Source organism: Gastrolobium bilobum, unplaced genomic scaffold (assembly GCF_033153095.1).
Source record: "Gastrolobium bilobum isolate Gb01-03AN ecotype WA unplaced genomic scaffold, APGP_CSIRO_Gbil_v1 utg15942, whole genome shotgun sequence".
In the NCBI taxonomy this organism is placed as follows: Eukaryota; Viridiplantae; Streptophyta; class Magnoliopsida; order Fabales; family Fabaceae; genus Gastrolobium; species Gastrolobium bilobum.
The window spans coordinates 5837-137122 of record NW_026896758.1 but is presented as its reverse complement, the minus strand read 5'-3'; the positions used below and the strand labels follow the sequence as shown (position 1 = coordinate 137122).

General features: G+C 33.0%; 11 protein-coding genes across 19 annotated transcripts; 7 read left to right on the top strand and 4 right to left on the bottom strand.

Moving 5' to 3' along the window:
- The first annotated feature begins 19912 nt into the window (after positions 1 to 19912).
- Positions 19913 to 23280, top strand: LOC133301890 (cysteine-rich receptor-like protein kinase 44). The gene is made up of 5 exons (XM_061501605.1): positions 19913 to 20160; positions 21101 to 21311; positions 21410 to 21647; positions 21725 to 21875; positions 22797 to 23280. The coding sequence occupies exons 1-5, from the start codon at positions 19954 to 19956 to the stop codon at positions 23154 to 23156; spliced, it is 1167 nt and encodes a 388-aa protein (XP_061357589.1). The 5' UTR covers positions 19913 to 19953; the 3' UTR covers positions 23157 to 23280.
- Positions 23281 to 24757: 1477 nt separating this feature from the next.
- On the bottom strand, positions 24758 to 27056 carry LOC133301885 (small ribosomal subunit protein eS7-like). 2 transcript variants are annotated; one of them, XM_061501592.1, is made up of 6 exons: positions 26987 to 27056; positions 26100 to 26182; positions 25930 to 26003; positions 25718 to 25841; positions 25251 to 25433; positions 24758 to 25059 (listed from the first exon to the last, which is right to left on the bottom strand). In XM_061501592.1, exons 2-6 carry the CDS (start codon positions 26172 to 26174, stop codon positions 24940 to 24942), a joined length of 576 nt encoding a protein of 191 aa, XP_061357576.1. In that variant the 5' UTR covers positions 26175 to 26182; positions 26987 to 27056; the 3' UTR covers positions 24758 to 24939. The 2 variants fall into 2 exon arrangements, with proteins under 2 accessions (XP_061357576.1, XP_061357577.1); XM_061501593.1 differs by having other exon boundaries at positions 26992 to 27048.
- A 5409-nt stretch (positions 27057 to 32465) lies between these two features.
- LOC133301891 (transcription factor MYB21-like) lies at positions 32466 to 33665 on the bottom strand. The gene is made up of 3 exons (XM_061501606.1): positions 33515 to 33665; positions 33290 to 33419; positions 32466 to 33114 (listed from the first exon to the last, which is right to left on the bottom strand). Exons 1-3 carry the CDS (start codon positions 33663 to 33665, stop codon positions 32466 to 32468), a joined length of 930 nt encoding a protein of 309 aa, XP_061357590.1.
- Positions 33666 to 54286: 20621 nt separating this feature from the next.
- LOC133301877 (uncharacterized) lies at positions 54287 to 55354 on the top strand. Its single transcript, XM_061501586.1, has one exon. It carries the CDS (start codon positions 54287 to 54289, stop codon positions 55352 to 55354), a length of 1068 nt encoding a protein of 355 aa, XP_061357570.1.
- A 47-nt stretch (positions 55355 to 55401) lies between these two features.
- On the top strand, positions 55402 to 56190 carry LOC133301876 (uncharacterized). The gene has a single exon (XM_061501585.1). The coding sequence runs from the start codon at positions 55402 to 55404 to the stop codon at positions 56188 to 56190; it is 789 nt and encodes a 262-aa protein (XP_061357569.1).
- An 8008-nt stretch (positions 56191 to 64198) lies between these two features.
- On the top strand, positions 64199 to 65853 carry LOC133301893 (transcription factor BEE 1-like). Its single transcript, XM_061501608.1, has 6 exons — positions 64199 to 64595; positions 64690 to 64809; positions 64991 to 65056; positions 65145 to 65213; positions 65321 to 65398; positions 65666 to 65853. Exons 1-6 carry the CDS (start codon positions 64209 to 64211, stop codon positions 65756 to 65758), a joined length of 813 nt encoding a protein of 270 aa, XP_061357592.1. The 5' UTR covers positions 64199 to 64208; the 3' UTR covers positions 65759 to 65853.
- A 10338-nt stretch (positions 65854 to 76191) lies between these two features.
- On the top strand, positions 76192 to 82424 carry LOC133301888 (uncharacterized). Of its 6 annotated transcripts, none has more exons than XM_061501598.1 (10): positions 76192 to 76255; positions 76819 to 77178; positions 77377 to 77611; positions 78113 to 78285; positions 79599 to 79741; positions 79885 to 80062; positions 80152 to 80731; positions 81167 to 81279; positions 81695 to 81938; positions 82096 to 82424. In XM_061501598.1, exons 2-10 carry the CDS (start codon positions 76988 to 76990, stop codon positions 82321 to 82323), a joined length of 2085 nt encoding a protein of 694 aa, XP_061357582.1. In that variant the 5' UTR covers positions 76192 to 76255; positions 76819 to 76987; the 3' UTR covers positions 82324 to 82424. The 6 variants fall into 6 exon arrangements, with proteins under 6 accessions (XP_061357582.1, XP_061357583.1, XP_061357585.1 ...); XM_061501599.1 differs by having other exon boundaries at positions 76204 to 76456; XM_061501601.1 differs by having other exon boundaries at positions 76204 to 76555; positions 78116 to 78285.
- A 1037-nt stretch (positions 82425 to 83461) lies between these two features.
- Positions 83462 to 84211, bottom strand: LOC133301875 (VQ motif-containing protein 20-like). The gene has a single exon (XM_061501584.1). The coding sequence runs from the start codon at positions 84209 to 84211 to the stop codon at positions 83462 to 83464; it is 750 nt and encodes a 249-aa protein (XP_061357568.1).
- Positions 84212 to 97320: 13109 nt separating this feature from the next.
- Positions 97321 to 104544, top strand: LOC133301886 (synaptotagmin-5-like). 2 transcript variants are annotated; one of them, XM_061501594.1, is made up of 14 exons: positions 97321 to 97958; positions 98418 to 98492; positions 98572 to 98679; positions 99244 to 99276; positions 99397 to 99486; positions 100003 to 100128; positions 100368 to 100511; positions 101123 to 101527; positions 101697 to 101831; positions 102407 to 102625; positions 102736 to 103008; positions 103190 to 103327; positions 103517 to 103819; positions 104042 to 104544. In XM_061501594.1, the coding sequence occupies exons 1-14, from the start codon at positions 97761 to 97763 to the stop codon at positions 104267 to 104269; spliced, it is 2475 nt and encodes an 824-aa protein (XP_061357578.1). In that variant the 5' UTR covers positions 97321 to 97760; the 3' UTR covers positions 104270 to 104544. The 2 variants fall into 2 exon arrangements, with proteins under 2 accessions (XP_061357578.1, XP_061357579.1); XM_061501595.1 differs by having other exon boundaries at positions 102736 to 103012; positions 103203 to 103327.
- A 1508-nt stretch (positions 104545 to 106052) lies between these two features.
- LOC133301884 (CRM-domain containing factor CFM3, chloroplastic/mitochondrial) lies at positions 106053 to 112433 on the top strand. 2 transcript variants are annotated; one of them, XR_009750261.1, is made up of 10 exons: positions 106053 to 106933; positions 107307 to 107772; positions 107855 to 107985; positions 108731 to 109075; positions 109534 to 109690; positions 109767 to 110059; positions 110146 to 110205; positions 111118 to 111207; positions 111543 to 111722; positions 111885 to 112433. XR_009750261.1 is itself a non-coding variant. In XM_061501591.1 (9 exons), the coding sequence occupies exons 1-9, from the start codon at positions 106136 to 106138 to the stop codon at positions 111654 to 111656; spliced, it is 2454 nt and encodes an 817-aa protein (XP_061357575.1). In that variant the 5' UTR covers positions 106053 to 106135; the 3' UTR covers positions 111657 to 112433. The 2 variants fall into 2 exon arrangements, 1 of the variants encoding a protein (XP_061357575.1); XM_061501591.1 differs by having other exon boundaries at positions 111543 to 112433.
- Positions 112434 to 113023: 590 nt separating this feature from the next.
- LOC133301895 (caffeoylshikimate esterase-like) lies at positions 113024 to 117808 on the bottom strand. The gene is made up of 8 exons (XM_061501609.1): positions 117692 to 117808; positions 116003 to 116032; positions 114415 to 114541; positions 114170 to 114316; positions 113896 to 114026; positions 113667 to 113807; positions 113435 to 113533; positions 113024 to 113251 (listed from the first exon to the last, which is right to left on the bottom strand). Exons 1-8 carry the CDS (start codon positions 117806 to 117808, stop codon positions 113024 to 113026), a joined length of 1020 nt encoding a protein of 339 aa, XP_061357593.1.
- Between the last annotated feature and the right edge of the window lie 13478 nt (positions 117809 to 131286).

Below are 131286 nucleotides of genomic sequence, written 5' to 3'. Positions count from 1 at the left end.
CCATCATGGGAGCTTCATCAAAACTAAAGAATATATATATATTTTTAAGCGATTTTCATCACAAAATAACTCAGAACAAATAAACCAACGAGATTTTAATATAATCTATATCAAAAATAGCATATTTTTTAGCCAATTTTGGGAAATTTGGAAGTTTAAAAAGTGATTTTTCAAGCTATATGTCGCGGCTTTTCTTCGCACAAAAATGTGTGATTTTTGTATTAAAAATAACATAAAACAGTGAAAAAATAACAGGGGAACTAAAATCCTCAAACCAATTTTCGTTTTACATCAATGAAACAATATCAATTTAAAGAAAAATAGAAACTTTCATAATACGAACCCTATATTTCGTAACAATACATTCATGAACGAAATTTCTTCACTATAGAAAACGATTTCAAACAATTTTTGTGTCAATAGATAACTAAAACTTGTTTCTCAAAAGCCCCAAAGTAATTTAAGGTTTCAATGTATCGATTGAAAAAAAATTGAGAAATTTTCTAAACTTTCATGTAATTAAACCCAAAATTTCAGATTCGAAATTTTTTTAGAATATTCAATGAAAATATGCATATGATATATGGTTAGAAAACTCTCATAACGTAAAACAAAAACCCCAAGGTTTTCAAGATTAATTGCAAAAAATTTCAAACGAAATTTTATCATGAGCTTTAGGTTCTATATTCAAATTTAGAATTATTTTTACAATTAAAAAAATTTGGGTCTTATAATCATATATGCATAGCTTTGATACCAAATGAAGAAGATAATTTTCAACCCATTAGATATGTGAAAAATTGTTGTTTAGTAATTTTGAATGTTTGTTAAAAATTATATTATGTTTTACTGATTGAGAAAAGTATATTATATTTTATTTTATTTTTATTAATTTCATTGCATTTCTTTGTTATTTTTTTTACGAGGAAAATTATACTTACAACCTATTTTTGTTTACAATCTTTTACACCATATCTTAACCGTTGATTTCCGTCAATCAATGGTTATTATTTTCGCAAATCAAACTCATTAATTAATATTTAATTTGCAATAAATGATAACCGTTGATTGACGAAAATCAACGGTTAAGATATGGTTGTATAATGTTGTAAACAAAAATAGGTTGTAAGTATAACCTTTCCCTTTGTTATTGACTCTTGTAATTTTGAATATTTGTTAAAAATTCATATGATTTTTTAAAATCTTATAAATCCATATTGTCCTTTCAAATCTTATAAATTCTATTAAAATCCTTTAAAATCCAATCTTAGGAAATCTTGATTGAAAAAAAAGTCTTTTAAAAAAGTTTTTAAAGTCTCTCCAAATCTAAATAGTCTTTTAAAATCTATAAAAAAATTTAGCTCAAAAAAATCTTTTAAAATCCTAATCCAATACACTCCCTTAGAGTATGTCCTCGGTGTTTAATCAGGATTTTAGACAAAATAAAAACAATCTTGTGCTATTCAAAAATCTGACGATTTTCATGAATTTTCTATTGATACGAATTTTGTGAGACTTTTTAGTGAGAAATATAAATAGTATGACTCTCTCACAATCTCATCCTAACCCTAGAATTTCTTGAGATTTCTCTATGTCTTCTTCTTCATTAGGCGGGTTGACCCACTCGAGATCAGATTTCGAGCTCGAAAATAGCAAATTTTTGAGCAATTTTTGTGAGTTTTCGCGAGATTTTTCTTGGCATAAAAAGTATGTTTTTTGTATTAAAAACAACATAAAACTAACAGGGGAACTAAAACCCTCAAACCAATTTTTGTTTAACAGTAGTGAAACAATATCAATTTAAAGAAAGATTAAAATTTTCATAACATAAACTCTATATTTCGTAATAATACATTCATGAACGAAATTTCTTCACTATATAAAATGATTTCAAATAATTGTTGTGTCAATAGATAACTAAAATCTTATTTTTCAAAAGCCTAGCAATTTAAGGTTTCAATGTATCGGCTGAAAATAATTTGAGAAGTTTTCTAAACTTTCATGTAATAAAACCAAGAAATTCATTTTCAAATTTTTCTTAGAATACTCAATAAAAACATACATATGATATATCATTAGAAAACTCTCATCACGTAGAGCAAAAACCCCAAGGTTTCCAAGATCAATTGTAAAAAATCCAAACAAAATTTTATCATGAACTTTTATATACAAATTTAGAATTATTGTAATAAATAAGAAAATTTGGTCTTATAATCATATATGCATAGCTCTGATACTAAATGAAGAAGATAATTTTCAACCCATTGGTCAACCCAAGAGCAAGAACGAAAAAATGTTAATACGTAGAGGACTGGTATAACTTTAAATATGTGGAGAGTTGTTGCTTAATATTTTTGAATGTTTGTTAAAAATTATATTATGTTTTACTGATTGAGAAAATTATATTAGGTTTTACTTTTTTTATTAATATCATTGCATTTCTTTATTTTTTATTGACTCTTGTAATTTTGAATATTTGTTAAAAATTTATGTGATTTTTTAAAATCTTATAATTCCATATTGTCCTTTTAAATCCTATAAATTCTATAAAAATCTTTTAAAATTTAATATTATGAAATCTTGATTGTAAAAAAAGTCTTTTGAAAAAGTCTTTAAAGTCTCTCCAATTTTAAAAAGTCTTTTAAAATCTATAAGATTTTTTTATCTCAAAAAAAAAAATTAAAATCTTAATCTAATACATATTTATGTCAATTATAAAAAGTTTTGTCTATTAAGCATACATATCTTGTACCCCAAATTATGTCCTCCTCTCGGGCCACCGTTCTGCCACCACTATCCTCTCAAAACAACTTTCGATGGGAAATGTGGTTATGTTTGGCAATTGTAGTTTATGAGCCAGCTCTTACCATTATTAAACAAAAATTAATGTTTTTAATGGTGTAGGAAATAATTTTATCTCCTATGTACACATATAAAAATAAGTAGGGCTTATATAGGGGGAGAAAATATGGATCCCATATATTTTTATGTGTCTATAGAAAATAAAATTTATCTCCTACACACATAAAATGTGTGGGATCTATGTGAAAAGAAGAAAAAAAAAATATATGGACCCCAAACTCTTGTACGTGTGTATAGGAGATAAAATTATATTTTATCTCCTATAATATTAGAAAAACTAATCTCTTAAAAAAAAATCAAGGGGTAAAGAATTCTCTTAACTTAAAAGATTAAGTTGTTAAATAAAAATTATATTAATAATTTTATATTTTTTCCACTTATATAAGATGCAAAATTTCATAATATTTAACTATTAATTGCTAGAATGTGTTGGGATATTCAATTGATTTGTAATAGGTGAAGTGAAAACCATATAAGAGGACTAATAAATTGTAGGATGTTTTGATTTGGTGTAATTTAGCTCATCTGTGGTAGTGCCCCTACTATAGGCTCCCAGGACCTGTTCGACAGAAGAGGGTGATAAAGATCAAATTTGTGATCATTTGGTGATAGAAATTCTGATACTGTATTTACCAAAAAAAATTCTGATATTATATAAAATATTATTTTAACTCAACAACTTAATACATAAAATGAATATTACATTAATAATTTTATATTATATTACTAAATATAAAATAGCTCCTTACATTAAATTGCTCGACTAGATCATCTCTAAGGCATTGCCTTGTAGTTAGGGGTGTTAACGGGCCGAGCCGAGCTTTGGTCTTAACGGGCCAAGCCTGTATTTAAACGTGTCAGACTGGCCTTAGCCTGTTACCTGTTACGAATATAATATTGGCCTGAGGCCTGGTTTATTTACAAAAATTAAAAGCCTGTGTGAAGTCTGTCTTAGCCTGCTAGCCTGTTAAAAAAAAATTTAAGAGAACAGAATTTCACAAAAAAATAATTTCCAGATAGAAACCTTAGCTTCCAATTTGCAGCAATAATTTACAAAGTCTAAAATAAATAAATATAATTAAAGTGAGAGAAGGTAGATAACATGTTATATTATCTTTGCCCTTTATAAAAAAAGTGCCAACAAAAAGAAAAAATAAAAAATAAATTGACGCAAACGAGCAGTGCACAGTGGAACGAATAAGTTTTTGGGGTGAAATGGATTGAGGAGAAAGAGAGGACTATTACAAGTAGTATAAAAAATATAAAATAAAAATATAAAATAATATACTAGGCCAGCCTGAGAGGCTTTAAGGCCGAGCTTTTGAATTGGAGCCTGAGGCCTTTTTATTAAACGAGCTTTTATACAAGTTCAAGCCTGTTGCAAACAATAAATTTTAGACATGTAAGCTCAAGTCTTCACGAGCCGAGCCAAAGGCCCCTGGTCTGTTTAGCACGCCTACTTGTAGTTAAAATAAATATTTTGTGAACACATTATCTCTCTCATGAAAATTAGGCATGCATGCAACCAAGAACTGGTTCATGAGTATTTTGCCCCAAATTAAAATAAATATTACCTCTCGTACCAAAACATTTTCCCTATCTGTCCATGTTTGATTGTTGACCGAATAAATTGAGTACATAAATTTTGTACAAAGTTACATATTCAGTACAAAGTTGTATATTAGGTTACAAAGTACTCAATTTGCTGAAATACAGTGAAACTAGTGCAATGACCAAAAGGGTTTGCACCAAAAGCATTGGCAAAGCAAGAAATGGGTACCGAAACCAGCATAAGGGAGGAAACTTGGTCACACCGAGGTATTCAAGGCATCAAAACTTAATACAGTCCTTGGAATTAGTGAAGGAAACTAGGAAAATGACCAAAGTTATATTCATGCAAGAGCTTGAATCCCCGAGGCGAATTTCTCACCCTCATTATGCATCATACCACCAACACTACCCCCACAAGCAGGAGTTGGAATTGCAATACAATATACCCAATGATGTTTTCCTCTTATTTTCGTAACAGCTCTAAAGTTCCTCAATCTGCAACCAGTTTAAGTTGTAAATCAATTATCCCTTATGGCTATGATAGTAATAACAATTGGAAGTGCTTTGCAGTCCTCGTCACTCACTCAAGAAGAACGCATACAACATTGCCAACAACAAAATTCGCAATTGTTTTATGGTACCAAAGTTGACACAATAGAACCAGTGACGGATTGGCGACTGCTCGACAAATTTGTTGCTTTTTAGCTCAGTCACAATCAAGAAAAGACCCAATATATTGCACTTTCATACCAGCTTTGGCCTGTTACTCAAGTCAAGAGAGTTTGTACTCGAGTAATTCATCCCCTCGAAATTTACTCGAATATGTAGGTCATGTACTCGAGTATTTTGATCTGACAATGGTCAAACAGGAACAAATTGATATTATGTTTTAATAAAAAGTTAACATTTTCAATTAGTTTTAAAATGGGGACAAAATGATAATATTTATTTTAATCAATGGTAAAAAGGTCAATCTCCCAAGATATTAGAAATTCTCTACACATATAGAGTTTTCAAGAACCACCAATGGATTTTCAAATATCACATATTCATGTCTTTTGGTCTTTAGCAACCTATTTTCTTAGTTACTTTTTTTTTTGGAGAAAAAGGGAAAAGAAAACAAAAACCAGAGAGATGGTTACATAGCACGAATAATCCTCGGGGTTGTAGCACCCTGGACATCCTTGCGTACAACCTCAGAGCAGGACGGAGGCACAGTGTTGAGAATGTGGAGATCCCAATCAAAAAGTTCAGCCATGGAGGCTAAATTGTCCGCTACACCGTTCCATTCCCTATGGATATGGGAAATTTTGACTCACTAATTCCTGACTAGCATGTTTCGAATCCTAATGATCAAAGAGGAGTACACATGTTGTTATTGGCAGTCCTCAGAAATAAGATGTATAGCAGTGGAGGAATCACTATCCAGCCAGATCGTACGATACCCACGTCCCCAAGCAAGGTCCAGACCCAGTAGGATCCCCCATAATTCAGCCATAAGAGAATTTCCCGTACCCAAAAATCTGAAGAAACCCACCAGCCATCTGCCCAGGTGATCTCTGCAGACACCACCACAGGAGGATCTTAAGCCGTTTAGAGAAGATGAGCCATCTGTATTAACCTTGATCCACTGTTCCTGGGGGTCCAGGAGATGAAGACTTCTTTACATGGAACCTGGCTAAGACCCACCTTTCCAAGGGAGGCTTGGACTGGAAAAAAAATAGAGGTAAATAATCTAGCACGATGAACCATACTGAGAAGGTGACAAGCCTTAGCATTAAACACAAAATCACTCCTTGCTTGCCAAATCATCTAACAAACCACGCCAAAAAGGGTGCTTCATTCCCCATTCCTTCTAACCGGACCAGATGGATGCAGATTAACAAGCAGCCACTCCGAGAAAGAAGAGGTACAAAAATAATTGATATGGGGAGGATTGATGAGGCCTTCCCAAACCTTGACAGCCCAATGACATCCTCTAAAAACAAGGTTGCAGTCTTCCACACTTGGAGCACACAGAGGACTAGACTAGATTTCTTTTTGCTCTCTCGACGTTTGTTAGGAAATTGTTACCCATCAGTAGCCATAAGAAGCACTGGATCCTATAGGGACCCTTCCATTTCCAGGGGATGTACCAGCATTCGCGAGGAGGGGAAGCACTATTATTTAAAAGGGAATAGGCCGAGGAGACCGAGAAGGATCCATCATTGGAGCGGTCCCAAGTAACTCTATCCGGGCCTCCATCAGGGTAAGGTGGAACTATGCCAGCAAAAATTGAGAGAATCTCAGGGGGGAGAAGATGTTGGAACATAGACCAGTTCCAATTCCCTTTTGAAGTAATAGTGTCAGCCACCAACCAATCCAGGTGCACAAGGGGGATACTGACAATATCCAAATAAAGCAAATTATCTACAGAGGCCACCATTTATCAGACCATAATTTGATATCTGATTCATTCCCAATTAGAATCCTATAACTACTTCGGACCTCTGACCACGACTTACAAATACCATTCCAGAAATTAGATGCATTACGGCTCCTATTTATAGGGAATGAGTTCATTCCCCACGTTATATTTGACTCTAAGCACTTGCTCAAAAGAGCCTCTTTCTCCACAAGAAATCGATGTCCAGCCTTCATGAGATGAACCTTATTCACAAGTCTGGAATGACTGAAGCCAAGGCGGCCCGAGGCTTTGGGGGAGAAAATCTTTTACCAATGAACTAGATGGATATTTCTCGAGCCCGCTGAGGAACCCCAGATAAACCTTCTAGTGTGCCTGTCAATGTCGTCACAAGTCAAAAGAGGAAGCGCAGAGGATTGCATAGAGTAGGAGGGGAGAGCACTAAGAGCATACTTTGCTAGAGTGATCCTGCCAGAAAGATAAAGAGAGATTTGGTTCCAAGAGTTAAGCATTTCCTCAACTTTCTGAAGAATGTGAGAAAAGGAGTCCCAAGAGACCCGCCAATGATGCATTGGGATCCCTAAATATTTCTCCAAGTCCCATGTTATACCAAAATTCAGCTAGTCGCTGATCTGCCTGGCCTTCGAAAAACAAACGTTCTTGGAGAAGAAAACCTTGGATTTCTCCTCACTGATCCTCTGGCCTGACGCACCACAGAAGGTTTGAAGCACTTGATTGATCAAGTTAGCTTGCTCAAGGGAGGTTTCCGAAAAGAGGAAGATGTCATCAGCAAAAAGAAGATGGGAGATATGAGGTATGTGCTTGCTGAGAGTGACTAGTTTCCATGCTTTGGTCTGAGTAGCTAACTGGATTAGGTGCGAAAGCCTTTCTACACAAAGAACAAACAAATAAGGAGACAATGGGTCTCCCTGTCTAATGCCATGTCTTGGTTTAAAGTGTCTCGTAGCTATCCCATTCAACACAATGTTCATGGTAGGGGACTGTATGCAATAATCAATCAAGTGCACCAAATTGGTTGGAAGACCAATATCAAGCAGGGTCTCATGGATAAAGTTCCAATCAAGTCGATCAAAGGCCTTGTCGAGATCCAATTTAATCGCCATCCATCCAGTCTTATCTTTCTTGCAACGCATAGTGAATAATTTATTGTGCGTCGATAACATTATCCGAGTCATTCCTTTCTTTAATGAAGCTGCTTTGGTTGGGAGAGATAAGACTACGAAGAAACCTCTTCAGTCTGGTGCTATAATTTTGGTAATAACCTTATAAGAGACATTACAAAGGCTAATTGGATGGAATTGCTTAAAAGTCTTAGGATTATCCACCTTGGGTATTAAACATATGGAAGTATGCTTGATATCATGAACAATGGAGGGGCAACGAAGGATGTTCAACACAAGGTTGCAGAAAGAATGCCCTATGATGTTACACTGAGATTGGTAAAATAAGGCATTTAAGTCATCAGGCCCATGAGTCTTAAATTTTCCCATACTAAAGATAGAGCTCTTAATCTCAAAAGGGGAAGGCAGGGCACCAATATGAGAAAAGCTCTGGTCAGGAACAGGGAAATTACCACTGATTGGAAAATCCTCCAGCTCATCAACTCCTTCCCCAAAGTGTCTTTCAAAGTGGTGCACAGCGAGATCAGTAATATGGCAAGGGTTGTCTATCCAGGTACCATTATCATCTTTGATTGAAGAGATTCTATTTCTCCTACACTTAGCAACTGCAATGGAATGGAAATACCTGGTATTCTTATCCCGAACTCCATCCAGTTGTAGCGGGCTTTTTGAAACCAAGTCAACTCTTCCTTGATGAGGATTATTTCCAGCTCCTTGCACAACAACTTTTGAAGAGCTTCTAAATAGACGTTCGAATGATAGCCGAGCTTAGCGTCAATCCCTCTTAGCCTAGATAGCAGTTATTCTTCTATCTTTGGGTTGCCTTAAACACTGTTTCATGCCACAAAGATGCCTCCTCTTGAAAGTTCTTGGAGCAGGAAACCCAATCTGAATTCTGATTCCAGCAATTGTTTACCAGATTCCCGAAGTCGTCCATTGTGAGCCAAGCCGCTAGGAACTTAAAGGGTTTAGCTTCGTGATGGGAAGGAGTAAGGTTTACATCACGAAGAAGCAAAGGCTTATGGTCAAAGTTATAAAAAGGGAGATGAAGAACAGAGTGGTTCAGCCAAGAGATATTTCGGGTCTACGTTCCACAAGCTCGATCTAGACCCTTATGGACTCCTCCCCTCTTCCAGGTATGCAAAGGCCCTTTAGAACCTAAACGTGGAGATTGCAGCTAGAGAGACAATAGAGAAATTTGTGGGCAGCCCCCAATTAAAAGGAGCCCTTCTCACCTTCTCCAACGGCAGCAACAAGGAGTTGAAATCACCCAACACCAGCCGCGATAAAGAGACATCACTATTGAGCCGACATAGTTCTTCCCACAGAGTTCTTCTCTAATCCCTTTTTGGGCTTGTATAAACAAAGGTCACCAAGTCCACCTTGGAGCAGTTTTTGTGGGTAACTCTTGTGAGAACAAATTGATGGTGGGCCTTTAGGATTTGTAGGGAGAATTGCTCCTCATCCCAACAAATCCAGATACCCCCTGAAAAGCCCAAAGGGTCCTGTCTAAAGGAATTGTCAAAACCAAACTTATTGATAAGGTTAGTAGCTTTGGTGACACTCATTTTAGTTTCAAGCAGGGCCAATAAACCAATATTGTGCTTGAATTTTAGATCTCATATAAAGGTTAAGAACCCCTTTCTTGCCCACACCTCTACTATTCCAACAACAAATATTCATAAAAAAATTTGAAAAAGAGAAGGACAAGGACATTACCAGTTACGGTGCAACCGAATGGTACACTCTAACAGCCTCAACTGCTGCCAGTGTACGGTTTAAGATATCCTCCTCTTGAGACTTGGGTATAAATTTCATTATTTCAAGTATCTTATTTTCTCTCCTGACTGTCTCATCTTTTTTATCAGACATCCCTTTATCTTTTCCTGTCTCCGTGTCAACGGGCTTATTAGACCTGTCAGCAGAAGATGCTAAAGTAGGTCCCACTGCTGGAACCTTAGAGAAGTCAACTTATGGGCTGCACCTCTACCTATATGTTTAACATGTGAGGGTCCCATAGCATTGCTATTGCCTTTCGTAGGAAGATCAAGGCTTTTCCTACCTTTTGTAGTATTTCGAGAGCGCACAAGTTCTGATTTCCTCTCAAGAGCATTGGTGGCTTCTGCTAAGCCATCCAATTGTGTCTCATTCACACTAAGGGAATAGAACATCAGGAAGCAAAATTTTGCATGTCCTCCAACGCTACAACCATCTTTCTAGAAACCATGAAAGTTTCGGGATTCTCATTCCCAGTTATAATAGAGTCTCGAGACACGCTCCCTTTCAGGTTGACCGAGGGAGTTCTTCCACGTAGTTCCTTTGCCACCGACACGAATTTGAGCCGGCGATTTTTGCTCGCTCTATGGACCACCATCCAGTCACCAAAGACGTTGTTAGTTGCTTTCTTTTGAGTTTCCTCTATGCCCAAGCTTTTATTGTCAACCTGTACATCAGATAGAGGTAACTTTATCTTCTTCCCAGCATCCGAGATGTTTATCTCATTGCATTGATCATGACGGTGGCCATACTTGCCACAAGAAAAACATATCATATGAAGTCCTTCATAGCCCACTTGGAACACATCATCACCGAGTCTGAAGGAAGGGACAAAACTCTTCCTCAAGTCAACCTCGATGCAAATTTTGGCGAACCTGGATTTCTCTATAACTTCCCATTCACCCTCGTCATTCTTCCTAATGGATCTTTTAACGACTTTTAAAGTTCTTCCTAGGAGGTTTCCGATCCTCCAAAGGTGGTAGGAAGAGTAAAACTCCATGGGAAGCCCACCTATACGAGCCCAAAAAGCAAGCTTTTTCACTGAGTCATTATTTGGATTGAAGAACGAACGCCATCTCTAAATTACCAAATAATGATCCAGGACAATCTGAGGGCCATCATGTAAGATGTGATGGTAGTCCTCGTTGTAAGAAGATTTTAGAAGAATATGTCCATTGTCCAAGCCAAACTGCTCAAAGGAGCCGACAAGATTCCACAACTTCTGCAGACGAGACATAAGGAAGCTCAGGGCTACCCTTTTCCCTAGCAATTTGATGATAAGATCATTTCTCCATTGCTCATAATCCTTCTTATGTTAACTCTTGGAGAACTGGTAGGTAGGACAAATGGGGTCTTCATCTTCCTTCGGGGCCTCCAAATCCTCTTCCTCTTCCTCCTATTTTTGACGTTCCAACCAGTCCTCCTCTTCTAAGTCTAACTCAAAAGCTTGGCCATTGAAGGAAAGGTTCTTGTCTTTGTACGAAACAAATTTACATTCCTTCCTAAGCTTCAGGGTAACCTCCTTAGATAATTCTCGTAACTCCACCGAGGAGCTGCTTGTATCGACTGACACAAGCTTTTTAAATGAAAAACATCTAAGGGACAACCAACATTCACCTATTCCTTGGGTTTTAACCCTCTCCCTTCCAACTGAGCAGGTTCCGCTGTTACCGGAACTGACTTCTCCTTGTCAACAATGTTCATCACATCAGAATACTTGGTATGCATTTCCTACCTTCCTATTCTCTTAGCTATCATTACACATACTCATGATCTATCGACCTTAAGCTCTTAGTTTAGAGTGATATATCACTTTTTGCGACATGTTTCCATAGACTCACTTTAACTGTAACAAAACTCTCTTTATCAAATTTTTAACATAGTTATATGATGTGCCGTAGGCATATACCATTTTCCAAGTTAAAAAGAATAAAGAATTGATCACAAATAAGCTGTTTTTGTATATATTTAGCTTTAATTGTTGATTATTCTATTTCAGTTATAGCTTACATATTTTTATCTCTGTACAGTTTAAAATATGAAGAAAATAGTAAATTCAAGAAAAAAAGGAATACGCGCGACTCGCGCAGATTTTGGCGCGACCGGCGCGGAATTGCATTTACCATACATATTCTCGAGAGTTGGCGCGGTTACAGCGCCAACCCCGCGCAACCCGCGCGAATTTATCAAAAGACATGTTCCGAAGAGTTTAAGTGACGGATGGAGGGAAGAAAAAGAGGGGGAATACAGACAGAAAGGCACAGGAGTTCCAGGAGGAGGAGAACATCATTGCCGCAGATCATCGTTCTTTGTTCTTCATCGTAATTTTATTTTATTTTCTCTTTTATAATTGTATGTCAGCCATGTCTATGGTTGGCTAATCTTCCTTTATTGTAGTTAGGGTCACGAACCCTATGTGAACCCTTTTTACGATGGATTGATTTATTTTCGCTCGTTTATTTTAATATATTTTATCTTTACTCTATGCGTATTGTATATTTTCTCTATAAGACTTGATCAAACTGATAGGAGGAAATAGTTTGAGAATTAGGGCTCGCAGTAGGAATATTGGGATTTTGATTCTAAAAGGGGGTAAAGTAACAATTTATGCACGCTCTAGGGATAGACTTGTGTGAATTGCAGTCGTCTAATTTGTCGTGGTTATTGCTTAATTTCATGTGGGATCGCTAAGGGATTAGGGTTTCAATTGGATTAAAGGGTTAGATTACCAAGGAATTAGGATTTAACTAATTATTTTTTAGATGATAAATTGTCTGAGTTATTTTGATAAATGAGCGTTGTTAATCAATCCAGAGTTTAAGGCGGGGATCATATGATGAGTGTATCTTAACTACAATGCTTTTAATATTTTCTAAAAAAATCCATTTCATTGTTTGCATGATCTTAATCTATTTTACAATTTAAATTCAGTATTTTTATTACAAGTCCAATTCTCAAAATCAATTGCTACTCAAATCGAATTTGTCTAACTTAAAGAGAATAATTATTGTGATATTTGGTGATACAATCTCTGTGGGAACAATACTATACTTTCACTTTATTACTTGTACGATTCGGTATACTTGCCGAAACCAACATTATATAAAACTCAAACTCAAGACTATTGATTAAAATGAAATAAACTTCCATTGATCCAAATACTTGCTCGTATATGTTATTATTATTAATTGTTTCTTTATATATCCACATCTTTTTTGGGAAAAAAAACTGCTATATAGGATGTCCCATTGATTCGGCATATTTAAATATACACTCATTAAGTTTTTAGCATTGAAAATATTAATATAACACGGATATGATCCTCTCATATTAAAAAAAATATAATATGGCCATATGAGGAATCATAATCAAACAAAAGTGGATCAATAGTAAAAAAAAAAGAGAAAAAATATATTGAAATATGTAGTTATAAACGTTGATTTACCTTTGTATGATTGTGATCTTCTCACGTGATTATGTCATTTTTTCACATTATACCGTTAGGATCTACAAGCCCACTATGTTCCCTTCAGGGATGAGTCACTGTATGGATAATACCCTTGGCACAGGTACAAACCAAGCTAAGAGGTATTTTGCCCCGTATAAGCAAGCAATCAACAATGAATAAGTAAGTGATAATATGACTCAAAATAAATGAGCAGAATAACGATACATAAGATAACTTCATGGTGTGCCCATGGGGCTATTTATAAGGGAGGGTGGTGTGCACCTGGTGTGGGTTGGTGAGAAGAGAGTCAACCCTCCTTAGGATTCACTATCGATGACAGTGTTGGGCATGGCAGGCGCTGCTGTTGTAGCAGCGCTGCGCCCTCTGTACCTGGTGGTGTCAGCGTGGGGCAAAAGGGGCAGTTTCACCTTATGGCATATGGGACGACTGCCTTTGGAGGTTATGGTCCCAAGGTAGGACATTTTGGTGCTTCCTCTTGGGAGAATCGCCCTGTTGGGACTGGGGTATCATCCCAGCTGGTAGGGCTGACATGGGTGTTGGGCTCTGACCTTTGGGCTACAGAGTTATTGGACCATCCGGAACACACATGAAATAATCCATTTCCAATTTAACACCCAATATTATCCTCTTTTGTTCGAACATAAAAAAAGTTTTTAATTAAATGTTAAAAGATTAATTAAAGTATAGCAACGAAGACTACTTTAAAGAATTAATAAGTTTGAACTTAGCAGTTTAGGGGTATTTGAAGTGAAAGGAATTCCTTAAGAAATAATTAATCTCACATTTAAAGGGTGTAAAAAATTATTAAAGGAAAAAAAAATGATAGTACGATAGGACTGACTAGAGAAGCTTGCTTTCCATATTTAAAACGCACATCTATGATCTATAATCTATTGACCAACAGAGAAATGCTAAAATAATGAAAAGAAGAAGAAAAAAATTTCTTGTCAAAATAAATTTCAAAGACAAAACTAGCTACTCCGTTGACCAAAATAGGTTTTCATTATTTACAAATTATTGCGTTGAAACTTCAAAGATTCTTTCTATGACATCAAAGTACATGACGGTCAAACAATTCATTTGATTTTTATAATTCATTAAGGATGTCGTAATCTTTTCCCCCCCCCCCCCCGGAAAACTCCAATAGCATGAATACATTTCTTGACAAAACAAAAAAGGAGGAGGAGAAAACACTTCTCCTAAAGTGATCAGCGATGTCTCATGCAGTAGAAACAATCTCTATGGGCCCATCCATTTTTATTTTTTGAAAAAAAATTTGGCATGAGGTTTATTAATAAACTATATTATGTATTATCGATAATACATTCCTAATTAAGTTTATTACTGATAGTATATAGTTGAGTTTGTAAAAGTTTAAATTTGTAAATATAATATTTTCTTATGTAAAAATGTTTGTGTTATTATATTATATTTTTTTATTGGTGTCAAATTTTTTATGTAATAAATTATAATCGTTAAATTGATAAAAATTAATGGTTAAAATTTAATATTAAATTTTTTAATTTGACACTAATATAAAAAAACTTTTTAATTGCTCTGATATTAAAAAGAGGAAAGAGAAAAAGAAGTTAATATGACTCATATTTTTATTATATATGTAGGAGAATATATTTTTATGATGTTAGAATTTTTATTTTTATAACAGATGTCAGAATTCTTTAACCCTTTATTATATACGAAGAACATGGATGCACTGCATGATCCGGAAAACAATGTCAGAGCTTTGTTCGACTAGTGGAAGAAAGAAAAAAGTTAAACTAGCTTGAAAAGTGCCGATTCCATTTAATTCATTTTTAAACCCCTCAGAGGTTGACGATAATAATATGAACTCCAACCACTTATTATTCAAAGTCAACTTTCTTTTACGTGTTGATGTACGTCATTCTTATAAGAAATTGTTTCTTAGTTGATATTACGTATCATTTTGGTGCAAGAAGGGACATGAGTTAAGAAACACAAAAGCGAGCTATATATCATTATAATAATTTTCTTACTAAATTATCTTTATTTAATTTAGAGCAATTAATTACTTCATTTAATCATGTCATATAAATTCACTGGTGGTTGAGAACAGAGGCGGACCTACTTAGGGCAAATGACCGTATGTCCAGACACAAATTTTTGTGTGTCAACTTTCTTAAAGTGCTGGAATTCAAACTTAGGGAACCATGGGCACATCGATTGCTTATTTGGTTGGAATTGGTGTCGAAAGAAGAGAAATTAGAAGCGTCTTAACTAAATACCTAGAGATTTTGGAAATGCGAGTTGCTAGAATCATCAAACTTTTTGTGGATTACCTAGAAAGCTTGAGAATTCCAAGATTAGTCATTGCTAGCCTGATAAAGAAATCCCTTAAGGGTGTGTTTGGTACAGGAGAAATTTTTTGGTGACCGGGAATCATGATTAATGGGAATTCAGTAAAAATTGAGTTTACTTGGAATCTTACGAAAGATGTGTTTGGTTCGCCAAAATATTACCGGAAATATTGGATAAAAATTACTGATTCCATATTTGGTTTAGAACGAAATATGACTTGGAATATGAGGTTGTTTTACAAAAATAACCCCAAACTATTTTTACTTTTGTAATTGATAGATTGGGTCTAGATTTTTATGTGTATTGGGGTATTTTTGTCTCAAAATTTATTGTTGTGCTTTCCCTTTACTTGGTATTCTGATTGGTATTCCGAATTACCATATTATTTTTGGTAATCTGAATAGTGACTTTTCTTTATAAATCAAATTACCGGTAATCCTTGGATATCCGGGAATCGTAATTTATTCCTTCTACCAAATGTGGTAATGACATTTACCAAAGAAGGATTACCGGTAATCCTCTCCAAAAACTTGAACCAAACACCCTTATATTATTGGATTTGGGTTGGAGGAGAAGGTGAAGCCAAATGCTAAATCCCTTGAAGAGTTTTAATGTTAGGCAAACATCACTTTCCTTTATAATTGCTCAGTATCCGCACATCATTAGAGCTGACTTAAAGTCAAAGCTTGTCAATCGAAGAAGTTTATTCATTTTTTTTTCTTTTCTTGTTTATATTCTTTTATTTTTTAATGTATTTAAAAATATCTTTAAAAAAATTTCCCGGAGACGCTGCCCTTGAATCCACCACTACGTGTGCGGAGATAAATAAAATTTCTTGGATGCGTTAGTGGTTGAGACCAATGTTGTCAAAATCAATTTTCTACGTAGAAACATAACCAGGTGGTAGAAACGTAAATAATAGAAACAATACGAAATGTAAAGTTTCTACTATTTAAAGTCATGATACAAAAGTATATACATATATATGTATATATATATACATATATATATGTATATATATATATATATGAGCTTATCGTTTCTCAAGCTGCGTGAGATAATTTTATCTCCGGCTATTAAATCATAACCGTACAAAGGTGGATCAATGGTGATAAAAGAAGAGAATCATAACAATTCAAGGGTGAATTAATTAATATAAGAAAATAAATAAATAAAATGACGTAGTTTTGGGTAGCCGGTGATAAACTTATCTCAAGTTGCTTGAGAAATGTTTTTTTTTTCTCTCTCTCTATATATGTGTGTGTGTAAAAAATCACATAAGTCACTACTCAAATTTCAATGAAAAACTTAATATTTTTAAGATATAAATCACATAATTATATAAGAAATAGTCTAAAAACAGAAAAAGAGTTTAACAACTCTTACAATGAAGTTCCACAATAGAAAATGAGCAAAATATTAGAGACATACACTTATCATTACTGTTGTTGTTGATTATAAGAGTTTGGTGGCTGCATCAATGGCACTCTTCAGGGTAGGAGACAGGTTGCACCAAAAGGTGCCATGGGTTTGAGAACACTGGAAAATTTGATTTAAGTTAATAGATAGTTAGAAGAAGATAATTGAAATCACTGTGTATTTTGATTTGGAAAAAATGAGAAATACGGTTTTTTTAAAAGAAATAAAAAAAATTAAATTTAAGTAAAAACATAAAAAATTTGTCCGGAGATAACATTTTTCCCATAAAAAAGTTAAGATTGACTGAATGAATATGGCACAACAATATTTAATTAAGGGAGTAAGATTCGAAGAAACATACGCGAGAAGAGTTCCTAACAACTGCATAAACTTGTTGACTCTCTCCGTGGCAAGTTTGTATCCACGTCAATAATAGTACATACTTAATGACAAGGAAATATTGTGTAGAAAAATTATTTTTATGCTACATAATTTTTTCTTACATATTCTTCGATAACTGTGCTATTTTTTTTTTATTTTTTCAGATAATAGAGCCCATAAATTTATCTTTATGACATAAGATAATTTATCTCCTTTAACATGAGATTAATAAAACCCAAACAATAATCCAAGTTGAAATTCTGACCAAAATAATAAATGTCATGAATGGCGATTGGTTGCTGCTACCGTACATCTTCCTTTTCCTTTTCATGTGTTTTCTTCATCTTCTTCGTTATCAAAATGAGTCATAAAAGGTCTATAAAAAAAAATACGAGTCATAAAAGAAGTACACAATTAAGAATAAAAATAATTAAACGTAAATCAATCGACACACAATTATTTCAACTTAACTAATGAATAATGATCTCAAATTTCAATCTTAATATACAGTTATGTTACAAATTTAATATACATAATTTTGTTGCATTTGAATTAATCAATTAAACGTCGAAAAAATCTCCAAAATAAGAATAAAATGATTGAAAAAATTAAAATTTACACAGTCATCATTAAATATTGCAAAACTGTAGCTATCAGCTTACCTTAACTACGTAAAGGAGACTTAATGCGATGAAATTGGCTTTTTTACCCTTATAACCCTTTATTATTAATTAATTACCGATTTGACCTTGATTATAAATTATTTCAAAAATTTAACCCCCTCAAAAAACATAACACCAATCTGCCCCTGTTTGACCGTTGACCACCAAGCCTACCCGGGTACACCCCTCTGTACCCGGGTATTTTTTGAAAATTTTTGTCTACCCGGGTAGGGAGGCGTGTACCCGGGTATTGTTCTTCGTACCTGAAAAATTGCTTGAATTATTTACCCGGGTAGAGAGGGGTGTACCCGGGTAAATCTTCAACCACCCGGTATGATTACTCTTTGGATCTCCCATGCACTCTTCTTCTCCAAGCTTTGAATATAGAGGCACCGACTATCACGTGCTCTGCCTCTGCAACTTTTTTGGGTCTGTAAAGCACACAAATATTTTTCAATGATTATTTCAGAAAGAGAATTCTCAGTTAACAGTATAAATCCACAACCACAAACCTTGTCCCATGCATGTCTTCCCTGAACGTGATAATTCGTCATTTACCAGTAAAATGAAAAGCTGCATGCTCACACTAAATTTCTGTACCATGAACCCTGTCTTTATTTTCTTTCCGTCTCACTCTCCCCAATAGACCCGGTACCACATTTATATATAGGAGCGCGATTTTGACGTACATAAAAGTAGACCCCATCATAATCGATACGAACAGGGACCGCATTGATGAGCAGTAAAGTGTTGATGTATGGAAATTCCAAATCCATTCTCAAAGCTAAAAGCTCTTCAAATTGGTTAGGCATGCTTAACTTGATAATACTGATCTATCTCATTAGCTGTAAAAAAGAGAGAGAAAATACCAAATGGGTGGTCGAAGATTTACCCGGGTACACCCCTCTATACCCGGGTAAATAATTCAAGCAATTTTTCAGGTACGAAGAACAATACCCGGGTACACGCCTCCCTACCCGGGTAGACAAAAATTTTCAAAAAATACCCGGGTACAGAGGGGTGTACCCGGGTAGGCTTGGTGGTCAACGGTCAAACAGGGGCAGATTGGTGTTATGTTTTCTGAGGGGGTTAAATTTTTGAAATAGTTTATAATCAAGGTCAAATCGGTAATTAATTAATAATAAAGGGTTATAAGGGTCAAAAAGCCCGATGAAATTACTTAAAAGACAGGCAACGGAGAATAAACTATACGGTGTTTGGTAAATGATTTATTTTCAGATTTTTAAAAAAGTGAGGATGGTAATTTAATTTATTCATGTTTGGTAAAAGATTTTTGAAAAAAAATTCGAGATTTTATTTTAGGTATAAAAAGTAAATCAAAATACCACCTAAGAATACTATCCAATTATCATTTTCCAGAAAAAATAGAAAATTAGATATGAAAATTATGACAAAAATTCCAGTAATATTTTAGCCTACTAAATAACTTTTACGTAAGATTTTAAAAATTTATTTTTCTACTATATTTTTGAAAATCATAATTTTTAAATAAAAAATATTTTCTCCTCTACCAAAAATTCTCTATAACGAGTGATGATTTCAAAGTTTCTTATCGCTTTTGACTTAATCAAGATTATCATAAAAAATTAGACAACCAATGGAATTAGACGGCCTGTATTTGGAATCGGACAAAAGAATGGATGGCAATATTTTAAAGTTGAGGTTAACGTAAGATAAATTTTATTTTCTATGTACATAAAAAAATAAATTTATCTCTTATAATAAGATAAACAAAAATTTAGATAACATGGATTGGAATAGTACATTATGTTGAGGGAAAAAAAAGAAAAAGAACATGAATTGGACAAACATCACACAAAGTCATAAACATTTTTTTTTTTTTTTGGAGGTTAAGTCATAAACATTTTGTGTTGGTGTTGGACCAACCTCGGAGTACGCGCTCTTTTGTAAAACGAAGTCGTTGTGTCCATGAGGTTCCTGTCCTGGTTGTGCAAGTGCTTGGAGAAGCGTCTGAAGAGGGGCGGCGCAGCCTCCGACGACGGCTGCGGCGACGATGCAAACGATGGCGGCGACACTTGGGACCTCATCTTCCCCCTCCAAACTCTCCAGCTGGCCACCAATTTCTTCTCCGACCTTAACCAGCTCGGTCATGGAGGGTTTGGTCCTGTCTTCAAGGTAACTTTTTTTTTTTTCCCTTTTCAAAACACCAATTTCTCACTTGCCCTTGTGTGGGAATTGGAAGTTGTTGCAAGAAATGCTGCAAAGTTCTATTCTTGGGCACTGGGCATGCTGATTATTTGGTCAATCACTGCACTCTTTTTTATGTATTAGGCTCATAGTATGATGCTTACATGTGAATCATAGCTGATGAGGATTATTAAGCAGTTAGCTAGCTATCAAACATTTTTGGATCCAGTTGCCTTGAATATCTTCCATTGTCGTTACTAGTTTTGGAGATTTCGTGTTTTTGGGCTGTTTTTCAACACTGAAATTTGACTAAGTAAATAAATTTGGACACTCTTTACATAGAATCTTCGATTTGATATTCTTAAAGCATATGTGGGATTTCCTTTATTTACCCCACAGTGACATTAAGAAAAATGTATTTCGTGTTGAAATTCCGCCAATCCTTCAAATTGTCCAAATTGAAAAATCAGAGAATATCATGTAACATTCCAATAATCCCTTAAGGTGTGGTAGTGATGCCGATGACTTGCTGCTATGCAGTTGTTCTTCTTAAACTGTCTATGGCATCTTCAAAAACAAAATAAAGTAAAGAACAAAATGAGGAAACCGAGATGGCCGGAGAGAAGGGAGGTTTATTTAAATTCTGAAACAAAAAGGTTATTCTAATTTATTTAACTCATTGCTTCTTTGTGATTGAAAGGTTATGGGCTCAAATCTAAGAAAGTCTCTTTACAAAAAATATGCAATGGTAAAACTACATACAAGGATTGCCCACACCCCAAGCATCGCTGATTGGGGTTTAATCAGAAGTGGCTGTCTCACTTCCTTGCTTTCTGCCTACTCTGAAACTGTGTTGGTAGTTGGCTATTGGTTGATTTGTACCCTGTTGTCGAGAAAAATTTCATTAAATTATGCACTCTTTCTGCAGGGATTGATGCCAAATGGTCAAGAAGTGGCTGTTAAGAAGCTGTCATTGGCATCTAGGCAAGGAATTAGGGAATTTACCAATGAAGTCAAGCTATTACTAAAACTTCAGCACAAGAACTTGGTTATATTACTGGGTTGTTGTGCAGAAGGACGTGAAAAAATGCTTGTCTATGAGTATCTGCCAAACAAAAGCCTTGATCACTTCCTGTTTGGTACTGAGAACAATTTTTACTAGATCGGATGTTTACATTTTATCCCCTTTGTTTTCTGGTTGATGTGGGCAGTGATTAATAGTTATAACTATTTTCAGATAAAAGGAAGTCTTCATCTTTGGACTGGACAACACGATTTAGAATAATTACAGGTGTGGCAAGAGGACTTCTCTACCTGCACGAAGAGGCCCCAGAAAGAATTATCCACAGAGACATTAAAGCTAGTAACATATTGCTGGATGAGAAATTAAATCCAAAAATCTCAGACTTTGGCTTGGCAAGGCTGTTTCCTGGGGAGGACACTCATGTGCAGACATTTAGGATTTCCGGTACACAGTGAGTAGATTCTCCACTTCTTGTTGTTTGTTATTCTGATGTAGGCATCCTTACGCTTTTACATTTGATGAATGCAGTGGTTACATGGCCCCTGAATATGCATTGCGAGGATATCTGTCTGTGAAGACAGATGTTTTCAGTTATGGAGTCCTGGTGTTGGAAATAGTTAGTGGGAGAAAAAACCATGACAAGCAGCTTGGTGCAGAAAAGGCAGATCTCTTGAACTACGTAAGTGATCACAGAGGAGGCATGAATGTGAATTTAGTATGGACTGATTATGCTCATAAACTGTGGTTCTTGTGATAAATTAACTATCAGCTGCTGTAATATGCATATTTTCTTTTACTTAAAAAAATGCATCTTTTCTAAGTATATGTAGGGTTAAAAATAGAAAAAAGCCGCGTCAAGTCATGATTCTTGTTCTTGATATTCACTTATATATGTTAATGTTAGTGCCCAAACGGGCATGTTTCTGAATAAATTCTGTTGACAGTACTCCTTTACCCAAGTCTTTCTCCTGGTTACCATGTATAGTGTTTTAAAGGTGAACCTTGGTGCAACCTTGTGGTCACAGGTTCCAGTCACAAAATAGCCTCTTCATCCACCAGGGTTGCGTACATCTTACCCTCTTCCCCTCCCGCATAATCGTGGAGTCTTGTGCACTAGGCGGCCTTTATGTTAAAATTTCTTTCTCAAAAAGTTATTCTGTAAACAGGGTAAAATAGTCCAAGTCCAAGGAATTGGAGGTATAGACAAATCTCATGTGCTGGTGAAAGTGCCTATTTTTTTTCTTGACAAGCGAATTTTGCTGTTTATCTACTTTTGCAAAGGAAGTGGTTGTGTTTATCTCCATATTACATTTGATGTTGAGATGAATATGTCTTCCTTGGAATAATAGTAAGACCATATGTAATTGGTCATCTACAATCGTTAATTGCATTAACATGGCATCATAAAACATCTTGCTTCATGTTAACTGGGCAACAAAACCTGCATGTTATGGAATGATATGTATAGTGGATCCTATTTTTTGACTTAAGTGGTCAAAGGGAATTAACATGAACTTCAAACCATAACCAATGCTGATTATTAAGAATAATATGTGACCATTTCTCACATACATGGTCAATTTCTTTACTGTATTTGTAGGCTTGGACGCTTTATCAAGGAGGGAAGATTATGGATTTAATTGACCCAACCCTTGGTAAATACAATGGTGATGAGGCAGCAATGTGCATTCAGCTAGGTTTGTTGTGCTGTCAAGCAAGTATAATCGATAGACCAGACATGAATTCTGTTCATCTCATGCTCTCAAGTGACTCCTTCACATTGCCTAGACCAGGTAAACCAGGAATTCAAGGTCGTGTTGGACATTGGACTACAACCACTACTTCTGCTTTCACCAATACTACTGCTAGTAGTGCAACCAAAGCCTCAGGTGGTAGTAGTTTTGTAGAGGATTATTCTAGAAATTCTATTTCTACTTCTTCTTTTGACGAAGGCAGATGAACTCCATTCATATTGTGTAAAGTGTAATAAGCTTTATCTATTTATTTAGGGGTATTCTTTTTGTAATATCATATTTATATGCTAGTACAAAAATAGTTTGATCTATGTGATAAAATACGAGTATTGAGGCTTTTGCTTTGCTTCATTAAGCATCTTAATGAGTCTGGTACTTTTGAATTTAGATGTTTGTTTGGCTACACATTAATTCAATTATGACAAGCTTGAGGATCTTCGGCTGTAATGGACACAGAAGGGCTTATTTTATAGTTGAAATAGTTTGAGATGTAAGATGACATGAAATTCATCTTAGAAAACGATTTTGTTTAAATTTTACTATCAAATGGATAATCCTATTCTTTCAATGAAAGTTGCGATAAATTTTCATGAAAGACTTGCATGGAACTCTATTTGTACTTAATGAGTTCACAAATTATATATTTAATCAAATACAAAGCAATAGAAGTGTTCAACTTTTATTTTATCTTTATTTTTTTTGCTAGAGCCCACAGGAGACTCCCTACCAAGGATTTTAGTAAAGGGTTGTCTATATACAAAATTTCATTCTTTCATCTGAAATTTTTCCATATTGAATAAGCATGTCATTCTAACATGCCAAACAAAAAATACTGACATAATTTTCTTATTAGAAGAATAATAACTCTTGCATTTAATTTAATTTTCGTACATTTGATAGTTATAATTTATTAAGAATTAATAATTAATTAATAAAAAAATTAATGATTGATGGTCAAGTAAGAAATTAATTAATTAATTAATTAATTTGATTGATTTGGATCCTCTCATGGAAAAATGATCATGTAGTTATGTAATTTGATCATAATTATTCATTGATGATGAGATAAGAGAGAGATCATAATTATTCATTGATGATGAGATAAGAGAGAGAAAAATGTATAACTTTTGAATAAGTGATTATGATAAAATAACATGACCACATGATCACTTTTTCACATGAGATGATCCAAATTCTCATTTGATAGATGACATCAATAATTAAGATCAAATATACAATTTATTATTTTTACAAATCAACAGTTAAAATTAAATATAAAATTTATTATTTTAAGCCGGTGAAATTGATCCTATCGCATATTAAATTATTACAATATATACTAACCAGAAGAAGCTGGGCACTCTCGTGAAGTTAAGACTTTTATTTGTCTGAAGTACCGAGTATAAATGGAAATAAGTACACTTCAACTATTAACTAGAAATCTTTTTGAAATTGAGAGTACAAAATTAGAAAATGTTTATTAACGTTTTTACAACATCTTACACCAAATTCATGATCAGAATGTTCAAAGGCATTTTAACATATCCAAAATATAATTTCTCATATTACATAAGATAATTTGTCTCATGTAAAAAAAAAAACTAGGCCCATTAGCTTTTTTGTGTTACATATTGTCTCATGCTACATAAAAAACATATTTCCCAATAATATATTATAGAAAAAATACCATATTAGCCATGGCCCATGCCCATGCGCTGGCGAGACTCGTATCACGTGTCCCGTGTCAGTATCGGTGCTACTTAATTTACTACCATTCCAGATCAAAATACAGAACAAAATTTAGAAATAGGAGAATCGTTTAGATTTTATAAGAAAACATATCAAATGCTACGTTGATGCACCAGGCCACAGTACTTTTTAAAAGAAACTAAAGAAAATCCAGCATGAAAAGCCCCAACTTGAACAAAATTTTAACCAGCATCCACCATATGCTATTCATGGATAAATTCAAAACTAACAAACGAGAACCTAAGCCTCTGCAATTGGATACTCAAACACAACATCTTTGCCCGAAAGTTTCCTGTATACTGCAGAAAAAGTCTCCAACTTGTACTCAGTGTTGTTTCGCTCCTTAGGGTCCAAAAACACCTATTCAGAGAAAGCCAAGAATTCACTTAAAATACATGACATTGACACAAGTTTAACAAAAGTATTTATTTTCCAATATTACATGCATGCTCATTAGCTTGGCTAACTAGAGGTATTTTATTTAAATCTTTAATGGTTAATTGAACACAATAGGAACAAATTTGAAAGTTCTATAACTTCAGTAGCTTTACCTTCATGATCTTGGATCCATCGATTCTATACCTAACACGCTTTCCAACAATCTCAGCAGGCAATACAACATCCTCCAGCATTGCCTCGTGCACAGCAGTGAGTGTTCGGGTGCGGGGACGCTGAGCAGCAGAACCTTTCTTTGGTGGCCTTAATATCCTCCGGGTGGCAGTCAAGATTACATCCTACAAGTTTAAGGTTCATAACATATAACACAATGAAGCATCACACAGAAAAAACTTGAATACTAGGAATCTGGAAAAAGTGGTCGCAATTTTTTCAAGGCTACTGTAATTATATCAATACAGTAGCTGCACAGCAGCTTGCTTTTATATCAGCCTTATAGATGACTAGAATTGTTTCATGAAAAAAAAATTAAGCAACTTAAAAGATAAAGGAGGTCAAATATAGCAAGAATAATCACCAATCTAATGAATTATATATGGCAAAGGTTCAAGAATCTGCCTACCTTTCCACTAAATTTCTTCTCAAGCTCTCTGACAAGCCTGACATGAATCTTCCGGAAACCCTTCCTTAATCTGTAGGGGACATGGATAACTACAGCCTTGCGGTTCCCAGAAACATCAATTTGGCTGTAGATCATAAAAAATGCTACTAATAAGACAAAAAAAAGACTCTCATGTATCTTCACACAAACAACCAAGTAATACACATCCTTACACTGCTGAATTTATGTATAAATCTTTCAGATCACTTTTCAGTTCATGGTTGGTATTTTCCAGGTCAAACAATGCCTGCAACAACACATTTTGAACAAAAATATTTATACATTACAATTAAAACTGATTAGCATCCATAGCAACCATAATAGTTCATAATCGAAACAAAACCTGTCCAACTGATTCCTCAAACTCAGTTGGCTCCGCATCCTTATCTTTGTGGATTTTCTTCCTTGATGTGTACATCTTCACAACTGTAGACAAAGAAGAGAACTAGGTGAGAGGTGTATTTTGAGTTTTATAAAAGCAATAACTACAAGCACATCATAATCATTAAGTGAATAGACAGATAGAACTAAATCACACATACAACAATAACATTAAAATAAAGAAGAAACAAGTTGATCTTATTTTCAATAGCTAGTTCCATCTCCTATCAATTACACCAACAAACTGTCCAGAATACAGGACATTGCAGCATGAATAAGTCAAATATTCGCAGGATTGACAAGATAATAACAGCCCTAATGGTACAAAAGTGTTACAGTTCCTCTCAACAGAGTCAAATTGAAACAATAGTTTGTAAGTTCAAAAGTATATGCTATTCTCATTTGAACAATATATCATGGAGGCAAAGATAATCACCCAGCTATTTATAAAACAATGCTTAAGGTAATAGAGGAAACAAAGAGAGTAACAAAACAAATAAGACTAAGAATCATGTCATAACGTCAGGTTACAGATTAACGAACCCATGAAAATTAAGGATTGCCATCACTTCAAGATAATGCTAAAGGTACTGTATGTCTCTGAATCTCATTGAAAGAATGCAAAAAAATAAAAAAATAAAATAAAAATAAAAAAAAATTTATGAGCGAATTCCCTATAAACCCAACAAATCAAAGCAGAACCATTGGTCAAACTTTCATAGCAGCCCTAGCACGAAAGAACATATTTTGCAGAGAATCTAAAAAGTAAAACTTTTATTCCATTTTCCATTGATTTTGTTTAAGAATTTGCGAAGTGCTACAAATTCTAAAAGGGTATCAGGTTCTTACCTCACCTCGAGAAGATGCAAGCTCCTTGGAGATCCGCTGCAGTGAGATAGTCCGTGCTCTGTTCTCGCAGCAGAGTGTAAACCCTAATTTCTGAGATTAAACTCTTTATAAAGATTGAATAAACGGTTCAGATTAGCTGTTATTGGACGGCTCGATTTAGTGAAAAATATTATGTATCCTGACCGTTAGATTAGCCGCTCTTTATTTTCTTTTCTTTCATTTTTTAAATTTATTTTCATAGATGATTTGGTAATATAAAAATATTTATAATTACATCATTATAATTAATAATAATATTGTATTTTCATATATAATATTGATTCTTATAATGTTACAAAAATAAAATAAGATTGATTCTTATATAATGTATGTTATTCTAAAATCTTTTTTTTTTTTTTTTGGGTTTTTATTAAGAGATTCACCCCAAATTTAAAATTCCACACTAGTGTTTAGTGTTTACCAAAAAAAAATAAAAAATTCCACACCAGTAGGGACTTTTTTTTTGGTAGGTGTACTAGCAATGACGGAGCCATATATAATTTGGGTGTAAATTTTAACAAATTATACTTATTATATATAATTGTATAATTAATTATAATTCGACCTCGACTACAATTTGTAATTTGGTCCTATGTAAAACTTAAAATATTTTTGGTGAGAGATTTAGATAAGTTATATTATGTTATGTGTTTAATTTTCACTTGTATAAAAAAATTATTTTTAGTAAAATTAAAAGTATTTAATAAAATTATAAGTCTTCTTGGTGATGCTTGCTCAAGTATTTTGTATTTAATATAATTTAAATATATTATATATGAACTAACTAAAATTTTAAAAAATAAATATACAGATAATTTTTTGACTCGAGCTTAAATTGGAACATGGCTCCCCCATTGTATACTAATATCGTCTTTAAATTGTGATCTTATGCTCAAGTTGCCGTAATACTATGTTCTATTGTGCTGTTATAGTTTTTTTATTGCTGATTTTTTTTTGGTTAAGAATTATAATATATTTGTTTACGAAAATAATTGTTTCACAATTGTGTCACAAAGATCATTAATTGGCTTTTTGACCAAACCTATTTTTTTAAAAATTATTCAATTTATATTTTAGAAGATATTTCAAACTAATGCGATCAACCCCGCATGTCAACCGTAAGAGAAAAATTTTGCACGTCAACAATGCGAGACTTAAAGTTAGCGTGACAATCTCGTACGTTGACCACATCTTTTAAGTTTCATATATTGATCATACAAGACTTAATACCAATGCAGCAATCTTGCATGTTGAATATACAGAATTTTATGACAAACATGCGAGATTTACACATTGATATTAAGTCACATGGTCAACATGCATGATTTTCACATTGCATTAAGTCCTGTATCGTTAACGTGTGGAACTTATCTTGTATGTCAAGTCCCACACATTGAAATATCTTTTGAAAAATAAATTAAATAGACAATGTTTTTTTTGTGTGAAAAACATTTGTTCGGTAAAAAGCCGCCATTAATCATTCTGAATAGAATGTGAAAATCTTTCAATGCGAACATTTTTGGCAAAAAAATTAAAATAATGTAATTAATTAAAATAATTACGCATTTAATGCTGTTTTGTTAAAAATTACACATCTGTTGCACAATGAGACGCCCTCTTTGGGCGTCACATGTGACGCCCCAGTGAGGCGTCTCTCTCCTAGAGAAGACGCCCCAGTGGGGCGTCACATGTGACGCCCAAAGAGGGCGTCTCATGTGCAACCTATACTTTCCTTTTTTCACTCCTTACTCATTTACCTCTCCAACCTCTCTCTAACCGCGGTTCGTAGCGAAGCTCTGCCAACGTAGGTAAGGTCATAATACCTCATATGTATACATTTAAATTACAGTGCTAGTTAGTAATACATGTTAGGATTGATTGTATATTAAAGACTTGGAACATTAGGATAGTCACTTAGAAATTTTGTGTCATGCTATGAATGTTGTAATGATATAGTAATATTATTATTACGTAGTTATTATTATTACTGATTTTTAATTATGTATTAGGGTTTAGCATATTAATTAGTGATTTATAAATAGTGTTAGAGACTTTGTAAATTTCGTATGTATGATGTTATTAATGCGGGAGTGCATAACTTTGTAGTTAGTTAAGGATAATGGCTGAGTCATCATCTTCTTCGGGATCTGATTCGGATGTAGAGCCCACCGATCCCAGCATGTCGATCATACCTGGACCCTACAGGTGGGAGGTCCTTCGTCAGAGGATGCAGAAAGGTCATATTTCACAGCGTGTGTGGAATACTGAGCATGTAAGAAAGATTAAGACGAGGCGTGGGAAGCCACAAGGGGGCCCACCTACCGGTGCTATTCCATAGGTTGTGGAAGAGTACCTCAGACAGGCGGGTTTCATACATGTTGCCAGGATGCAACATATCCAGGTATGTTATTTATGTCGTTTTGTATTTATGTAATTAAATAATGTAATTCGTTAACACGTGATAACTGCGTAATTTATCACAGATAGATACATTTTTAATTAGTGCTCTGATCGAGAGGTGGAGACCAGAGACACATACCTTTCACATGACCCAAGGTGAGATGACGATCACCTTACAAGATGTGGCAGGCATCTTGGGCTTGCCGACCGACGGTACTGTCGTCATCGGATCGACCTCTGAGGATTGGCACGCTGCTTGTGCTGGTGTTTTTGGACATGTTCCAGAGGCCGGTGAGTTCCATCATTCTGGCGACCTCCGCATCTCATTCTTGGATCGACATTATACCCGGTGGACTAATCATGAAGGGAATCATGCTGCCGAGATCTACTTCACAAAAGCTCACATTGCGCGGATGTTGGGGACTTGGTTGCTGGCGGACAAGTCTGGAGGTAGCAATTTTGGTTGTCGGCTTGTCCCGTTGCTAGTGGAGGATTTGAGGACATTGGCCGATTCAGCTGCGGATCTGCAGTTTTGACACACTTGTTCAGGAATTTGTGTGAAGTGACAGATGCCCGTCGAAGCGACATGGGTGGTTGCCATATTCTCCTTCAAATTTGGGCATGGATACGATTCCCACCCATTGCTCCACCCCTTCCTCCTCATCCACAGCCGGGCACACATTATGGATGCCGGTATGATTTATTTACTTCATTTGATTTCGATAATGTATGGTTAATACTGTATGTACTAACTGTATACTTCTTGACTTTGGACGATTATGTATGGTTGATAATGTTTTTGATTGACAGGTTTAATGCTGTACAAAAGTTTAAACCTCATGAGGTCACCCATTATCGGGCAACATTGGACACACTCTGTAGAGATTAGGTTTGGTGTTAGATACTTACGGTGTTGTTATTTGTCTATGGGTTTATTTTTTTTTGTAACTCTATATATTGTTTCACATTTTGTTTGTAGGTGGTGTGGCAGCCGTATATAGAATAACATGTCGCAAATTGGACACACTCTTTTTTTGTCGCAAATTCTTGATTGACAAATAACATGTCACCCAGTTGCCACGGACCTTGTATTGAAGCCGATCCAGACACCGAACCATCAATACATGATTCTTGTTCGCTCTGATAACTCCAATCAATGTAAGAATAATGCGGAATTCCTTCCCAAAAAGGAATAACATCTGTGTCACCTGCAATTGCGGGTTATAATTTTTAATACGAACTTACTACTAATTCAGGCAACATTAAATCAGTTATTTATTCACGCAGTATACAAATGGGAACAATTACCTTCTTGTGGAATACCAAACGGAGCAGACGCAACGTCATTCAACTGTGGCATTTGCGCGACGACTGGTTGATGGAATATTGGAATTTCAGACGCACTCATCTCACGAGATTCATCTCCTTCTGAAGCACTAGCATCCTCCGCCAGAAGATGTTCTTCCATTGCCATATTTTCATCGTCATCATCGTCATCTTCGTCGTGCATTTCCCAAGTCGGATCATTTTCATCTCCCTCAGAAAAGATACCAACTGGAGACGCATGAGCGGCAGGAGAAGCTGGAAGACGGGGAGAATTTAAATAAACTGACCTCACCGGTATGGGAGCATTCTCCGTTGCAACGATGTCAACATACAACTCTAGAAAATCTGTCCTTGACTGGTTGCAAAATTCTTCCATTGTCATCTCCAAGTCTTCATCGTCAAGCACTTTCAAACTAATGTATTTATCACCTTGCCACACCCTTGTCGTGATCTCAGTGATACATTGGTTGTCTTGAAGACTTAACTTCTTCCGAATTCTCTGATGCAATTCGCCAATGGTTGTGTTGCGTTGGATACGTGTCGGCCTTTTTTCACCTTCGAATATGACACCTCGTCGACCTTCTACATTCCTACCATTGTAATATAACACAACACGAACAGAATCAGGATTTGAACTCATTTTTAAATAGAATTACAACTAAAATTCAAATACTAAATTAAAGATAAAGGAATGTTGGTGGAGAAGAGAGATATGAAGAGTGAGAGAAGAGGTGTGAATTGAATGGAGGGGGTGAGGAAATATATAGAGCACACATGTGACGCTAGTTTTGGGCGTCACATGTGACGCCCCATTGGGGCGTCTCTCCCATGGATAAGACGCCCCAATGGGGCGTCACATGTGACGCCCAAAACTGGCGTCACATTGTGCAGTAGATGTGTAATTTTTTACGAAACAACATTAAATGCGTAATTATTTTATTTAAATACAATATTTTAATTTTTTTGCCGAACATTTTTCGAGGCTATTCTTAATCTTTTGCAATTTTCCACTTTCTTCTACATTGATCTTCTATTCACTCGTGGACCTTTCTCCATGTATTATCACAGTGCTTGAACTGTGACAAATCTTCATAAGAAAGTTTGTAAAAGTATTTGAATTGTTTATGAAATCTTTGTTTTTTTAATTTTTTTCTACTGTTATAAAATTTTAAATTAGAAGAAGAATTGCCATTGTAAAAGTATGTTTTGTGGATTAGATATTGCCTAGCAATGAATTGTCTTGAAACTGAATTCAAAATCTAATTTTGTATGAGCAGAAAGTCGACCATGCAAGTCAATTTGTTAATGTTCATGAAATATCTATAAATGTTACTTCATGCACTTGTTTTTCCAAATTGGGTGCTATGAATAATTCATCAGAGCAGAGAAAGACAGAACAATTGATTATTGTCTTAATGTACAATAAAACAATTACCCTCTATATAATGGTAGCTCTATCTGATAACAAGTAGTATCATAAAATTCAAGATACTGTTCAAGTGATTCTTAAAACAAATTATAAATATTAAATAGATGTAGTTCAGTTACAACACAGACTTGAGTAGGTGGGAAGAGAGGGGAAGAGCTTTAAATATGATTAGGTCCCGACTTAAAATTAATCTTATAACCGACTCAAAGAGTTGAAACTTGTAGAGATATCAACCGACTACCTCGAAGAGGTAATTAAAGTTGGTATAAAAATAACTACAAATTATTATTTTTGTATATTCCTAAATTGCCATAATTCATCCATGTTCCAGCCATATGCAAATTCCTTGTTTAGGCAATTGCTTTCTGACATTTGACAATCATACATTGGGAATTCCAGATCCTCAGCGACCATTGTGGTTGTTAGGTTGAAGCCACCCATTTCATAGGCATTATTGTTATTTACTTGGTAACCATCATATGCACATGAACTAAAGTCACTGTTATCCAAGGCCTGAAATTGACTATTAGTGTATCCCAAAGTCATATTTGGGATATTTGCTGATTCTGAAGAGGATATACATGAACCATTGTTGTGGTCAGAATCTGAGTTGTGCTCATGCTGATTCAAAAAAGTGGGATCTCCTTCATTCATACAAGCTCCATGACAAGCGATTTGTGTTGGTATTGTCCCAATCACTGAGTAATGAGAAACACCATCAAGAGGCAAAGGAATTGCTTGGTTTTGGATTGACACTGCTGAAGAAGATGATTCTTTTGCTTTCTGAAGACATCTTATCATCTGCAAACGCTTGGCAATTTCTAGAAATCCTGTTCTATCAATGGAACTTGCATGTTTCTGAATCCGAGTTCTCCAATAGTTCTTGATTTCATTGTCTGTTCGGCCTGGCAACTGTTGTGCAATTTTTGACCACCTACAATATTCATAAAAGAGCAATATAAGAATCCAAAAGAAGCATAATGTTGTATAATTGAATAGCATATTGATAGTGGTCAGTTACACTTCTCATGGCTTTTAGTGCTCAAGAATGAAAAGCTGTTGAATGAGCTAAGCTTCACAAAGACACAAACTAATTATGAGATATGCACCTGTTACCCCACTTTGAGTGGAGTTCAAAAATTAAAAGCTTCTCTTGTGTGGTAAAATTTCCTCTCTTTACATCTGGCCTTAGATAATTAAGCCATCTTAATCTGCAACTCTTTCCTGTTCTCCTTAATCCTGACTCAGAAAAAGATGAAGGAAATAATCAGAATTAATATAAAAAAAAAATTGTATCAGCAACCAATATTTTTCTTTTCTTTTCCTTAGATTACCTGAACTCATAGCCAGCAAATTCCATCTCCCTTCCCCATGATTAGCAATGTATTTGATGAGCATATCATCCTCTTCAAGAGTCCAAGGTCCTCTTCTAAGTTCATTATCATTTTCACTATAACAGCCAACACTCTTTGATGGAATAGACATGGAGAGTCTCACTGATGAAAACTCTAACCACCATGCATATATATGCAGAAGAGAAATACAAAGGGTCTAGAAAGAAACTAGAGTTACAATTCAAATTGGCCTCCGCAAGACACATAAGTACACATGGACACTGTTTGAATCTCATGTACTACACCCCTTTTTGGTACATGTGAATTTACGAAGCACCGACACTTCAAAAATTTTAATGTGTGATGTTCGACACTCTCCGACACTCCCCGACACTTTAACACGTGCTGTAGAGACTAAAAAAAAAGTTCAAAGATTGTGTTGCATTGCGTTTTTAGTTCCAATTATTAGATTCGTTAGATTACAACTACCAATTTATTGAGTTTAATATAAATATTTGAGATATTTTATGTTTCTTTGCAAAATTGATAGATAGTATAAGTTTAACTTTATTTTTTTTTTAATTATTGAGTATTAAATATAATATACATTACATAAATTAAAAATAATATTTAATATCTAAATGTGTCCTAACATGTCGAAATCTAACATTTTTTAAAATTAACGTGTCGGGAGTGTCGTGTTGAAGTGTCGTGTTCCGTGTTCGGTGATAAAATGAACAATAGGAACTCTGTTACTTTTTCTAAAGGTTAAAAAAAATAAAATCAGCAGCAGCAGAAGAAGAATACTTTTGTTATAAATTCTATATGACAGCTTTCATTAACCTCTCAGAGTCACTGCCACAGGAAACATTAAAAGGTGGATAGGTTCATTGCTTGGCATCTTACCTCGTTTCTAGAAGAATATAAAACTACAGTTTATTAATTTATAGTCATTATTCACAGTATGCGACCATAGGAAACAATTGTTACAAGTTGATACCTGGAATTTGACTAGGATGTTTCAGTCAAAGAACAGATTGTATTCCATTTTGGTCATTCAATATTTTTATTAAGGCATCAAGAAGGGTCTCCCACTTTCTTTTTAAGCATAGGAAATGAAAGATTATATCACCTCGTTGTTATTTGAACGACTGAGATCTTTTTTTTTTGGGGTGCATTGACACAGATTTTTCAAATACAGAATATGAGGGTGTTACTGCAGTGACTTTACGTATTTGTGAGTAAAGAATTCCTTCTTTATTAGTGATTTTATGCGTTTATAAGGATCAAGTTTTTCTTTGACTAATCGTAACTATCAAGTTAAAACAAGTGTGAACGCAATTAACTTTTGGTACTATTTGAGTTCTTAAAAATGTGAATTTTTTTTTATCAACCCTAATTACTTCTTTGAGGAGGGTAGACTCTTTCAAATATTCTCAAAAGTTTTGACTTTTTGAGTTGGCTATACGACAAATTTCAAGTGCGGGACGAGTTGAGGAATAAGGTGTTATGCCGCTCCTAATATGGCATTGATAAAAAATGTGATTTTTATTATTATATCAATCATTTGCATTGTAAATATGGTCATGTCTACTAACAAAAATATCCATATTCACCAATATTTTTAAATCTTTTATCTTAAAACATTCAATTAAAATTATATTTTTTAAAATGGTTAGGGTTATTATACACCAATGTAAGTTATACTTTCAATCTTGGTTGTTGATCTTATTTATATCTAATAATTTTAATTTATTAGATATATGAATTGTTAAATGTAAGCAAATCAATGACCAAGATTTAGTATAAATTTTTTTATTTTTATATCGATGTAAAAGTAACCTACCCCTTTAAAATACATTTTTTAATGATAGTTTTATTTGATTTTAATATTTTGGCTAAAATAACACTTACCCCCTTAAACTTTGGTCATGTTTCAAATTATCACCCTGTACTTTTAATTGTTTCAATTAACCCCTCATAGTTTATGATGATAACAAATTAACATGTCTATTAAAATTTTGTCTAATGGTATTTTTTTTTTAACATTAGGATAGTTTTAACTCCTAAGGAGAAAGTATACTCATAGATACACGACAAAAATGTGAATTATGAACCATCACTGTAGACAACAGTAAAAATAAAAAATGCATCGTAACAAATACTGACATATCAGTATACAAGAAAAAAAGTAATTGAACACAAAATGTTACTTAAGCTAAACCTTCTTCTTTGTTTGACTCTTCCTCCTTTGACTTAGCAGGAGCCCACAGATGATGGCAACTCTCCACTCTTATCTCTGTTCTTAGCATTAGGTCATTGATCTTTGCTCCGACTAATTTATACAATTTCCCATCTCATCAAGTGCATTGACGTCAAGAAAAACATTGCTTAAGCAATTAAGCAATGACCAAATCAGGATTATGTTGGGAACTCGGTTCCCTCAACTTGACACAGAAGCGTGTCGCGAATCAAACGTCGAGCTTGGAGCTCGACAATCCCAATCAGAGGTTGGCCTGAGTCACCAGGTCGGCCTGTACACAACAAAAACAAAAAAATGCAAGAGGAGAGAGACAGAGAAAAACACAATAATCTTTTAACGTGGGAAAACCTTTCTCAATGTGAAGAAGTAAAAATCTGAGGGACACTAGTCCATAATCAAACTTCTACTATGAAAATAATGGGCACAAGATATCAAACTTCGCCAATAATTGTGGTACACTCAAACCTCACTTTCAATGGTGGTATTCACTCAAACTTCCCAAAGGAGGTCTACCACTCAAACTTCTCCCTAGAGGTGCTTTCTCAAGATTGTCTAACCCTAACCTCTCATATATCACAAGCTTATATGCGAGAGGAGAGAAGATTCTAGAATATCAAAAGTGGGAACTAGGGTTTCTTGATCCCCAAGTTTCTTGAGCCTCACAAAAGTAACATTGGGCCTTGTGCAACATTGAGGAGAAAAAGCCCAACAAATCTCCCCCTTTCGATTTCAATGTGTCGACATCAGCAGCAGGCTGACACTTTCATAGCAGTCTTCAAATTTTCTTGCTGGTACCGACTTGGTCATCATGTCAGACCAATTGAGGTCAATGTGTACTTTGATGAGTTCGATCTATCTATCTTCCACCATATCCCGGATCCAATGATACCTCACATCAATGTGTTTAGTGCGGGAGTGATAGGTTGAATTCTTCGCAAGATGAATTGCACATTGATTATCATACTTTAGCTTGTATTTGTCTTGACCATGGCCGAGTTCAGAGAGAAACTTTTTCATTCACAACATTTCTTTGCTTGCCTCAGTCGCGGTATGTACTCGGCCTCGATCGTCGAAAGTGCCACACACTTATGCAATTTTGATTGCTAAGAGATAGCTCATCCTGCAAATGTCATCAGATATCCCGTCATCGACTTCCTCGAGTCAGCATCTCCCTCTAAATCAGCATCCGTAAAACCTTGCAACTTGACTTTACATTCTCCAAAGCGGAGGCATAAATTTGATGTTCTTATTAGATACATAAAATCCACTTGACAGCTTTCCAGTGCTCTTTGTCGGGGTTTGACAAATACCGGCTTCCCATTCCAACAGCATACGCCAAGTCGAGTCTCGTACAAACCATTGCATACATTAAGCTTCTGACAACTAATTGGTACGGGATCTTCAGCATCTCTTATTTTTCTTCATCAGATCTCGGACATTGCTTCTGGTTCAGCGTAATGTGTCCGGCTAAGGCGTTGCTGACTGTCGTAGCTTTGTCCATGTTGAACCTGTTCAGAATCTTCTCAATATATTTTTCTTGACTCAGCCACAGTAGCTTTCTTTGTCGGTATCGGATGATCTTGATTTCGAGAATTTCTTTGCAGGGCCAAGGTCCTTCATTTTAAAGGACGAGCTTAACGCCTTCTTCAGGGTGGCTATCCACATTTTGTCTTGCCCTTCAATCATCTTGTTGTCAACATATAAAAGCAAAATAAAAAAATCACCGGCCTTACATCTCTTCACAAATACGCAGTGGTTGACCTTTGTTTTCACAAACTTGTGATCAGTCATAAAAGATTCAAATTTCTAGTACCACTGCCGAGGTGCTTATTTTAAGCCATATAGGCTCTTCTTCAAACGATAGACCAAGTCTTCACATCCCAAAACTCGAAAGAGTGTCGCGAATCAAACGTAGAGCTCGGACTCAGCAATCACAATCAGAGGTCGGCGTGAGCCACCAGGTTGGCCTGTACGCAGCAGAAAAAAAATGCAAGAAGAGAAGGACAGAGAAAAATAGTAGTCTTTTAACGTGGAAAAACCTTCCTCAATGTGAAGAAGTAAAAGGCCATGGGACAGTAGTCTAGAATCAAACTTCTACTATGAAAATAATGGGTACTAGATACCAAGCTTCACCAATAATGGTGGTACACTCAAACCTCACCTTCAATGGTGGTATTCACTCAAACTTCCCTAAGGAGGTCTAACACTCAAACTTCTCCCTAGAGGTGCTCTCTCAAAATTGTCTCAGATTGTCTAACCTTAACCTCTCGTATATCACAAGATTATATAGGAGATGATGGAAGATTCTAGAACATCAAAAGTGGGAACTAGGGTTCCTTGATCCCCAAGTTTCTTGAACCCCACAAAAGTAACATTGGGCCTTGTGCAGCATTGAGGAAAAAAAACCCAACAAATTACTCATGAAATATAAATTGGCATCGTTGCCAATATACATGACACCACATATACACAACTGAACACATTCCGTTCAGCCTCGAGTCACAAAATGTGCATAATTCCACATGTGGATGCAGTGAGTTTAAAAATAAAATAAAAAACTCAAGATGTAGCAGCTGTGCACCTAAACAATTTTACAACCTGTTTGTCGTGTAAATACGTCATCATGTTATTGGTTTGAATTTTGGACACATTTTATAATTTATAGTATGGATATTGTAGACTTGCCCGAACTAAAAAAAACTACCTAAAAGTTTTAAAAAACACAATCAATGCAGCGATTCAAACTTCCAAGGTTCCCTTAAATCCCCTAACCATAACTTGAATGTAGAAGAGAAGGAGAAACACGAAAGAATAGACTACAAATATGGGTAAGAGAATAAAATTAGGGATTTAAAATTAACACGATTAATCAAAATTTTAATAGATATGTTAATTTGTTACTATAACAAAGTACAAGGAGGTTAATTGAAACCTATGAAGCACCGACACTTCACAAACTCTGACATGTCGTGTCCGACACTTCTCGACACTCTCCGACACTTCGACACTCTCCGACACTCCAACACGCGTTATAGAAATTCAAAAAAAGGTTCAAAGATTGCGTTGAGTTTTTAGTTCCAACTATTAGATTCGTTGGATTACGATTACCATTTTATTGAGTTTAACATAAATATTTAGGATATTTTATGTTTCTTTGCAAAACTAATGAATATTATAAGTTTAGTTTCATGTTTTTGTTAAATTGTTGAATATTAAATATAATATACACTACATAAATTAGAAATATTATTTAATATCAAAACGTGTCCCAACGTGTCAAAATCTAACATTTTTTAAATTTAACGTGTCAGAGTGTCGTGTCGTATCGTGTCACGTGTCCCGTGTCAGTATCGGTGCTACATAAATTGAAACAATTGAAAGGATAAGGTGGTAATTTAAAATATGATCAAAGTTCAAGGGGTTATGTTATATTTTAGCCTAATATTTTAATATCCAAACCACAGTGCACTAAATCAACCAATTGTATGTTTTTTTTCCGGATAAATCACATGTATTTTTCAATGGAGACAATTTTAGACAATTTTATTCGGGATGAGTTCAAAATCAAAATTTTAAACCTCTTTCAAATATGATAACGCCAGCCAATCTTCTTCAGTTGAATAGTTACGTCTGTGCCTTAGAAAGAACGTGTAAAAGTCAAAACACTGTTATGGGTGTTGTAATCACTGGCGTAGCGTTGTTATAACCAGCGGGTGCCTTGGCATTGTCTAGTTTTCAAAAAAATTTACTTATTATATATAATTATAGGGTTTTATAAGAGTTACGTTGTAGGAAAAGTGATTGTGTAATGTTATAGAGATTCGTTTTGCGTGCCATAATTTTCTTTTTTCTTCAAAAAGTGTGGGCCCCACAAAATGTTGTGTGTGTAGGAAAGTTTGTTGTGTCATGTTAAATGACAAATGCAAACCCCATAATTATATATATAAGTATATAATTAATTATAATTTGGCCATGGCTAAAATTATAATTTGACACTATCTAAATAAATATAATAAAGTTATAATATTTTTATCTTCAATTCTATACCCACATTTTCTTTCACACAATTTTCTTTCCCTTTTTCTATTTTTCTTCTTCTTTTCAAATCAATATCCAAAGTACCTTCCCCCTACTCCAAATTGTCGGACTTGCTGTGCAGCTTTGGAATTGGCACTTTAGTCTTATCATAAGAAAAGCCTGCACCATTGATGTACAAAATACTGATGATGTATATTTAATATTAAATAAAATTCATGACACTAAATCATAATAAAATTAGCAATCACTTATTTATCTAATAAAAAAATAAAAACATAACAACCATATTTGCGGTGCTTGTTTTGTAAGAAATTTTAAAATAGGATTATATGAAAGTAGAACACCAAAAGATTCAGACTTACTTGTTGAAGACATGCATCTTGATTTTCGAAGGCTTCTTATTTCCTCTGATGATCCTGCAATGGAAAGACCAGGATCTTCCTCTGCAATTCACACCACTCCCTGATTACAACCGTTGATGGGGCGAGTTGTGGAGTAACGGTTTTCTAACACATTGTGAATGCAGAGAGGACCTAGCCAAACTTATTAACCCTAGTCCCCTTCCCATCATGGGCCTACGGGTTAGGCCTACACTGTTACCCACACTAATCGGTGTACAGATATCCAAGCCCAAATCAAAAGGATCACTAATTAACTGGGCTTTGTACTGCATCCCTATATGGATCATGACTTAGCCCATTTTTATTAAAACAAGAAAAACTATAATTGATTGAAGCCCAAAATTATTATAAAAATTTCTAACATTCTCCCACTTGGGCAAAATCAATTGTAAAATTTTAATTTAAAAGAGAAAAGGAAAATAAGTTATTTGAAAACGACTCTCGGGCTAAGGACTAATTCTTATAATGTGGCCACATTTTAAGAAAACACATGATCCAAGGTGCGATATCTGAATATGACTCCATCCAACTAAAATCAAATAACATTGAATCAGGCGGTGATTATACCCTTACCGATATAAGACCTTCCATGGTCACAAATGTTACTTGACTCCGTCGACTAGTCATTAGTGGAGTGTAGCAAGAAAATAGCATGCCAATGTGATCCAACAACAGCCAAACTGCTATTTTCTCTGTCAGTCCTCAAATTTCTCTCAAATGCCTTAAAGCCAGAGAAATTCCATGATTTATCAAAAAACCATCATATAATCAAATATGGTGTCGACTATGGGCCCTGTAGTCCTAACAACACCATTATGTCTCAAACTCCTGTATAGTGTCAACCACAGACATGATGGTTCCAGTGACACTGAGTTCTAAAATTATGCCTCAAACTTCAATATAGTGTCAACCACAGGCATGGTGGTCCTAACGACACTGAGTTCCAAAATATATCACAATTGATAAACATATATAAATACATATGTTCAATATATGCAATAATAAATCTCAAATCCTTATCAATTGTTCAAAATAAAATTTATCTGTTAAATAAACATCAATTGTATCTAAAAGAAATTGTTCAACATGACAAGAAAATAATATATGATTCAAACTCCCACTAATCGACTAAATCAAAGGAATTCACAATGCCCATATTCTTCATGTCTTTAGTTAGAGAGTCAGTCAATATTCTCAACAACTAAGTCATTCACATACAATACAAGAAAAGGAATTTTTCTCCCACCGACCTTATGATAAATATATTAACAGAAATTATTTTCATCATAGCTCAAGAAAGTCACTATCTCATCAGATCACCATTAATGTAAAATAAAATCCATGTTGATTTAAAAAGGATATAGAATTCAAAATCCTTCTCAAAGAGGCCTTATAGAAAATTCGTTTCAAAATAAATCCATATCCTGAAATTAAAAACTAAGCAATTATCTCCCACTGACTCGACAATAACTTCAAGATCACACAAAATTAATCTTATCTCTCCCACTAAAAAGAAACGTCAAGTATGTCCTCTACATTAATTATAGGCTAACACACACTGCCCTATCAAGATCAAAATTCATAAAAAAAATAAAATAAAAATCTAGATCTAATCTCCATTGTTCATAATTCAATCCAATCAACAATTTCATTATGGCATTGTTATCGTTCATATCAAAAATATATTTATTACATAAATGCAATTATATTAATTATGGGCAGTAAAGTAATTTTAACAAAATAATTAGCTTATTATAAACTCTCCTTTGGACAGATAATTGCAAACAATAATTTTTATTAACAAAGAATCCTGGCGATTTACAAATAACATTATGAATAATCATACTCAAATAATATGAAAAATCTTATAGCATATGTTTCCCAAATTCATATTGCATTTACTAAATTAAAATTTGTATCATAAATTTCAATCCCAATTATCAGCAATTATATATCTTAACTCAGTAATCAAACTTAATTGACAAAGCACATAAAATCTACGCTAAAATTGGGAGAGTAAATACTAACATTATAATCACGAAAATATGTAACAATTTTTCATTAATTAAAATTTTGAAAAAGGAACATAAATATTTATTACATAATTAAACATGAATAAGAGATCACAAAATTAAATATGAATGAGAGCAAATACTTCCAAATAAATATTTATGTATATAAAAAATTAAAATAAATATTTCAAAATATTAATTTTAAAATGAATCAAACATATTCAATTTAGTCCATATATTATAATGAGGCCAACATAATAGTACATTCTCCTTTGGGCAGAATGCACTAACCAAGGTTAATCCAAGGCCAGAACCTCAGATGAGTTAATCAATGAGCACAACACTGGGTTTGAAAATCTATCCCCTTTGGGCAGATAGATTCCTAGACCAATGAGCCTCCAATAACTTCATCTACAATCTTAAGAAGAAGTTGCTTAGGATGAGTTAATCATTTAGCACAACAGGTTGTCATAACAAGGCCAACATAATAGTACATTCTCCTTTGGGCAGAATGCACAAACCAAGGTCAGAACCTCAGATGAGTTAATCAATGAGCACAACACTGAGTTTGAAAATCTATCCCCTTTGGGCAGATAGACCTCTAGCCCAATGAGCCTCCAATAACTTTATCTATAACCTCAAAAAAAATTGCTCAATGAGCATACACTAGCTTCAGAGATTTGTCCCCTTTGGGCAGACAGATCACTGAGACCAATGTACCTCCATTAACTTCATCCCAAACAAATTTAATGTTATAACACACAATTACCCCATTTGGGCAGGAAATTGCATGAAATAACCAAGAACACTTCTCAAATTATACAAAAAAATTCATAAACCAACCCATTTTGGTGGTAATCACCTATAGTAATTCATAAAAATTCTTGTACGGGAATATCTTTAAACATAATAACATTCACATACCCAAAACCATGATCCAATCCACAAAAAGGTGTAACATTTTTACTGATCATGAATTTAAAATAATATTATTCCCAAACAAATTTTACATTTAAACAATTCAAGCGGAAGTATGCATCTTAATAAACAGGATATTAGAGCAAGCATTATAAGCTGAGAGTAATCAACACTATTTATAACCACATCCATGTCACATCATCATATGATGAAAAATATAGCAAATTAATTTTTAGATCATATTTTTCTTCAAAATATATTCAGAAAAAATAATGAAATATAATATAAAATTCAACATACCTCTAGCCATCAAAATCTCAAATCAAATATTGACAATAAAAAATCTGTCTAAATATAAACACATAAATTTCATATGCATTATTCAATAAATTTCTAATTTTTGATGTATATATCTAATTAACTAGCTCAGCTCCCAATATAAATAAAAAAGGTTACCATAAAAAAAAAATTCCTCAGGGAGGAATAGTAAATAATTCTTCATAATATTATATCAACAAGGTGCCAACAGATATAATATTATAACAATATTATTTTTTTTATTTTTTTTTAAACATGTCAATGCTCAACAACACACTCCAATTTCTAATTACAAAGTTCACAAATCAATTGTGTTATAATAAAATTTGTTTCGATAACACACATAACGACAACAATATTATTTATTTTAAATACCACAAAAGCATGGAACCATAATTATTATTCAACGCATGAAATATTGAACAAAACCGAACATATTGACCAAGCTGCTGATTTTTCAAATATTTTGCAAATTATCACATTTCTTTAATAAAACCACTATTTCTGACATGCTCAAATTAATAATATCTAATAAAATGATTTAAAAAAGGGCTTGAGACTCATTTACTTTGAACAATGTTGGGTCGGATTCTGTGACGGGTGTTAAGCTCTCAATCAAAGACAAAAAATATGTTTTTCTCATTGCCGTATATCAATAAAAAAATATTATATACAAACTTCATGTCTGTTTGAAAAAATCGTACATCACTTCGAGAAAACAAACTCCTGCCGAATTGCTTCATCATTTGAATGGTCCAATAAAATATGTTTCGAAATTCTTTGTTGAAGACGTCGCATCTATTTCAAATGCTCCAGAACCATGAAAGCAAGCATCGAAGTTTTATGCTTATAATGTAAAAAATTAGGGATTTAAAATTGGATCTATAAAATCCCCCAAAATCATTGAGTTTAATTTTTTCAAAATAAAATAAAATAAATATTAATTTAATAATTAAATATTCAAGAACATATGAGGGCAAGGAAATCCCAAAATATGCAATCATGTCGAACAACAAATAATTGGGTCCTAAATCATATAATCTAGGCTCTGATACCAAATGTAAGAAATTTTAAAATAGGATTATATGAAAGTAGAACACCAAAAGATTCAGGCTTACTTGTTAAAGACATGATTTTTGATTTTTGAAGGCTTCTTATTTCCTCTGATGATCCTACAATGGAAAGACCAGGATCTTCCTCTGCAATTCACACCAATCCCTGATTACAACCGTCGATGGGGCGAGTTGTGGAGTATCGGTTTTCTAACAAATTGTGAATGCAGAGGGGACCTAGCCAAACTTATTAACCCTAGTCCCCTTCCCATCATGGGTGTAAGAACCCGCACCGTTAATTAATGTATTTAATTAATTAATTATGTGAAAATTAGGAAATGATTCCATAATTGACCCTAATAATTATTTATGAGGCTTTATAATCATAATAAGTGATTAAGAATGCTGAAAGTCGCTTTTCAGAAGAAAAGTGCAGATACCGATTCTGCTAGTCGGTATAAATGCGTGCCGAAAAAGTATCCCGGAAAATTAAAGTAAGTGCATGATAATTATTAGAATAATATGTAGGACTTGTAAAACGAGTTTCAAGTCCAAATAATGAGAACTGGTGCTAGAAACCGGTACTGGCTTTGAAAAGCGCGTACCGGAAAGGTGCTCAGAAAATTATAAGAAAAATATGATAAATCTTAGAAAATTATGTAGTTTCATAATCCAAAGTTTGGGATTAAAATGCTAAGCGTAACAATTAAAGTTAATAATGTGTGTTTAAGTGTGTTTGGGTTATAAATACTCCCATTATGGGCACAAAACCCTAGGATCAGATTTTTATACGTGACTTGGTGGCTGAGTGCACCTTGGCACTGTTCCATTGCTGTGTTCTTCTTCCTTGAGAGTTTTGGAGCCATTTCTTCCTTATTCTTTGTGGTTTCTTCTTCTTAAACACTTGTGTGAGGGAGAGTCACCTTTGGGAAGGGGATTGTGGTGTTGTTTCTGAGTTGTGAAGTCTGTGTGAGGGAGGTTTGGTTGCTGACTTGTTGGTTTTGGGTTGAGAGGAGCTTGGTTTTGGTTTTTGGAGGTCCAAGTGGTGACCTTTGTGTTAAAGAACCAACCTTTGTGAATAACTTAAGATGTTTGGTTGTGTCTGTCTTGTGTGCTTGCTCCGTTGGGTTTTATTATGATGATGCAAATGTGATCACACTACGTGGGCCTGATCAACTCATAATGTGTGTAACTTGTGCAAGAGTCATGGTAATACCTAGGAGAACACGAGAGACTGTTGAGGGTCAATCCGACCCAATCCTGACTGCATTGGCTGTGATGCAGGAGGCCACTTGATTGGCCAACGTGGCAATGATGGAATCCGCTTGAGAAGCGAGCCAGAAGGCCACAGAGGATGCTCTTGAGGCAAATCGGCTGGCGAACATGACCTTGATGAGAGTCATGTTGGAGGAGATGAGGGCTGGTCCTGCTGTAGGCCAGACACCACCGCCGCCTCCACCACCTAGTGTTCAGGATGAGAGCCTGAGTCACATTGGCAGTGCTGCTCATGTCACTGAGACTAGGGAGACTCTTGTAGAGCCTGCTGAGGATCGTGATATGATAGACCGCCAGCTGAATGCTTTCAGGAAGCATAAGCCACCTGTGTTTGAGGGGTCTTTGGATCCTATTGCTGCTGCTAGATGGTTGCAATCGCTGGACAAGATATTTCGGGTCATGCAGTGCACAGATCCGCAGAAGTTGATGTTCGCTACTTATATGCTGGAGGGCGATGCCCATGAGTGGTGGACAAACCTTTCTCATGTCTACGAGATGCAGGGTCATGTGATGACTTGGCCTATGTTTGAGGACTTCTTCTTGGTTCAGTACTTTCCATATGACGCTCAGGAGAGGCAGCAGGGAGAGTTTGATAGATTGGTTCAGGGCTCGATGTCTGTTGACGAGTACTTGGCCAAGTTTAATGAGCTTGTGAAGTTTGCACACTTCAGGATGGTTCCTCCTACTCCGATGTTTCTGGCTGCTAAGTTCCGTCGGGGACTTAGTGAGGTGATTGCTAAGCATATTGCTGGAGCTGCTTCGAGGGATTTTGGTACACTGGTTCAGCAGTGTAAGGACATTGAGGATGTTTGCATAGCGAGTAAGGCCAAGAGGGCCAAGGTCGACAAGACCAAGGGGACTGTTGGTTCCACTCCTGTTTCTACGTTCTGGAAGGACAAGAAGTTTGCTGGGAAGGGCAAGGGTAAATAGTTGGCTACTAGACAGGCGCCTGGTCAGTTCAAGAGGACTGCTTCACAGCAGGGGAGTTTTGCTAGGCCTCCTTCCACTCCGAGATGTGCGGGGTGCGGGAAGGAGCATGTGGGTCGTTGTGCTTTGGGGCAGTTGGTTTGTTTCCTATGTGGCAAGGAGGGCCACTTCTCTAGAGACTGTCCGTCGTCGATGGCGAGAGCTGCAGCTGTTCAGGCAGTTCCTTTGCAGATGGTTCCGATGGCTTCTACTTCGGCACCTGCGGTGCCACCTCCTGTTGGGCGTGTGTACACCTTGGATAGGCAGCAGTCGGACCGCACTCCGAACCTTGTTAGAGGTACTGTGCCTATTGGTGGTATTGCTGTTGATGCATTGTTTGACTCCGGGGCTACGCATTCGTTTGTTGCTACCCCGATTGTTTTGGGGCTTGAGTTGCCCATGTCTGTGTTTTCTCCACCGTTGCGGGTGACTACCTCCGCCGGAGAAATATGTGATGCTACCACTGTACATCGAGATGTCGTGTTTCAGTGGGAGGGCTGTGACTTCTCGGTAGATCTGATAGGGTTGCCGATGGCTATTTTGGAAATCATCCTTGGCATGGATGGATTGTCCAATAGTTGATTGATTGATTGTTTGTTGTGCCTAGCGAGTGGTGATGTCTCTGTGTGATTCCACGGCCAGTTCCTCGCCTTTTATTGCGGCAGGCCAGGAGAGCTTGGCTAGCAGGGGCATTCGGATATGTCTTGTTGGGAGGTTTGGTGAGTGGGACACAGGAGGATCTCACTGGCATTCCTGTGGTGAAGGAATTCCTTGAGGTGTTCCTGAGGAGATTCCTGAGCTTTCGCCACAGCGGGAGATAGCGTTCTCCAGTGAGTTGTTGCCTGGTGTGGACCTATTGCTTTAGCTTCATACCGGATGTTGCCACCAGAGTTGGCTGAATTGAAGTAGTGCTCAGAGGGTCTTTCGGCGAAAGACTTCTTCGACCGAGTGTGTCTCCTTGGGAGCACCGATCATTTTGTTGTAAGGCAAGAGGCCTTACGCCATTACTTAAGCGTGATGGTGCTCTGTTTGAGGATGTGAAATTCTCTTCAGGGAAACTGAGTGTGTAACACTTAGAATTGGTGGCAAGGCCACGTGTGATCTTGTATATGCGAGGCAGTGCATGTACAAGTAGCTTGTGAGTTGAGTGGTCTCCATGACTCTAGGATTTTATGTTGAGTTTGTTATGCTTCGTAAGTAGTTGGTATGTTAACACCAAGGGTAGTGTTAAGCATGAAATGAGTACCATTAACTGTGATAATAAATCAATGTTATTTCTCCTTTGACTAACTCTCGATTTTGCAGATACCTTGGAGATTGAGGTATACCGTTACATAGAGTTTTTAGCTATTATGTTATTGAAATTGAAATTTTTGCAGGTGTACGTGAACTAAGGTACGTTACTATGTAATTGAGTTGGTTAACTAACATGTATTGGTGGAATTAAACATGAATATGATTTAACACTTTGAACAGAATATGAATTTATTCTGAGGTTATGGATTAGAATTGCTAGTCTTGTTGAGGTTAGAGTCATGGAATAAGACCCAACTCACTCGAGTGTCGTGTGGTTTAGAGTTGTGGGGTAGGTCATCTCTTTTGAGAGAATGACTGATGATCCCAGAGAATCGGATGACGTCGTGACGTCATTGTGAAACCTCGAGTTCTGACAGTGACCTCTTTGTTTGAGGATGCACTTCTCGAGATTGAGACTGTGAGAGTCAGGAATGAGCTTATGGAGATGATCCACGAGGCGCAAATGCAAAGAGAGTGTCTCGATTTCGTGGAGAACCAAGACAGTGTGTCTTGGATTGGGGATGGACTTCTGTTGTTTCAGAAGCGGATTGTGATTCCTCGAGGTCTGTTGACCGAAGAGGTTATGGTAGAAGGCCATAAAGGACAGTTTACTGTTCACCCTGGTGCTACTAAGATGTTTCAAGACCTGAAAAGGAATTTCTGGTGGCCAGGAATGAAGAAGGACATAGCTGCGTTTGTGTCCAAGTGTTTGATTTGTCAGAAGTGAAGATTAAACACCAGAAGTCGTCTGGTGAACTTCAACCTCTTGAGGTACTGCAGTGGAAGTGGGAAGGTATTTCCATGAACTTCGTGATGGGTTGGCCTAAGACCCAGGCTGTTAATGACTCTTTTAGGTCATTGTGGACAGATTGTCAAAGTCTGCCCACTTTCTTCCGGTAAAGGTGAGCTTCTCGTCAGAGCAGTTGGCCAGACTGTATGTTCGCGAGATTGTGAGGCTTCACGGGGTGCCCGTGAGTATCATCAGTGATAGGGACCCGAAGTTCACATCTCGGTTCTGGGAGGCGCTGCAGGGAGCTTTTGGTACACAGTTGAGATTGAGTATCGCCTATCACCCTCAGACTGATGGACAGACTGAGCAGACTATCCAGACCTTAGAGGACATGTTGCAGGCTTGCACGTTGGAGCAGGGCTCGGCATGGGATAGGTACCTTCCATTGGTAGAGTTTTCTTATAACAACAGTTTCCATGCTAGCCTGGGCATGGCACCCTACGAGGCGCTCTACGGTAGGAGGTGTCGTACACCTACCTGCTGGTCGGAGGTTGGGGATCGTGAGTTGTTTGGCTTGGACTTTGTCCAAGATACCACCTTGCAGATCCAGATGATCCGTGAAAAGTTGAAGCAGGCGCAGAATCGCCAGAAGAGCTACTATGATGTTAAGCATCGTCCGCTGGAGTTCAGTGAGGGTGAGCACGTGTTTGTGAGACTTTCACCTGTCACCGGTGTAGGTCGGGCACTCGGAGTGAGGAAGCTGAGCCCGCGATATATTGGGCCATACCAGATTCTTGGTAGAGTAGGACCTGTTGCCTACCGGCTTGCCTTGCCTCCGAACCTGGCCAACATCCACGACGTGTTTCACGTGTCTCAGTTTCGGAAGTACATAGAAGATCCATCGCACGTGGTGCAACCGGATGATGTGGAGGTTCGGGAGAACCTAAAGACTCCCGTCAGACCACTCAGAATTCTCGATCGTGGCGAGAAACAGCTGAGGAGCAAGATTATTCCTATGGTCAAGGTGCAGTGGACCGGAAGGACTCCTGAGGAGTGTACTTGGGAGCGTGAGGACGAGCTTCTCCAGCAGTACCCCGAGTTTTGACCAGGTATGTTTCTGATTTTGAGGTCAAAATCCTAAAAAGGTGGGGTGAATGTAAGAACCTGCACCGTTAATTAAGGTATTTAATTAATTAATTATGTGAAAATTAGGAAATGATTCCATAATTGACCCTAATAATTATTTATGAGGCTTTATAATCATAATAAGTGATTAAGAATGCTGAAAGTCGCTTTTCGGAAAAAAAAGTGCATATACCGGTTCTGCTAGTCGGTATAAATGCGTGCCGAAAAAGTATCCCGGAAAATTAAAGTAAGTGCATGATAATTACTAGAATAATATGTAGGACTTGTAAAACGAGTTTCAAGTCCAAATAATGAGAACTGGTGCTAGAAACCGGTACTGGCTTTGAAAAGCGCGTACCAGAAAGGTGCTCAGAAAATTATAAGAAAAATATGATAAATCTTAGAAAATTATGTAGTTTCATAATCCAAAGTTTGGGATTAAAATGCTAAGCGTAGCAATTAAAGTTAATACTGTGTGTTTAAGTGTGTTTGGGCTATAAATACTCCCATTATGGGCACAAAACCCTAGGATCAGATTTTTATACGTGACTTGGTGGCTGAGTGCACCTTGGCACTGTTCCATTGCTGTGTTCTTCTTCCTTGAGAGTCTTGGAGCCATTTCTTCCTTGTTCTTTGTGGTTTCTTCTTCTTAAACACTTGTGTGAGGGAGAGTCACCTTTGGGAAGAGGATTGTGGTGTTGTTTCTGAGTTGTGAATTCTGTGTGAGGGAGGTTTGGTTGCTGACTTGTTGGTTTTGGGTTGAGAGGAGCTTGGTTTTGGATTTTGGAGGTCCAAGTGGTGACCTTTGTGTTAAAGAACCAACCTTTGTGAAGCCATTTTCGTGCATCTTCCTTGAGTCAGACTTGAGGGGCTGCGTTGAGCTCCAAGAGCATCTCCATTCTGAGTTTTGAGCCTTGGTATGTTGTATCAACCTTTAACTTGAGTTTTAAGGCTTAAAAATGGTACCTTGATGCGTTTAATGACTAAAAGATGATAACTTGTTGTTGGGTAATGATGAACACGCCTAGAAATGCATGAATTGATGTTTAAAATCGGTATAAAGGGAACCTTTAAGGGATATCTTCACGAAAATGCAGAAACTGCATTCTGTCGTGAAATATCCGGATATTTGTCGAACTGATATCCAGATATTGGATATCCGGATATGTGGTTTTGGGATATTCGGATATTGGATATCCGGATATGTGAATCTGTATATCCGGATATTGCATATCCGGATATGGACAGTGAGATATCCGGATATTCTGGGATTTCGTGGAACAGTAGTTGTGTTGTGTGTACAGTAGGCTATTGGGGGTTTGTGGACCCTAGTTTGATGAAGTTGAACTTCTGTATTTAATGGATTAAGCCAGAATCATGGGATTAAGGGCTTGTGGCTTTGTTAGAAGCTTTAAGACTTGAAAACGTAATGAAAAGGCGTTGTCTTTAATTTGTATGCATGTGGTACATGTTTATTGATTTATAATTGGTCCATATCAGATTGTGATCTGCTGTGATTGGACTTTGAGCTTGTGGCATTGGATAGCTAGCTTAGAGGTAAGCTTTCGTGTCCTCGGTTTAGCCATGTTGTGGTTCCACCATGTCCCATGGGGGTATGGTTTATGCATGTTGTGTACATGCTTTTGGATATTTGATATGTTGATTGAACTTTACATGTAATGGCTTTTAATATGCATGTGTTGTTTCATCTTGACGGGAAGCCTGAGTATGTAGCGCCATACAAGACGGTGTACCGGGGTGAATGCAAGTGGTACTTACACGGTGTGTAGGTGATAGACGTATACCTGCACTGTCTCTGGCCAGTAGATTAGTATTGACACACATGGCATGATTATCTGCTGCATTGCATTGTTTTAGAAATGATAAATGATAAATTGCTTTTGAACTTATATTGCACATGTAAGTGAGCTTGGGGTGGAAGATCCTTGAGGACCCCTTGTCTTACTGAGATTTCTAGTTTAGAGATCTCACCCCACGTTTGGGGAATGCTTATTTCAGGGTCAGGTAATGTTGAGACCTCAGGCGGCAGGAGGCCAGAGCTGAGTTAGATTACTGTTATATTATGCTGCCATGATTGGATGCTGGATTTGCATGCTGTTTATATGCTTATAGCTTCAGTTATGTTTATGGAGTTTATGTTGAGACTGGTTGTGACTATGTTTATTTGGTGAGCATGGGATTGTCTATGACACATAGTGTTGTTATGTCTTGATTATGTCTTGAGTCTTTTGGAGTTGTAATAATGTATCAGGATATTGTCCGGATTACTTGATGTAATGCCGTGATTTAGATACACACTTTATCTATATATTGAGGTATTTCAGTAGATGTCTTATTGCAATTTACATACATGCGTTATTTTATGAAATTGATTAAGTAATCAAGTTGGTAATTGATAATGACGTCATAATTGAAAAGAAAAAGAATATTCCGCATTTTTAATTAAGCACCGCTTAATACGATGTAATGTTAATATTTCGGGTATACACGTGGTGTTACAATGGGCCTATGGGTTAGACCTACACTGTTAACCACACTAATCAGTGTACAAATATCCAAGCCCAAATCAAAAGGATCACTAATTAACTGGGTTTTGTACTGCACCCCTATATGGATCATGACTTAGCCCGTTTTTATTAAAACAAGAAAAACTATAATTGATTGAAGCCCAAAATTATTATAAAAATTTCTAACATGTTTGGCATCACTCTAGAGTCCAAATATATTTTAGAGTAAACACCCTTTTTAGTCCCTGTCAATATCTACGAAGTCCTTTTTAGTCCCTGGCAATAAAAAAGGACTAAATTGGTCCCTGAAATTACAAAAAAGGGACTTTCAGGGACCAATTTGGTCCTTTTTTATTGCCAGGGACTGAAAAAGGACTTCGTAGATATTGCCAGGGACTAAAAAGGATGTTTACTCTATATTTTTTATGTACTTGAATATTTTTCTTTCTTAGTGTCAGTGACTCTTTCATTTTGAGCTTTCAAGCAAAAGTATTACATGCTTTCAAGCACCCTGCACCCAGATTTATCTTGCTGGTCTTAGTGTTCTTCTTTGCCACTATTTTGTCTCTTCGCGCCACTGCTAGTAGCGTCAGCCAGCCTATGTGGCATGTGCGCATCTGCTGCAGAGTGTCAATTCTTGTTCAATTGTAATTGTTCCCTGCCAGGTTCTTTCACTTCCTTTAATAAAATAATGAAATGTTGAACAAAACACCAAATAAACAACTTTTATTTGTTGTCTTTTTGTGGAATAACAGTGGGTGGGGAGTCTGGGGACCATGGGTTTTAGTAAATTTTTATTATAAAATTGGGAAATGCTTATTTGTTTGTTTGTGTTGTCGTTGATCGGTGAAACTGGATTGGGTCATCTAGGATAAAAAAATCCATGTTATATAGAATACTTTTTCATTTTTATGTTCCAAACACTGATTTAAAACTCACTAGTAAATTGTATTTAAGAGAATTCATAGGGTTCTAATTATCTAAAATTAGTGTAGTTTTATTGAAATAATGATATTTTAAACAAAATCCCTAATACACAAAACCCTTAGTGGGTGGGGACCGTGGGGTGTTAGTAATTTGTTATAAAATTTAAAATTAGGAAATGCTTCAATTTGTTTTTTTATGTTGTCCCTTTATGTACTCAAATACTCATCATGTCTCCATTTTCTCACTATGTATTTAGAATAGCATAGTATTGCTCTCATAATATAATCAACTATTGCCTTATATTTTTCTCTTTTATTTGCTTTTTTGTTATTTGTCTAAATCTTTTTGCTCCCTCATCCATTTGACATAAATATGATATTTGTTTAGCTACTTTAATATAAATGTCTACCTACAAATTGACATGTAGGTTGAAAAAGTATGGGCAAGGATAAACAGAAAAGTATAGATGTGTTCTTTAAAAAGAAAATAGTCTCTGAAAGTGAATCAAGTGATGCTCCCACGAACATAATTTCTGAAATTGGTGCACCTTCTCATGAGCAATCTCCTTCAAAGTGTCGTAGAATTGAACATATTGATGATGTTATTATGGTCAAAAATAAAATTTTTGAACAAGATCCAGGCCAACGTAAGCCAATTTGGGAATATTTAGCTAATGAAGTCAACCTAAATGCTCTTATCCATTTTCAAAAGAAAAACATCATCGACGTTTTCAAGCTTCTTGGTTCAAAGAATTTTCTTCGTGGCTTGAGTATTCACCTTGTATAGATGCTTCATTATGTTTACCATGTTATCTTTTCACTACAAAGGTCGATGGGCGACATGGTTAGAATGCGTTCACAATCAAAGGTTTTAATGGTTGGAATAAAGTTCATAGTGGCAAGTATTGTGCTTTTTTAAGTCACATGGGAGATGATCCTTGTTCACAACATACTAATGCAATTATCTCATGTGTGGACTTAATGAATCAGTCTTGTCATATTGATAAAGTTATGCATGCTCAAAGCTCCCAACAAATTGAAAAAAATAGGTTGCATGTTAAGACTTCAATTGATGTTGCTCGTTGGCTTGCTTTTCAGGGGTGTGCTTTTAGAGGACATGATGAGACTATTAATTCAAGAAATAGTGGTAATTTTATTGAAATGATCAAACTTTTGGCATCTTACAATGAAAAAGTTGCAGATGTTGTTCTAATGAATGCTCCATTGACAGCCAAGTATACCTCACCTCAAATACAAAGAGAGATTTTACATGTTCTAGCAGACAAAGTGCGAAAACAGATTCTGCTGGATATCAGGGACTATAAGTTTTGTATTATTGTGGATGAATCACGTGATGAATCAAAAAGGGAACAAATGGCTCTTGTCTTGAGATTTGTTGACAAAGATGGTTTTATAAAAGAGAGATTTTTTGATCTTTATCACGTTCAAGATACATCTTCTATGACACTTAAAAATGCTATTAGTGACATACTCTCACATCATTGCCTTGATATCCAAAATATTCGTGGCCAAGGATATGATGGTGCTAGTAACATGCGTGGTGAATGGAATGTATTGCAAGCATTGTTTCTTAATGAATGTCCTTGTGCTTATTATGTGCATTGTTTTGCCCATCGATTACAATTAGCCTTGATTGCTGCCTCTAAGGAAGTTTCTTCTATTTATCAATTCTTCCAGAATTTGAATTTCATCATTAATATTGTCACTGCTTCTTCTAAGCGTCATGATCAATTCCAAGCTGCCCAAATTTCTGAATTTGAACATTTGCAGGCTATTGGTGAGCTTGAAACTAGTACAGGTTTTAACCAAGTAGGTACACTAAAGAGGGCTAGTGATACAAGATGGGGTTCTCATTTTTATTCTATAGTCTTCAACGAGGGTATAATGAATCATGTTCAGTACTTGAAAAAATTCGCAGTGAAGGCTCAAATTACTCTCAAAGAGGGGATGCTACTGCAGCTTATAAGATGATCACTTCTTTTGAGTTTATCTTTAATTTACTTTTGATGAAGGAGATCATGGGCATCACTGAAATTCTTTGTCAAGCATTACAACAAAAATCTCAAGATATTTTGAATGCTATACATTTAGTTTCAAGTACAAAGGAACTTATTCAAGAATTACGAGATGGTGGTTGGAAAAGAATACTTGAAAGCGTTGTCAATTTCTCCAAGCTTCATGAAATAGATGTTCCAGATTTTGATGCTCAATATATTGAAGGTCGTGGCCATCGACAACATGAACAAATAACTATTGAGCATCACTATCATTTTGATATTTTTAATTCAACCATTGACTTTCAGTTACAAGTGTTAAATAGAAGATTTAACGAGCAAGCAATGAAACTTTTATCACTTAGCTCTTCATTAGATCCGAAGAATGGTTACAAAGCATTCAATGTTGATGATATTTGTAGCCTTTCAGAGAAATATTATCCTCTTGATTTTTCTGAGCAAGAGAGGATTATTTTGAATTGTCAATTAAAGCATTTTCACAAAGACATCCCAAAACATCCAAAACTTCAAAATTTATCTTCAATTTCTGAGTTGTGTCAAGGATTAGCTCAGACAGGAAAGTCAAATTCCTATCATTTGGTTGATAGGCTAATTCGTCTTATCTTAACACTACCAGTTTCAACCGCAAGTGATGAATGTGCATTCTTAGCAATGAAAATTGTGAAAACAAGACTTCGAAACAAAATGGAGGATGACTTTCTTGCAAATAATTTAATTGTGTATATTGAAAGAGAGATTGCTGAAACTTTTACTACAGATTCTATCCTTGAAGATTTTGTCAGTTTAAAATAGCGTCGTTTACAATTTTAGGTATGTAATTCTTTATTATATTTTAAATTTTTTTATTTAATGTTGTTATACATATAATTATTATATTTATGTGTATTCATATCCTTAGGATAATGCTTGGTTCATTACTTATTATGCTGTGGGAGACAAGTTAGATTCTTATGTTTGGAATGCTTATCAGAAATGTTAATGCCTTTTTATATGTTTGTTTTGATATATGATCATTGACAATTGTTCATTTCAATTTTCAATACTATGTTACATTATTTAGTAAATAACTTAGATAAGTATGCTAGAATTCATAGTAAAAATTTTCCTAATAAATTTGTGTATTTACGATAAATATTTTGATAATTTAATATGTCAAATTTTTTGGCATGGGCTAAACTAAAATTCTGGCTCCGGCAGTGATTGTAATGTGGGCCAGCATTGAAATTCTGCTACGAATCTTACAACTCAACCACTTGTATTTTTTTTTTAATTGGGTGTGAATTGTCACATGATTTATGCTTTAGTTTAAGAATGAGAATGAGGAAAATAAACACTAGAAAAGTCAGCTACGATCTTTCATTGCTGCTATATTTGACTTCTGATGCAGATTTTATAACTTTCTATGTTTTCTGAGGATGATGTTGAGCTTGAACAATCGCAGAAGGTGGTATATATGGTGAGTTTATTACTTTTTCTTAATCAACTCATTGAAGAATCAATAGAAGAAAACGTGAACTTAGACTAGGAGACTAATGTTAAATTGGCTTTTCTTGTGGAGTTCAATGTAGTAGACTAGTAGTGTATCTTTGTGACTTTGTCAATGAAGAGTTATTATTTTGAAGGAAAAAAAAATCTTTCCAAAAATATATCTGAGTATCATTCTAACTTGATTCCATTGTATTTTGAATTCAAAATTTAAAATAATATAGTCCTATAACATTATCTGAAGAACCAATTCAACCCAAAAACTTAAACTATTGGGTGGAGGCTTTTTTAATAATTTATATTATTCTCTAACACGCCATCTCACACGAGAGTTCACTTGCTTGAAAGGTAGACAATGTACAGATCACTTATAGGTACTAACAAATTCAACCCAAAAACTTAAGCCGTTGGGTACGAGCCTTTTTAATAGTTTATATTATTCTTTAACACAATCATTATTGTGTCTCTAATATATAATCAAATATATATGATTGAGAAGTGAATGTTGGTCTTGAGATTGAACATAGGGCATAAAAGATAGCAAAGAGAAATTTACAAATAACAATTTCACTATGCCAAGGTATAAATTCCGAGGATGTTAAACTTTTCAAGTAGATATCTCACAGATATGTAGGTGATGAGGTGGCATCAGATAAGACAAATTGAGTGACAAAGTTGTACTAGTACTTACAAGAAATGAAGCTGTTAACGTGTGGTAGAAAATAAATTTGACCCTTGATATCAAACGGGGTGTAGATCTGATGAACAATAACATTTAATACTTGAAACCGAAAGTGCTGCAACTTGTAACCAATGGTTATAGGGTATGCACCTCTTGATGGTGTTAGTCATTAGGCCTATTGCATTGTGAATAACTTGTTTGCACCCATTTTGTTTTTGTTCTATAAGATATTCAATTGCAAGCCCAGTCCATGCCCCTTTTGGCTCAAGTTTCCTAATTAATCTTACTGCTATCTAGCTAGTCCTCCTGCAGTTGAATAATTTTACCCTTTTCCAATAATTTTCTTTTTTTCAATTTGTCCCGCAATAATGCAATTGCAGTATTGGTGATTGTGACAAGTAGACATGCAAGTAGTACAATAAAATTGCCAAGTGTGCAGGCATGATCCATTACATAAGCAGTTTGCTTGCAAAAAGTCAGTGCAAGAACCTATGCAGAAGCCATAAGATGCGAGTAATTCAGATTAGATGAGAACCAGGATAATGACAATGTGGTCACAAAGATAATGACAGAAATAGGCACAAAGATGATGATTATGATTATGATGATGGTGATATAATTAAATAATGATCATGATATATCATCATTATTAAGATCCAGATTGAGCTTTGATTGTTCTAAAGTTTTTTTTTTAATGATTTTTAAATTGAAACTAAACTAGTTCCTAGCCCAATTATTAGAGAAGTATAAAACCATTCATGTAGTCTCATCCAACAATTTAAGTTTTTAAGTTGAATTGGTTCTTTATATGGTACAGAGTCTCCGTGATTAAGTGATTACGAGTTCGATCCTCTCCGCCTCCCGTTCAGTTAATAAATAATTAAGTATTGTGAGATTTCATAGCACAGGTAGGCTAGGCCTGATGTTGTTGCGACTTCGACAAGTGCATCGGTCGTACAAGTAGTATAGTGTAAAATAGTGGGATTGTCGTTCCTACGAGGACTGATTACCAATCACTAACTTATAAAGTTGGATTGATCTTAAAATGGATTTGTTGAGAGAATTAATTTAATTTATAAAACAGAATTTTTAAAGAACTTATTTTTAATTTTCAATATTTAAGAAATCAAGAATTGAATTCAAAACTTAATAATATGAAGAAAACGGTTTTTAACTTTTAATAAAAGACGTAACCAGGAACTCGACTTCCCCAATAGTTTCTCAACGAGTTTAACTTTCATGCAATTAAAGTTCGCAATCAATTATTGACAATTCTTTCTTATACAACTGACTCCCCAATCCCTTGGTGGTTTCAGTTCTTTACTTTATTCCAAGGCTCTAATCCCTTAGGGTCTTTTTTTAAAGCAAGCTTTAAGGTCAAGAATTATGCGTCATGAAATTCGTAAGACTATCTCTAGAACATACAAACTCCAACAATTAACCAATCGGATTAAAGCATACAATATCCCTATTAGCATGCAAAAATCTAATGCTCATTCACAATTGATCAGATCATAAATAAGACTATGAATTTAACTTTCATAGTCTTATTGACAATGACGTAACCAGGAACTCGACTTCCCCAATAGTTTCTCAACGAGTTTAACTTTCATGCAATTAAAGTTCGCAATCAATTATTGACAATTCTTTCTTATATAACTGACTCCCCAATCCCTTGGTGGTTTCAGTTCTTTACTTTATTCCAAGGCTCTAATCCCTTAGGGTCTTTTTTTAAAGCAAGCTTTAAGGTCAAGAATTATGCGTCAAGAAATTCGTAAGACTATCTCTAGAACATACAAACTCCAACAATTAACCAATCGGATTAAAGCATACAATATCCCTATTAGCATGCAAAAATCTAATGCTCATTCACAATTGATCAGATCATAAATAAGACTATGAATTTAATACAGATTAATTGCATCATCAAAGGTTAAACAACGTGCAAGAACCCATTGGCTTCGTTTCGCCCTAACTACATAAAAAAATTTAGCCTAGCATGTTCATAACAACAGAATTAAAAGATGAAAATAAACTATAATGGTTCACATAAACTTAGCAGGAAATTTAATTGGTGATTCTTCTTTTATTGTTATCTCTTTCTTTCTCCTCTTCGATCGTGCTCCAGAAGTCTTCTCTGCTTCTTGTCTTTTTGCAATCTTTCGCTCAGAGTTTTTGTCGTCTTCCGAATGAATTACACAGCCTTCATCTCGTCCTTTTAAAGAAATAAATTGGGCTTTTCAATATTTGGAAGCTGCTCAGCGAGCATATTTTAATTCCTCGCTGAAGCAGAGCGAGGGTTGAACGACACATAAGAGCGTTCTCGCTGGACTTGCTCGCTCAAGCGAGCAAGAATTAATTTTTATTAATTCTTTATTCTCTTGATTTTGATCTTTTCAACCTTTTCCAATCAGATCAGTGATTTGTTACTTTAAATCTGAAATAATATAAAAAAAGATTATAATCTTATCTATTTGTTGAAATTTTAATATCTTTTGAGATTTATTAATTAACATTATATTATTAATCATATTAATCATTATTTAAACTACTCTTGATATTAAAAACATAGTGTCTTTGACACTCATCAGATGTATTTAAACTTTTGTGTTGAATTGGTTCTTTACATCTGTAAAAGTTGGCTTGGTTTTGAAAGTAGAACGCTAGTCATAGTCCGAAGTGCTATCCTTCTGTAATCTGATCAACCAAAAGCATGTTCTATGCTGTCTAAAGCGGCAACAAAATTTTTTTAGAGGGGGAAAAGGTAGTAAAATTTACACTAACTTAAGCAGGGTAGTACGATAGTGGATTAATATGTAACCAGATTTAAAGAACTCTCCAAGTTTTATGCGTTCATGAGAAATAATTAATATGAATGAAAGCTCGAAGGCTTAGCTTGATGTACCTTTATATGAAATATAAATGTAGTCTTAGACAAAGGTTTACATGAATTTGAAATGTAGTCTTGCTCCACCATTGGTCTAGATGACTTTGCACATATGAGGTATAGAAACTTGGAACCATAGTGCAGAGATTTGTGCCATACTCAAAAAATTTAAATAAATCAGTATATGCTAAAAAAGAATGTTATGTGCAAATAGTACTACTATAAAACAAAATTGTATCAATCAATCTTATTTGGAGCCACTCCATGAAATCCCGATGATTCAATGAACCGTGTCTTAAATATACTAGACTAATAAATCAATGATGATTCAACCACAAATCAAATATAGTAATGGACTATTGAGAGCTCGAGCTTTCTTTCTTTCCCGTTTATAGTTGATTTCATACGCACCCACTTATATTTTTTCTCCTTGAAAATGTTTCCTTCAAGTGCACAGAGGATGTGAAGGATGCATTTAGACATAATATAAACAAGTGGGCATCATATCAATTATCAAATCATCTTTTTGGGTCAAAAGTAGCCAAATTCTTGTCACTTAATCTGTCATCTTTCCGAGGTAGTTCAAGCATGATTGCATAATAGTTTTTTTTTTTTTTTTTTTTTAAATATTTAAGAAAATTTTAACTAAATGAACTGTTGAATCCTATGGTCATGGTTAGGTTGTAGATATCATTTTGGACTATACTGAGAGGTGATTGCAGTTGTTCCACGTAATAGCCTATATATGTAGTAATATGGTTGGTACTATTTTGGCATGATGAGGATACATATTTTAAAATATGTAGTTTGTTCTTTTCTTTTTCAAGAAAACACTGTCCAGTTCCAAATTGTACCAAAGAAGACACATTTATGGTATAGTAGTTTGGGATCAAAATAAACCTCCTCAACCCTCTGGTTTGTCATCTGAACTTATAAAACCTAATTACAGATCTGAACTCTAACGGTAAATGTGGATAAAAGTTATGTTAGCAACTTGGAGCTTGATATATACCCTTATTCTTATTATCTTTTTTGGTCTAAGTGGACAAACTTTGCTAGAATTTTTTTTCTAAGAAGGGAAGCCTATGGCTAAGATTGTGTAAAATAATGATCCACACCATTGGAATCTAATTGAGCGAGACATTATTTGGTGTTCCTTAGAGGGAAAAAAATAAAATAAAATAAAAAACGAAAGCAAAATTTTGTTGAGATTTTTATTCATCACTTTTTAGGTGCCTTCTACTTATTACCCTGGAACTACTACACCAAGATTTGGAAAACTATATATTCTAAAAACCATTGCTGTTGTTTTGTGTAATTCTAGAAGCTTGTTATTAAAAGATTCAAAGTTATTTGTAGTTTTCTATCACATGTTAAAGGTTGATATATAAAAGGCTATTTGTGTTTTTGAAAAGCACAGGTAGATCATAGAAGAACTCACTGGAAGGCATGCATCTGACACATAGAATATCAACAGTTAATTAACTCTCCTAACTTTGAAAAACATTTTAGTGGTTATGAGAAATGTTACCTTAAAATTTAAAGGAAGTTAAAGAAGGAGATTTGAGAACAAGAGAGAGAGAGAGAATACATCAAGTTAGCTAGCTCCTAAAGGTCAGAAGTCAAAAAATTTGCAGTTATGTTAGGTAAATCCAGCCTACCTAGTAGCCATCCATACATTGGCCATCTTTTTATGGTATCCTCTTCAGGCCTTGAACTTATTTGGCTGTAGACCATTTATTTACACTAAGGTTTAAATGCAAATATGGGCAAGTTCACTAGTGCACGTTTATAATATGGAAAATATTATCCCATTGGGGAGTGTGACATGACAACTAAATCTCTTATAGTCCAGTCAGTACTAAGGTCTCACATTCAGTTTTCAAATTTATGTTTGTGGTTTTGAGAAGGGGTAATAAGGTATTACTGCTATAAGGATACGTTTGTCCCAAATTTAACTATTTGTCTTTGTATGTGAGCCCTCAATGCTTACAAAAAAATGTTCAAACAATATCCTTTTTTGGTAAGGGGCTACAATTGGGTATATAGGGCAACTCCTACTTTTCAGTGCCTATATATGCTTTCTTTAGACTGTGAGACCAAGGAATGTAACCCTTTATGAGAGTTGAATGAACTGCTGTATACCAAACATACACCTCACATGTCAGAAGGCCAGTTATAAAGTTTGGTTCATTCATTTGTCAAATATCAGTTCTAATCAGAGGCAAGTGTGAGGAAACAAAAAGATAATGAATTGTGTGGCTAAACAGTAGTAATTGAAAGGTTGAAAACAGCATAATGTATACCTTGCTCACTAAGAAAACTACATTTTCATCTTTTTTTCTCCCTTACATTCATGTTCTATGGCTTTACATTGTCAAATGCATATAACACTTTTTAAGCGGGTGGGAATTAAGGTTCATATTTTATTTTTTTTGGGTACATAATTAAGGTTCACATATAGTAGTGAATATAAAGCACCATGCTTATGTGGCGACAAGTGTGGACAAACTAGAAGAATGTGAAATGACAGTTTGTGTAAATAGTATATGTCACAATACTGAGGAAAATTCTAGTTCACCAAGGTTGATGTTTGTAGTAATGGGGGACAAGAGAAAGTGACCATCTAAAGTGGTGTTTGATTTATTTTTTACTTTTATTTTCAGTTAATGTTTTTTATTAATAATTGCAAAAGATTTTAAAGAAATAATAAAAAAAAAAGTTTTTAATATTTTTTTAATAAATTTGTAGTTGCATGTGACACCAATTATCTCATTTGGACATAGTTTTATGTATACATCGTACACTTACAAATAACTGTGGTAATGATGTAAATCAACGAATTTGATTGGTACAATTTCTTGGAATGAAACAGCTGTTGTGCTGAGAAATGGCACACATTTAGGAGAAAATGACAAAAACTTTCCTACAGAGATTTAACTGTGTCAGAAGAAGCATATTAAAATATGTCGGAAGAAGATTATATAATATAAGGTTTAAAATATAAAAATATGTTTACAAAAATCTCACTTCAAAATAATCTTACTGAAAATTTAACTTTTGATAAAATGTAACACCATCTACAAATTCATGATGTAGCTAACTTCACATAGTGAGACAAAACTTGATTGTTATTAATTGAACATAACAGTACTTTTCAAAATTATAGTTTGAAGCAAAATTTCAGAAAACAAACCAACTGATCAAATGTTGAAATAGTTGCAGAAACTAGACAATCAATTTTCATGCACTAAAGAGCTAGGAGGTTCAAGGGAATGTTGAGAATTGCATTCCATTGTATTCTACAAATTGTATTAAAAAAACAAAGAAATAAAGTTGGGGTGGTATTCACACAGACTCACAAAGTAAGGAAAAGAGAAAACTCATATTTTGAAGGAGTTTGCACCTAGACTATGCTTCCGCACTAAACAAGTGCACTTTTCCCACTAGAGCTAAAAAATTAGATAATAAGATAACACAGGTAGGATTCCCAAATTAAAAGGTCTAAAAGCTCCAAAAATATGAAGTGCTTTTTTTCACAAAAAACATGGGCCCTTATTGATATTGGACATTTTTCTCTGTATATGGGGCCAACTAAGGGAACAAAAACTACAGAAGCTTGAGCTGCCACGTGGCCACCTCAAACTGCTCCCATTCATCAATGTAGCTGCAATTCTACAGTATAAATAGTAGTGTAACCCACATTATCCATATACCAATTAAAACATCTAAGAAACTCTTGTCATTTAAAATCACATGGCTGAATTCACAGAAAATTTGCAAAGCTTTAGACCCTCATTTCCTTTCTTAGATGTTGATCCAAGCATGGAACTCCTAAATCAATTCATAGGGATGAACTCACATGTCCTTGACAACTCAAATTTGAACATGCAGAACTTGATGCCTTTCTCCTGTGACAGCTTCTTGGGCCCTCAAGAACATGAGTATCCAGGAAACTTGGAAGAAAGTTTTCCTGGTCTAGTCCATCATGTTAATCACAATGCTGTTCCAGTTTCCCTTCCCATTTTTCCAGCAGAAAATGAAATCCATGAAGGTAAAAAGAGGAAAATAAAGGATACTCCTGAGACCAGTTCAGCAAACTCAACTCCTGCAGTTTCTGAGAATGGAAGCAAGACAAAACAAGTGAATTTCTTCTACTATTTCTCCTTTTATTCTCCATTACTTTTGAATTGGTTTTCTTGGATATTGATTGGTTCTTCTCTCTGAAAATTTTCAGAGCTCTGGAAGAGGAAAGAGAGTAAAAAGCAATGTAACAGAAGAGGAGAAAGCAAAGGAAGTGGTTCATGTCAGAGCCAGAAGAGGTCAAGCAACTGATAGTCACAGTTTAGCAGAAAGGGTATAATTCCTAAATCCCCTTTTGTTCAAGCCAAGAAAGAAATTTTCAGTACCAAACACAAAAAGAAGTTAATCATCAAATATAAATAGGCTCAATGACTTCAGCTACTTTTCTTGCTTCTTTGATAAACATGAATGTGTACTAATACAGTAATACATATCTATTATTCATTGTTATTCAGGTTAGAAGAGGGAAAATCAATGAGAAATTAAGGTGCTTACAGAACATAGTTCCAGGATGTTACAAGGTAAAGACATCTTCCTTTAGAAACCATCAAGTTGTCTCTAACTTCATGAGTCTCACCCTCATATTTTCATTTTCATTAATGGTTGCAGACCATGGGTATGGCTGTAATGTTGGATGAAATCATAAACTATGTCCAGTCTTTGCAGCATCAAGTGGAGGTAAGTGATCAAAAGTCAAAAAATGAAAACATAGTATCCATTTATTGCCAAGAAAAGATAGTTTTAACATAGCCTTAATATCAATTTACATTTGGCTTTTCTTGCAGTTCCTTTCCTTGAAACTTACTGCTGCAAGTACCTACTATGACTTCAATTCAGAGACTGATGCTTTAGAAACAATACAGGTAATTCTAAAATTTTCATGGTCTTATTTAGTGGGGGAAAAAAATTATATGCTGGTTTTAGTAATTGCTCATTCTGTGTGGTAATTAGTTGGTGTGCATGAAAACCTCTAAATTCATATATATGCAAAGTGCTGTGATGAATAAGAATAAGGTTATTATAGGTGGTGAATATAAAAATATACTACTAGACACAGGTATGGGTAGTTGCAAGTTGATGATCAAAGTAGCATAATTATTTTATTTATTTATTTATTTGATTTGTGGCAGAGAGCAAGGGCATCCGAGGCAAAAGAGTTAGCCAAGTATAAGAGAGAAGGATATGGAGGAGTTTCTTGCTTTCAACCAACTTGGCCCCTTTGACTTTAGTTTTGGATGTTTTAACTCAGCAGCCATACAAGACATGAAGAGACTTCATTTGCTCCTTTACTTTTTACAAGTTTTATAGATCAATTTGTTTCCACTCCATGCTACAAGCACAAGTGGACATTCTTGCTTGTACAATCCTTCAAATATATGTAGAAATGAAATGGAAGTAAATAAAAGCCTACGTTTCATATATTTTTTGTGGAACTTGATTGGAATGGTGTGGTTGCAGTTTTAGATTTTACTGTATATGTGCAAATATAGGAAGGCCAATAATCATTGCACAAACAAAATAAAAAATATCACAAAGGAAACATAAATAACAAGAAAAGGGTTTTGTCATGTATTTGTGTCTATGACCAAAGTATGTGTGCACTTTAGGCTAGTTAAGCAGGCACTAAGTATAATTAATTACCACTCTGCATAATTTTTTTTTAAGGATAATAGAAGTTTCAGCCCAATTAATTGAGCTTATCGAAACTTTTGTTTAATCTGTTTGCAATAGCAAGTAAGAGTTAAAATAATTCCAAGCTGCAAAGTTTAATGTATTATTCAGCAAGAATTTAATAATATGGTTTACAATGTGGCCTTTCATTTATGAACAAGCCTGGGGGATATATTTTCACTTAACTTCAAAGTATAAAATATCATGAAAGGATTATTATTCTGATGATTTGCAGTCCAGTCATTCTAAAATTTATTGAGTTTGATGAAATCATGATCATGATTGCAATAACAATGATATCAAACACAACACCCCAACCCAAGTCTTTGTTTTTTTGAGTCCTATGTATTATTCCCTACTTCCCTTATCAATTGTCATAGATATCTACTCTTAACTTGGTCAATCTGAACTTTGAGACTCTTTTAAGTTGAATGTATATTTGGCTGGTTTATGTATATACGGTTCTCTTTTTGCTAGTTGAGCTTGAAAAATCTTACATAAATAACATATAACTAATTCCAAATCTTACTAGAATTCTTGGCTAATTTTACTTGCAAAAACTATTGTGAGAATTTATTCACGTGAATGCGTTTGTTCTTCCAAGTTCCGCACATGGAGCCAGACTGAATTGATGGATCAACTAGAAGGTCCATGTCTTGTAGGACCTACGGCAACAACAATATTATCAACAATGTCTTTTCTTTTTAATAAATATTCCTCTTAGGAGGTTTCCCAGGTTGATTGAGTTTATGTCTGATCCTTATTTAGTGGTTGTTTAGTAACCAATTAACTAAGAGAAATATTCTTTTTTTTTTTCTCTCAAAGAATATTGATAAAGAAATGATTGTTTTTAAAAATAAATTAATCCAAACATCTTCTTAGTCTAGTGATAACATGACCTTGCTACAAGGTATTGTTAATGAAATTTGAACCACTAAACTTGGGGGGGACCCTAAAGCTTGGATTTTCTAATATCATTTTGATTTTATACAATTTGATGATTATGACCAATTTCACTAATGTTCTGCTCCCCATAATCTATTATTTCTATGAAAAAGTAGTTTAAAAATCTTGTTTGTCGGTAAAACAAGGAAATTGCTAATCCATTTTGTCAGTGTAGTGAGGTGTGTGAGAGCAACAAATTCTAGTAATATGACAAACCACAAGCCAAATCCAAAAGAAATAGTGTCCATGGAACCCACTAAGACCATTGAATGAATAAAATCTTGTGGATGTTGCCAATTCATTAAGTGAATGATTGAGGACAGAAAATATTTATAAGATTATAGCATATTTGTTGTCATTGTTTAATGGAAGGGGGAAAGAGGGAGGGTTAGATGCATTGCATCCATGAAATTGGGAGAAGAAGAGGACAGCTTGAATGGGCCATAGTGTGCTCAAAAGAGGATGGGCAATGTGGGTTCTCCATCTTCCAGAAAATGATAAGAACTTGTGAACCTTTAAAGCCACTTTTTTTTTTTGCTTCTTCACTCCAACTCAATCTTTCTTATTTGACCCACTTTTGACCATGGTGTTTCCTTGTCTCTTAGAGCTAGCATGCATGAATAAGGGTGGAGGAATATGGACTTAAAGGGTCTCACTTAAAGTTAAGTTGATGCTTGATAAATGGGTATATCATATATTCCCAATATGGACTTAAGATTTGGAGACACATGTGTTAGGAGGTGGTAGTTGGAGAGTAAGACTAGTAATTAAGTTGGGCAAGTTCAAGGACCCAATTACAAGTATAGTGGGCTCATGATCAAGCTTTTGAAGTGAAAGTGGAAGTTGTTAGCTAGTCAGGTATACTATAACCCCACCAAATTAGCCAAATGGAAGCTAAACTATCAGTATCTGTTTGTAATGTATGGTCTTGGATTTTTAACATTCAAAAGAAAGTTCATGACTCTAGAATTGAAACAATATCACCTCATTTTTGTTGTTATCTTCTTAAAAGCAACATGTTCACCTCTCACACTATTAAGGTCAAGTGGTGTTGACTTGGCAGGATAGGTTTCATACCAAAATTATGACGGCTGTCTTTTCATGCTATTGCTGAGGGATTTTAAATTTGTAACCAGTCATTCTATCCATTACATGGTAATAATTTAGTTTCCATCAGCCCCCATTTGCACATCCGTAGCTTTTGGCTCTAGATTTTTATTTTATTTTTGGATAGATGACAAGTTATTTTTGTAATTTCAACCCCAATTTGTTAAAGGCCAAAAATTTCCTAGTTTCTTTAAGGGGACATTTGGTACATAGATAAATTTTAAATTTTCGATAAACTGATATTGAAAATCTTATTTACTTAAATTTGTTATAAATTTTGACCTTGGTGTTTCCTTGTCACTTAGAGCTACCATGCATGAATAAATGGGTATATGGGTGGAGGAATATGGACTTAAAGGATCTTAAAAGTTAAGTTGATGCTTGATAAATGGGTATATCATATAACGGTTTTATAAGACTCATTGTAGAAAAAGTGATTGTGTAATGTTACAGAGATTCGTTTTGCGTGCCATAATTTTTTCTTTTTTTTTTTTCTTCAAAAATGTGGGCCCCAAAATGTTATGTGTGTAAAATAATTTGTGGTGTCATATTAAATGACAAATGCAAACCCCATCATATAATTCCAACATGGATTTAAGATTTGGATACACAAAATTTTTCGGACAATAATACCCTGTGTTTTCGAGCCACCTTTCTATCTCAGATGTATTCCTTCATTTATTTTTATTTTTTTTGGTAACAGTATTCCTTCATTTTTGCTTTTGGGCGTTGCTGTCTGGGTGATGTTGTTCATGATTATTTCTGGGTTCTTTTTAATCCAGATCTCTAACTTTTTTTTATATTCTTTCATCTCTGTTTTTCTTTCTTTCCCTTTTTCTTGATGTGTTTTCATGTGTTTCTTTAGCTGTCGACTCACCGATTAATGGTGTTTTTCTGGCGACCTTATTACGCGTGTGAGAAACTTTGGATTACTAGTGCTTTTGTCTGTATAATTTTTTTTTAAGATAAACTTACCACCAAAAAAGTTTACAACATTTACAACTAATTTAATTACAGTTGATTTCCGTTAATCTAACGATTATCATTTATTAAAAATTATTGGGTTGTATTTATTAATTAATTATTAATTCCAATAAATGATAACCGTTAGATTGACGAAAATCAACGGTGATTAAATTGGTTGTAAAGGTGATAAACTTGCCCCTTTTTTTTTTGAAAAGTTTAAAAATATCCTCATGTATTACTTTAAATCACTTACATCCTATACTTTCTTTTTAATCACTATTCAAACCTCTCCTCATCACTATTAGAAAATTAACTAAATATACTTATTTTATCATTCTTAAAAAAAATATAAAGTGATACAAAAGAAAAAGAAAAAATAAGACCAAATGTTATGAAAATTAAGAACACTTAATAAAAAACAAAGAGAAAAAAATAGTAAAAAAAAATCAAATGTGTCAAAATAAAAAAAAAATAGAATAAGAACAAAAAGATAGAAGAAACCAAATGATAGTAGCTCAATTGACGCATGATAGTTGAATATGTAGTGGTTGGAGCATGTGTTTGATCTTTCCAGTACCATTTTTGGGAGGGGTTCAAAGCTTTAATCTTGGACCTGTCCTGAACAGGATTGCTTCCAGCGGAGGATACTTGTGGTTTATTAAAAAAAATAAAGAAGAAAAAATACGACCAAATTATTAAAAATCATAACAATGACAGAAAAGACTAAAATCTAAAAATAAAATAAAAATTATCCAAGTAAAAAAAACATACTTAAGACAAAAAAATTAGAAGAAAAAATTAAGATAAAAAAATAGAATAAAAAGAAATTACAGTTACGAGTTTTCAATATATTTAGTTTTATTTTTTTTATTTTTTTCTCCTTGGTCTATTTTATTCTTTTTTATTTAAATATGTATGGTCTTTTTTGTATTTTTTGGTCTGTTTTATTCTGATTTTCTTCTAGATTTTTTTTAGTCTTGGGCCACCCAATCTACTAAAGATTTTAGTAAAAAATAATTAAAAACAAAAGAGAGAATAAAATAGAGATATAAAAAAGACCAAATATATATAAATAAAAAGAATAAATAGACCAAGGACAAAAAAAATATAAAGGCAAATATATTGGAAATTTATAATTATGATTTCTTTTTCTTCTATTTTTTTATTGTTTTTTTCTTTGTCTTTTATTAAGAGTTCTAATTTTCATAACATTTGCTCTCTCTTTTTTTTATCACTTTACTTTCTTCTTCTAAGAAAGGTAAAATATGTATACTTAATTAATTTTCTGACAATGTTAAGAAGGGTGTGGATGGAAAAAATCACAAGGGATTAGGTGATTAAAAAAAACGTCGGGGTACAAGTGATTAAAAGCAATACTACATGGAGGTTTTTGAACTTTTCCCTTTTTTGAAGGGTTTTTTTTTTCTGTAAATGCAGACAAGTTATTTGCATTGAGCCCAAAACGACGTAGTTTTGGGGTAAAAATTAAGGTATTTTTATAATTATAATTTATTTCAAGGTTATAATAGCCTTTATCATTATAATTTTTTAATATTTCAATTCAAAACGACGTCGTTTTGAGATTGAATATAGATAACTTATGTGCATTCACCGTAGAAATATTAAAACATTTTTTTAAAGTGAGAAACTTTGCTTCAAAAGGTTTGTGAACTCTCTCACCATCTGATGTTATGATTGTTTGAAGAATAATAGAGAGAAAATATGTTACGCAAAACTTCAATTTTTTTTAAAATATTTTCATTTTTTGTGTTTCTAATCGATCTGTTTTCTATGTCTCTTTGTTGAAAAACTTATTGTGGAGGACTCTGCAGTTTGTGCACTTCAGAATCACTCTGAAATTTTTTTGTTTGAAATCTCCTATTCTCTTTCGCATATTATCATATCATGTTGCTTTATATTGAAGTAATGCAAATTTTTGTTTTTTGATTCTCTTTATTAGGATTTGGGTCATTTGGGGGTGATCCGTCTACAATTTGGGGTTGAAATTCTTGCTTGTGTTTCATGCCTTTTGTGAATTCCCTTTTGTTAGATTTGCTTTCTGATTGTTGCTATTGCTCGAATGTTTTTTTTTAGGGTTAGTTTTGTAAAATTAGCCTGCATTTTCAAAAATTATTAACAATCAACCAAATATAATATCAGGAAACTTAAGCCAACATTTTTAAAAATATTTTGGCCTATCAAATAATTTTTTGAAAACATTTCTAGTAAATTCACTTTCCTCGGAAGCAAATGTCCCCTAAGGATTTTTTACCTTAGTTTTTAACCAGAGTCACATACACGCGCGCACACACACATACACGCGCGCCCACATACGCACACCTACACACATTTTTTATTAAGCTAAAAGCTACATTCAAGCTAAAGTAAAATAAATAGAGAGTTTAAAAAATAAAATTAAAGCTCTTCGGTGATTATATAAAGTTATTCTTGAGATTTTAGAAGAAGATGATGAAATGATTTGTCATTAGACTAAATCATTAAGGTAAAAGATAAAATTTATAATTATTTGAATGGAAAAAACAATATAGATATTTTATGTACATACATTAAAAATGTGTTGATTGAAGACAATGACATCATTTACCCATTTTACTGCATTAACTTTATGTCCTGCAATTTAAATATTTTTATTTTAATATATGCTTAAACAAAACGAGACAACTTAGAGGAGGTTGGACCGATGTTATTAAATCCGGATCGGTCGTCGACTCGGTCGGGGTACAGAGTCAATGGATCACTAGTTCGATAAGTGGATTATTGGTTCAACTGCCTGACCCGGATATGTATATAAATTTAAATTTTGTATTCAATTATATAATAAATTTTTTAAATGGTACAATTGAACCAAGAACCAAATGTAGCCTAGTTTTATATACTATGAGTTATATCTTCATAAAAAGGGTTTGATCCCCACTAGATGTAACTTTTGAAGCAATTCTATTAAATGATATGATAAATATATCAAATGGTGCAAATAGAGCAATAATAGAACGTAGCTTAGTGGTAAGTAGTTATTTGACATCTTCATGAGCCATAAGATCAAATCCCATCGGCTGCTACATAGAAAATGTTTTTTCCAAAATCGGTACCGTTTGAGTAGTGATAAATACATGAATTATACTCTTTCAAGAGAGAACAAATGTTCAAATTTTAACTATTAACCATTGTTTTAAGTGATAAGTAACTTGTTTCTCTTATAATGAATCCGATAGTAATTGGATAATCAATGTATCCATAATTTTTTTTTTTTTTTTTAAATCAAGCCTTAAATATATCACTGTATGGAGGTTTTTTAATCAAAAGAACTGGAGAGAATAAATGTTCAAATTTTAACTATTAACCATTGTTTTAAATGATAAGTAACTTGTTTCTCTTATAATGAATCTGATAGTAATTGGATAATCAACGAATCCATAAATATATATATATATTTTAAATCAAGCCTTAAATATATCACTGTATGGAGGTTTTTTAATCAAAAGAACTGGTTTCACACATCGAAGATGTAAAGATATATAAAGAAAATTAGAAGAAAAACAGAGAGCAAATTTATTAACTACACTTTGTAACATCCCGGGAACTGACGAGGGCGGGGAGTGATCGTCGGTACGAAAAGACATGGACAAGGAGCGGCTCCTGGCAGGCTTCTAGCAACGGGGTACATGAATGAATCAAATCAACACCCGAAAAAGAGGGATTCCAGAGACTGTGCTGGTATGAGACGGTACAGTTGGGAATAACTTATAAGAATTAATTGGTACTACCTATACCAATAAGAGGCATCTACTTTTCGGTAGCCCGGAACGAAAGAACTCCATAGTTAAGCGTGCTTGACTTAGGACAATTATGAGATGGGTGACCTCTTGGGAAGTTTTCCCAGAAAGTGTGCGAGTGGGGACAAAATATGCTGAAAAGTCTCGTGTTAGTATGTAGGGACCGTCATTGATCCTTGCAAGTTGTCAGGTATTACAAGTGGTCTATGCAGCTCTTTTATGTGGATTAGGGGTGTTCGCGGTCTGGATTGCATCGGTTTTGGAGGCAAAACTCATCCGATCCAATCCTTTCGGTTTGATCATGTAATCATCCGTTCAGTTTAGATTTTTTTTCAAATCCGATCCGATCCAATCCAATTTTTTTCGGTTTGGATTGGATCGGTTTTCGGTTTTTTGAATATCCTAAAATTAGTTTCATGATTATTGTGCAAATAACATCTTTTGTATATATTAGCTTTGTAAATTATTATTTTTTGAAATACAAAAATATCAGTAAACAATACTATAGTTGATGAGACGTGACTAAGTTTTTTTTTTGTTTAATTAATGAGTTAATGAGTCTTGGATTTAGAAGTTTTTGGGTTATGGTTGGGGAAAGGACAAGTAGGTAGAGGAGAATTAATATATTGGATCGGTTTGGATTGGATCGGTTTTCATCAACCCATCCGAAAACCGATCCAATCCAATTAAAATTTGCGGTTTTTTTTCGGTTTTCGATTTTTCGGTTTTCGGTTTTCTTCGGTTATCGGTTTTTCGATTCGGTTTCCGCGGTTTGAATCGGTTTGGATCGGTTGATGAACACCCCTAACGTGGATCATTATTCTCAGTAGCTATTTTAGTCATTATATTTCGAGAAGTCATACAAATTCTTTAAAAAAGCAAGAATTTTTCTTTTTTAAGTGAATCATTTTCTTTTGCTGGAATGGAGGTGATCCAGCCGTACCTTCCAGTATGGCTACCTTGTTACGACTTCACTCCAGTCACTAGCCCTGCCTTCGGCATCCCCCGACTTTGCTTAGAAAGAAAAATTTATCCGAATTTCTAATTGAACCAACGTGATTATAATTGCGCTTAATATCATAATGCAATGTTAACAAACTGGTTCTAGAACAGGGTGTTACACACTTCAACAATAAGAATGAAATACAATGCTAGTGCGAGCTAGCAACTATTTATTTATCACAACAAACTAATTGTGAATTTAGTTTTTATTAAATTGAATTTGATTATATGATTCATACATTAGACAAACATCTAAACTTATTTGTACAATTTGAGGTATATCGAACTTGTGTTGGGCATAGATTGTTTGGTCTGGCAAAATAAAGTGCACGTCTAAATTGCCATTGTGTAATGAGGTTGCTTGTATGTAATTAATCATCAAATTCATCCCCAATGTGGCTTTTTAGTTTTTTAAGCTTTGCTCTGTTTTTTTCTTTCTCGCATCCCTTTTTGGCATGAACTTTCCATCCCTGTTTGGAAAAGCAGTTTGATCGTGTAACTTCAAAATGAAAAGGCCCAGAGTAATGTTCTAATGCTTCCAATTTTTTGTGACAAAAATGGAAATGAAAGAAGGACTTGCTAAAGCCCAAATGTTAGAAATTTAAGCCCATGTGTTTCGCTTGCTCCTTTTGGAATGCAGAAAACGAGCTTAATCTTCTGTCTTCCCCCACGTGCTTAGGTTGTTGCATTGAATATGACAATTGATAAGCCATGATTATAATTTATAATGTTGTTTTTTGATCCAGTCCATAAATTCATTGCACTAAAATAGTACTGAAGCTTTAAGGTGTCTTTTATTAAACATCATTTTCAGAACAACGAAATATCAGAAAATCAGGTGAAGGGACAGTTATTGACAACAAAATATTGGTGAAGAAACAGTTTTATTCTGTCCTGAATTTGGTTTGGTTAATTTAAAAGTGTATTTTTTGGTTGATCTGAATTGTTTGGACTGTAAATGAAGGAAAAAAACATATCTTGCAAGAGTTATCACTTTAAAAAAAAAATTAATAAAATTTTAATTATAAATTATTTTAAGCCCAAAATAAGTTAGTTAAACACATACATATTAGAAATTTGTTGTGTGTTCTTGACATTCACTCAGCTTTTAAGAATTTGCTTGAATCATGGGTTCAAACTGCCTCAAGCAAATTTTTGGAGTCAAAGGATATGTCTTCCTCCTCGAATAGGGGATTAGTCTCATCTTCATCCGGTAGTAAAGTTTAATGCACTCGCTGTTCCAACAAGGGACTAGCCTACATGGCTGTATCCCGAAAGCAAAGTGACCAGAGGAGGTTGAATGAGGATACCTCCAGATTATACCAAAAAATAAAAAATAAAAAAATATAATACAAGTAAAAATATTTAATAACAAGATCCAATATTATGTCTAATTTTTTTTTTTTTTTTTTTTTTTTTTTTTTTTTGTACAATAGCAAAGTATGTTACCACTACGGGCCCGGAAATTATTTACGGTAAAGCTCTTTTCAAGTAAGTGACTTTAAAATTTGAACTTTTTCCATTTTTTTGGTAGGAGTTTATCCTGGGGTCTAGCCAATCCTACGGCTAAGCCGATCCACTTTGGGTTTCATCTACTTCTCTTTAACAAAATTATTTTTCTCCAATATTATTATATTATAATCTCAATTACATGTAGGGAAGAAATAGATAAAATAAACATGAAATTAGTATACATAAAATCATATCCCTATATTAACAACATCTAAACTTCATTGGAAAACAAAATCTCTTAACAAACTTTCTTTGGAACTAATATCTTATCACTTAAGAACAAATATTCTGTTCTGTCAAATTAAGCCATGAATTAACAAAATAAAGGGCAAAATAAAGTTAAAAAAAAAAAAAAAACAAAAACTAAAAAATGAAAAGATATTACAAGTTGAGCACAAAGGAAAAATCTCTATCTTTTTAAAGGATATAAGCTTATATCAGTTTAGATCCTAACCGTTGATTTTCGTTCATCAACGGTTATAATCTATTAGGTCAAATAAATTATAACCGTTCATGAACTGGAATCAATAATTAGGATCTAAAATGATATAAATTTATATCTTTTAAAATGACATATGTTATTTCTTAAAATAAATTAGAATATTGACGATTTTTTAAAAATAAAATAAAATTGGAATCAAAGGTATTCTGCACTGGGAAGAGACAAACACACAAGTTATCCATTTCTCTTCACCTGCGAGTTCCTGATTATGTCCCAATAAGGTAAGAACTCGAATATTTCCCCTTTCAGAAAGGTAAAGCGCTCTCTCTCTCTCTCTCTCTCTCTCTTCATGCTTATCCAACACTGAAAACTGTTCTTAATCCGACTCAGATTCTTTACATCACCTTACGTGTCTCTAACCCAAGTTACCCAGTTGGTTGTCTATGTTGTTATCCTAAGAATTTCGCTATTTGTCGAAACGGGTTAGTTCGCAATCCCTTCACTCTCTGAGATCACGGAAAATCTCACAATTTCAACTTACCCCATTTGCCAAAGTTGAAATTTTTTTCTGCATTTAAAAGGTGGGTCACTTGGATTTTGGGGTTATCTGTAATTCAATTAAATGTATGTTCCTTGTTTCTAGTTTATTTGCATGAATTTGGAAGTGTGATTGTGTGTATGCTGTTTGAGATTCAATTAGTTAAGCACTCTTACAATTTGCATGTTTGCTTTGTGGTTATCCCAAATTTTGTAGGACTTTCAGAAATTGTAACAACTGGTTTGAAGCTTAATAACTATAAGTTTGCTCACTCTGCTCCAACTGTAATATCAATTTATCATGCAGATGGGATTGGATGCGTTGAGCCTTTTATGATTAGGAGTTTGATGATTCGGTTTTGAGGAGTTAATTTTGTTGGCAACATTTTGTGTTACAATAAATGCAAGTACTTTGAGAAAAACTGGATATTGGGTATCTTGTTTTCCAACTTGATAAAATAGTGGGGAGAAAGGAGATGGCTGTTGCTAGTAAAACCAGAAATATGCTTGAAGGTCTGGTAAAAGAAGGATCATTTAATTGGTTGCTTGGTAAGAAGAGCTACTTTGATGAAGAATTTGAGGAGATGGAAAATTCACCTTCTGCTGGGAGGAATTGGATCCCAGAGCTATCTCCGGTTGCAAACCTAGTTGTACGTAGATGCTCAAAGTAAGTTCATTTATGGGCATCTTATCACTTTTACTTACCAATTATTGCTTCATTATCAGTTTTCAAACTTTCACTCTTGTTGGATTTAGTTTGAATATTTGGTAGCCTTGGACCATTTACGTTTGTTTGTTTGACACAATGGCCCATAATTTTGATTGAAAATTCAACTGTAACAATAAATAAATAAATAAAATGCAGAATTCTTAAGATCTCTTCAAGTGAGCTTCAGGAGAGCTTCAATCAAGAGGCTTCTGATTCTATAAAGCATCCATCACGGTATGCGAGGAACTTATTGGAATATTGCTGTTTCAAGGCACTTTCGTTGACAACACAAATGACTGGTTATCTATTTGATAAAACGTTCCGGCGCTTGACATATGACATGATGTTAGCTTGGGAGGTCCCAGCCGCTGCCAGCCAACCTTTAATTAATGTATGTTTTTCACAGTATGAGTGAGATTTTTCTTGGAGTCATGTATTGAAGATTAATGTTACCAGGAAACAATTTTGAAATCATATATAGAATCTTGTCCCTAACTAGTTTGGGATAAAGGTGGTGTTGATGTATATAGAATCTTATCTTACCTAATGATTTTTTGTTGTTGGGATTGGGGGGCATTATACAATAAACTGTGGTGTATGGTACAAGAAATAAATAAATATAATATCCTTAAAATAACTTATGTTTCTGTTGTTGTTAAATGTTTCTGTTCATATCTGTGGATGAATGCAAATTATACTCAATTTCTTCTTTGCTGTTCTCTGAACTTGATATTTCGTTAGTTCCCAAATGGCCATATCAAATAAATATAATTTATTAATAGTATATCCTCTTATTTGTCTATACCCATGTGTTATATATACATATTATGGGTTTGTTTGTTGTGTCTTTAGTACTCTGGTTTTTCTTAATATTGGTTTTAAAAATTTCTAGAAGGTCGATGAGGATGTATCTGTTGGTTTAGAAGCTTTCTGTCGAATAGCTCCTGCAATTCCTATCATTGCCAATGTCATCATTAGTGAAAATCTTTTTGAGGTGCTGAGTTCATCAACTGGTGGTCGCCTACAGTTCCCCATGTATGACAAGTACCTCAGTAGCCTAGAAAGGTAACAATGACCTTTACCTTGAAATATGTTATTGCTTTCGACTTCTTGTGGTATTCCTTTGACTTCCAAGTGTCTTTTATGCAAGCCACCTTTCCTGCCTTTTCTACATGTTGTTTGAGTGTTTCTGTTGGTCTTCTCTCCTTTCTTCATTTTTTTTGAGGCAGGTCAGTAGGAGTGCTGAACATATATAGCTCTCACTTTTATTTTGTATTTTTAAAAGGAAACTAACTGCATATACATCTGCTTAGACTGATTCACCCTTGGTATTGTTTGATAGAATTCTATTCAGTTGAAAGAAAATATTAATATATCTAATTTTTAGCACAAGAAAGTGACGTTTTGTAGTATAATCCTGACTTAATTTTTCTGAAACAATTATTCTCTGATTTGAGAATAGAATGAAACTGGGAGACTTGGCTTACAAGGATATGGATGGTACTGCTTGGCTCTGATACTGGTTGAAATTTTAAGCAGATGGAAAAGGGAAGAGGACTAGAGAGGGAACAATATGAAACATAATTCAGAAATAGGGCTTTGTATAGTTATGATTGAATACTGATGTAGCACCTCTATAATTAAACCCTCTACTTTGTGTGCACTACAAGTAGCTACTATTGAATACCACGAAGTCTTTCCTAATCACATAATAATAAACTATTATGTACTTTATTTCTTCTTTGGTGAACTTTTTATTATTAAAAAAACACATTTATTTTTTGAAAGCTTTGAAAACATCCATTACAAGTTTTTATTTATACTCAAAATTCAGTAACAATTTTTCAAAAGTAGTTTTTGAGAAATTTACCGAACCCTCAGAATTAATGTTCATGCTGATGGTATGTAGAAGAGGTCCCTCACAAAAAGCATCCAAACTTAGTTGGTTTTACCAGTACCCTTTAACAATAGGAAAAAAGGGATGCTATAGTTTAAAGACTCAAAGCAGTAAACTTATTATTTAAGCAAACCCTTTTTCCTGCTTTTGTGCATGATCAGCTTATTAATTTTGTACTGAAAATTCAGGTTAGTGTATCCACATATATGTAATGGCTATTCTGCTAGACAGGCTTGTGGGTTAAAGTCAAAGTTCATTGCTTTGTAATCTCATTCTGAAATACCAAAATTTGACAATTTTAAGTACTAAGAGGTTGATACATTTTCAGTATAGTTTTGTATTTTATGGTTGATGATAATTTCAAAGGTCTGTATTTTATATCTGCTTCAGTTTGTGATTCAACAGGGTTTGTAATTTTAGTGTGTGTGTGTGTGTGTGTATTCTTAAAAATTTTGTATTGATTTTTTGTTAATCTTTACAGAGCAATAAGAAAAATGAAGAGCAATTCAGAGTCGTCTCTCCTTTCTGCTGTAAGATCCTCTAAAGGAGAGAAGATTCTTGAGGTTGATGGAACAGTCACCACACAGCCAGTCCTTGAGCATGTAGGAATATCCACCTGGCCTGGTAAGTGAGTGAAAATAATATACACCATCTTTATCTAGCATATGTTCCTGTCAAATTATATTATATATGCTCACTGATAAAGTAGATGTATGCACTGTTTATTCTTAAGGACTTTAGTGACTCTTCTTTTGGCATGCGTGCAGGAAGGTTAATCCTGACAGATCATGCACTTTATTTTGAAGCATTCCGCGTTGTATCGTATGACAAACCAAAAAGGTATGATTTATCGGACGATCTAAAACAAGTTGTTAAACCTGAGTTGACTGGACCATGGGGTACTCGACTTTTTGACAAGGCAGTCTTCTATAGCTCAGCATCCTTGTAAGTAATTGCACATTTAAATTTATAGATAATGGATAGCTGCTGAAAAATCATCTCGCTATCAACTTTCAAAAGTATTTCTCTTGTAGATCAGAACCAGCTGTCCTAGAATTTCCGGAGCTTAGAGGTCATGCTCGTCGTGATTATTGGCTTGCTGTCATCCAAGAGATTCTTTATGTTCACAAATTCATAAACAAGTATACAATTAAAGGGATTGCGCGGGATGAAGTACTTTGGAAGGCTCTTTTAGGAATTTTGCGTTTACAAGCCATTCAAGATGTTGGTTCTGCAATCCCCATACGGAATGATGCTCTTCTCATGTTTAATTTATGCGATCAGCTTCCAGGTGGAGACTTGATATTAGAAACCCTTGCAAATATGTCAAACTTAAGGGAGTCAGGTTCCGATAATGATTTCAGGGCTAGAAGTGGAATGTATTCTATCTCGGCCTTGGACATGGTTTCGAACTTAGGATTTGTGTTTGGAGCAAGTTCAAACAACTCAAATGAGAGCAGGATTGCTGTGGGTGAAATATCTGTTGGAGAAATGACTTCATTGGAGAGAGTGGTTATAGAATCTAAGAACAACTATAAAAAGGTCGTATCTGCTCAAGCAACAGTTGACGGTGTTAAAGTTGATGGTATAGACACTAATATGGCTATCATGAAGGTACTAGCTTATCATCCTCTTTTACCTTTTAGTCAAGCTTTTACGGTTTTGCTTTTGCCAATACTGGTAATGAAGAATATTAGTCAAACAAGAGGGTATTGCATTTTAGTTGTAATTTGTAAAGATGCATTAGACTATAGATTCTACTTACTCTTGATAAGAAAATCTGCAAACATGTGCAAGCGTTTTGAGTAGGGGCATGTAATGTGCATGTTTTACAATGCACAACTTCTTTCTTCTTTTCCTAAATGAAGGAATAATAAATAGAATGAAGCCAAATTGTTGAATAGCCAAATCTACTTGCCTACTTGGAGAGTGCAAATTGAATCCTATGGTTTTACGGCTCCTACTTATTCCAAATTTAGAATAGTAAAGCCAGCTTCTGTTAATTATCCTATTTTGACTCTAATACTTGTCATTTACCTCAACTTTCAGGAGTTACTTTTTCCTCTAAATGAACTTAGGAAGTCTCTTCAATCTTTGGCAAATTGGGATGATCCATGGAAGTCTTCCGGGTTTTGTTTGTTCTTCGGTTACATCATCTGCAGGTAAAACTTTCATAGACTGATCAGTATTCTATTGACCTGTTATTTGTTGAGAGGCGGAAGAGAAAGGAGATATTTTTTTATTGAAATTTATGTAATTGTTGAAAATTCCTTCATATGGGTACTATTTGTAAATTGCAATAAGAAAAAGTTTTGGGAATAAACTCAATAAACATTGAACATTTAAGCATTTACGCGGCTTGCTAAGCAATTATAGGTTCAGCAGCTATAAGTTTTGTTTGTTGAAGTTATAGGGTTTTTAGGTAAGGAAGGAGGAAAGGGAAAAAAGAGACTGAATAATCTGGAATTGATATTGATTAGATATAATATGATGTGATACAAAAGACAAAGCAATAACCCCTTGTAATGATAGATTATTTGCCTTTTTCTGGTGACTTAAATAATCTGATTATTGCAGGGGTTGGCTTGGGTATGCAGTGGCACTGGTGCTTATGTTACTTGCTGCTTTTATGATAATTACCCGATATTTTGGCCAAGATAGTGCTGTTAGTGAAATTAAAGTAATAGCCCCTCCACCAATGAATACAGTGGAACAGCTTTTGGCTGTTCAGAATGCTGTTTCTCAAGCTGAACAACTTATACAAGATGGTAACGTAATTCTGCTCAAGCTCCGCGGCTTGTTGCTGTCAATTCTTCCTCAGGTGTTCTCTCATTCCCTTTTCCTGATTTGTATTAATTTTTGTCTAGAAAGAAGCATGGATGCACTTGTTGAAAAATTATTTTGACAAGTTTATTTAATCTTAATTTTCATACTTGTGTCACACATAATAATACTTGGTTCCTTTATATGATGATCAGGCCACGGAGAAGTTGGCCTTTGGTCTTCTATCAATGGCCTTGATTTTTGCTTTCTTGCCTAGTAAGTACATAGTTCTGCTAGTCTTCTTGGAGATTTTTACAAAGTATTCACCTCCAAGGAAAGCTAGCACAGAGAGATGGACAAGGAGAATGAGGGAATGGTGGTTCAGCATACCAGCAGCTCCTGTTACACTTGAAACAGATAAAGAGGAAAAGAAGAGAAAGTGATGGTGTAATATTTTGTGAGATTATGTACATGTTTATGTTGAATACTGTTTTCCTCGTGTATAGATGTTTGAAGTGTACAATTCAATAGTGGAAGCAAAGTAATTAGATTAATGAAATGATTCTCTTCCTCCTAAAAGTGCCTATAATTTTATTTGAGCAACACACTCTTTTTAACTTCTAATTAGTGAATTGACAAAGGATCTCTTCTCTATTGTGCTACAATGATATGTTGGGACAAACAATTTGGAAAATATATTGTTTGGACCCAAAATTTAGCCCAAGACTTGCCACTAATTATTATCCAGCTCAGAACATGTTCCATAACCCTTTATCCTCCCAAAATATATGTAATTTATCATCAAGAAATAAAAGGAAATAAAAGCTGCCATCAACTCATCAATATATATCTGCTAATTTCTTGTCATTTGTGCGGTTCTCTCAAAAATGACATTGTCACGTTGAGAAATGTAACATATGTTTGAAAAATGAATCCCTATAACTAATAATTGTTTAGAGATCAAGACTGTTAGGGCAAGCTATTTTTATTGCCCCATATAGTCTCACGTATTTTGTTTCGTTTAAACTCTGAATTGTCATTTCTGGTTTGAAACTGAATTCAAAGGGGGGGAAAAAAACCTGTGATTCGTTCTTATAATTAATCACCATACATTACACAATCATTGATATGCTTCCAATTTATCATTTAATTTTACTATAACTGTTTTTTCTTTTCCAACCAATATTTTATCTCTTGAAGACTTTTGCATGCTCCTTTATTTCATGATTCACAATGAATTCGTGTTTTCCTTAACTGTGTACACAAAGATGAACCAGAAAGCATGTTCAATTCTGAAAAGCTAACAAATAAAGGATCATGATGATAGAATACATATCAACATAGAAAGCTGCATGTTTCTTTATTATTCAGTTACAAATCTATGAAACAAATTATTAAAAAAATGGAATAATTTGTAGATACAACTTTTTTATCCAAAAAAATAAAATAAATAAATCCTCAGTTCTTCAAAAAAAGAATTGAAAAATGAAAAAAATAAATAAATGAAGTTCTATCCCTGGAAAACTAGAACTTTTATTGGCACCAAAAATTTAACAAGGAAAAAAAAAACTTCAACTATAATCAATATTGACGGAAATCTTTCATCCCTTCCAAGGTGGCTGATGATGGAATAGAAGTCCTCATGTTATGAGAGAAGAACAATGAATCCGCATAGTTCAACAATGGCTGGCTCGAGCACATGAACTCCCCCACTGGCAAGTTTGTCATGTAAGGGTTCAACTGTGGCTCCATCATCGGTGGCTCCGCCACCACCAAACACGAGTTAACCTGATTTTCACCATTGCTGCAGCTACTACAGTTATTCTCCTCGGTGATCACCGATGATGTCTCATTGTCCTCGTTTCTAACAACAACCACATTCTTGTGGTCGCTCTCCTTGTCCCCTACCACCGCCGCGACGCGGCTCCCTGGCTCTTGCTTTGGTTGTTGTTGTGCCGGCGAGTTATTGTTGTTGTTGCCGCCGTCCTCTGAGCGCGTGAGCCCAGTGAGCTTTTGCACCAATGCCATGAAGTCCCTTGGGTGAGTATGGATAACCTTTGGAGAATGTGTGTAGATTATCACCGGATGGCGCTGCGGTGGCTTATTCGATGAGGCTGGCACTGCCGGTGCCATCCCGTTATTGCCAAGTGAGGATGATGTTGATGTTGATGATGATGATGAAGACGATGATGGTAATGATGACGACGATGAAGATGATTTCTTGATGAGATGAGAATCCTTGTTGATTTTTAAAGGTGGTGGCAACAATCCATTAATGTTATTGTTGGTAGAGGTGATTTCTTTCTTTGCACGGAATTGTGTAGGACTCATGGCTTTGGTTTTGATAATCACCCACAACAAAGAGAAATGAAAGGTAAAGTTAATTATGGAATTATATATGGGTTTGCTTTAAATGTAAATGAGGCAAAAAAAAAAAAAATGAAGATTATGGTTTGGATTGTTATGGTTTTGTGGAGATGGTTAAAGTAAGGCAAGGATTTGGAGGGATGAATGTGTTGTTTGTTGTATATATAGAGTTTGTGGATTGTGCATGGTGCATGCAAATTTTGTTATGGGGAAAGTGTGATGGCCAATGGGGATGTGACACGTTGGCGATATGAGAATTTGGAAAGGGGTAGTTTGGGAATTTCAGTTGGTGCAAGGAGTGCGCTGGAAGGGACGTGTCGGGAGGACCGGAAGCGAGGGAATCTGTTAAGGGGGTGGGCCCCACGTGTCGTGGTGTGGCGGCGCATTCGGAGGAAAAATTTAAGGTTGTTGTTCCAGAAAACACAAAAATGCCGAGAATGACGATTATCGGAAAGAAAATAATTGTGTTAAACATTCCATCCGATATAAATATATTACAAAATTTACTAGTGTCTTGTGACTATGTGACCCAGGTATTACAGATTCAATTCATGTCTTATAAATGTAAAGTAACGTCGTTTATTACGTACTCTTCGATTAATCCTGTGCACTAGAAGCTTTATCATCATTCTACCCTTATTTTAAGTCTCTATCCTCACATTTAAGATTCAAACCTTCAACCTTCTGAAAAGATATTAGTGCAAATATGGAAACATGTTACTGCATTTAGAGAAATCATTTACGTAGTTAGCTTTAGAGCCCGTTTGAATAAGTTTTTTTTTTTTTTTTCAAAAGTTGCTTTTTTTAAGAAAAAAAAGTATTTCTAAAAAAAGTCTGTTTGGATGCCTGTTTTTAAAAAAAAAAACAGAAGTCAAAAGACAATATTTTTTTCAAAAATCAAATATTTTTAAAAAAAATCTAAATAGCTGTCACTTTTATAGAAAGTACTTTTAAAATAAGGAAGTGATAAAAAAGACTTTCTTAAAAAGGCAATACAAAGAGCCCTAAATCCAACTCATATCATATATACCTTATTTAAGGTGTATGTCAGCATTTTAATATAAAGTGCGATTAATGTGTATGTTACCATCTTTTGGAATTTTGAACTATTTGTCTTCCGGATTAAATCACATGAGAGGGAGGGCTAAGCGCGTTTTACAACTCAACTCAAAAGACGCCCAGCGAATTATTGATATACCGGTACTATTCACGGATAATTTCACTAAATTTTTTTAAGCTTTTTTTTTTGGATAACTGCTTATAGAGCTTTTAGTTGTATCTTTCAACTGTTTTCTTATTATTATTCCCAAAGGGATCGACATGCATCGAGATCGTAATTTTTATACTGTGAATCAATTCATCTAATTTAGTTAAAGAGTTTGGTGTTTGTCATTTTAAATAACATAAGTTTTGTCATTTTAGGAAAGAGATAGACACAGAAAAATGAAAATCATGGGAGAGAGAAAGTTGATGGTTTTTTTTTTAATTTAAAATTTAAATAATTTTTTTTTCTGTGTCTGTCTCTCTCTTAAAAGGAGAGAGTATTATGTCATTTAAAATGACAAACATTTTTCCCTTAGTTAAAACTTAAAACACAATCTCTCCATATTCTAACTCATTACCCCCTTTAAAGAATCATAATTCTTTGATGTTTCCTAAAATGGTTCAAGCATTAAAAGCAAGAAATATAAAAATGTTATAAGGATTGAACAACTCATATGTCTATCCCCAAATTCATACAAATCAATGATGAATTTATCAATATCAATTCATATACCATCATCCATATTTTCATACATGAACCTTAGATCGGTCTATAAGAAGATTGATTCATAGAAGCAAGCATGAAGAATAGGCAAATTTATTCAATATGAAAAGTGAAAATTGCATCGAAGATTAATTCAAAAACTTAACGATTCAATTGGATTCCATCTAATTCTAACTACAAAGAAAATTAGATATTCATGGCAAAAATAAAGACAAAAGAAATCATAAAGGCTTTTCCAAATTAAACTATATCGCAATAATAAGGGTAGTAATTACAAACATGTCAATGCCTAGGCATTAGGATTGGGCTTTTATTTTTTGGGCACTTATGTGTCAAATCTTTTGAATGAGATTTATCTTCTTCTTTTTTTTGCAACAAGCCAACAATCATAATATTTGCATCTCCATATCTTTCCAATCATCTAAAATACCAAAAAGCATAAAAATTAACTTAATTAATCCTAAGAAAATAACTTAATAACAATTCATCTCATTATTTCAATACTAACAATTTAAGACATTAAATTCATATTTTAGTCTTTTAAGGCTCCATTTTGCATTCAAAACATCATGAATTTAAGAATTATGTCTAGTAATGTTTCACTTTATTCTCCTCACCGTTACAAAGCTCTCGGTTTATAAGGGGAAGATAAATAAGTTTAGAAACCCTAAGTAACAGTAGTTATTCATAAGTTACGGACCCAACTTATGAGCGCATATCTTGATAGCCCACAATGAGCAATCAATTGAGAAAGATAAGAAAATAATCTTGCCTGATAAGATATCAATCTTACCATATCACCAGCGATTCGAATATCAGGCCTCCAATATTTCCAAGAGGTCCAAAATTTCACTACTATACCAAGTAGCCCTATAAATAAGGGGTTAAGCTAATCAGATACACATTGCTTTATGCTCTCTCTTAGCTGTTATTGTGTACACACTCCCACTCTCTGGCTACGCCGTTCATCATGTGATCTGCAACCCTCTAAGATATCTCTCTCATAGATATCTAAGAGTATATTGATCTTATATAGACTCATCAATCTCTTATTGGACACCCTCGATCCCCTTGGATCGAACAAGACCAAGAAATAATAGCTTAGCGGAATCCCCATTGGCTTTTCTAAGTCCCGCTAATAAAAGTTGTCATAAGAATGCAAGTACGAGTTATATCAAACAATTAATTAATAGTGAGTTAATAATAATAAATTTAAATAATTTGCATGACATTATATGTTAAAATCCAATGTTATAAAAATCGGACCGACCCGACCGGGTCGACCCAGAAACCGGTGAACCGATCATGTAACCGGTCTGATTTTCATATTGGACTAGCCATGTTACAGAACCGATGCGACCCAGTGCAATCCGGCCAATTTTCGTAAAAATCGGTGACCCGGTCGGTTCAACCGGTGACCCGGTTCAGTCTATAAAAAAAACTAATTTATTTTCATAAATTAATGTCTTTTTTTTTACTCTCAAACACAAATGAATTATTTTCTTTTGAAATATTTGAGTGATTTGTAGCTTATTAACTTACATATATTATGTACCTACAACACTAATATTATCTTGATTATGCAATATGCAGAGAATTTTGATTTGATTTATAGTTAGAGATGTCGTTTACTGAACCCTAGTATCACAAATATTATATGTTTGATTGATCTTTTGTTAGACAATGATGTGTAATTTATTATTTTCATATTAAAATATTTGAAATTGGTATATTTTTTTACAAATATTTAAGTATATTTATAATTTTTTTAATATAAATTGTAGATTTACATATACTTACCGGATCATGCGGTTGAATCAATGACCCATTGCTTGAAATGGTGACTCAGTACCTCGACCGGGTCAATAACCGGGCCGGGTTTAATAACATTGTTAAAATCTATTATATAAAAAAAATCAGAAAGAACTCGTTGGCACTCAATAATGGTTTGCAAAGAAGTAACGTATCCTAGGCAAGTGGCTGAGTTAAAGGGCTCGAATATTCAATAATTATGCAAGAAAAGCTGATTCCAAACGAGGTGCTTGGATTGAGACTCAAAAATACTTCAGGCCCAAATAATATCAATTGTGAAGTTGATGGAATATTGATATATCTGCATGAAAACAGAGAAAGCAGAGTTTTCATCGTGTGGCGGGGCTGGTTGAAAAGGCTGATCACTTTCATCCAGTGGAAATCCACAAAGAGAATACTGATAGGAGGGAAAGTGGCTCATGTTGAAAAATAAATCACAATGGTCAATCAACCTATTTTAATCATTCAATCAAAAATTTGAGACCACAATATATGGTGCGTGTGTTTCGATTAATCGTGGAATATGCTGTAAATTCTAAAATATCTTTATGGTCTAATCATGCTCATATAAAATCAGAAGCAATTATGTACCAAAAAAAAATAAAAAAAATCAGAAGCAATTAGATCTAATGCAAAAAAAAGTAATTGTTATAAATATCTCTTACTATTGCTTTCCCTTTTGTTCTAATAATGGGTTGAAGTAGTCCACCAGTTAAGTAGTAAGCGAGACTATGTGAGCACTTTGTGAGCCTTCCAAGCTTTAGCTGTCAGGCACAGATGATGTACAACATAAATCCAAGAATGAGCTCAGAGATTACAAAGTCTAAAGTCTCATTATATATAGACCCTAATCACCAAAATGTCTGTTATTAGTGGAGTGCAGAAAATATGGATGGTTGGAATTTTTTGACTGTTATGAAAGGTTGTTGCTAAAACAATGTGAACCATATTTTTAACTGTATTATCCTCAGTTTGTTATGAAAGATAAGGTACACTAACATATGCTCCATAAATTGAAAGTTGACAATGATATATACACATATATGCATACTCTTATTAATAAATAATTTAGTTTTAGTTTTAGTTTTTGCTTTACACTAACTTATTTTCTCTAAATTTAATTAAAGAAAATGTATTCCTTCTAATTAGTGTTCTCATCATTGAGCTTTAATTGGAACAATGTTATTCATCTTGTGTTTTTTATTAAAGCAATCAAGGACAATAGTTAACTTCCGTTTTTAAGAATTAATAGATTTGTTAATTAAAGTAATTTCTTACAATAGTTAATTGACACAAAATTTTACCTAGAATAATATTGACTCTATTTTTTTGTTACCAAACTAAATAAAATTTTAATCAAATTTGTTTAGGTTAGTAGTGGGACAACATTGCAATAATATTGTTGGGTCAAGTCGGATCCTCAAGTCAATTGTGGAAGTGAACCAGTAAAATGCAAGAGGAGAGAGATGGAAAAGAATGCGGTCAATTTGTTTAACGTGGGAAAAATCTTCTCCAATGTGAAGAAGTAAAAACTCACGGGACACTAGTCCAGAATCAAACTTTCACTATAACAATAATGGGTTACACCATTCAAACATCTCTAGTCTTTCACTAGAGGTACAATCAAATGTCACCTACAATAGTGGTAATATCAAACTTCCCTAAAGAAGTCTCACTCAAACTTCTCTCTAGAGGTATTCAGACTCTCTTTTTTTCTTCATATTTCTCATTTTTCTCACGGAGGATTTCTTCACTTGGCTTTGTTGATCTCATCTCTTCCTCTATTTATAGATGGCTAATAGGGATATCTTCAATGCTCTAGATTCTTCTTCATTTAATGTGGAGGATTTCAATACAACTCTTCATTCTCCCATGAAGTCCTTTCATTTTCCCATGAAGCCTTTTCATTCTTCCATGCATTGGAACTTGCATCTAATTAAGGAGAAATAATCCAACAATTCTCCCCCTTTTCGACTTAATTAGAGGGGATCTTCATATCCGCTCCTTCGCAGCAAGTGTAATCAATACTCGCTCCCCCTCAAGCAGAAGTCTCTTCTCGTACTCCTGAAATTAAGTACTCATCGTGTCTTCATCGTGTCTCCAACCAAGCTCCTGGTCCCTGGTTAAAACCGCTCTGATACCATTATTGGGTCAAGTCGGACCCTCAAGTCAATTGCGGAAGCGAAACAGTAAAATGCAAGAGGAGAGAGATGGAGAAGAACATGGTCAATTGGTTTAATGTGGGAAAACCTTCTCCAATGTGAAGAAGTAAAAATCCATAAGACACTAGTCCAGAATCAAACTTCTACTATAAGAATAATGGGTTACACCATTCAAACATCCCTAGTCTTGCACTAGAGGTACAATCAAATGTCACCTACAATGGTGGTAATATCAAACTTCACTAAAGAGGTCTCACTCAAACTTCTCTCTAGAGATATTCAGACTCTTTTTTTTTCATATTTCTCATTTTTCGAATTTCTTCACCTCGCTTTGTTGATCTCATCTCTTCCTCTATTTATAGATAGCTATGAGGAATATCTTCAATGTTCTAGATTCTTCTTCATTTAATGTGGAGGATTTTAATACAATTCTTTGTTCTCCCATGAAGTCCTTTCATTTTCCCATAAAGCCTTTTCATTCTTCTATGCATTGGAACTTGCATCTAATTAAAGAGAAATAATCCAACAAATACACACTATAGGATTATACTATTTTAACAACCAACTTAGATCAAGACAAGATAAGAAATAAATATTTTTTGTTAATATATGAAAAGTAAGGATTGTAATTGAAAAAAATATTTTACTTGTAAGAGTCTAAGTTAACATTGGGATAAAAAAACAAAATGCTAAAATTATAATTATCATTTCATATAAAAGGTGTAATCACATGTCAGGTAAAGGAGACGAAAATTGCATTTAAATTTAAAATAAAAAATAAAAATAAATCAAACGTGCACTTGACCAATTCTTTCGAATTCAAAATAGAAGTTTCTATATCAAAATTTTATATATTCTTACCGTATAAAAATTTTAGATTTACTTTTTATAAACATTACATATATGAAATTTTATTAAAATTTGTAAATAGTTACAATAAAAAGCCAAAAAAAATATCTGATAAAATCATGTAAAATAATTAACAAGAAATAAAAATCTATCCCCGTACAATAAATGTTGGAGATTTTATTTTATTTATTTACTCTTATGCCCGATTAGAAGAAAAAGTGCCTGTCTCGTCCAACATAATCCCTGATTGACTTAGTGAATAGTGACCTTATCCACCATCATGGAATTTCCGGATATGCTTTCCCTTTACGATACAAAGAGAACAAAGTTATTATTATTATTATTTTTTAAAGTGAATAAAAAGAGCAAAGTATCTATATTCATGAATTTCCTTTTGTCTCTTCTTTGGTCTTTTCCAAGTCCAAACAACCTTGAGTTAATTATCCACAAATAATTCGGTTTTCATACTGTTTAGTCACCAAAGCGTAGTTATTGTTTCGGTTGTTTGAGCTTGGTAAGGTAAGAAATTGAAACGTGGTTAATAATAATTTCCCTACCAACCTTTTTTTTTTTTTTAAATATTCCTTTCCCAACCAACCCTTGCTTCCTATAAAAATGTTAAGCCAATGCTAACACGTACACATGATTATCTTCTCAATTTTGTTCGAATATTTTTTTGCGTTTGATTAGAATACTTTCTTTTATGTGTTTCCTATCTTTTTAATAAAATAATGGCAATTCTTTCCTTGAAAAATTTTATTCTTAAAGTTTTTGAGTTGTCTCTTTCATGATGTGATAACCACAGTTTCTCAAATTATTATTTGTCTGAACTTTAAAAAAGTAAATCCAAGTGGCAAATTTCAATTACAAACATTACATCGATCCCACCTTTATCACCATGCAACATCTGAAAATATTTAAACATTGTTATGATGAGATGTTTTGAAGATGTTGATGCTTCATTATGTTTGAACACATAAAAACGCATGGTTTTTTTTTTTTTAAGAATGAACATTTTTTCCCATACATTTTTTCTATTGTTGCTACAAAGAATTTTTTTTTTATAGTAATTGATTATAATTATGTATTACAGATAATATATAATTATAATAATAAACTTATTTTTTTCTTTTCTCAAATAATATTTGTTGATATGATAAAAAGAGAAAAAATAATTTTATCATTATAACTATATCCTTTTCGTAATCAATAATTAAAATCAACTACTACTGAAAAAAATTTCTGCAAGAGAAATAAATTTCCCTTAAACTATATATATGTTTCCGGGGGTATTCTCACCCATTTGGATATTAGTGGAGTAGAGCTGAAGAGTTTATCATTGGTTCTATGGGTGCTTTTCCTAAAATTCGAACCACTGATATTTTAGCCACAATAGTCCGCTCCTTAGGTATAACACACTTACAAATTGTGTCAACCCTTGAAATTAAATAAATTTATTTATTTATTTATTTAGAGTTAACTCAATCCTAATTATTTCTTTGAAGTGTATTGGCTCTCTCTGATATATCCCTATAAGTTTCGATTCTTTGAGCTGATGATTAGACTAATTCAAAGTGCGAAGCAAGTCAAAGAAAAAGATATTTAAACCCCTCACAAAAATGATATATGTGAATCAAACTAAAACCTTTTTCTTTTCACTTACTCAACTTTCTTATTACTAATTGAGTTACCATTGTTTGGTAACTAAATATATTTTTGAATGTGAACAAAAATACAAAAATGTTTTTTTACAAAAGTTTATACGTTGTCTTATGATCTCCCACAAAAGGGAGTTATTAAACAACTTTAATTTTTTATTGATACTTTAATGAGTTATTAATTGTACATTAGTTCTTATATTAATTTTTTAAAGCTTATTAAATATAATCAACAAATAATAATATATCAAATGATTCATATTACTATATATATATATATATATATATATATATATAAGAGACAATTTATTTGAGTGAGTTTATTTTTAAAGTGAACAATAAATTGTGTATTTATCAATAAATTTAATATATTAAAATGAAAATATATTTTGAATTAAATTTATGATAAATATATTTTTTATTCATCTTAAAGATAAGTTAATTATTTCAAAAAAATTATCTTAAATAAAAATATGAAATGTAATTCTCGAATAATTCTTCAATAAGGAATTCGTTGTGTTTTTTTTTATCATTATTTTAATATATTTTCAATTTTTAATTAATTATTTTAAAATTATTTAGGAAATATAGTTTCTCATGTACATAATTTTGATCATGCATATACAAAAAAGTGGATAAAACTCACTAAAAAAAGAGAAAAAAATGAATCTCATCTATTTTTTTGTATATATGAGATAATTTTGTCTCATGATAAAAAAATTATATTCCCAATTATTTATCAGAAAATGTATTGACAGTATTGTTGTCTTAAATATTCAACAAATAAGACACAAAACAGTTGAGAAATTTGATGAGACATACGTGGTCCTCTTGTAGTAATTATGGCGTGAAAGGGAACTGAGTCGTACTTTGAAATAGCTGGCGATGCTGCATGTATCAGAAACCACACTCATGATAATCTATTTCCGTTTTTATTTTTTATTTTTTATTCATTTATTTTTTAATTCAAAGTTTCATTGAAAGGCTAAAAAATAAAGAAGGGTAAGATAGATAAAATATTATATTTATCTACTTTTTTTGGTCTATTTTATCGATTTTTTTTTTGACATGCTTAAATTATAATTTCAACTTCATTTTCTTTTCTTTTCTTTTGAGATTGTGATCTAATGATACTAAAAAGGAGATAAGTAAGTAAAGTAGATAAAAAAAAGATAGGTATAACGTCATATCCCAAAAATAAATGATAATCTCAATTAATAACCATAGAAGAAAGAAAATGTGAAAGTGAATTAAGATTGTAATCTAACATATTAGAAGAAGTAGGTCAAATAGGCATGAAAAAAGTAGACATAATATTCTATTTTAAATAAAAAACAAATGCTTACTGTATATTAATTATTAATTAGACTATGTCAATTTCAAATATTGATTGTAAAGTAATAGAAATAACTTTAATGGTTTGTAAAAATCTCAATACCAAAGAAAAAAAATTTAGGAGGTGCTTATTTATTTTTAATTTTTTAATTTTTAGTTTTAGTTAACGATATATTTTTATGGGATAAAATATTTGACTACTTTATTTTCATTTCTATTCTACATACTCTTTCCCAATAACAACGTTATATTATAATCTTAATTATTCTTCATCATTTTTCTCTTCTTTTAAGATTATGGTATAATAATGTTTAAAAGAAGTAGGTATAAAAAAAAGCCGATATAATATCCTATCTCTATTTTTATTGATTTCAAAAAGGGCTTGGTGTTTGTCATTTTAAATGACATAAGTTATATCATTTTAGGAGAGAGATAAACACAGAAAATGAAAATCATGGAAGAGAGAAAGTGAATGGTTTTTTAATTTAAAATTTAAATAAAAAAATATATTCGGTGTCTATTTCTCTCTTAAAATGACATAACTTTATATCATTTAAAATGACAAACACTTTTCCCTTTCAAAAAATATTATTTTATTAGGCAATGTTATGTTAAATCCTTTCAAAAACTTAAAATAATAAGTTTTAAAAAATTAGAAGCATTTAATGCCTTAGAAAATTTTAAAATATTTAATGTTTTCTTTTAATATTTAAAAGGATATAGAATTATTCTTTTAACTTTCTATTTAAAATTTTACCTTTATTATAGCACAGCTTATTTTTATTTTTTTGGGTTAGAGTAAAAAAGTTTAAAGTAATGTAATATATTTTTAAGATAAAGCTAACTACTAGTCTTAATAAAAATATTCTTTTTGTTGTTTACCCAAAAAAAAAATATTTTTTTTGTTATATCTTTGTAAAACATTTCTAATGATTTTCTTAATACTTAATAAAAAATATAATAAATTTAAAAGCATAGGTATTTATTTATTTTTAAAAATATGTGTATTATACATTTAAAGCTTAAAAAAATATTTATGTTTTTTATCTAGGGAGCCGTTCCCTTTTATTTATTAATTTAGAATATTATCAAGCAAAATATTTAAAAGAATTTATGGTCAAAGAAAAGGTTTTCAGGGAAATTGCATATTTTCCACCAAACTCAGCAAATAACTATAAACCAACAAACAGTTTTTTGTTATCCAAACCAGGATTTTGTCACGGATAGGTACTTCTATTTATTAAATATTAGTTATTTCTCTCGTTTTCCTTACCTTAATTTTACCGTACGTTCAGACAGCACAACAAACAAACCCAGTACTAAAAAAAAATAAAAAAAATCAGACTCTTAACTCTCTGACATAACATGTCTTTAAAATCACATCTATTTTAAAATCATATCTACTTATAACCAGATTATTTTATGATGAATAAATTAAATTAATAATAAATATATCTCATTTCTTCATTTGGAGTTGAATAGAATCACAAAAATACCTTAAGTTTTCTCTATCAAAATTTTCACATAATTATATATCCAGAACTCAATTTTCAAATCACTGGTTAAGTTGAATTGACTCATGCCAATTAGTCTATGGTTATTAATTTAATTCATATATTATAAATTAATCTGATGTGTAGATATGATTTCAAAATATTTTTTTTTTCAAACAACTATAAAAATTTAAAAAGCACTTTCTTTATTGGGGAAGTTGGTTTTGACAACCTAGGTCCAAACGTATGTGGGTCCCACGATTTTTCCCAGTTTTCCATCAAACGGAGTCATAGCTGTTGGATGTCCCAATTGAGTTTGAGCCGCCAACCCCGTTGACTTCCAAATATGTGGCTATTTATTTTTTTTATTTATACAAAAAATAAATTAATGGTAATTAATAATTTCATTTAAAAAAAATGTGATGTTTTTTTAACAATATTTATAGTTTAAAATAAAATACATAAAATAAAAAAGGATACATTAAATATTTTTAAAAATCTAATACTCCTCCATCCTTCAGATTACCTGGATGTGGTAACTGTCATTTTTAGGAGTAATCATACTTTTAATAATTAATTATTGATATTTAAACCAATATGTTTAATTTAAATAATATGTATGAAAATAATTTATTTTATTTATATTTTTAAGTAAGTATAATATTTGAAGAAACAAATACTAGATAAACTTGTACATATAAAAGAAACGTTATTATTAAAAATAAAATAAGTACAAAAAGAAAGAAAGAAAGAAAGTAAAAAAATAATTGATTGATATGAAATAAGGGATATGAATAAGATATTCAAAACTAAAACAGATATTTCCCTTTATGGGAAAAATGTTCATTCAAGGATATAACTTTATGTTATTGAAAAAAATCATTCATTTTTATTAATCAATGGTTATAATTTATCAAATTTAATTATATAATAAATTATAATAATTCGTAATAAATTATAATAATTGATTGACGAAAATCAACTAAAATGACACATAGTTATATTCTTTAAAGGATTTGGTGTTTGTTATTTTAAATGACATAAATTATGTCATTTTAGGAGAGATATAGACACAAAAAATAAAAATTATGGGAGAGAGAAAATAAGTGATTTTTTTAATTTAAATTTTAAATAAAAAATAGTTTTGTGTCTATTTCTCTCTTAAAATAACATAATTTTATATTATTTAAAATGAAAAACACTTTTCTCTTTTTTAAAAGGACAAACATTTTCCATTCTATTTATATAAGTTTTTTTGGAAAAAATATTTATCCTTTTAAAGGATATGATTTTGAGTTATTTTATAGCATAACCGTTGATTTTTATCAATCAACTATTATAATTTATTAGGTCAAACGGTTATAATTAAGTAGTAATTCACAATAAATTACAACTATTGATTGATGAAAATCAACGATTAAAATATAAAAAGACATAAAGTTATATATTTTAAAAGGACAAATATTTTTTTTTCATGTTCTTAACATTTTAGATATTTTTAATGGGTTTGATATTTTTTATATTGTAAGTGATAAAATTATTTCCTATATATACATAAAAATATGTGAAGTTCATGTGAGATCATGTAGAGAGAAGTGAGATATAAAGAAAATATGGATCTCACATATTTGTTGTAGGAGATAATTTTATCTTCTAGAATAAAAGATACATTCAATCCATTTTTAAAAAAGAAAATATATTTTTCATTTCATTTAACATATAAAAAAAGTAAATGAAATTCACTAAATAAAATAGAGAGAAATAAAAACAATGAGTTCCATCCAATATATATTTGTGCATGAAATAATTTTAAAGATATTTCCTTTTGAAGAAGTTAATGTTACAGTAAACAACATTAAATTTTGTAAGTTTTAGTAAATTTAACGGTTTTTTAATAATCAAATTGAAGGAGTTTGGTTATGTATAAATTTTGATGTAAGAAAGTGGGGACCCACTCAGCGTGAAGAACAGGAAGCATTTACAAAGTGGGGGAATGAAGAGAAGTTTTGTACTTTTGATTCAGCGTCCGCTGTTTCTTCCAATTTATGTTCAGTTCAGTTCAGTTTAAGACGAACAAAACGTCGTTTTATGTTACAAAATGGAATTTTTCATTCACCCTTTGTAGACTTTTCCAATTCCCTCTATTTCTCTCTCTTCCTACCTTTCTCTGCTTGTAGAACCAACCCTTCAAAATTTGTCAACTCCTAAGTTTTCTGCTTGATTCATGTTTCTTTTCATTCTCCAATTGGTGCCCCTTTAGCCTTATCTTGAGTCCTTGACCTTGGTCTCTTTTTTTTCTTCATTGTTTTTTCTTTCTGGATGAGGGATTTTGATGGTGTGTAATATCTAGAGAAACAAAAGATCACAAATTTAAATACAAAAAAGGAAACTTTTTATCAGAGGAGTGGTTTTGTGCAAGCAAAGCAAGGCAAAACAATGAGCAGAAAGAAAAGGGTCTTTTCCATTAACAATATTGAAGAGGTTGCGGTTGACTTCTTCAACCATCTCTTGCAGGAGAAGCCTCAGATTCCGTTCTTCATTCCTCTGATTCTGATTGCTTGGGTTATTGAGAGATGGGTCTTCTCTTTCTCCACTTGGGTTCCTCTTGCACTTGCTGTGTGGGCTACTATACAGGTTGTCACTGGTTACTTTGATTGATTACTTTGCCCCCTTTTTCCTTACTCTATCATCTTTACAAAGTCACTTTCTCAAGGATGAACTTGCCTGATCAATTTAGTTTCATAATTCAATGAGTTAATTATTATTGAATGTTGTTGAATTGGGGCAATTTCATGATATTTCCATTGCATATGTAATTTGTTAGCATAATATGTTAGTTGATTGAAGTTATTTGCTATTGGAACTCTTAATTACCAATTGGAGACACGTGTTTAATAGAAGAAAATAGACCAAATTAGTGGTATTTGAGCTTGAGCTTCCTATTCTTATGTATACCCTTTTAATAAATATGTTTAGTTAACATCAAATTCTGTGCTAGGAAATTTCCCTCTTTTATCATCTCTAAGTTAATGGATTTTTTGAGTAGGGTATGATATAAGCAGTTGATGTGAATTTCTACTTATTCATTTTCAGTATGGGAGGTATCAACGCAAACTACTAGTGGAGGACTTGGATAAGAAATGGAAGCGAATTATACTAAACGTCTCGGTATATTTTCCTTATCTTTTCACACTTTTACATTCTCAATGTGCTTTATGAAGATGACTTCAACTTCCTGTTCATATAGCCCATCACACCATTGGAGCACTGTGATTGGCTGAATAAGTTGTTGACAGAAGTCTGGTCCAACTATTTTAACCCCAAGTTCTCAAAAAGGTTATCAGCTATAGTTGAGGTGAAATTTCACAGCCTTTTCCCAGTTACTACTTTGATGCATTTTTTCATCTTTATTCAACAGTGAACGCTAAAATTGCTAATTAGCTTTTACTTATATATATGTATATATTTTTTCTATCCATGACTAAGTTATATCGCATAGGCTCTACTTATATTTTTTACTTTTTGGAACTTTTAAAATTGGTAATGATAGAAGAAGTATATCACTAACAGAGATGGCATGATTCAAATAGTTCTATCTGCAGAAAACCTTAGATTCTGAACAACACAAGTTACATATAGTAGGATTTAGATAACCTGACATTTCCTGTTTCCCCTCATGTTGGAATAAATAAACATAATGTTTTGTTGATTACATCTTTGCCGGCAAGCAATAGAATCACTTGTTTTCTTTTCGTCTTATAATAAATTAAAACGTTGAAAGAGTGGATAAACTTCTTTTTGAAGACTCTTGATCATTTTACATTATATGGTCGGGATGCCCCATTATGCACTCTTTAGACATGCATTTTATAATTTGATAGATGAACTAATTTAGTTTTTCTTTCTTTTGTGTCTCTAGAAACGTTTAAAGCGCCGGAAACCAAGATTTCTAGTAAGTAACACTCATTTTCTTCTATGAAGGAGTTTGAGTAGTTTACAAAAACAGTTTGAACATTTCTGAGATAATGAATATTTAGTAGATGTGTACTGAACTAGAGCAATCCTTCTGTAGGAAAGAGTCGAGCTGCAAGAGTTTTCACTAGGATCATGCCCTCCTAGCTTGGCTCTGCAAGGGATGCGGTGGTTAACTATTGGTGATCAGGTTTTAGTTTTCTCTCACTATAGCATTTTTAGATATTTGATTTGGTTGCAATATGGGAAACAGATTCCAGTTTGAATCTGCAGGCATGTGTTTTTCCTTGATGTGATTTTACTACTACCACCACTACACTCACTAGGAGCTTTGGTACTTTTGCTATTTTTGTTGCCCCTCTCTTCCACTGTTACTGCTTCTGTTGTGTGATCTTTTTGTTGCCAGCCACAGCAAGTGCCCATGGAATTTTCTCATATCCATAGTTTGAAAACTAAAGTTTAATTTTACATACGAATCAAACATTAATTATCATAATTATGGGAACCTATGAATCATTTGTACAGCTTACCAATGCCACTTAAACGATTATATTTGATTTTCGTACTTCTATTACACTTGCTTTTCAAGGTAGTTTGCCTCTCCTTCATTTTTATTAAGGTCCTGACTTAATGCTGTGTCCTTTAGTTATTGATACATTACCAGATATCTGAGATTTTGATAAAGCCTTCTGTTGATATTTTACAGCGTGTCCTGCAACTGGGTTTTGATTGGGACACTAATGAAATGAGCATTTTGATGCTTGCTAAGCTTGCGAAGCCATTCATGGGAACTGCTCGAATTGTGATCAACAGTCTTCATATCAAGGGTGAAGTATGTAAAGCAATGTTTTTGCATTTTTGCTTCTCTAACGTAACAAAAGCTGTATAAAGTAAGGTGGGAGATATGAAAACAAAGTTGATTTGATTTTTGAAGCATGTAATTAACAATTGTTGCTTTGAGAATTATCAACCATGATTACCAGATCACCCACAATTTCCTGCATTACTAAGAAACTGGTTTGATCCCTTTTATTTTTATTAATCTAATCATCATTCGTATTCATTTTGCAGCTTCTATTTACACCAATTCTAGACGGAAAAGCACTTTTGTTTTCATTTGTATCAGCTCCTGAGGTGAGAGTAGGAGTTGCCTTTGGAAGCGGTGCAAGCCAGTCACTTCCTGCCACTGAGTGGCCTGGTGTTTCTTCTTGGCTGGTCTGTTTCCCCTGAGTTTAATATTATGTTTGTAGAGAAGTAACAAAGTTGCATTTGTTTGCGTTGAGTGCCCTAAACTATCTTATATTTATGGTGCTGTTGTCGAAAGATTAATACAATTTTGGTTCAGCTGCAACTTCTAGAAATCATCATGCACTACAGATATTGAAGCTGATTCTGTGTCAATGGATTTCAGCCTGATGCTTAAGTTCATTGAGATTTGTTAGCAGATGCATATAGCTTTAGTATAAGGACTGTTCATTGAGATTTGTTAGCAGATGCATATAATTTTTCAAAGAACAGAAGATGAAGCAGAAAGTTCTTTGTATTTTCAGAGAATTTATTTTGAGGGAATTGTAATATAAAGGCGGGCTGAGTTATGCTATTTAAAGAGCTATTTGAACCATTTAGCAATAATTGAAAACTGAAAGTATTGGAATAATTTCATCTGTCAAGTTGGGAACAGTTGGCTATTAAAATATCAGTTAGATGTTTGACCTCATATGCTCATTGTCTTAGCAAATTCTCAGAATTTTTTGTTTCTAAACTTTCTATTTTTCCCCAGGGGCTTCTTATGTTTCATGTTGATTTTAAGTTTCCATTTTATGCAGGAAAAACTTTTTACTGACACCTTGGTTAAAACCATGGTGGAACCTCGGCGTCGTTGTTTCACTTTACCTGCGGTTGATTTAAGGAAAAAGGCTGTTGGAGGCATTATATATATTAGAGTGATTTCAGCAAATAAACTTTCTAGGAGTTGCTTCAAGGCATCTAGGAGGCAACAAAATGGTACAACTTCAGAAGACAATTTTGATGACAAGGACCTACAGACATTTGTAGAGGTAGAAGTTGAGGAATTAACCAGGAGAACAGATGTCAGACTGGGTTCCACCCCTAGATGGGATGCACCATTTAATATGGTTTTGCATGATAATTCAGGAACTCTTCGTTTCAATCTTTATGAGAATTGTCCCAGCAGTGTGAAGTGTGACTATCTAGCTAATTGTGAAATCAAGGTACTGAAATTGATGTTCTCCTTTGTGAGCTAGCTACAGGAGGATATCAGTTACCAATAAATATTATTTTCATTCAGACATGAATTCTTTTTTTCCAGCTTTTATTTCTTTTCTGCACAACTTCTCGTCTCTGATAGTACACTAAGTTGACGTTTATGTCTTCGAGCAGATAAGGCATGTTGAAGATGATTCAACAATAATGTGGGCAATAGGACCTGATTCTGGGGTCATAGCAAAGCAAGCACTGTTTTGTGGAGATGAAATTGAAATGGTTGTCCCATTTGAGGGGGCCAACTCTGGAGAGGTACTATATCTATGATAATGTAATGATTAGTTCCTCCTGCCCCTCTTGCTTTCAATGAAGCTAACAAGGTTGTTCTTATTTCCTAATCTGAACAGGTATCTTGATTAAGTAAAATACTAAAAAACAGTAATCTAAATATGACTACATGATAATTCAATATTTATTCAGTGTATGTCAAAATGAACATTATTTAATTTCAGTTGTGTTGGTTGAGTTGTGAAGATGAAACATTGTATGGTATTAATCCTTTAAAATGGAGGGTAGAGTTTCATATTGATAGATTTTCTTGTTTAATGCTTTTGGCTGCTCTAGCATTCTGCTATCCTCTGCTGGTTGAGTTTATTGTATCAATTTGCTCTTTGTTCTTCCTAAACTAAACGGCCTTTTAATGTAGCATATTCTTACAATGGCATATCTCTTTTGACTGGTTTTTAATCACAGAACTAATATCAAAATGCCATCTTGTCACATTTTTGTACGTAAACATGGATAATTGATTTACCTTTCTGAATGCAAATAAAATTGTTATTGAATCAGTCATTTTATCCATTCTACCTCTTCTCTTCATTTTTTAGTTGAAGGTGAGCATTGTAGTAAAAGAGTGGCAATTTTCTGATGGTTCACATAGCTTGAACAATCTCCGGTCTAGCTCTCAGCAATCACTTAATGGATCATCAAATCTTCAGTTAAGAACTGGAAGGAAGCTTAACGTAACTATTGTGGAAGGAAAGGATCTTGCTGCAAAAGAAAAATCTGGGAAATTTGACCCATACATTAAATTGCAGTATGGAAAGGTATGTGACACGTGTGTCTGTGAGACACTGGTACTACAATTACTTGATTAACCGAGCTCGTAGGTTAATTGTTATGCTTTATCTCATTCTGTTGTTAATAATATTTTCAGGTTGTCCAGAGATCAAGGACTGCTCATACTCCAAATCCTATCTGGAATCAGACATTTGAATTTGATGAGATTAGTGGTGGTGAATACTTAAAAGTAAAAGGCTTTACTGAGGAAACTTTTGGAGATGAAAACATTGGTAGTGCACAAGTAAACTTGGAAGGACTAGTTGATGGCTCAGTTAGGGATGTATGGATCCCTCTTGAAAGAGTGCGTTCTGGTGAATTAAGACTTAAAATTGAAGCATTTAGGATGGACGACCAAGATGGATCAAGGGTGTGTTTTTTTTCAGTAGGAAATTAGTGATTCTTTGAATCATTTTAGTTACAATATGGAAAAAGGATGCAAAAGGAACATATTATATTTGCATAGTTTCATTTTATTTATTTTACCCATGACAGATTTTCACCTCTTGGGATATTCATTCTAACATGCTTTACTCCTTTGAAATGGCCAGGGTTCAGGTATAGGCCCAGGCAATGGTTGGATAGAACTTGTTCTGATTGAAGGAAGGGATCTTGTTGCTGCCGATCTCAGAGGCACAAGTGATCCATATGTGAGGGTACACTACGGAAGCTTTAAGAAAAAGACAAAGGTTGGCAATACTTCATCCTTGGTTTCTTTTTCATGAAATTGAATGTTTAAGATTTAAAATTTTATCTGTAACTACATAATTTTTAGATGTTCTCAAATTTATATATATATATATTTGGTCTGCATTTCCATGCTATTATTTCAGTCTTATAAAACTTAAGTACTTAATGGCTGTGGCATTGTGTGGTAGATTATATACAAAACTCTTAACCCTCGCTGGAACCAGACCCTAGAGTTCCCTGATGATGGAAGTCCACTGGTACTTTATGTCAAGGACCACAATGCGTTGCTACCAACATCAAGTATAGGTGAATGTGTTGTAGAATATCAAAGGTTGCCTCCAAACCAGATGGCTGACAAGTGGATACCTCTCCAAGGGGTCAAAAGGGGTGAGATTCACATCCAAATTACTAGAAAAGTCCCAGAGATGCAAAAGAGGCTTAGTCTAGACTCTGACCCTTCCTTGAGTAAACTACACCAAATTCCAAGCCAGGTGAGATCTTCCTACATGTCTCAAAACACTTATATACTAATTACTTATCTTTATTTTATGTTGCTATTCTAACACATAGTCCGGAAAATAACTTCTTTGCAAAAATGTAAGGGCTAAACTGCGTACAATTGATTTTCACCCCTTCCCTTGCATGTCAGGAAGTCTTGTACATCGGGGTTTGCCCTTATTCTAACACATTGTGTAAATTGAACTTTTTATCAGATAAAACAGACGATGATCAAGTTCCGGTCCTTAGTAGAGGATGGAAATCTTGAAGGACTCTCTACAACATTGAGTGAGCTAGAAACTCTAGAAGATACACAGGAAGGGTATATAGCACAGCTGGAGACTGAGCAAATGCTACTTCTCAGCAAAATAAAGGAACTTGGCCAAGAGATCACTAATTCTTCTCCTTCACTAAGCAGAAGATCTTCTGGAAGTGGGAACTAACCTTCATCAAATTAGTATTTAATATTTTCACATGCACAATATTTTGCTTAGGGGAGTCATCAAGGACAGATTTTGTACATGTTTCTCAGACTAGATAGTCTCTTCTTATGCTACCACATATTGCTTGTATATGGTTATTTGATCAATTTTTTGCTCTAGTGAAGTTCCTTTCTGGGGAGGGGGATTCATAATAAAAAGGAGCAACTTTATTCACACATGAACAAGAAATTAGTTTCTATGATTATGGATTTCCGTGAACTTCAATAAAAAACAGAGAATCGATTACTATTATATGGTTGATTTGAAATGAATGATATTTTAGCAAAAGATGAATCGGTTACTATTATCCCTCCTATTTCATTTTTACAACCAAATTAATCATCGTTGATTTCCGTCAATCTAACGGTTATATTAATTTTCAATAAATTATAATCATCAAATTGGCAAAAATTAATGATAATTAAATTGGTTGTAAGAATGGTAAACTTTTTTAGTGGTAAGTATATGTATCCTGCTGCTTTTTACTTCCAGTAACCAATTTCTTTTTGTACTTTTCTTGTAATTATTCTCATTTTGCATTACGTGTAATTAAAATTTTGGTCTCACTTTTAAGTTTTAATATTTGCTATTCAATCTGTTCTTTTCATATACTGAATAATAATTTTAACCAATTTAATTGACCTTTAATGTATAAAGAGAAATTCGTTTTCTCCTTAGTTAATTTTTTAAGTAAATAATATTTTTGTCACTCTAATTAGATTTAGTCAATGCTTAAATTTATTTAAACATTAAACATCTAAATAATAATTTAAATATACATTAAAATTAAAAAAAAAAGGTATTGCTCTAATTGCAAACTAATATTTAGTGATGTCAATGCCCTAATGCAAGTGCAATTATTAGGTAGCATTGTCAACAGATGAATTATATTTCACTCTCTTTATGAAGTGACTCTTAGAACTTGAACTTGAACTTGAACTTGCTATCTAGCATGTCAAATTCGGAATAACCAGATCGCCACTGTACCAACAACTTTGGGATTAACATTTTTATTTATACCCGTAGTTTATGTTTTTCTGACAAGAAAATATCTTATATATCATCTAAAATGAAAGACTTCCCATATTGGCTTTTTAATTATTGTGCATTTATTTAGTTAAAAATTACCACTATGTTCCGTTTTTAAGCAATCTACGGAGACCAGATTGCTTTTTCTATGTCAGAATTCCAAATAACTGAAACAAAAAAAATAAAATTCCTTTATGTTGTTTTGGGAAGTTCTGGGTTCAGAAAATGCATTGGTTTATATGTTTTCGGAGTCAAACGAGGAGCAATATACGGGTGCTGTACTGAGTAAATAATGTATCATCAATCTCAACCGACAAACAATGTTTGAGTGTGTCACATGTATATCCGAGTATTTCGACATTATATATTCGAATATATTACTCAATCAATGGTCATTGTAAAATAAGAACAGATGAATGATATGTTTACGTGTGAGAACGAAGTGTTAATTTTTAATTAAATTAACTTCACAATGGTAAAAAACAAAAACAATTAATGTCATAAACTTGCATAAACTCAAAATTTCTGAATAAAAAACAAAAATTCCTTTGCAATTTCTGTTATTCCAAGTTTCCAACTCCCCCTCGGATGCTAAAATCCTTTCCATCTATAAATCTTAAAAAAAAAAAAAAATTTAAAAATTATTTTTTTAAAAAAAATTTGAAAAATAAATAAATCCTTATCATCTATTCTCTCATACTCACGTTAGCATCTTGCCCTTTCTGCTCCTCTGCTGCACAGTGTGCAATTTTCTCGTCATCCAAACAGAAAATGCTTCACTAACAATTACCTCGAACAATGGCATTCCCAATTCCAAATTCTCCTTCTTCATCATCACTTTCACTATCACTGTACCTTCCTCGCTCCTCCACCACTCTCTTCCTCCACTCTCATTCTAAATTCGCATTTCGCACTATCACTTTCTCTTCTCTCCGAACAACCACCACCAACCGCTCTTCCTCCTCAAAACCCAACACCCCTTCTGCTCCCTGGCTCTCAAAATCCCCTTCTCCCAAAAGGGTACCCGAATCCACCACCGAAGACCCGTTTCGCCCTCCAACGGATAAAGGCCAAAACGCCGTTGAGAGAATCGTTCTTCGGTTGCGGAACTTGGGGTTGGCTTCAGAAGAAGATGTGGAAGTAGAAGATGAAAAAGAAGAAGAAGAAGAAGAAGTTCGGGTTGATGCTTTTCCGGTGACCGGAGAAGAGAGGCTCGGCGAGTTGCTGAGAAGAGAATGGGTTCGTCCTGATGCTATGGTGTTGGATGAGGATGAGGAGGATGAAGAGATGGTTTTGCCATGGGAGAGAGAGAAGGACGAGAAGGAGAAGGAGAAGGGTGGTGGAGGTGATGTGGGGTTGAGGAAGAGGAGTGTAAAGGCTCCAACTTTGGCTGAGTTGACCCTTGAAGATGAGTTGTTGAGGAGGTTGAGGAGAGAGGGGATGCGTGTTAGAGAGAGGATTAGTATCCCAAAAGCTGGGCTCACACAGGATGTGATGGACAATATTCATAAAAAATGGAGGAAGGAGGAGTTGGTGAGGCTCAAGTTCCATGAGGATCTTGCAGGGGACATGAAGACTGCTCATGATATTGTTGAGGTTTCTTTTGTTGCCTTTTTTTCCTTTTACTTACATTTGATAAATATATGTATGACATGAGTAATTACTTGAGTTCAGTGTGTTCCTTGCTTTGGTGGATATTTTGTGTGAGTTGCATTCGAAATGTGCATTTGTGTACTTGTTAAGTCAGTATGTCATTGGTGCTATGTGAGACTGAGAGAGAGAGAGAGAGAGAGAGAGAGACCATTTTACTTTGTGCACAATTCCATGCTTGAATGTTGAATGTTGGTATTTAATTGGTGTTAAACGAGTAAATTTTTGGTAGAATTTTAGTAGAAGAGTATGTATTACAGTAATACTGAAAATTTACTCATCTTAAACAACATATGAACTGACCTATTGTAGTGTGCAGCGTCGAACAGGAGGATTAGTTACATGGAGGTCAGGAAGTGTTATGATGGTGTATCGTGGTAGTAATTACCAAGGGCCTGCCTCTGGTAGGGAACTCAATGAAAAGGAAGGTGATGGCTTTTTCGTGCCGGATGTCTCAGAAGGAAGTTTGTTAAGAACGAAAGACAGTAATGCAACCTCATCCGTGGAGAAGACTGAGCCTGTTGTGATGAATCGAGAACAGCCTGAGAACATGACAGAGGAGGAAGCTGAGTACAACGCCCTGCTTGATGGTTTAGGTCCTCGTTTTGTTGGATGGTGGGGTACAGGAATACTTCCTGTTGATGCTGATTTACTTCCCCGTACAGTTCCGGATTATAAAACACCTTTTAGGCTTCTTCCTACTGGAATGCGTTCTCGACTAACAAATGCAGAGATGACCAATTTAAGGATAGTTGCGAAATCGCTTCCTTGTCATTTTGCCTTAGGTAAAATTCAACCACTACAATATTTTATTAAATTTATTTTCCCTTTTTCTCTTATAAATCTATTTTTCTGGACTTTGTGAAGGGAGAAATAGAAATCACCAAGGTCTGGCATGTGCTATTCTTAAGATTTGGGAGAAAAGTTTAGTTGCAAAGATTGCTGTCAAACCTGGTATCCAGAACACAAACAATAAAATAATGGCTGAGGAGCTGAAGGTATGGTCATTTGTAATTTGGCAATTATTTGCTTGTGCAATCATGCTTGAATCAAGTGTAATGCATCACATTCTGGACAAGTTCTGAGTGTTAAATTAAAAATACACTATAGGCTGCATTGCTGATGATAAAATCAATAAGTAGGTTGATAAAATCAAGAGGGAGGTTGAGTGACTGAGATTATTGTAATTAATAGAGCAGTTACTAATTTGTCCAAGGCACCTTAATCATGATCTCATCAAGACAGTTCTGGTGTATTCTAAAACCTGTATCAATTTTTTTGTTTATAATGTAATTGTCCTTTGAAGCTGTTTGCTATGCTTATATTGAGTAATACCTGAGAGTAACCAACCAAAATTATAATTTGTTTATGCATTTATATTTAAAGAAACCAGTAGGTTTTTCTCTTCCGTTAATTTTACCAGTTAGCAAATAATTATAGCTTGGAATAATAAAAAGGGAACTATATACTCAAAGAACTAACATTCTTTCTCCATTTGTGCCCAAAACATAATTCACTGAGTTTTTTTTTTTTAATGTTATCATGAAACCAAAAAGTATGATATTGAAGATAGTGATACTCATTCTATGGGCTGAATCTACGTAATGTGCATCAAGCTAATTTTTTTCCGTAGTCATATTCTTTTGTTGCTAATACATGATAAGCTAAGAATAGAGAACAAGGTATTTGTTCTGTTAATTTGAATTTCAGAAAAGTGATTTTTTTTTTCCTGTTATGGTGCAGATGTTAACAGGAGGTACCTTGCTGCTAAGGAATAAATATTACATTGTTATATATCGTGGGAAGGACTTTGTTCCAACAAGTGTGGCAGAAGTTTTAGCTGAAAGACAGGAATTGACAAAACAGGTACAGGATATTGAAGAGAAAGTGCGCTGCAGAGCTGTTGATGCTAATTCGTTGGGGCAAGGTGAACCAGCAGCACAGGCAGGATCTTTAGCAGAGTTCTATGAGGCTCAGGCTCGTTGGGGAAGGGACATATCTTCTGAAGAACGTGAGGAGATGATGGAAGAAGCTGCCAAAACCAAGACTGTTAGGCTTGTCAAACAAGTTGAACATAAACTATCTCTCGTAAGTATCTACATTTTTTATGAAAACATGCTTGAGATAGTACTTGGTTTATATCAACAGAAAGGAAGACTTGGTTTATAGTGAATTAATGGACATAAGCATTGTTACAAGAGTAGTCCCCAGATTGGAATTCTTTATTGATGAAAAAATAAGTCCTGTCAGCTTATTTGTTTTCAGTTTTCCTTAATTTTTACTGGTTTATGCTTGTCCTCTTGCAGTTTTATAATGTTCAGTTTAAATTTTTAACTTAATATGAATGAGATATAACTTATTTCAACAATTTATGGTTATAGGAATGCAGCATAATTAGCTGGATCCTGGATAGAAGAATACACACACACACACATGCATATATATATATATATATATATATATATATATATAGTGTTTGTTTTTATGGTCTTGTTAACAACACTTAACTTTCTTTGTTTATATTTACCACTCTGATGCATGAATAGGCCCAGGCCAAAAAGCTTAGAGCAGAAAAGCTGTTAGCGAAAATAGAAGCATCCATGGTTCCAGCTGGTCCTGATTATGACCAGGAAACAATCACAGATGAAGAATGTGTTGTGTTCCGCAGGATTGGTTTAAGAATGAAGCCATACTTACCACTTGGTGAGTAATTTTCAACTGTACAAAGTTACTCTATTCTAACAATGCAATACTGACATCTGTTAATGATAATCTCCAGGTATTCGTGGTGTTTTTGATGGTGTAATTGAGAATATGCATTTGCATTGGAAATACCGAGAACTTGTAAAATTGATAACGAAACAAAAGACTCTTGCTTTTGTTGAAGACACTGCAAGGTTACTGGAATATGAGAGTGGTGGAATACTAGTGGCAATAGAGAGGGTTTCCAAAGGATTTGCTCTTATTTACTATCGTGGAAAGAATTATAAACGGCCCATTACCCTGAGGCCTAGAAACCTCCTAACGAAGGCCAAGGCATTGAAGCGTTCTGTAGCCTTCCAACGCCATGAGGTTCCTGTCTTCTATATAACGCTTACTAATTTATTCATCTCTTTTATATTTGTGATGTTACATTTGATCTTGTATGAACTGTGCAGGCTCTGAGTCAGCATATTACTGAATTGGAAAAAACTATAGATCAAATGAAAAGAGAACTTGTAAGTATTGACTTATCATAATTTATTTAGTTATATTTTGATGTAGAGGAGAGGTCACTCCTAAAAGTCAGGCAGTTAAATGACTTGATTGGTTCCAGTCTGTGTAAATTGTTACTTCATTACGATCAATTGAAAAGGACTGTGACAACCCCCACCCAAAATATCTTGGTTTTACATATTTTATTATCTGCGTTTTAGAATCTTCAACCAATATCGGGAATTGAAACCCTTCTGTCATGAGTGCTTAGACCGAGTTTATGTTGCTATTTTTCTTGAGCTTGTGGAATTGTTTTAAAAATGGACATCTTAGTTTTCTGAGTTAACAAAGCCCATATCATAGATGTATGGGAATAGTTTTGCAAATAATTTTTCAAAAATTGACATGTTTCAGCCAGGTTAATTTTATCTTTTTTATTTTTTTTAAATTAAAAAGAAGTTCAACCCTATATAGCTACATCTTTGCTTAAAACGTCAATGGAAGCACCCTTTGCATGTGATATACCTAGTCTCTGATTTTGAAAGTTTTCTTTATCCTTGAGACATGTTCGTAGATACCAAATTATCTATTTGTACGTTGATATTATGTGTCATGCTTTTTGGCTTTCAGAGTAGGTCACCTGTTTTCTGTTACGGAGTCTGCTTTATTTTTTCAGCTTCAACATATGGGATTGGTCATTTTATGAAATAATCAATTTGCTCCAAATTTCGTTTGGAATTATATCTGAATATCTTATATCCGTAGTCTTGACCTCTGCTTTGTCCCAATGTTAGCATTATATCTTTCTAGAATGTCACTTAGCTCATGTAAATGTGAAGATAATATCTACATTTGACCTATTAACAGGTCAGCTGTATGGTTTCTCTAAGGTCTCTATATCAACTAGTCTAATTTAGTCTTTTAAAATCATCCAGGGTATGTCTCAAGATTTAGAGGTTGAAGATGGATGGAGCATAGAGGAAGAGGATCATAACCAAATAGACCACATCTCAGAATTCACCCAAGTAAAATACCTCTCATCACTCCTTATTCTCTTGTCTGTTTTATTTTGGGAAGGCTATGAAATAGTTCTAGTCAATTTAATACTATTTCTAAATAGTAGAACTGGCATTTAGAATTTCCTCATACTTGTAGTTCATTTTCTCATAGAAAACGTAGGTGGTAAGTTTTGGGATCTATTATAGAAATGACTAATATGGAGTATGAGACTATTTATAACATGAATTTACTTATCAGCTGATAGAGGGTAAGGAGGAGAGAGATTGATAGGAAAAAAAACGAAAACAAAAATAGTTTTTCATTTCAATGACAATTAATTTGTCCACTTGTTATTTTGCAGGGTGAGGATGAAGATTCTGATGGTTTTGATGATGAGGAAGATGATGAGGACTCTGAGTGGGAAGATGATGAGGACTCTGAATTTTCAAAATTCAAAAATGATGGGCATCATTGAAGGCAGGTTGACATATTTTCCATTGAAGTTTCTGGATGACATCTGCCATTGCCTGCAGCTAGATAGGTATCAATTTTGCCATTTGATGACGTAGGTCGTAAGTTTGCAACAACGGTCTTCATATACTGCATTTTGATGCCATACTTTAGTTCTGTGATTCTTGCACTGTTAGTACTGAAAGTCGTTGATATAACAGGCTGGTTGTAGTACTTACTGTTTGTTCAACAGGTTTCCAGGATCAGTTTGGTCCTGTATGGACAACTTAATAAATTTTCGTAATCAGATGGGGCATTCTTCTCCCCCTTAATTGCATTGAATGTAGCAATTCTCCCTACATGTAGGATAATCAAGAGGCGCGAGCTTACGGTAACTTGTCTGCTTTTTCCTCTCTCTGCACATTCTTAGAGCTGAAAATATGGAGTTTGATTTATTCAAAGTTCTACAAAGATGTGCCTACATATCATTCGTGGTCCTGCTGCAGCAAAAACCCCTCATCAATTGTTTGCTTGTCTCTGGTTTTTCATTTGAATGGCACTTGATCTTTGACTGCTCTTTGAAATAGTATCTCTTAGGCTGCTAGCCTACATTTGAGCAGCATGCACAAACACTGATGTATTCTGGAGTCTGCTTCTCATTGTAGTTGACCTGATTATTGTAAATCCTCCATCACATTGTAATAGGCTATACTAATGTACGGTTATCCAATATGGTAAAGGATAATTCCTTTCTTGTATTTACAATCTTAATATTATGCCTTCCCGAGATTTTGTTTTGTTATCTTACGAATTTTTTTTTATTATCATATCATATCGGATTGGCAAAAATTGTTAAAAAAATTTGATTCGCACTCGAGCCGGATGGTGAAAAATTATCATGTCCGGTTCAATGCCATAACTATAAATGTACCATGTTGATGTAATTTGATAAGAGGCACACTTTTGGTTATAACCAACAAACTCGATAAGATGTCTATATTTGCACACCTTGTTCACCAATTTTTTTTTTTTTTGTTAACAATGATTTTAACATAGAAACTGTTTGATGTGGGTGAATTTAATGATATAATATTGAATTTGAAAGAAGGCACGAATAAGGTTTACAAATAGCATAATTCATTCCAAAATCGATAATATGTAAATGAAACCAAGGAACCAACTTGTGGGAAAGCTTCGATTTCTATTTTGTATTTTTAAATACTAGCAGCCAAACACCTGTAAATTGTTATTCAAGCATTGAACATTAAAGTGGAGATTTGATTGATTCTCCTGACTTCATATACCATACCAGTTCCTCCAATAAAACATGTAAATTTAAGTATTTTAAGGTGCTTAATATTTGTTTTGCACCAAACTCATATAACAAGGTGCTTAATATTTATTTTTTCTGCTGCTATGCTCGTCAAGCCAAGATATAATATCACCAAGCACGTGAAATATAGTCTCATCAGGTTCACCCTCAAGTAATGTGTGGAAAGCATCCTTATAGATGCAGAGTTTCTTGTCCTTGACTTTAGCTTTCTCATACAAAGCCTTGCTAGCTGATGGATCTGTTATTATATCAGCCTCTCCATGCATGATCAATAATGGCAGAGAAACCTAGCAAATAAAATTCTTTAGCTTGTTTCATTCAGAGAGAAAGGCTATTAAAATAGGACATGCAATTGCTTATCATTGCAGTTTCCAAAAAGGTTAAAAAATCTATTCATAGTCCCTGCAAGAATGTTTAAGGAAGAAGGGCAATTAAATAGTATTAAAAGATAGTTAATAGAAAAGGTTTACTTCCTCCAGTCGCTGTTCTAGCTCCTGTGTGGCTTTAAGCAACTCCAATGCAGTTCCCAATCTTGGTTTATCCTTATAGAGTAACACATTATAGGGTGCCTGGAGAAAATCACTCAGAAAAATCATTAACACAAGAAGACATTCATGGATTATTTCATACATTTAACATGAATCTAATTAACTCAAGCATGTGCTAATATGTTTATCTCAATATATTAGCATCAACACTCACCAGTTTTCTCTTTTTCAAATCTCTATATATATTATCTTTCACCTCTTCCTTTTGTGGAACTAACTTAGTTTTGGGGAGAACCTTAGCGACCCCAATTAGTATCTGCTTCACCAACCAATGTGGAATCATATCATCTGCAAACTACTCAAGAGAACTGGTTAGTTTACTTACATATAGATAGATCAAGCAATCAAATAATTTTAGTTGTAGCTCAAATTCAAGGAGATACCTTGCACAAAGGTGCAATAAGAGCAGCACCATCCCATGCAGTAGGTTGTTTGAAGTGAATTTTCAAAGCAATTGCTCCTCCCATTGACTCACCTAACAAGAAGCTTGGTAAGTGTTGATACTCCTTTTGTTCTGTCATCCAAAACCACTACAATTAATGGCAAATAATTGCAAAACAATGAAATTGAGAAGCCAAAAAACAGATTTGTTCAAGCAGAAATTTTCATGCATGCAAACATTTGAAGAAAACCAAAACAAGGAAAAATATATCTTACCCTTAATTTTTGAGAAATGCTCGATGACATCATTTACAAGATTTTCAAAGCTAGGAATATAACCATGAAGACCATCTGAAAGGCCAAATCCAGGGTAATCCATTGAAAATATTCCATATCCTGATGATGCTAACTTCCTTGCAACTCCTAAAAGAAAATACAACATAAAAAGACACCCAATAATCTATCTTTTTTTGCATACATGAAATTAAATGAATTCTTATTTATTATAGAAATATTCATGCCTTCAAAGTAAAATGTGCAAGTGTCTGCATAACCATGACAGTAACAAACAATTGCTTTCAAAGGAGATCTTTCAGGTAGCCAACTTTTGGAGAATACTTTTAATCCTCTGGAGTTCACTTCATAAACCTGTACACAAATATTTGAAAATATTCACTAAATTATAAGTACTTTGACACCATAGGCTGGAGAATTGATAAAGAATGTTAATTAACTAGCAAATATTTGGACTGGTATTTTAAATTTATGTAAAATTTTAAAAGTATAAATTATAAAGAAGGCTTCTATAATTAACTCAGTAAGAAAATAGAAGATATACATACAAAGAGAAAAAAATGAATAAAATATAAAGAAGGTATGTATAATTAATTCAGAATAATTTTAATTTTAATTTATAACTAAAAAGAGTAAAGTTATGTGTTAACAACATTTGTCATTTTTAAGGGAGAGTAGACTAAGAGATTAAAGCTTTGGTTGAATATTTGTAAAAAATGTTTTTGATTTTTAGAAAAAAAAAAATTGTTTGATAAGGCTTGTTTTGTTAATTTTTTTTTTTTTAAATTATAACTATTTCTTTGTTGTCAGAATAAAATTTAGAAAACATGTCTAAATTTTTTATGCTTTGTGTTTCGACTTTTAACTTTTAAAATAAAATAAAAAAATTAGAAAACACCTATTTATACAACTATTATACAAAACAGTTTTAAGAACAAAAAAAATTAGAACACAATCAAAAGAGACCCTAAGTTACTCTCAAAGGAATGTATTTTAGTTTAACATATAAGAGTGGATAAATAATTATATCTGATGAAATTAGTGCTTATGAGACTCATTACATATTTTGTTCGAAAAATTACACATAACTCCTTTAATAATAATATTATTTTTGATACCCTAACTTTATTACTTACAAGAGAAAATGTAGGAATTGGGCTTAAAATAATAGAAGCAAGTGTAATATTTCAAATAAAGAATGATGATGGGTGTAAAAATAGTACAAAAGTTAAGGGATGGTGATTCAATTTTTCAAGCAAAAAGAGTAATAGTTATTATTGAGCACTGGATTCAAAAGAAGTCAATGTAATTAATGAGTTAATTGACTTAAAAACAAAGCTAAATCTCATGTCTCCAAAAGTTTACCACAAAAACCATTTTGAAAAAATCATTAGGATTGATTCAATAGTAAAGAATTTGAGTAATTTATATGAAATCATAAATTCGAACATCAGTGATATCATTATATTAAAAAATTGTTTCAAAAGGAACACAAATGATTAAATCTAAATTATTCTTCACCTGTTATCAAAAAAAATAAAATTATTCTTCACCCATTAAGTACATGGGAAGGATTCGTTTATAATTTATTTTACAAATTACACTAAGTATGACCCATCATACACTCTTTATTGAAGTATGACCGGTCATACTTAATGTAATTTATAAGAATTTGTAAATAAAAAATTTATAAATATATCGTTTCCTTTAAATTTATTCGTTAACTAATTTCTGGATGTCTAAAAGCAAACGGTGATAGAAATGTCAGATATTAACGACCAAACAATTTATACACGAAATTTTAGAGTCATTTACCTCTTTCATCTTCACCCCATCTGCTGGTAACTGCAAATTGTAAAAATAAAAATAAGCAACATTCCTCTATGTTTTGACATTTTATTATAGAAAAATAATTATGAGATAATTATTTCACGTAACAGAGACAAACTAATGAGATCTACTTTTTTTTTTCTTTTTAAATAATGGACTCCACTATCTTATCTATGTTGCATGAGATAATTATCTCATAAGATAAATAGATCCCTTTATTATATGAAATAAAAATAGGGATATATTTTTCTCAGACATCCCCTCCTGCACTGACATAAAATATTCTACTGTTTTTTTTTTTTTTTTATATAATCAGTAGGTCCCACGGTTTGTCGTATCCGCATGAGAAACTTATAACCCACAAAAATATGAGCACCAAATCGTCACTGCGACGAAATATGATTTAGAGGACATATATGTGGACTTTTTTTTTGTAAAAAAAAAAAAAAAAAAAGTCCACATATATGTCCTCTAAATCATATTTGTGGACTTTACTTAGTATACAATATAGATATTTGGTGGGTCATACTCTCGCACCTCAACTAATAAGTTTAAGGGTTTTATAATTCTCATGTTGAAGGAGAATTGAAATCTCATGTTGTAGAGATAAAATGCATGTGGGACCCCTGTGTTGAAAAAAATTATATGTAAGACCCATGTCAGCACAGAAATCGAAGGGTGTGTAGAAAAATTGTAATTCTTTATGTAGAAGCAATTGATTTCTTTATAATCGAACTAAACCAATATGAACCGGAAAAAAAATAAAAAAAAAAACACCAATTTTGTTTAATTTTATATTTTTAAATTTCGTAAAAATAATCAATTGATTTGTCTTGTCTTTCTATTTCGTAAAATTAGATGATAGAGAGAGAGGGAAAGAATTGAGTGAGAGGGGATTAGAGCCAAGGAAGAGTTACTCTTTACCATTTAGTTTTACATGGATGATCAATATTAGTATTAATTAAAATCAATCTTGATCATCCATAAACGGTTATATTCTATGGTCGAGATTAGTTTTCATTTTTCTAATTTCATAGCTCAAGATATATCATATGTGTATGTGTTTTCTAATTTCATAGCTCAAGATATATGTGTGTGTGATATTATACTTACAACCTCTTACAATCGTTTTTAATATCTTTTGATCAAAATCAAATCAACGATTAAAAAATAACATCAAATAAGAGCCGTTGATTATATTTTGATCCAATACCAATAAAAAGGATTATATATATATATATATATATATATATATATATATTAATTATATCTATTTTTATATATTGTTAGATTTCAACCCACTAGTTTTTTATGAAAATGCTAAATAATGCTTTTATTAAAATTTCACACAAATTTACGATTCATTACATTATTAAAAAAAATAAAAACACGTATAAAGATAGTTTTTTTCTTGACTATAACAGGAAATCGGATTAATCTTTATCAATATATGGATATATAATTTTTAAATATATTCATATGTTGATGGAGATTAATCCAATTTAAATATTGTTGGACTTGACGATTCTTCTAAATTTTTTTTTTTATTCCCAAAGTTCAAATTCGAAACTTATTACCATATATCCTTCATTCTTTCTCTCTTTCTCCTTTTTTATTTATTTATTTGGAGTTCAAGTGTGTATTTTTTTTAAAAAAAACACACACACACATCACCTGAAACAAGCAGTGATCAATGGCAAGCTGAACATCCTTAAAAGCCTCGCGAGCATGACGCCTAGCAGGTGCCTCATCCATGTTGGACATAAAAATGTTGTGCAAATCATCACTCATCATCATATCTTGTAGTTCTTCTTTTATGCTTCCATCCATTCCTCCTTTCTTGCTCTCTCTACGCAAAATGCTAGTTATATATAATGTGAAAGAGATAACACAAATGGGACTCAAAATGTGAAGAAAAAAGAGCAAAAGAGAGATAGAGAGCATGAGTAATATGTTCAAGTTTGTGGGACTGATCGAAGGATGGAGAAGTCAGAGGCAGATGGGAAATTGGAGTCAGATAGAGAGGTTCCTAAAGAAGAGGGGGTGACAAGTTAACACTAAGTAGTACCATTTATCATATGAGTTTGGTTCCAAAATTTAATTCAAACAGATGGGTAGTTATTATTTTCTCACCTTATTCATTTATGATTGCATCTACTTTTCCCTTCCTCTTATGGTACACATGTCTAGAATAGTACACTGTAAATATGAAATCTAACCAATATTTATTAATTCCTATCTTACGTTACTTTCAGTGCTTGCTAAAAATAATATTTTTTATATTTGCAAAATTGTAGATAAACTCAAATATTACTTGTAACTCATGAAAATGAGAATTTGGAAAGGGAGAGGATATAATTTTTCTTGTAATAGGTGGATATAATCTTAATGGGTGAAGCATTAGGTAAAATACATTAATTAAGATTTAAGATTTAATATTTAAATTTTAATTATTAGAGTAAAACGAGATGAATATTGGGGTGGCTCTCCAAATACTATCTTAGGCCTTGAATTCGAAATTTCTGAAAAAAGAAAATAATTTTTTTACCTCTTAAATGGTTGTTGGTTCCATCAGTAATTAAAAGTTAAATTCATTGATGTCCTATATACGAAATTAAGATTTTTTTTTTATCAAACCATAATGCTTGGGCCGATAAGGGTAAGTAAAAAGAGTTGCATTGTAATTAATAATTATAGATTTTAGTATAGTGGTAAGTGTACTTAATCCAATAATTTAATTTCCTTTTTTTTTTTCAGAATAATATATAATATATTTATTTTTTTTAAATTTTTAATTTTAAATTAATTATATATTTTCATATTTTTAAATATTTTTCTTTTGATTTATATTTTAAAAATTTTACATATATCTTTTATAATTTTAAAATATTTGTTTTCGTACAAATCTCTTTTAAAAGTGAAAGCAGCGTAGCTCGAGAGGATTTTTTATGTTCCGAAACCACCAACAATAGGGTGATTCCTTTGTGTAAATGAGATGGTAAAAATAAAAAAGAGAAAAATGATATGGATAAAAAGAAAAAGAGTTTACCAAAAAAAGAAAAAAGAAAAAAAAGAAAAAATTGATCTTTTGAAAGAGAACACCAAGTTTTGAACGCGGCTGGACTATTAAAAAATATTTACGCCTTGCTCCTATCTATATCTGGACCAAATATGGTACCACATTTTTCTGAACATTGATAACATTGAAAAGGACTAACCCAACCCTTTTGCTTTCGGATGGTGTCCTCATATATTGAAAACTAGCAATATGCTGGGAGTTGCCACCCATTTGTACTGTCTTAAATTAAAGTGAAACAAAATTATTTATTAATTAAAGTCATCATGGGTCATGAGAATATATTTTGCTGGGAGCTGCCACCCATTTGTACTGTCTTAAATTAAAGTGAAACAAAATTATTTATTAATTAGAGTCACCATGGGTCATGAGAATATATTTTGTTATGTTAAAATTTCACATGACTTGATAATATAAAAATTGGAAAAAAAAAATCTTTTTAAAAGATATAAGCTTGTGTTCTTTTAAGTGATTTCGCAAAGTCTGATCAGTAAGATTTTGTGTAAATCTGAAAAGTTATTTTTTTTTCTCTCCCCAGTCACATCACTGACATAAAAAGTGAAAAAAATAACTTTTCAAATTTACACAAAGTCTGATTGATCAAATTTTGTCTAAGTCACTAAAAGAAATAAACATCCACTAAACCCATAAAAATTTATGAGGTTTATTAGTCTCATTTTGTAGGAAAATTTCTCTCTTATGTCACACTCACAAACCAACAATGGGACCCACCAAAATAAGATAGAAAAAAAAAATTAAATAGATCCAATATTATTTTTCAGTGTGCAGGAAACGAATCTGTCTTATGTGACAGATGAAAAGTAAAACTCAAAATTTATATCTATCTCTTTTCTTATTAATAATAATTGAATCCCACTTATTTAATACATGCGAATAAATAAATAAACACAAAAATTTCACATAATCAAATCATATAAAATTTTAACATCAGCGATGCACTCGATCCGTATAAATTTTCTTTCTTACGGGTATGGCCACTCTGTATCTGCACACTTGCCCCTAAATATTTTTGGTCTGACAAATGACAATGCATGTGCTCTATGCCTCTATCCCATAATCAATTACTATGATTTCCTTATCATCTAAAAGAGAGACAGTTGCATCCCATTTTCCATATCACCCTCAAATGGGTGGCAGTAATTAATCAAAGTCTCTTTGTGTACCATGTCCTCTATACTTTGTTCAACTTACGCGAACCCAGCTACCTTATTAATACCCCTAACTCCCTATGACTTCTATCCATATTTCTAATATTGAAGCATTAAACATCTTGTTAATAATCCTTTAAATTGATGTGTGCTTTTTTTTTTTTTTTTGTTGTTCAACAATTGACTTCTTACTTTTTCATATAAATTAACTACTTTTTCAAAAAAAAAAAAAATTTATTTTGGAAATTTTAAATTGGTTATAGCCATCTTTTATCTCATTTAGTTTGTCGGAAAGTTTAACCATGCTTCAGTTTTTAGCATTTGTCTTTTGGAAAATATTAGGCTTCCTTATTTGTATGGTTAACTTTGTCTATTTTTTTCACTAATTTGTTTTAACTTTTAATTTTAATTATTGAAATAGTATAACTTGCACAAAGTCGTGAGGTCTCACTAGAGGTGGCAATTTGGGTTGACCGGCCCCGACCCGCCCCGCTCCGCCACCAACCCGCCAAAAACAGGGCGGGGCGGGTTGACCCGCCAAAAAATATGGGTTGGAAAAATGAACCCACCCCGTTTTATGGTGGGTTGGCGGGTCAACCCACCAACCCGCCAATTAAAAAATAATAATTAAAATTTAAAATAAATTATATTTTATGAATTTTTCTAATATTATTTTATTTTATTTCACACTTCTCTATATTTTTTAGTCTCAATCTTAAATGTATACTAATATTTGTTAAACATTCTTTAGGAACTTATATTTAGATAACATTTGTCATAAATAAATTTTTTATTTTTTATTTTTTTTAAGAAGTACTAAGATTAAAAAAAATTTGGATATCACAAAAATTTAAGGACTAATGAAATAATACCTAATTATAAAAAAAATAAAATTTATAACCCGGCGGGTCAACCCGCCCCGCGACGGGTTGAACCCGTTTTGACCCACTTCTAGGCGGGGCGGGTTGAGTGGGTTGGTGGGTTGAAAACCTCAACCCAACTCGCCCCGTTTTGGCGGGTTGGCCCGCCGAGCTCAACCCATATTGCCACCTTTAGGTCTCACTGTTAGATATAGCTCATACTTCGCATGCTGATAAGATTGTTGAGCAGGTGAGGGCCGGGGAAGCCATCCCAGTGGGGATTTGGGAGGCAGCGCCCCCAGGCCCGTAGAGATTAGGTACTATCGTGGGCCTCTGATTTATTGTATCTTTTTCTTTTCTTAGCAATTTGAGCTTGAACCCGTGAATAGTTGCTCTGCTATTAAGTTTTTTTTAATTCTATTTATATTTTCTTTGTAAACTGAATGACTTGTAACCAGTGACGGTAAGGTGAATATAGTACAGACAAGCTAGACGTAACTTAAATTGAGAGAACCATGATAAATCACTGTGTCAATTCTCTCTCTTTCTCTTTTCATTTGCGATTTGTGTGTGATTGTCAATTTCCAACACTCACTCACAATTTATAATTTGTTTTTATAAAATTCTTTGAACAAAATCATGCACATCTAGCACGACTTTTATTCAATTTAATTTTTTGAAGTATCTAATATTCTAAAAGAAACTCATTCTTTGACAAGTTTGCTGACGTGTCGTTTTCTCCTTCACTTTCAGGTTTGTGTTCACACTACAAAATATTTAAAACATTTCCTTCTTTGCTAAAAAAGAATAAAAATAAAAATATATTAAATAAAATCGAATTTGTAATTAAATTCAATTGAAAAAATATGTTAACAATTGTTGGTGGCAGACAACTCATTTAATGTCTCATTACTTTCTGAAATCTTGATTTTCAAATTTGAATTTGAATTTTTAATTTTTAATTTTTAATTTTGAATTTGAATTTTAATGGGTGGGAAAACATTTGAACAATTGTTGGTAGCTATGGGTGAAACTGGGCCGGGCCGGCCTACAGGGGCCTACGGCTCGGCCTACGTCAGACCAGACCAGACCTAGTATATTTCGTTAAACAAGCCGGACTTGGGCTTTGAAAAAGCCTGTTTAATAAAAAGGCCGTAGGCCCATTTTCACAAGACCTGGCCTATAAGCCTACAGACCGGCCTATATTGTACTATTTATTTCAAATAAATTAAAATATAATAAGTATGCCTTGAAGAAAAAACAAAAGATATAAATTTAATCAATTGCAATTATTTATAACTTAATTATATTCGATTATATTTTAATAGAAATTTGACTTTATTTTTTATGTAGGAAGAATCAACATCTCAGCATATTAGATTGTGTATATGAATATATTAAAAGATTTTTGGGAGAGGTTATACTTACTACAAGCATTATGATGTGTTTGTTGGATTCATGTAGTTATTTTAATTTACGTAGTATGAATTTGTTTGTTGGATCTGATGAAATATTTGTTATTTAGTTTGAGCATTTTGCTTTTGGGAGTGACTTAAATGTATATTGTATAAGTTTTATTGTGATTCATGATTCTGTTTGGACGTTGAAATTATGATTTTTGGTTTAGCAACATAATTTGAGTATTGTGTAAAGTTGATCCATGGTTCTGCTGGGAAGTTAAAAATTAATAGGCTAACGGGCTGGGCCAGGCCCTTTTTTTTTAAACGGGCCAAGACATGCTAACAGTTAGACTCGTACTAGGCTTGGGACAAGCCAAATTGAAATTTTTTGACGTAGGCTTGGGCTTTTCGAGGCAAAGCTTGGCCCAGCCCAGCCCACTTTAACCCTTATTGGTGGCAGACAGCTCATTTATTATCCCATTACTTTTTTGTTAAAATATAATCATTAAAAAAACGAAAATACTTAGTAAAAAATACAAATATTTTGTGTATAAATAGGATATGTGTTATTGGTTTTTTTATTTGGTAATTAACTTGTGTGCACATATTTCTTCTCTTATCTATGTGTTTATCTCTTCATCTTCTCAGATTGTTGTTCTATCACATGAACATGTAATATTTTTGCTTTTTTTTTTTTGCAGCTTTGTTGTAGAACAAAACTGACGAGATGATTTGGAATCACTGGGATATTGCTTTTGTACTTCCTCAGAGGAAGGTATGACTTAAACAACTTATACCACATTGTTTTGGAAAGACCTAATATTAACAATTTATAGCGAGTCAAACTTATTTCACACCCTTTTCCTTCTCTACATTTTCAACAAACTTATTTCTCAACAAAAACATTTCATATAAATTTGACTCAAACCATTTCAAATTAAAACTTTAAACTTTAATATCTGTTTAAAAATGATAAAAAAGATTTCGAGCGTCTAATTTAAAAACAAAAAATTAACTCTTTTCTGAATGCTTGGTTTGTATTTTTAAAATTTAAATTCTAAATTTGACTTAAACAAAAACTAGCTAATTTAAACTTTAAATTTTAATATCTATTTAAAAAGGATAAAAATGATTTCGAGCGTCTAATTTAAAAACAAAATACTTACTGTTTTCTAAACGCTTGGTTTGTATTTTTAAAATTTAAATTCTAAATTTGACTCAAACAAAAACTAACTAATTTAAACTTTAAATTTTAATATATGTTTAAAAAGGATTTCGAGCTTCTAATTTAAAAACAAAAAATTTACTATTTTTTGAACGCTTGATTTGTATTTTTAAAATTTAAATTCTAAATTTGAATAAAAAAAAATTAACTAATTTAAACTTTAAATTATAATATATGTTTAAAAAGGATAAAAAAGATTTCAAGCGGCTAATTTAAAAACAAAATACTTACAGTTTTTTGAACGCTTGGTTTGTATTTTTAAAATTTAAATTCTAGAATTGACTCAAACAAAAACTAACTAATTTAAACTTTAAATTTTAATATTTTGCTTAAAAAGGATTTCGAGCGTCTAATTTAAAAACAAAAAATTTAATGTTTTTTGAACGTCTAATTTTAAAATCCCACTACTATCTACTTTGGAATTTCCAAATTAATAATAACTCATTGCTTTCTAAAATATTTATTTTAAATTTCGAATTTCATTTAAATTTCAATTTTGAATTTGAATTTTGAATTTTAAACTTTGTAATGGTGCAAAAATATTTGGACAATTATTGGTGGGAGACAACTCATTTATTATCTCATTACTTTCTACATGGTAACTGTTAACCATATCAATGCTGCATAGAAAAAAAACTATTTTGCTAAAATATGATCATTAAAATCTAATATTCTAAAAGAAACTCATTCTTTGGCAAGTTTGCTGACGTGTCGTTTTCTCCTTCACTTTGAGGTTTGTGTTCACACTACAAAATATTTAAAACATTTCCTTCTTTGCTAAAAAAAAATAAAAAATAAAAATATATTAAATAAAATCGAATTTGTAATTAAATTCAATTGAAAATATATGTTAACATTTGTTATGGCAGACAACTCATTTAATGTTTCATTACTTTCTGAAATCTTGATTTTCAAATTTGAATTAGAATTTTTAATTTTTAATTTTTTAATTTTTAATTTTAATTTTTAATTTTTAATTTTTAATTTTTAATTTTTAATTTGAATTTTAATGGGTGGGAAAACATTTGAACAATTGTTGGTGGCTATGGGTGAAACTGGGCCGGGCCAGCCTACAGGGGCCTACGACTCGGCCTACGTCAGACCAGACCTGACCTAGTATATTTCGTTAAACAGGCCGGACTTGGGCTTTGAAAAAGCCTGTTTAATAAAAAGGCCGTAGGCCCATTTTCACAAGACCTGGCCTATATGCCTACAGGCCGGCCTATATTGTACTATTTATTTCAAATAAAATAAAATATAATAAGTATGCCTTGAAGAAAAAACAAAAGATATAAATTTAATCAATTGCAATTATTTATAACTTAATTATATTCGATTATATTTTAATAGAAATTTGACTTTATTTTTTATGTAGGAAGAATCAACATCTCAGCATATTAGATTGTGTATATGAATATATTAAAAGGTTTTTGGGAGAGGTTATACTTACTACAAACATTATGATGTGTTTGTTGGATTCATGTAGTTATTTTAATTTACGTAGTATGAATTTGTTTGTTGGATCTGATGAAATATTTGTTATTTAGTTTGAGCATTTTGCTTTTGAGATTGACTTAAATGTATATTGTATAAGTTTTGTTGTGATTCATGATTCTGTTTGGACGTTGAAATTATGATTTTTGGTTTAGCAACATAATTTGAGTATTGTGTAAAGTTGATCCATGGTTCTGCTGGGAAGTTAAAAATTAACAGGCTAACGGGCTGGGCCAGGCCATTTGTTTTTTTATAAACGGGCTAAGAAAGGCTAACAGTTAGACTCGTACTAGGCTTGGGACAGGCCAAATTGAAATTTTTTGATGTAGGCTTGGGCTTTTCGGGACAAATCTTGGCCCAGCCCAGCCCACTTTAACCCCTATTGGTGGAAGACAGCTCATTTATTATCCCATTACTTTTTTGTTAAAAAATAATCATTAAAAAAACGAAAATACTTAGTAAAAAATACAAATATTTTGTGTATAAATAGGATATGTGTTCTTGGTTTTTTTATTTGGTAATTAACTTTTGTGCACATATTTCTTCTCTTATCTATGTGTTTATCTTCTTCATCTTCTCAGATTGTTGTTCTATCACATGAACATGTAATATTTTTTGCTTTTTTTTTTGCAGCTTTGTTGCAGAACAAAACTGACGAGATGATTTGGAATCACTGGGATATTGCTTTTGTACTTCCTCAGAGGAAGGTATGACTTAAAAAACTTATACCACATTGTTTTGGAAAGACCTAATATTAACAATTTATAGCGAGTCAAACTTATTTCACACCCTTTTCCTTCTCTACATTTTCAACAAACTTATTTCTCAACAAAAACATTTCCTATAAATTTGACTCAAACCATTTCAAATTAAAACTTTAAATTTTAATATCTATTTAAAAATGATAAAAAAGATTTCGAGCGTCTAATTTAAAAACAAAAAATTAACTCTTTTCTGAATGCTTGGTTTGTATTTTTAAAATTTAAATTCTAAATTTGACTGAAACAAAAACTAGCTAATTTAAACTTTAAATTTTAATATCTATTTAAAAAGGATAAAAATGATTTCGAGCGTCTAATTTAAAAAAAAAATACTTACTATTTTCTAAACGCTTGGTTTGTATTTTTAAAATTTAAATTCTAAATTTGACTCAAACAAAAACTAACTAATTTAAACTTTAAATTTTAATATATGTTTAAAAAGGATTTCGAGCGTCTAATTTAAAAACAAAAAATTTACTATTTTTTGAACGCTTGATTTGTATTTTTAAAATTTAAATTCTAAACTTGAATTAAAAAAATTAACTAATTTAAAATTTAAATTATAATATATGTTTAAAAAGGATAAAAAAGATTTCAAGCGTCTAATTTAAAAACAAAATACTTACAGTTTTTTGAACGCTTGATTTGTATTTTTAAAATTTAAATTCTAGAATTGACTCAAACAAAAACTAACTAATTTAAACTTTAAATTTTAATATTTTCTTAAAAAGGATTTCGAGCGTCTAATTTAAAAACAAAAAATTTAATGTTTTTTGAACGTGTAATTTTAAAATCCCACTACTTTCTACTTTGGAATTTCCAAATTAATAATAACTCATTGCTTTCTGAAATATTTATTTTAAATTTCGAATTTCATTTAAATTTCAGTTTTGAATTTGAATTTTGAATTTTAAACTTTGTAATGGTGGAAAAATATTTGGACAATTATTTGTGGGAGACAACTCATTTATTATCTCATTACTTTCTACATGGTAACTGTTAACCATATTAATGCTGCATAAAAAAAAACTATTTTGTTAAAATATAATCATTAAAATCTAATATTCTAAAAGAAACTCATTCTTTGGCAAGTTTGCTGATGTGTCGTTTTCTCCTTCACTTTCAGGTTTGTGTTCACACTACAAAATATTTAAAACATTTCCTTCTTTGCTAAAAAAGAATAAAAATAAAAATATATTAAATAAAATCGAATTTGTAATTAAATTCAATTGAAAAAATATGTAAACAATTGTTGGTGGGAGACAACTCATTTAATTTTCTATTACTTTCTGAAATCTTGATTTTCAAATTTGAATTTGAATTTTTAATTTGAATTTTTAATTTTTAATTTTAATTTTTAATTTTTAATTTTAATTTTAATGGGTGGGAAAACATTTGAACAATTGTTGGTGGCTATGGGTGAAACTGGGCCGGGTCGGCATACAGGGTCCTACGGCTCGGCCTACGTCAGAGCAGACCTGACCTAGTATATTTCGTTAAACAGGCCGGACTTGGGCTTTGAAAAAGCCTGTTTAAAAAAAAGACCGTAGGCCCATTTTCACAAGACCTGGCCTATAAGCCTACAGGCCGGCCTATATTGTACTATTTATTTTAAATAAAATAAAATATAATAAGTATGCCTTGAAGAAAAACAAAAGATATAAATTTAATCAATTGCAATTATTTATAAGTTAATTATATTCGATTATATTTTAATAGAAATTTGACTTTATTTTTTATGTAGGAAGAATCAACATCTCAGCATATTAGATTGTGTATATGAATATATTAAAAGATTTTTGGGAGAGGTTATACTTACTACAAGCATTATGATGTGTTTGTTGGATTCATGTAGTTATTTTAATTTACGTAGTATGAATTTGTTTGTTGGATCTGATGAAATATTTGTTATTTAGTTTGAGCATTTTACTTTTGAGAGTGACTTAAATGTATATTGTATAAGTTTTGTTGTGATTCATGATTCTGTTTGGACGTTGAAATTATGATTTTTGGTTTAGCAACATAATTTGAGTATTGTGTAAAGTTGATCCATGGTTCTGCTGGGAAGTTAAAAATTAACAGGCTAACGGGCTGGGCCAGGCCATTTGTTTTTTTATAAACGGGCCAAGACAGGCTAACAGTTAGACTCGTACCAGGCTTGGGACAGGTCAAATTGAAATTTTTTTATGTAGGCTTGGGCTTTTCGGGATAAATCTTGGCCCAGCCCAGCCCACTTTCACCCCTATTGGTGGCAGACAGCTCATTTATTATCCCATTACTTTTTGTTAAAAAATAATCATTAAAAAAACGAAAATACTTAGTAAAAAATACAAATATTTTGTGTATAAATAGGATATGTGTTATTGGTTTTTTTATTTGGTAATTAACTTCTGTGCACATATTTCTTCTCTTATCTATGTGTTTATCTTCTTCATCTTCTCAGATTGTTGTTCTATCACATGAACATGTAATATTTTTGCTTTTTTTTTTTTTTGCAGCTTTGTTGTAGACCAAAACTGACAAGATGATTTGGAATCACTGGGATATTGCTTTTGTACTTCCTCAGAGGAAGGTATGACTTAAACAACTTATACCACATTGTTTTGGAAAGACCTAATATTAACAATTTATAGTGAGTCAAACTTATTTCACACCCTTTTCCTGCTCTACATTTTCAACAAACTTATTTCTCAACAAAAACATTTCATATAAATTTGACTCAAACCATTTCAAATTAAAACTTTAAATTTTAATATCTGTTTAAAAATGATAAAAAAGATTTCGAGCGTCTAATTTAAAAACAAAAAATTAACTCTTTTCTAAATGCTTGGTTTGTATTTTTAAAATTTAAATTCTAAATTTGACTCAAACAAAACTAGCTAATTTAAACTTTAAATTTTAATATCTGTTTAAAAAGGATAAAAATGATTTCGAGCGTCTAATTTAAAAACAAAATACTTACTGTTTTCTAAATGCTTGGTTTGTATTTTTAAAATTTAAATTCTAAATTTGACTCAAACAAAAACTAACTAATTTAAACTTTAAATTTTAATATCTGTTTAAAAAGGATTTCGAGCGTCTAATTTAAAAACAAAAAATTTACTATTTTTTGAACGCTTGATTTGTATTTTTAAAATTTAAATTCTAAAATTGAATAATAAAAATTAACTAATTTAAACTTTAAATTATAATATATGTTTAAAAAGGATAAAAAAGATTTCAAGCGTCTAATTTAAAAACAAAATACTTACTGTTTTTTGAACGCTTTGTTTGTATTTTTAAAATTTAAATTCTAAATTTGACTCAAACAAAAACTAACCAATTTAAACTTTAAATTTTAATATTTGTTTAAAAAGGATTTCGAGCGTCTAATTTAAAAACAAAAAATTTAATGTTTTTTGAACGTCTAATTTTAAAATCCCACTACTTTCTACTTTGGAATTTCCAAACTAATAATAACTCATTGCTTTCTGAAATATTTATTTTAAATTTCGAATTTCGTTTAAATTTTAATTTTGAATTTGAATTTTGAATTTTAAACTTTGTAATGGTGGAAAAATATTTGGACAATTATCGGTGGGAGACAACTCATTTTTTATCTCATTACTTTCTACATGGTAACTATATCAATGCTGCATAAAAAAAAAAAACTATTTTGTTAAAATATAATCATTAAAATAACGAAAATATTTTGTAAAAAAATGCAAATATTTTGTGTATAAATAGGATACGTGTTATTGGATTTTTTTCATTTGGTAATGAGCTCTTGTGCACATATTTCTTCTTGTATCTGTCTGTTTATCTTCTTCATCTTCTGAAATTGTTGTTCTATTACATGAACATGTAATATATATATATTTTTTTGCAGCTTTGTTGTAGAACAAAATTGACGGGGATATTTGGAATCACTGGGATATATGCTCTTTGGCTACCATCTCAAAATTCAACACGGTAAATATTTTTCCTTTATCTTAAAGTCCTTCTATTTTCTATCTTTAATTTATGCAAAAGACATTAAATGAGCTGTCTGCCACCAAAACTTTTCCAAAAGTTTTCCCATTATTACAAAGTTAAAATTTCAAATTCAAAATTCAAATTTAAACATAAATTCAAAATTTAAAAAAATTGACTTTTTATTAATTTGAAAATTCTAATGTAGAAAGCAGTGAGACATTGAATGAGTTGTCTGCCACCACAAATTGTTCACTTAATTTTTCATTTAATTTATTTCCAAATTTCGAATTTATATTACAATATAAATAATTTTGTTATTTTACAATATTTTTTTAATGTTTTTATTTTTTTTATACAATATTAGTAGGGCTAACAATTACCCATATAAAAAATAGTGGAATATACAACAAAAGAAAAATAAAGGTCTTTTTTACTCATAACATACAACAAAAGAAAAGTAGTGGGACATTAAATGAGCTATTTGCCACCAACAAAATTTCAAATTTTATTCCACCATTACAAAGTTAAAAATTCAAATTTAAATATAAATTCAAAATTTAAAAGAGTTGAGTTATTATTAATTTGGAAATTCCAATGTAGAAAGAAATGTGATATTAAATGAGTTGTCTACCACCAAAAATTGCTCACATAATTTTTCATTTAATTTATTTCTAAATTTTGAATTTATTTTACAATATAAATAATTTTGTTATTTTACAATGTTTTTTTAATGTTTTTATTTTTTTATGCAGCATTAATAGGGCTAACAATTACCCATGCAAAAAATAGTGGGATATATATATGGAAAAATATTTCTCCGGCAACTTGAGATAAGTTTATCTCCGGCCACCCCAAAACTACGTCGTTTTGTTTATTTATTTCCTTATATCAATTGATTCACCTATGAATGGTTATGATTTCCTTTTTCTCTCTTCCTTTATCACCATTGATCCATCTTGTACGTTTATGATTTAGTAGCTTGAGAAACAATAAGCGTATATATATATATATATATATATATATATATATATATATATATAGGGTTTTATTAATCTCATGTTAAAGAAGATAAGTTATCTTATATCATAAAGATAAATTTGTAGGCTCCACCACCTGAAAAAATAAAATAAAAAATAAAATAAAAAGGTGACACAGTTATCGAAGGGTGTGTAGAAGGAAAAACTTATCTCAAATTTGTAGGCTCCACTACCTGAAAAAATAAATAAAAAAATATAAAATAAAAATGTGAGAAAAAACTTATCTCGTGTGTGCGTGCGTGCGTGTGTGTCGTTTTGGACTCACTAAATATAACTTTTATCTCCAGTCATTG

What these genes read in the sequence shown, in the direction of transcription:
- LOC133301893 (XM_061501608.1), top strand. Translation starts at nt 64,209, where the DNA reads ATGGCTGAATTCACAGAAAATTTGCAAAGCTTTAGACCCTCATTTCCT. An exon ending in TAGTTCCAGGATGTTACAAG is followed by an intron (nt 65,057 to 65,144) that starts GTAAAGACATCT and finishes TAATGGTTGCAG; the next exon opens with ACCATGGGTATGGCTGTAAT. An exon ending in CTTTGCAGCATCAAGTGGAG is followed by an intron (nt 65,214 to 65,320) that starts GTAAGTGATCAA and finishes CTTTTCTTGCAG; the next exon opens with TTCCTTTCCTTGAAACTTAC.
- LOC133301884 (XM_061501591.1), top strand. Translation starts at nt 106,136, where the DNA reads ATGGCATTCCCAATTCCAAATTCTCCTTCTTCATCATCACTTTCACTA. An exon ending in TCCTTGTCATTTTGCCTTAG is followed by an intron (nt 107,773 to 107,854) that starts GTAAAATTCAAC and finishes GACTTTGTGAAG; the next exon opens with GGAGAAATAGAAATCACCAA. An exon ending in GAAGCCATACTTACCACTTG is followed by an intron (nt 109,691 to 109,766) that starts GTGAGTAATTTT and finishes GATAATCTCCAG; the next exon opens with GTATTCGTGGTGTTTTTGAT.
- LOC133301875 (XM_061501584.1), bottom strand. Translation starts at nt 84,211, where the DNA reads ATGAGTCCTACACAATTCCGTGCAAAGAAAGAAATCACCTCTACCAAC.
- LOC133301895 (XM_061501609.1), bottom strand. Translation starts at nt 117,808, where the DNA reads ATGAGTGATGATTTGCACAACATTTTTATGTCCAACATGGATGAGGCA. An exon ending in TTGATCACTGCTTGTTTCAG is followed by an intron (nt 116,033 to 117,691) that starts GTGATGTGTGTG and finishes TACAATTTGCAG; the next exon opens with TTACCAGCAGATGGGGTGAA. An exon ending in ATTTGAAAAAGAGAAAACTG is followed by an intron (nt 113,534 to 113,666) that starts GTGAGTGTTGAT and finishes GATTTTCTCCAG; the next exon opens with GCACCCTATAATGTGTTACT.
- LOC133301890 (XM_061501605.1), top strand. Translation starts at nt 19,954, where the DNA reads ATGAGGTTCCTGTCCTGGTTGTGCAAGTGCTTGGAGAAGCGTCTGAAG. An exon ending in TTTAGGATTTCCGGTACACA is followed by an intron (nt 21,648 to 21,724) that starts GTGAGTAGATTC and finishes TGATGAATGCAG; the next exon opens with TGGTTACATGGCCCCTGAAT. An exon ending in AGGCAGATCTCTTGAACTAC is followed by an intron (nt 21,876 to 22,796) that starts GTAAGTGATCAC and finishes CTGTATTTGTAG; the next exon opens with GCTTGGACGCTTTATCAAGG.
- LOC133301888 (XM_061501598.1), top strand. Translation starts at nt 76,988, where the DNA reads ATGGCTGTTGCTAGTAAAACCAGAAATATGCTTGAAGGTCTGGTAAAA. An exon ending in CCAGCCAACCTTTAATTAAT is followed by an intron (nt 77,612 to 78,112) that starts GTATGTTTTTCA and finishes AAAAATTTCTAG; the next exon opens with AAGGTCGATGAGGATGTATC. An exon ending in TTCGGTTACATCATCTGCAG is followed by an intron (nt 81,280 to 81,694) that starts GTAAAACTTTCA and finishes TGATTATTGCAG; the next exon opens with GGGTTGGCTTGGGTATGCAG.
- LOC133301876 (XM_061501585.1), top strand. Translation starts at nt 55,402, where the DNA reads ATGGGCATCACTGAAATTCTTTGTCAAGCATTACAACAAAAATCTCAA.
- LOC133301877 (XM_061501586.1), top strand. Translation starts at nt 54,287, where the DNA reads ATGGGAGATGATCCTTGTTCACAACATACTAATGCAATTATCTCATGT.
- LOC133301891 (XM_061501606.1), bottom strand. Translation starts at nt 33,665, where the DNA reads ATGTCTATTCCATCAAAGAGTGTTGGCTGTTATAGTGAAAATGATAAT. An exon ending in TTTGCTGGCTATGAGTTCAG is followed by an intron (nt 33,420 to 33,514) that starts GTAATCTAAGGA and finishes TTTCTGAGTCAG; the next exon opens with GATTAAGGAGAACAGGAAAG. An exon ending in CACTCAAAGTGGGGTAACAG is followed by an intron (nt 33,115 to 33,289) that starts GTGCATATCTCA and finishes TGAATATTGTAG; the next exon opens with GTGGTCAAAAATTGCACAAC.
- LOC133301885 (XM_061501592.1), bottom strand. Translation starts at nt 26,174, where the DNA reads ATGTACACATCAAGGAAGAAAATCCACAAAGATAAGGATGCGGAGCCA. An exon ending in TTATACATAAATTCAGCAGT is followed by an intron (nt 25,842 to 25,929) that starts GTAAGGATGTGT and finishes TATGATCTACAG; the next exon opens with CCAAATTGATGTTTCTGGGA. An exon ending in ATGGATCCAAGATCATGAAG is followed by an intron (nt 25,060 to 25,250) that starts GTAAAGCTACTG and finishes TTCTCTGAATAG; the next exon opens with GTGTTTTTGGACCCTAAGGA.
- LOC133301886 (XM_061501594.1), top strand. Translation starts at nt 97,761, where the DNA reads ATGAGCAGAAAGAAAAGGGTCTTTTCCATTAACAATATTGAAGAGGTT. An exon ending in GGTTAACTATTGGTGATCAG is followed by an intron (nt 99,487 to 100,002) that starts GTTTTAGTTTTC and finishes GATATTTTACAG; the next exon opens with CGTGTCCTGCAACTGGGTTT. An exon ending in GTCTTCATATCAAGGGTGAA is followed by an intron (nt 100,129 to 100,367) that starts GTATGTAAAGCA and finishes TTCATTTTGCAG; the next exon opens with CTTCTATTTACACCAATTCT.